The sequence below is a fragment of the Neovison vison genome, chromosome 8 (genome assembly GCF_020171115.1).
Source record: "Neovison vison isolate M4711 chromosome 8, ASM_NN_V1, whole genome shotgun sequence".
NCBI classification, from domain to species: Eukaryota; Metazoa; Chordata; class Mammalia; order Carnivora; family Mustelidae; genus Neogale; species Neogale vison.
This window is the reverse complement of record NC_058098.1, coordinates 91,835,827-91,963,710: the sequence shown is the minus strand read 5'-3', so window position 1 is coordinate 91,963,710 and position 127,884 is coordinate 91,835,827. Positions and strand designations below refer to the sequence as shown.

At 45.0% G+C, this 127,884-nt stretch overlaps 2 protein-coding genes across 2 annotated transcripts; one reads left to right on the top strand and one right to left on the bottom strand.

Moving 5' to 3' along the window:
• The first annotated feature begins 16,782 nt into the window (after window positions 1-16,782).
• ADD2 (adducin 2) lies at window positions 16,783-123,905 on the top strand. Its single transcript, XM_044261331.1, has 16 exons — window positions 16,783-17,146; window positions 76,532-76,649; window positions 82,056-82,272; window positions 84,029-84,167; window positions 91,267-91,418; window positions 91,832-91,912; window positions 94,626-94,775; window positions 96,191-96,334; window positions 98,861-98,959; window positions 103,203-103,376; window positions 108,100-108,357; window positions 109,459-109,578; window positions 110,474-110,563; window positions 112,495-112,642; window positions 114,181-114,306; window positions 119,767-123,905. The coding sequence occupies exons 3-16, from the start codon at window positions 82,090-82,092 to the stop codon at window positions 120,072-120,074; spliced, it is 2,172 nt and encodes a 723-aa protein (XP_044117266.1). The 5' UTR covers window positions 16,783-17,146; window positions 76,532-76,649; window positions 82,056-82,089; the 3' UTR covers window positions 120,075-123,905.
• LOC122915445 (60S ribosomal protein L32-like) lies at window positions 37,806-38,743 on the bottom strand. The gene is made up of 2 exons (XM_044262230.1): window positions 38,730-38,743; window positions 37,806-38,241 (listed from the first exon to the last, which is right to left on the bottom strand). Exons 1-2 carry the CDS (start codon window positions 38,741-38,743, stop codon window positions 37,806-37,808), a joined length of 450 nt encoding a protein of 149 aa, XP_044118165.1.
• Window positions 123,906-127,884: the final 3,979 nt, after the last annotated feature.

Here is a 127,884-nt window from a genome sequence, read left to right as displayed (position 1 = left end):
GCTTGTTCTCTCTCTCCCCCTTCTGAAAAATAAATAAATAAAATCTTAAAGTTTTTCTAACTGAGGTCTCCAGAAAAAGAAGTAGCTTGCCATACATAAAGATCCATGGTGACCCCACATACCCATGCACATGTGGGCACATGCATGCACACGTATTTTTTGGTTAGCCTTGTGGGAAGGCAGCATTTTCTTTTTTTAAAATTTAAATTCAATTAATTAACATATAGTTTATTATTAGTTTCAGGGGTAGAGTTCAGCGATTCATCAGTTGCATACAATACTCAGTGCTCCTTCCATCCCATGCCCTCCTTCATGCCCATCATCCAGTTATCCTGTGCCCTGACCCTCTCCCCTCCAGCAACCCTCAATTGTTTCCTGTATGAAGGTGCATTTTCTAAGTACAAACAAGAGTTTATTATAATAGCTCTTGTTTCTTTGCCATACTAATAAAGCTTCTAGATACAAGGCTCAGCCTGCCTCTCCAAGTCCACAAAGTAGACAGTTGGCCTTTGCTGTGTCTCACTGTCACGCTGACGAGACCCCTTGGTCCATTCTCCAGCACAACTGCTATAGAAACAACGGCTTGTAGGAACTGGAGCCAAGCATACTGTGATAATTAAGCTGCATAGTGCGACGTACAGGACAACGGGAGCTGTGGAGTCACAAGTGACGGTTGGTGGTGGGAGGCAGTTTAGAACAGCAGCCAAATGCAGGTTCTAGAGACCAAACATGGGGGTTCAAATGCTGGTTTTAACCCTTGCTAGTTGTGCATCCTTGAGTGAGCTACTGCATCTCTAATCCTCAGCTTTTCCATCTGTGGAATAGAAATGATAATTGTACCTACCTTGTCCATCAGGAAATTGTGAGGCTTAAATGGAATCCTGTCAGTGAGGTGTCTAGTGCACTGTTTGGCCTGTCAGTGTTCACTTGGACATATGTTATTCAATCTGCTTGGCTCATCATGGGCAATCAATATTGATTGGTGAGCAATCAACAATAAGCCACAGGCATCCTAGCTCTGTCTGCACTCTGAGTTTATCCACTTGACCCTTAATAATGCTCTGTTCTGGTTTGAGGTCTTACAGGCTTCCTTGTGATTGGCTGGCCTTGACTGCCATTTCTTTTTCTTTCTTCCTTTCTTTTTTTTTTTGCATTATTTATAACTTTTAATTTATATGTCTTATTCAAAACATTTTTGTGGTGACAAAATAAAATTTGAAGATATCATTAAACTATAGTATTCAAACCAGAGTAAAAAACAAAACCAAGTTACTAAACAAGATTGTGATTCACATAGATGAATTATACCAGAATACCAGAAAAAAAGGGCTGATTTATTACATAGACCTAAACCAAAATTACTTTTGTCTGATCTTAAGTCAAATATGCATACTATCAAATTTCATACTTTGTTTTAAAAGTATTTTCACAATTTTAGGGTCTCACATATAAGGAATTCCTAAATTTACAAACCAAAAATAAATGAGTTTTAAAAATTAGACCGTTTTGGTTTAATAGTTATTTTTTTATTATGTTAGTCACCATACAGTATGAGGTGGTATCTCATTGTGGTTTTGAAATGAAATTCCCTGATGGCTAATGATGATGAACACTTTTTCATGCGTCTGTTAGCCATTTGTGTGTCTTCTTTGGAGAAGTGTCTGCTCATGTCTTCTGCCTATTTTTTGACTTGATTATTTGTTTTTTGGGTGTCGAGTTTGAGAAGTTCTTTATAGATCTTGGATATCAGCCCTTTGTAGTGACATTTGCAAATATCTTTTTCCCATTCTGTAGGTTGCCTCTTTGTTTTGTTGATTTCTGACTTGATTACTGCTTTCTCAGGATTCTACTTCTGTACATATTCAGTTTTAGATTTTCATATTTTGGCCACTTGACCTATAAACCAAACCTTCCCTTGCCAGTCAACCCTTAGGCAACAAAATCCCCAAGGCTACTACATGAGCTGACAGGGAATGCCTGAGAACGAGGATGAACGATGAAGATATCACCTGAGCTGAACCTTGAAGGTGCTCTCTGTTAATAATAGTAATGTTAGTTTCAATATGTTCTATGTATTAAGGCAAGACTTTTACTTGCATTTAATTCTCACTGGTTTTTAGCAGGTAGGTATTACCATGTCGTTCTCATGGTGAGCTGCCTGGCTGCACCTTTCTGCCAGTCCTTTTGGACTTGGTCTGGGACTAGAACCTGAATGGAAAGAGAGTAGGCTTATGCTTGAAATCACCAGCAGCAAGGATGTACAGGATGTCCTTGTCTTCTAAGGATTATTGATTCTGGAAATAGGCCATTTATAGTAAGTAGATTTAAAGTTGGGGACTAACATTTTCTAGTAAGACACAAAAAAGTTCTAACTAGAACTTTCTTTTAAAAAAGGGAGGTACATACATTTCAGTCTTTTAGCTAATGCAGTTTAAATTGAAGACTGTGCTAATTCTTAGAATGAACAAAGAATCATGTTTCTGAGATTTTTGGGATATGCATGTACCCTCTGCCAAGTGTGATTTCCCAAGCCTGAAAGTAAAGAGTGCCATTTTTTTGCAGAAATGTTCTAGGATTTCATCAGTTTTGTGAAGAGTTTCTCATTCTTTGACATCTAAATCATTTATTGTTAACATAAAGGCATTTATTCTGAAACAACTTACAGAAGGGTTGCAGGTAGAGAACAAATAACTTTTTTCCTGACCCATTTGAGAGTAAGTTGCCAGCTTGATACTCCATCACCCCCAATTAGTGTGCATTTCCTATAAATGGGGACATTCTCTTGTAGACCACAGTGTAGCTGTCAAAATCAGGAAGTCAATGTTGTGATATTACTGCCACAAAATCCTCAGGCTCAATTCAGGTTTTCGCCAACAGTCTGAAAGTCTTTTCTAGCAGAAGTACCAATTGAGAATCATGAATTGCATTTAGCTGTCATATGTTTTTAGCCTCTAGCTGTCTGGAACACTTTATTGGTCTTTCCATGACTTTTGTGACCTTGACACATTTGAAGATTATAGGCCAGTTGTTTTGTAGAATGTTGGATTTGGGTTTGTCTACTTCCTCCTGAGTTAGATTCAGACATGAATCTTTGGCAGAAATATCACAGAAGTGATGCTGTTTTCTACTCATTGCTTCCTATTGGATGGGGTACATTTTGATTTGTTCTATTACTAAGGGTATTCACTTCAATCATTTGCTTAATGGGATGACTGCCAGGCCTCTCTACTTTAAAGTTTAGCTTTTCTCCTTCATAATCTGTGTTTTGTGTGAAGGTGTTTTGAAGCTATCTGTATATCCTATTCTTCATCAAACATTCTATATTTGTGAAAGTTTTTAATTTTGAAATAATTACAGATCCACAGGAAGTTACAAAGATAGTACAGAGAAGTCCCATGCATCCTTAACATGGTCTTCCTTAATATCTATGTCTTCTGTAACTATAGGACAGTATCAAAATAAGAAAATCGGTATTGGTACTATGTGTGTATACTTTCCTGTCATTTTATCACATGTGTAGATTTGCAGAATCACCGCTCCTGGGAAGATCTAGTACTATTCCACCCCCGTAAAAGTCTCCTGCCTGCCACCCGCCCACTGCCCTCACATCTCCACTCCTCCTACCCTCCTGACAACCACTAATCTATTCTCCATCTCTCTATCATTTGGGGAATGTTCTATACTATATGGAATCATGCAGTATGTATTCTTTAGAATATGGCCTTTTTACTTAGCACAGTGCCCTTTAAATCATCCCAGCGGTTGTATTGAAAGTCTACTCTACTCTTCATTGCTGAGTATTAATCCATGGGATGGGTGTGCCACAGTTTAACCATTTACTTACTGTAGAACCTTTTTTTTTTTTTTAAGAGAAGGAGAGAGAGGGAAAGAGGGAAAGAAGCAGAGGGAGAGAGAGAACCCCAAGCAGGCTCCATGCCCAGCACGGAGCTAATACAGGGCTTGACCTCATGGATCTGAGACGAAATCAAGAGCTGAATGCTTAACTGACTGAGCTACCCAGACATCCCCCACCTTTTTTTTTTTTTTTAAATTGTAGAACATTTTGGCTGTTTCTGTATTCATTTATATTTTATACAGTAGACACATAGTTTTCCATTTAATTCAGTAGATTACCATCATAATATCATAGTATTTCACGATCTATTTTGTTAATCAAATTGACCTCGTTGTGGCCAGTGAAAGTCCCCTCAAATGGGCTGGTTTTCTATTAGACCAGTCACTTTTTTGATCACTTCCTTTCTGGCAGAAGATGTTCTGAGCTTGGACACCATATACTTTCCCACCCTGAGCCTTGGAATGAATCTTTCAACAAGGATACTGCATGTGTAACTCACTTCTCCTCTCTGTGCTGTCTCCCCAGTGATGACTCTTCTCTTCACCCCTTTTGGGCTTTATCACCTGTCTTCTCCCCATGCTACCCTGCCACTCTGCCTGAGCACCCTTCTTACTTGGCTTGGGTCTGACTCCATGCCAGGTCACGCCTCCAAAGCCCCTCTCCTGCTGGTTGGACTTTGCCACTTTGCACTGGGCCACCCCACTGTGTAGCCACTTCCCTTATCTGCTTGGTCTCTGACATCCTCTGACATGGTCATCTCCATGTGTGGATGCCATCCTCACCCTGCTCAGCCTCCAGAACTTCACTCAGGGCCACCGTGGATCCCCCTACCTCACTGTAAGCTGATAGCATTAGGACTGAATTGTTCAGGATGGGAAGGGGGAGGTGATTTTTTTTTTCTCTTTGACGTGCTACTGTGTGACTGTCTTTCTGGTTAGTTTTCTCCTTGTTAATAGGTTTACTTCTGAGATCCTAATTGGCATGTGGCTTGAGCAATTATTCAAAATAACTTTTAATAACTTTATAAAAGCTTGTATTTTACAATCAAAAACCGGGATGGAGTGAGAGGGGCCAGGGAAACAAAGCTCAGCCCAGTCTTTGTTTGCCAAACAATTCTCATAATGGTGCAGTGAAGTTTACCTGAAGAGGTGACAATATAGGGTTTCAGGGTCCTGGCCAGATACCCTAACTGGAAACCAAGATATTGCTGATGTGACTTGTTGGACTGAATTGCTATATACAAAGGAGCTCAGGATCTGGGAGGCAAGCCCCCTCCAGATTCAGTTTTCAGGCATGGCATTCTTCTTCCTGCCCTTGGAGAGGAACTGAGGAGTGGAATCCTAGGGCTGGCAGAGATGGGCATTGTTGGGGATTTGAGGATAGAGTCAGAACAGGCTGTGCAAGATCAACAACATTCCTGAGAGGCAAAAATCCCAAATGAAGTACATAAGAATCTGCTGATGGCAGGCATGGAGATTAACTCTTGGGGCCAGAGCAGGTTCACTTGGGGACTGAATCAGCAAGTAATGTGTGCAAATGGAGAGGGCCATGAGCTGTGTGAAGCCACGGGCATCTGGCATTGGTAGGGATGGGGATCAATGTCCGGGTCCTGACAAGAATCATTCAGAATTGAACTTTTAAGGTTTAGGATTTTGTTGTTTTGGGATTTTGCTGGGTGACAGATGTTCACTATTGTTTATAACATTTATTTGACACCTGTGTTTATGGCTTGGGCATTTCATATCCTACAAGGCTCTGAATTTTGTTCAGAAATGGCTGTGATCCTATAGAGGTACGCCCCTGGACAAAGACCACTCTCAGTGTTGTGGAGTGAGATACCAATTGTGCTGGGGTCAGAGGGACTTTGGGAAGGAGTATGTGGACAAGCATAAGTGCCTGTTATAGGGCCTGGATGTGCTACCATCTCATACGTCTAAATTTTGGCCTGTTCTGGAAATATGCCTTGGAAGGGTTTCTGAGAGAAGGAGGCCTATAGGGGTGGTAGATTTCCACGACCCCATCTGCAGGCTGTGGTAATCTGTGTGTGAAATTAATCACTGGGGACACTTCTTCTACTAGCATTTTAAGTTCTGAAGTGAGATGGTCTAGCCAGCTGGGATGAATTCATTAGCACCCTGGGAAGGCCCTGAAGCATCGATCTCCTGCCTTCCAGCTCACATTTCCCCAGATCCTGGCTGTATGCGATAGCAAAATATCCCACCTCAGTGTGGTGGTCTAGAGCTCTCCCTGGGAACACATCTGTCCATCCCGGTGTTTGCTGATGGCCCGTGGGGCATATTCATGGGCTTAGCGAGCAGAGTATTTTAAAAACTCAGACTTCCCTTTGATGGGGTGGGTGTTCTCTGGTTGTCAGCCCCACCATTCCTTCTTGCATTACCAGTTTAGGCATTAAACTTTGCTGCCCTGGACCAAGAGTTCTGGGACTCAGCATGAGTCTGCACTAGTGGTTGTGTTGGCTCAGGATGCTACTGTGTCTTCTAAACTTTGGGGGTTTAGGGAGTGGTGCCTTGATGATATGGATGCTGGTTGTCCTCCCTGGAATTTGGGAAAGGTGAGAACCTGGAGCATACAAGACAGGATCCATCTAACCTCGGAGCAATGCCATCTCCAATGGAGGGTGCCACGGGCTGCAGCTATTCAGGAAGAGATCTAAGCAGCATCTGAGGCAGACTCTTGAGACCCCCATGTGATCAGCATGAAAAGAAAATATTAGCGGGAAAATGAGTTTCTTTGATGAAAATAAGTGGGGGATTTCCTTCGTTGTAACTCTCAATCTTCTGTCCCCACAGAAAAATTAAATCAATCACAAAAGTGGGTTTAGTGTATATGTGTGAAGTTCAGTGTGTTTGACAAGATCTCTACCTGGCGTGTGCTCCTAACTCTGGCAGTGAGCTGAACATAATTTGAGAAAGCTAATCATTTCTGTCTCTCTGACCTATGATGGGCCTGGTGGTTAAATTAATTGAAGTAAGTCTTAATCAATTCTAGTGGACTTCCAGAGGGAATATTTATATGAATTTTATAAAAGGCCTATCTCATTGGTCCCACATAGATATAGAGGAGAATGACAAGAGTTGAGTGGAAGGGTCTCTCAAAGATAGAGGCAGGACTTCTCTGATGTGCTACTGACCTCCCTTGAGACAGACTGCTCTTTGGGTTAGCAGAGAGGCATCAAATACTGGGACCACATAAGCTAGCCCCTGAGGGAATTCACTGCGTCCTCCTACCCTCTACCTTCTTCTCTGCTTGTTCTAATCTCCGGGTTATCCCATTGCACTGGATTAGCAATAAAATGGATTCCAAAGACACAGTGTTAAAAGTAGATCTTTCAATGGGAGGGTAGGGTCTATAAATACAACTTGATTATTTTGGGGACCTCTTCTACTCCTCTTTGGAAGACTTTGGTCCCCAAGAATATATCGTTCTAACAACACCAGTGTGGAAGATTGGCCTGGGGCACCTGCCTCACTGGGGTGTTCTGAGGTGAGAAGAACCTAAGAGAGTTTTCCTGCATCATACAATTTGGAGCTGGTTCCCAAGGGAAGAGACAGACCATGTGGGACTTGGTGGCCAAAGCCCTGCTCATAATAAAGGAGCTTATTTGCTGGAAGGTCATCTGTGCAGCTCTCCCTATAGATGTGAGATGGCAAGGCTATGGTCACAATGTTGGTTCTAATCTCACACTTCAAAGCAGGATTGACAATTATGAGCACAATTTAGATGGGAAGAAAAGTAACTTTCTCCATTGAATTCTACTTTTGAGAACCCAGTAAGACCCTCTGACTCAGATGGTGGCAAGACTGGTTTACCCCATTAAGGGTAAGTACTTCTTTGAGTAAATACTGTATCTGTTTAATGTTCAGAATCCCCATGGGGCTTTTTTGCCTCTTATGCCAGCTCTCCTAGGAGATCCTCTCGTCCTCCTTTAGGTGCAGCAAAGAGAGTATGTACTATGGAGGCTGGAATGGGAATGCTCATGTGTATTTCTCCAGCTAGTCCTTGGGCCCCCGGTCTTGTTGAGCTGACGTCTGCTGTGGATGTCCTTGATCCCATTGTGGCTTCTCTTCTCTAGGCCAGGCTTGCTGGGCTTTCGCTCTTTAGAACCCAGGCATCTTCTGGTCTCCCTGACTTCTCCACTCCCAGATGGGCTATGCAGCTGCCCTCAGGTACATACTTGATGATGTCCCTCAGGCATGTGGTCTCTAAACTTCCGTGAGAGGCTATACCCCACAAAGTGGGTATGAATCCTTGCTTTCCTCAGATTCTTCTTTACCTTTCTGTCCCCTTAGGTAATTCTTCCCCATCCCTGGGTCGAGGCCTGGGATGGTGTCGTGTAGAACCCCTTTCCAAGGATCAAGCAGCTTCTACAAACTATTTCTATCCCCTCTGAGTAACTACTTCCTGCTGTTTCAACTTTCATCTCCATTTTTGGTTGTAGAAATTCTTCCTCACATCATATCTTGCGTCTTCCCTGCTTTGTGACCACCTGAGTTGCCATCTGAGGTCTGGCCCACCAGAACCCATGTGTTTTTTCTCCCTTCAACAAAGTCAGCTTCTCTCAAATGAGAGCCTTGCTTTTCAGACTACTATTGCTGGGAACTGAATTCTGAAGCTAAGTAAGCGAGGGCTTCTGGTTGGTATCTATCTACCTCTCTCCCTAGCCCCACACCCAAGCCTTGGCTCAGTGGGTGGACGGTAAGGTATGTTGGATGATATGTCAAGCCATGCAGCTATACAACCAACAACAGCAGCATGCCCACCTTATCAGAGTGGCTGAGTAGCAAGCTGAGTCTGTTTCTCAGACCACCCTCTTCCTGGACCCTCAACTATTCAGATGAGGCCAACAGGCATTTTTTTTTTTTTAATGAACTGTGAGACTAAAGCAACATCAATAATCTCCAGCAAGTTTTCGTTTTCTGATTATTCAGTATTACATTTCTGGAATTTTCTGGCAAATACTTCAAACTAAGACAATAATCTGTAATACACTAGAGTCTAGGCTATAGGATCAAATTAACCTTTACCTCCTCGGGTAAACCCAGCAATACCTGAATTTGTCTCTTAGGTTTAACATACTCTGGATATGTGAAAATTTTTTAAAAATGAAACTTTTTTTAAAAAATATTTTATTTATTTGCCAGAGAGAGAGAGAGAGAGAGAGCACAGGCAAGCAGAGTGGCAGCAGAGGCAGAGGGAGAAGCAGGCTCCCCGCCGAGCAAGGAGCCTGATGTGGGACTCTCTCCCAGGATGCTGGGATCATGACTTGAGCCGAAGGCAGCCGCCCAACCAACTGAGCCCAGGCGTCCCTAAAAATGAAACTTTTAAAGCTAAACTGGAACTCAGTGTTAGCTTAATCATGTATATAGTGGAAGGACTTGATCAAGATCAGAAAAGTTGTTGATACTTATTTTGTGCTGGGCATGATTCCTGGTGGTGTATATATACTAACTTATTTAATTTGCATGACCATCCTGCGCTGTAAAATTATATCTATTTTACCCATCAGGAAGCTAGAAAACAGAAGTTAAGGAACTTGCCCAGTATCCACTGGGTCGGTAAAGGATGGAATCAGGGCATGTAGGTAATAGTGTTAAACTCTTTACTGCCTTTCATTCTAACAAAACTCACCCTTGAAATATAGAGGAGACTGGACTAGGAAATAGGTAAATTGTGTTTTTATAAACTGAATTAAAGCACATGACTACAGTGCTTTAATATCTACAGTGATTGATTGGAGTGACTTTGTTTTTCATCATGTTTTTTTTTTCCTTCAAATTGAGATTTCAGAATGCTAAGACCCAAAATGATCTTACCATCTTAGTAAAACCACTAATGGAAATATACTAAAAGGCTTCTAAATTTTTTTCTTATACAACTGAATTAAGAAATTATCACATTTATATACCAGTGTGTGTTCTGTTTCTTCTTATTCTATCATTAACATGTAGTCTTTATTATAAGTTTTAATGGTCCATTAAATGGAATGGTTTTCTAATTTTTGGACACTTAAGTTGTGTTCAGTATTTTGTTTTCATAAACATGGCAAATAGCCTGAAGTGTTTACCTACTTCTTCCTTTCCTTTTCCTTTTCTTTTCTCTTTTTTAGGATAGATTCATAGAAGTGGAAGTCCTGAGTCACAGGTAGGTACAATCTATGACTTGATGCATGAGGCCATTTATAATACCACCAGCTTTTAGGGCCAATTTTACTATATCCTTGCTAACAGTGGGATTTATTAATATGATAGAATTTTCATAGGTAAAAACCAATATCTTTCAATTTAAACAGTTTTGGTTACTAATGAAACATTTCTTACATAGTTCTTTTGGTACTGTCTGTTTTTATTGTTTAGCCATTTATAAGGGACTCTCTTCTTTGTTACAGGCTCCCCTAAATATGAAAAGTGAAAAGGCCAGCCCAGGGCTACCTTCTAGAGACAAATAAATGCAGTCTTGAAAGTTGAAGTCTCTTAAAAAATTGTGATAATTCAAAGTTTAACAATTACCCTTTAAATGGCCTAACTTGTCACATACTTACTCAACTCTTTTTCCTTAATCTCATGCTTTAAAAAAATAGATCTCAGAGTATGCAGCCTTCATGCTTATCCTTCAGCCCTATGCAGCTTCCATTCTCCTCTTTTTAGGACTTATATATAATATCTTTCATTCTGTCTGTTTTCTTCACTTAAGGAATAAGTGCCTATTACCCTTCCTGGGGAAATTAACCTTTAATAGGAATGTAAACTTAAGCTAGAAGAGTATGGAGTGGTAGGCTTTGGCCACTGGCAGTAACAGTTTTCAAGGCTGTCTAAAAACCCAGCTAAGGCCATAATCTTGAGTATAGAGACAGTCTTCATCTTTATAACATTGCTCACCTAGCACTTAACATATGCTGTATCTGTTCCCATACTTTACATATGTTACCTTGCTCTCATAACAGTCCTATGAGACAGACCTGCTGGTCCCTGTTGTACAGGTAGAGACACAAAGTGTGTATCTCCTTGGGCTAACGTAATATAAATCCTGTACTGGGTGGCTTTAAACAATGGTTTAGCAGCTCTGGAGGCTGAGAAGTCCAAGATCAAGATCAGATGGGTTTTGGTTTCTGGTGAGGTTGTTCTTCCTGGTTTGCAGACTTCTCTCTGTGGCTTCACATGGTAGGGTGGGAGTGGGTGGAGAGACTGAGCAGTGGTGTGCGTGAGTGAGCAAATTCTTGTCTCCCTTCCTCATAGAAGGACACCAATCCTATTGGATTAAGAACCCCAACCTTATGACCTCATTTAACCTTAGCAACCACCCCAAACCCCTATCTCTAAGTACAGTCATAGGGGTTAGGCTTCAACATACAAATCTGGTGGGAGGGGAGGAAGGGGGACACAATTCAGTCCATGGCTTTTGGCCCCTGACTCTAAAAGTTCATGCTCTTAACACATGCAAAATACATTCAACAGCCCCAAAAGTCTTAACTGGTTTTAGCATGAGTTCTAAAGTCTGAAGTTCAAAGTCTCATCTAAATATCCTCTAAATCATGTATGGGTGAGAGTTGAGGTATCATTCATCCTGAGGTGAAATTCTCTTCCAGCCATGAGTCTGTGAAACCAGATAAGTATGTGCTTCCAAAATATAGTGGTGAACAGGTATAGGACAGACATTCCCGTTCAAAGGGAAGAAATCAGAAAGAAGAAAGTGATGGGTTCCAGGCAATTCCCAAACCTGGCAAGGCAAATTCCATTATATCTTAAGCCTTATACCCTCTTTAGCTCAGTGTCCTACCTTCCAGGCCCACTGAGGTGGAAGCACCACTCTACACAGCTCTGCAGTGGTCCTGCCCCCTGAAGCCTGGAGGAAACCAACCTGACCCATGGGTTTGTGGTTGGAATGGCAGCCCTGGTGATCTCTGAATCATCTTTGGGGTCATTCTTCCCTTTCCTGGAAGAGCAGTGCACATTTGCAACTGAGTAGCTTTGTGGTCTCATCCTGTAAGATCCAAGGAATTCGACAGCCTTCTTTCATTATGTCCTGCTTTAGTTCAATCTAGCACTCTCTCTTTTGGAAAAACCCATCTCTATTCCTAGCCTCTGCTAAGATGACTGATAAGGTCCATGAGTTACACTCCATGACCTCTTTATTAAATGGTTATTCAGCCATACCCTTAGTGCTGTCTTCAGAACAAGCTTTTTCACTTTTGGCAACATGGATGGGCTGAGAATTTTCCCAGTCTTCAAGCTCTGATTCCTCTGTGTTTAATGATTCTTCCTTTAATTCATCTCTCCTCTTGTATTTTACTATAAGCAGTAAGAAGGACACTAGTTGCACTTACACTATTTTGCTTAGAAATCTCCCCTGTAAAATATCTAATTTTATCACTTGTAAGTTCTACCTTCTAGAGAACACTAGGACACAATTTAGCCAAGTTATCTGCCACTTTATAATAGGAATTACCTTTCCTCTGGAGTCTGGGACCTTTCTACCAGCTGTGGGTGCCTCTTTACCACCCTGCCCTATATGGTTCTTCCCTGGGGTTAGGGCTGCTGATTGTCTCATTCTGATCAGTAATAAGACTAAGTACTTACACTTGGTATCCTAATTTGTCTGCATGACAACCCTGGATGGTAGGAGACTTAGTTTTCTAGGGTTGCCATAACAAATTACTGGGTGACTTGAACCAGAAGTTTACCCAAGATCAAGTAATCAGGGTATCAAGAGAGTTGGTTTTCCTCTCCTTGGCTGTGGGTGGTTGACATCTCCCTGTGCCTTCACATGGTCTTCTGTCTGTGCCAGTCATGTCCACATTTCCTCTTATAAATATACCCATCCTATTGGATTAGGACCTATCCACATCACCTAATTTTTTAATCTTTTAAACATCTCATTGATTTATCTCCATTATCTCTTTGAAGACCCCATCTCCAATTACAGTCACATTTTGAGGTTCTGGAGAGTAGGTCTTCAACATAGCAATTGGCGACAGGGGTTTGGTAGGGGGAACACTATTCAACCCACAGCAGAGGGCAAGGGCTGTTACCCTTATTATACAGCTGGAAAATGAAACCTGGGTCAGTTCTTCCTCAGTGCACACAGTCACTAGGAGTGAGACTGGAGCCCCAGGTCTTGGACTCCCAGTTCATTTTCTTTCCACAGCAGGCCTCAGCCACAGGTTGGCTGTACTTTCGCCTGTTTGGAGAGGGGCATCTGCAGGAAACCTAGACTTGGAATTTATCATTGGTCTTGCTTTGAAAGCACTGTATTTCTTCCCTTCTTAAATTTGATTTCCCTCAAAGTAGGCCATGATTTATAGTTTATTTGGGAGACAAGCCCAGGAACTACCAATAGGAGAGTGGGGAAGTAATATAGGGGAGAAAAGCCAGACTATGAAAGATGCATGGCTGGGCAGGTTGCTGCAGACCCAGATGCACCACTGGGTCTTAGTCCTGCTGAGGCACTCTGGGAGACTATGTGCAACATGATTCAGAGGTGTCCTTCCAACATTTAGGAATGAGGGAGCCAGGCTGTTCCTCAACTCCTGATAGTCATTGTTTGAGAGCTGATCCTCTGGGGTGTCAATCCCTCCAGCACCTGTGACATGCCCTAGAGAAGGCTATCGATAACTATGCTTGTACCTGGAGGGTGCTAAGGCACTGTGTTAGTTATATATTGCTGTGTAACAAATTACTACAAACATAGTAACTTAACACATTCATTATCTCACCATTTCAGTGGATCAGGAGTCACACCTGGGCATGGCTTAGCTGGGTCTTCTGCTTTAAGCTCACTCTCAAGGCAGAAATCAAGGTGTTAGTCTGGGCTGGGGTGTCAGCTGAAGGCTTGACTGGGGAAGGGTCTGCTTCCAAGTTCATTCCTCCAGGACTTATGGACTGATGTTTTAGCTGGTGGTTGACCAGGTGTCACCTACAGTTCCTTGTTGTGTAGCTCTTCTTAGCATTGCTACTTAATCAAAGCATATAAACCAAGAAGGCAATCAAGAAAGTCAGCAAGATGAAGAATCTTATGTAAGGCAATCACAGAAGCGATATCCCATCCCCTTTGCTGTATTCTGTCAGTTAGGATCAAATCACAGGTCCTGCCACACCTAAGAGGGAGGGGATTACACAAGGACATGAATACCAGGAGGTGGAGGCACTATAGTCTATTACACAGCCATCTGCTCACTTGATAAGTTATTGCTGACTGGAAACATTTTTTTGTCAAGAGACCTCAAGATTAGAAATAATTTTAATGCAAATCAGTCAGAAAATCTAATTTTAAACTAAAATTTATTAAAGTTTATTTGACATGGTCATTGGGGGCTAGTCAGATGTGATTTTCTGGACTTGACATGGATTCTTCTATGCTTTCCTGTCCCTAGTTAAGGGCTAGGCATCTTGGGTTTTCTGTGGTAGGGACTCTGACTTCTTATGATCTTCCCAGGATAGCCTGTGGGGCCAACTGCAGTTCTTGTTCCTTTTGTAGGATTTCAAGGTGAATTTGGAATTGAGTGAGAACTTCGGGAACTTCAACTAAAATTCCATATAGGTTCTTTTTTTTTTTTTTTCATATAGGTTCTTAATATGGAAATTTATATACTGAAGTCTTGCTTCCTATCTGATATTGGAACAATTCCTATAGCCACAGGATGGCATTAATCTTTCCAGCACCTGTCACATGCAGACGGCATATAAGAGAAGATGGCGGATTTTTTTTTTTTTTTTTTTTTTTTTAACTGTAATGACCAGAAGAGCAGAATCACTTTTTGGGGAAAAGAATATATCAGCCTTATCAACTTTATCAGTGTCTTGTACTAGTTCTACATTTTAAAAAAAGATTTTATTTATTTATTTATTTGACAGAGAGAGACACAGCAAGAGAGGGAACACAAACGGGGAGCAGGAGAGGGAGAAGAAGGCTTCCCACCGAACAAGGAGCCCAATGCAGGGGTTGGTCCCAGGACCCTGGGATCCTGATCCGAACTGAAGGCAGACACCTAATGACTGAGCCACCCAGGAGCCCCCTTGTTCTGCATTTTAAAGTTAATTTTTTTTTCATCTCCTTCTAGAAGCCATGTGAAGGGTAGTGGTTAGGGCTTATAAGCTGTGGAGCCGCATTGTGTGTGTTTGAATCTTTGCTCAGCCACTCACTAGCTGTGTGACCTTTGGCCAGTTACCTCTCTATGTGTCAATCTCTTCAACTGTAAAATGGGATAATGATAGTACTGTCTTTATGGAGTTCTTGTGAGGATTAAATGAATAAAAATGGATGTAAAGCCTTCAGAACACTGGCAGAAGCCAACAAGAGTTTGCAATTACTAGTTTGAGAAAGCTAAATAATACATCAGGAAGAGAAATTTTTGAGTGATGGAGATGACTAAGGGGATTTATGAAGCCTGCTATTTCTGGACTAAACAAAAATTCTCTATTCCCTTTATGGATTCTATTTCTGAAAAGGGCCTACCATAACTATAATTTCAGGGCTCTGGAGAAGATGTTCTTAACTCCCTAGATATCCTCCCTCAGCAGCAATAATGCATAGCCACCTGAAGTGTCTCAATAAACACATGACTTCCTGGTTCTGGCCAGACAGAACTTGGATCTTCGTGACTCAGCTGCTTATAATTCTAGCAGGTTTTGACAGGAGAATGGGGGAAAAGCTTGTGGACTCAGCAGTTCTGAAAGTGAAATGGGAGTGAGTGAGAAGCTCTGGGTAAGAAAGGAGGGGATAGAGACTGGGGAGATGGAGGGGCTGGAAGAGCTAAAGCGGAAAGACACAATTTACTCTGGCATCTGAGATGGAGTATTGGCCAGTTCTTGGGTGGTTGTGGTGGCCATCTTCTCTTTTTCCACACCAGGAGTAACTCACATAGAGTGGCATTTCTTACATGTCAGAGTACAAAGGAATTACTAGGGATGCTTGTTAAATAAAAAGCTTCCTAGGCCCACCTCCAGAAATTGTTTCTGTGGCAGGCCTTTGATGGAGATTCGTGGGTTTTATGGGAGCATCTAACGGTGGTGGTGGCCTAGAGCTAGAATGAGCAGAGGGGCCATGATCGGGTTGGGGGAAATGACCAGGAGCTTTTCTGGAAGCCATACTTGCCCTGCAATCAACATTAAAACAAAAAAACAAAAACAAAACCATGTGGAGTGAATGCTGATTTGGGGAAGCTGGTGGAGCTGGGTGGGGGGAGTGGTTTCTAAAGTCCTAAGCTACCACATGACATTCCTAGTCTGAGGGCATATTGAGAGAAACTGTCAGAAAGTAGAAGTGGAAGATGCTTTAGGTATGCTGTCATTTTACAGACTGAGACAGTATTGCCCAGAAAGGTTAAGTGATTTCATCAAAGTCACACAGCTAGTTAATGGCAGGTCTGAGACTGTAATCAAGTATTCTGGTTCTCCACCCAGTTCCCTATTCACTAAACACCTGTTCCCTCTGGGATGAGGAGAGGGGTGAGAGGAGAAAAGTAATGGGAATTGGAGGGAGCTGGGCGCACAGCCCTAGACCGCAGGACAACAAAAAATTTTGCTATAGTAGAAGAATTAGAATAGGGATAATTTGGGCTCAGATTCAAATGGTCAACAATTGCTATTAAAACCCCTAATAGTTAATTTTCTAAAGGCAGTAGTTAATTTTCTAAAGGCAGATTTCCCAGGCAATAAGTATTCCAGCTGTAGGACTTTTTTTTTTAAATCCTAGGGAGAATATATCGTTAAAGGAAGCTCACGTTTTAGATTTCCTTCCTAGTAACAAAATCCTCATACTAGCTCTTGGCTAAGTTCGTAGTGCCCGAGTGGACGTGGGCAGAGGCTGGGCGGCGGGACTGCGGCAGCGCGGGCGGCGGGCATTGCGGGTGGGGGCACTGCAGCATCGCGGCCCTGGGGCAGCCGGGCAGCGGCCCGCTAGAGGGGGCGCTGTGGGCGCCGCCAGGCGTCCTTTTGTCAGCGCGCACGGCCAAGAGAGCTCTCATTTCCTCCCAGCCTTGTGCGGGAAATGGATTTAATTCTGACCGCAGGGCTGTAAGGGACGAGCGTGAACGACAGCCTTTTGTCAAGAAGTAGCGGCTTCTGTTGTCTGTAATCACCGCTGACGCGGGGAAGCTGCATTGTTGGTGGAATTCCAGGCAGCTCTGACAAGTGTGGGGCTGCAGGATGGGAAGAAAACATTGCTCTGCAGATTAGCTGGGTGCATTTATTAAGCAGACACCCACAGGAAAAGACAACAAAGCAAAACAGCAACCTACTGTGGAAGACCAGGGATGGATAAGATGCTGTGCAGGAGGTAAGCCCGGCTTGGGAATGGGCATCGTGGCTTGCCTTGGTTTTGTTTCTTTTGATGGAATTTGAGACCCCTACGGCAACCGTCCGTCCACCGTGCGCGAGCTGGTTGGTCCCGATTGTCAAGGGTCTGCTAGTGTGTGTGTGTGTGTGTGTGTGTGTGTGTGTGTGTGTGTGTGATGCCGCCCTTCCCCACGGCTGTGTGTTTTGTGTCTAAAGGTTTCTGTGGATGATGTAAAATTGGAGGATCTTCGGAAAGATCCTCCGGGGCTGAGTAGGGCTGGCCTCTGCGTGGGGACGGTGGGACGCACTCGCTCCGAGCGCCACGCCTGACAGGTGGGGCATTCTTCTGGGTCAGGGCTGGCGGGCGGCAAGCGTCGCTTCACCGGGGCTGCCCCTCCCTAACCTTCCTGCTTGGCCGCCGCCCTCCGGGGGAGCGGTGAGGGGTGCTCGGCTGGCTGGGCGCGTCCCCCGGGCGTCGTCAAGGCTCAAGGCGGGGCGCTCTGCCGCAGCTGCGAGGCAGCAGGTGCGGCATCGGCGGCGGCCTGCATTTGGAGCAGGGGAGCTGGCACGTGAGCGGGCCCCATTGGATCTGGATTTTTATACTACTCCACCACTTTGGAGGGAAAAAGGGCCACTGTCCCCAAGAGGTCTTGCCAGTCTGCTCCTCCCTTAGCTTTCATCTTCCCTCCCTCTATTTTCCTGCCTCCTCTCCCCTCCTCTGCCCCCGGCTGGAGACCACCCTTGGTCCGGGAGGCCGGGTGGTGGGGTGGGGGGCAGGCAGCTTCTGCCAGTTTTGAAATCACAACCACTGAGCTACCAGGTGTTAGGTTTGGGATGGAGTGGGGGCGGGGCAGACTGCTTTAGGATGCCGATCAGGCGCTCTGTCTAGCCTATTGTCTTGCTTTTTCTTCCCCTTCCTTTTCTTCTATAATCTCCACCCCTCGCCAAAGAGAGGGAGAAAAAAAGACCGAGAGAGAAAGCCCCAGGAGAGAGAGGGAGGGAGGGAGGGGGAGAGAGAGAGAAAAGGGAAGGGGGGGGGGAAAAGCCCCAGCCCACACCCTATCAAATTCTTTTTAAAAAAAATTGTCATTTATCTGTGACACATGATTATTACCCATCTGTTTCTTTACACCCACTCTTGCCTCTTGCAGTTTGTTGTCTGAGATTCAACTGACTCAAATGAGCCTTATTAATAATAGAAATCAAATCTCAGTTTGCTAAATGGACATTTTGTGCTTTCTGACTAAGCCCAAAGGAGAGGGTAATCTGACATCCTGGTGGGAGCAAGTGATTGGAGAGGACAGACCCACCTCCTTTCACATCTACTGTGTGGGTCTAGTTAAGGTACATGCATGAGATGCATGTTTAACGTGTAGGGGTGGCCTCGTTAAAGGGATTTAAACATTGGGTTTCATTTTAAGAGAGAACTGGTAAACATCTGAAGTGAAAATGGTTTAAATGAATAAGAGCAGTTAGCTGAAGTTTCAGACTTGCAAGTCACTCTGGCCACTAGCATATGAATAGTCTATGTTAGATTTTACAGAAGGATTTAGATCATTTAATTTTTTTGTTTTATAACGTTCTACCTTCATTCTGTGATCAGACTTTTGTCAGTGGGTAAGGACCAGGATCTTGCCCAGACCTGTCTCTTTCCCCACCCCTGTCCACTTTTCATCTCCCCACCCCCAATAGCAAAGCTTTTATTATCGTAATTTCAATATATTTTGGAGAACCACTAAAATCTTTGATCCCAAAGATTGTGGGAAGCCATATATTCTTTCTTGTCCAATTGCTTAACCTTATTAGAAATCTGCTTATTACATACAAAATACATAGCACTGCCTGAAATGACACACCACATGTGGTTTCTGGGCTTGAGTTGAATTGGCTTTAAATGTTAGGATGGTGCTAGAATTAGCACATCACAGCTATTCATATGAAATATGTTTGTTGGGACAGAATTCAGTGTTAAGGTTTCAAAAGTATGTTGGAAAGACTTTGATAAATGTATTTATCTACCTTGTTCTACAAGAAATCTAAGACAGTTTATTGGTCTTCATAAACCATAGCAAGGGAGACTAACTTAGAAGTAAATGAGAAAGAAAAAAGAAGACTAAGGGTAGAGATATAAAATGGTATTAAGAATGAAACCAATACAAAAATACAAGCATAAGACCCTCTGTACTTGTAATGAAAGTAAACAAATCCAACTCTAAACTTTCCAGCATGTCACCGAACAAGAACTGACCAACCCATGACTCATGTGTTTATTTATTTATTGACTCATCCACCCATTTGTTCATTTAACAAACACTCAGTGAGGCCCTACTATGTGCCAGGTTCTGTGAAGAGTGCAGGGACAGACATGGTCTCTGTCTTGACAGCACTTAGCGATGAAGGAGAGGAACTGACTTTCATCTGGAAACCCTGTAAATGAATGTATAATCACAGATCATTCTGAGAGCTGTGCAGAAAAAGTATGAAACACAGAATGTCACATGTCCAGAAGATAAAACACAAAACAAAAATGTAACTGAAGCACAATAGTTCTTGATTCTAAGAGCAGGAAAGAACTCTTTGAAAATATAACAGTGTTTGGAATGGTGGCTTCAATCATGTTCTTGTCAGATACAAGGAGGGATACATACTGCTGTTTTTTTTTTTTTTTAAGATTTTATATATTTATTTGACACAGAGAGAGAGATCAAAAGTAGGCAGAGCAGCAGGCAGAGAGAGAGAGGGGGAAGCAGGCTCCCCATTGAGCAGAGAGCTCAAAGCGGGGCTCGATCCCCGGACCCTGAGATCATGACCTGAGCTGAAGACAGAGGCTTAACCCTCTGAGCCACACAGGTTCCCCAAACCACTGTTTTTAAAGTGTTCCTCAGTGTGAGTTTATATCACTCATGGGTCTCTCAGACCACTGGGGTTCTGAGATATATACATTTTGAGGGATCTGTGTCCTCTAAAATTAGCAGTTTTACTTCAGTGATAATCTTAAATAATTAATAATAAGGGCCTCTCAGATCACTGGGGTTCTGAGATATATACATTTTGAGGGATCTGTGTCTTCTCTAAAATTAGCAGTTTTACTTCAGTGATAATCTTAAATAATTAATAATAAAATGTGTTCTGGATTATCTTGATGGCAACTCCAAAGCCAATGGTAGGGCCTGTATTTGCTTCTGTGTCTTTCCATGTGAGCCAGGAGCAGGCCTGGTGGCTCAGGTCATGAGGCAGAGAGGAGTTTAACTAGAGGTACATGGAGAGAACGGTGAGACCGCACAGGGCACAGGCTCGTCAGGCTCAGAAGAACAATTCCTGGGGGGCGCCTGGGTGGCTCAGTGTGTTAAAGCCTCAGCTTTCGGCTCAGGTCATGATCTCAGGGTCTTGGGATCAAGCCCCACATTCGGCTCTCTGCTCAGTGGGAAGCCTGTCTCCCCCTTTCTCTCTGCCTGCCTCTCTGCCTACTTGTGATCTCTGTCAAATAAATTAAAAAAAAAAAAAAAGAACAATTCCTGGGATCAGCACTATATTGTCAAGGACTGGGGCTCTCATGCTAGTCATAGTCATAGTCACTGAGTTGCAGGAACTTATTAGCAGCAGGTGTTGTAGTGAAAACACAATGGCAGAGTTCCTGTTGCTAGTTTCAGCAATAATTGGATTAGATCTAAATTTGATGCAGATTTAGTAACCTCCAATAACTACCTTGTGTCCAAAACAATGAGACCGGTAATTTGGTGTAATGATTGAATGGAGCCAGACTGTCTGACTTCAAATTCATTTTTCTACTTACTAGCTATGAAACTTGGGCAAGTTACTCAACCTCTGTGATCCTCAGTTTCTTTTGATACTATGGACATAAATACGTGGTATTGATTTCATAGTGACATTGCAAGGATTAGAGTCACTACATGTGAAAGACTTGGAGCATATAGTAAAGTTCAGTAGATGTTAGTGATGTTAGTTACTATTTTTATTAGTATGAAATGGCACCCATTTAGGTAGGCATCTCAGGATGGTTTTTAGAAGAATTTTAAATTATGATACCTGATTATCTTCAAGGTAGCAAACACATTTTTGAGGTTACTAATATTATTTTGCATACATGTTTTATTAGTTGCCGCCGTTGGTGTCATTGACGCCAAAATTCAGAGTGATAACATGTAGTAACTAGACCTGAGACTATATCTTTCTGTTGATAAACCCAAAATGGAGTTTTAATTCCAGCAAAACAATATCATCTGTTGCAAGAAGATAACTTTATGTATTTGACATTTTAAAGTTTTATAGTTGCATTTATTCATACATTTATTTTGGCATTTTAGTTATATGAAAGCTATAATGCCTGGGTGTTTTTAACTGGTCTTTATGAGTGTACTTATTTAAGTTACATTTTAATAAATGTGACTTAGGTCAACCTTGGGTCCATAAGAGATTTTTTTCCTTCAAAAGAGATTTCTGTAGGGGTGCCTGGGTGGCTCAGTGGGTTAAGCCTCTGCCTGCAGCTCAGGTCATGATCTCAGGGTCCTGAGATCGAGCCCTGCATCAGGCTTGCTCATCAGGAAGCCTGCTTCCCCCTCTCTATGCCTGCCTGCCTCTCTGCCTACTTGTGATCTCTGTCAAATAAATAAATAAAATCTTTAAAAAAAGAGATTTCTGTATAGTGTAAGCATTTTGGACTGTGGACAAAGACACACCCAAGATATTTGAAATAGAATTTTGAATCTCTAGAAGAGAGATTGCAGCCCTAATATTTTACTCTGTATACCTTGGCTACCATAGGTTTAACTTGAAAGAATTTTAAGACCATAATACCAAAAACTGCCTCTGCTTACAACAACAACATCAAAGTCCCCCAGACTCGTAGAGCACCTATGGAATGGCAAGGTTCCAGCAAAGATTCATCCTGACCTAACTTCCATGGTAAACTACATCTGAGAGGTTTGCCAATGTTACTGAATGAGGTGAAAAGAGTCTTTTCTCTGTGAACTACAATGTTCAATTGTATAGTTTAAAATGAGTTTACTGATTATATTGTTCAAATATGTTTTTAAGTTTTCTTTTTTTTTTTAAAGATTTTATTTATTTATTTATTTGACACACAGAGATCACAAGTAGGCAGAGAGGCAGGCAGAGAGAGAGAGAGGGAGAAGCAGGCTCCCTGCTGAGCAGAGAGCCCGACATGGGGCTTGATCCCAGGACCTGAGCCGAAGACAGAGGCTTTTACCCACTGAGCCACCCAGGCGCCCCTGTTTTTAAGTTTTCTTTGTACTTAAGTGATCTATCAAAGATTACAAAATTATGTCAGTCTCCCACTATAATTGTTTTTGATAGCTTTTCTTTTAATATATACCTATCATAAAACTATGCATTTATATTGTATTCTATTACACACAGGTTTTATTTGCTGCTGTGTTACTTAGGTTGCCAAGGACTGATGGCTTTTTTGGGATGGGGGACATTTAATGCTAAAACCAGGACATGCCAGGCAAAGGAAGACAGATCTATTTTAGTTGCAGAGAAGAGAGAGATAACAAAGGGCCTAGATTCTTCAAGGACTCTTTAGAAGATATGGTAGAGATGGTGCCAACCAAGATCAACCAGCCCATGAGTCAACAAGGGGCCCTCCCCAGAGGAAGCAGGGATATTCTTCCAGCTTAGTCCTAGAAAAATACTCAGGCTCAATGCACCAGACCTGGATGCGCTAGGGTGTGGTCAGGGGGAAGATGGGGGTAATAATCAAAGGGCTTTAAGAACTTTATTGGCACCTTCCACTTTGAGTAACTGGACCCCCAATCTTGATGCATGCTGAGGGACCCCTGAATAATGTGGGGCTTTAAGATAGCCAGCTTCAAACCAGGTCAGTTCTGATCACCCCCAACAGTTACAGCTGAAAATAAAGTACATAAATAAATGTCACTTGACCCAGCTGTAAATATCTCTAGTGTACTTGGTCTGACAGAGGACCCCCTAAGCAACCCAGGCAGGACCTGGAGGCTAGGGAATTTAGGATGCGGTTGTCAGAAAGCAAATATCAGTGCTCCATATGATATCTGTAATGGTCTTCCTGGGCCCAGCCTTGAAAGTACTTACCAAGCCAAGGAGAAAATGCCTTTGACTACTGTGAGTGGCAGCTTTAAGGACCATTGATATCCTTCACCCATGCCTTCCCCCACTGCAGACAGCTGATTGAATAGGCATAGACCTGTGAGGACTTAGGATCTCAGGGCAGGGTGTCCATATGAGGCCAAACAGGGAGGGGGAGTCAGGGTGAGGAGGCAAAACAAAACACAAAAACCAGTTCCCTCCCCACCCCGACACCATTCAAAACAAAATGAACAAACAAAAAAAACAGACATGAGGGTGTTGATAAGTCATTCCCCTGTTCCCCTAGCCAATTTAGAGAAGAAGCCACTTGGCTTTCCTGAGGTGGCCAAGTGATTCTTGTTCTGGTAGCTTCCATGAGGCCCAGCTAGACCTTGGTCTCTGTGTTGATGAGGTTGCCTTTCACCCTACGGGGGCTAGTTTGCTTGGGCTTGGGTTTCATCAGTCCCTCTTGGATTCCTCTGGATTGTCCCACTTCTCTTGCCTACCTTGAACTCAAACTCCTTCCATCAATCTACAGTGCTCTTTCTGAAACAGAAATTGAATCTTGACAATCCTCTACTCTTGGAATAAAACCCAAATTCTTTACCTTTACATCTTCCTTCACACTCCACCCACCATCTTCCTGGACATGTCCCCTCTACAAACCTCCCTCACGGTCTCCACACCTTTCTCAAGCTCTTTCCTCCAACCTTACGTGCCCTCCCCCACTTTTGTCTGGCAAGTTGCTTCTTTTAGAAAGCCAACTGAACAGACAAACTTCTAGCAAGCCTGATTATGATTAAAACAATACTAGAAATGAAAGTTGGGACGAAGCAGAGAAGAGATTTGAAATCACAACACTGCATTATTGTGTGCTAACATATGTGAAAATCTTGATGAAATGGACATTTTCACAGGACATGTAAACTACAAGTATTTCAGAAATCCCAAATGTCCTGTTTCTGGATGGGAAGAGTTGATGTAGCAAAGATGTCGATTCTTCACAGATTCTGCCACGTGGTTGGCAGCCTTCCTGGTAACCAGAAGTGATGCAGATTTATTCTTATTTTTCTCTTTTTTTGGTCATTTTCTGTGGAATTTCGAAAGGGTGACTTAACTGCATATGCTCTTTTGCAAATCATTGTATCAAGGGAAAGCCAATACATGTGCATTTGCATGTCATTTCTAAATTGTTTTTCTTGAAGAGCAAATGAAGTCATTAAACTTGAAATGCTTGGGGACTTTATGAAGACAGTTTCTTCTAACAATGGACATGATTTTCAGCCCATGTTATTTTATTGAATATGAATTTTATTATATTTACTTTCTTTACTCAGCAAGGAGCCCATATAAGAATCTCTCGACATTTGCTTTTTAAAAAATTGATGGCGAATGGGTTCCTGGGTGCCTCAGTCAGTAGAGCATCCAACTCTTGATTTCAGCACAGGTCATGATCTCGGGGTCATGAGGTTGAGCCCCGTGTCAGGGCTCTGTGCTCTGCATGGAGTCCGCTTGAGAGCCACCGCACCACCACCACCACCGCCCCCTCCTGCTGACCCTCCCCCCACTCATCCTTGCTCACTCTCTCTCCAACTAAAATATATCTTTAAAAGAATTGATGGTGAAAAAAATAGTCAAAAAGTGAGGGTGTGTTCAGTTCTTTCCTCCTTTACTGTGTCAGATGGCAGAGCGTCCATACTGATTATCTCGACATTCCTTTATTTAGAATTGATTCTTCTTCCCTCTTAGCACCACATTTCTCTTAGATCCTTCCAACACCCTCATTTGTGTCCCAAATTAGCTACATCTGTTACCATAGTTATGCGGTATCCAGCTTAACCCGCTCCAGGCTTGTTCCTGCTGCAGGGTGTTTGAGATTTCCTTTCTTGCATATCCAGAAGAACTGTCACTATTTTTCTTTCTTTTTCTCCTCCCCTCCCCACCCCAGGTTTGTACTGTTTTAAAGGCAATGCATGTGTATAGTTGATAAATCAAATAGGACTGAAGGGCTTTTAACAGAAAGCAGCAATCCCTGGCCAGTCCAAATCCTTATCCACAGACAGGCAAACTGCTTTTAGCTCTTTGCCATTCTCCCATAGTTACTTCTGTATCTCAAAATAATATGCATACACTGCTGCTTCAATCAACTTCGATCATCCTTTGGTGACCTTCTGCCATGACAGTCAAGGATGTAGTTTATTTACATCATGCCTACTGCCTCTCCTTACTTTCTTTCTCTGGTCATCTCTGAGACTCCAGACAGTGCCTTCATTAAAACGAGCTTTCTCTTCTCGTTATATGGACTGTTAATTGGGTCACTTGACTCTACTCTGTGTAAGGTAAGGCTCTTCTTGCCCTGCTTCCTCCTTCCCTCTAGCTTTCCTTTACTTTTGCTTTATCAAAGTTGATAAAATATTCATTCTGTTCCATGGCCATAGTTAGTTTCTATGATTTGTCTATAATGATGGTAATACTAAAAGTTGAAAAATTTTCAACTGTTCATTATCTGTGTTGATAATGTTCACAAGTAATAATCTAGAATTTCATATGCTTCTCAGGGGCTCCCATATCTCAACCCTTCGGCCCCTAGATAGGAAACGTTCCCAAGATGACCCTGGGGTCAGGAACACCACTACAGCTGCCCTTGTTCACCCCCTGCAGGGTGTGCAGTTTCTCTAAGAAGAGCCCTCTGCTGATCAAACTGATGAACTGAGAACACCTGCCTACTATTTTGAGATACAGAGGTCACCACAGCTGAGTGCCTGGCTGGGGGGTGAGGGTGGGTCACTGTGAATGGGCACAGGAGAAAAGGTGAGTGAACTCTGCTCTGCCATAGAGACCCACAATTTGTGCTGCAGTGTCCAGTCTCTTTTTTCTTCCTGCCTTTTATCTTGCCTGCCATATCACCAGCTGGGACACTCCAGGGCTGTGCCACAGATCGTCTGCTTCCTGGGCTCTAGCATCCTTTGCCTAAAATTTGGGCTGAGGCTTCTTTTGCTTCAAACATTAGTCACCAGTTCCCCATCTGCTTTTTGTCCTACAGAAACTTGCTGAAATCTCTCCTCTGATAACAACCTGCTTTTACTTTGTTATTATGGGATTATGCATTTTTATCTCCTTATGGTCAATTTAATGGAATCTAAGGAGAGAGAGAGAGAGAGAGAGAGAAGGACATAGGGCTATGTGGGATTAGGCCCGCCATCTTGAATTAGAAGCCGAGGACATTAATTTTCAATCAAGCCATGCATAGTAGTGATAAAATAAGCTGCTGGCATGCCTATGGTTTAAATTAAAACCCAGTGAAGTTTGTTCTCTTTGTTTTGAAAATGCCTTCAAATATGTATGGTACCTACCAACTCAATTCCAACATCTTCTCTGGTCTAGGATAGTGCAGAAACTCTGAATCATTCTTTCACCCCACTCTAAGATGAATGACTTTTAGCTTATATACAATTCTAACAGATTCAGTTGTTTCTCTTCAGAAAGGTGCAAGTCGCAAATTAGAAGAGTTTGGCTAACAGTCTGAAAAAGCCCAGGATAAGATGAGGGTAAAGAGAAGATAGAAACTTCTTTGGGGAACCTGGGCTGCAGTTATTGGCTAGTTGCTACGGAAAGTCATTTGTCAGAGTAGCCAGTACTCGATTTGGATGCAGAAAGTAAGGAACTAACAGAGAAAGTTAGTGAATAAACACTGTGTGTCCTCATGGAGGGAAGGGCTGCTGGCTTTTTTTTTTTTTTTTAAACCTTGATAAAAAGGAGGGATTTTTGGGTTCCAAAGGTGCTTTGTTCAGAAAGTAAATGTGGAATTATATATATTAAGAAGTTTCTGTTGCCTCTATGTTTCCATTTAATTTGGAGATAATTGCTTCATTTTTCAGCTCTTGCAGTGATCACTGAGACAGAAGACAGTTTTGGGGATCCTGCTTTATAGATCTTAACTGTTGAAGTTACAAGCTGTAAAAACTGTTGCCAGCTTTGAAGCCTGTCCTTGTTATACTTGGTTCTGAACTGAAAATGTATCAGGTTTAAGGATGTCAAAGAATTAAAACCGGCTTTTCAAAATCTATTATATTTATGGATGAAATGATCAATGTCTATGATTTGCCTCAAAATCTTTTTTTATTGGGTTATAGGTGGGGTTGAGGTGAATTAAGATGGACTACAAGTTGATAGTTTTGAGACTGGGCATAATATCTAAACTGACACTTTTCAAAGTGAAAGGAGATGCTATTAATTACACTGGGACAAGAGATGTGACTCAGACCCTCTCGGGAAAATTGCAATCTACTCTGAAGTTAGACGATGGGTACTTGGAGTTCATTATATAGTATGCTCTCCAATTTTGCATATTTGTGAATTTTTCCATAATTAAATATGTCTGCTGTTTTATAGTGTTTGCTCTTTTGTTATAATTGGAGACTTTCATCTTAATCATGATGTTAAACATTAGTCAACTTCAAACACAAAAGGAAAATAGCTAGAGAATATTGTTAAAGGATAAATCTATTAAGTTAATTTATAATAATGGGACAAAAATCCATAGCTCCTACAACTGGGACACCCAGGAAGCAATACTTAATTAAGTCGACAATGTTTTAAAGCAGATCTCTAGCTTTAGTTATGCAAAAGGACCTCATTTTTATTGCTGTGGATTGGGTTCCTTGGGATTTTATGGATGGCTGGGTACATCCCCAGAAAGTTCAAGTCTGCTGGGAAATGAGGAGCCAAGCCAAGAAAGTGGGCCTTCGATTTGCAGAACAAGTCTACAATGCTGATATGTAATTATCTTAGTGTCTCTCCTATTGAGGTTCTGCATTACTTTTCACCTGCTAAAATAGTCTTTCAAAGTTAGTCAGAATTTGAGAAAGAAGGTTGCTATTCTTCCTCTATAATTGCCATGGTGTGTCATCCCATCGTTACTGAAGTTTTTGCTTCTGCCAGTGTGAGGTGGTATGGCTGATGTATGTGGATAAGGCAGCAAGGCTGAGCTCTGTGTTTTAGGATGTCAGTCATTCTGTTTCTGCCCATCAGAGGACCAAGTGGTTGTGGATTTGGAATGAGGTTCTTAGTGCCCGACAGAGGGGCTGAGATGAATGCCCAGCTGCTAGATGGTCCCTTGAAAGGAGCCTGGGAGTACCAGGAAAGGTACTCTGTCATATGTGAGCTCTTTCCATCCTAATGTGCTGCTTCTGTGGGATCAGGAACCAGTTCTGCAAAAATGATTTTTTCTGATGCTACTTGTGTTACAGGTATAATTTACTATTGTGTCCCATGTGTTATGCAAAAGAACATCACTTTTTTAATTTATTGGCTTGTGCTTTTTAAAGTCAAGCTTGCTGAGATATCATAGAGTACAGTTCACCTTTCTTAGGTATATTGTTCTATGAATTTTGACAAATATGTACATTCATATAACCAGCACCACAATCAAGACAGAACAAGGTTCCTTTGTGCCGCTTGGGAGTGAATCTCCCCCATCCGCCCACAGCCCCTGACAACCACCCAACTGGTTTTGCCTTTTCCAGGATGTCCCATAAATGGGAGCATACAGTGTAGTCTTTTGTGTCCAACTTCTTTCACTTTGTATAATACTTTTGAGATTAAACCTTGTTGCTACAAATATTAATGGTTCATTTCTTTTGATTGCTGAGTAATATTTATTTGGATGGCTGTACCAGTTTGTTTAGTTATCCACCCATTAAAGGACATTTGGGTTGTTTCCAGTTTTTGATGATTTTGAATAAAGCCACTGAACGTATTGATACACAAATTTTTGTATATTTTGGTTCTCTCAGGTAAATAATACCTAGGAGTGGGGTTGTGTTGTGGTATTCTAAGTGTATTCTTAACTTTATAAGAAACTGCCAAATTGTTTCCAAAATGACTGTACCCCATTTTGCATCCCTACCAGCAATTATTAGAGTTCTAGATGCTCTGAACTTGGTGTTGCTATTTTTTTTTAATTATTTTAGCCCTTATGATAGAGGTGGGGTAGTATCTCATTGTAGTTTTAATTTGCATTTCCTTAATGTCAATGACTTTGAACATCTTTTCATGAGCTTGAATGCCACAGTATCTCTTTTTTGGTTGTCTCTTGTTTTTTAAATGTCTGCACATTTCGGCCATTCTAAGGCAAACGGGAGAAGGGATATTTCCTTAGTCTCAAAGGGGGAGCAGAAGCATAATGGGCCATAGTGAGAGTGTGGGGAGCACTATAGAGGGATATAAGGAGAGTTGCCCAAGAGGAAGGTAATATGGGAGAGGTGGAGGGGGTGAAGTCAGGAGCTAGGCTATCTCATCCTTCCCTCTTACCCAGGCTTCAGGATTTCTTCTCTAGAGGATATTATGGTTTGTATTATGAGGAGCTACTCCCTTAGGAAGTAAGGGAGGGATGGAAGAAGACAGCTGTAATACTGACTCCTTTTTTTTTCTTCTTAATGTGCTTACTTCAAGTTCTGGTCTTTACTAGTTATAAAGACCAGTAAATATCTCTTTAAAATAGATGTTTAAAATAGAGAATTTTGAAATAAGTCCAGTTTGCACAGCTGTATGCAAGGGTCAACTACTCAGATGTACACTGGGAGCAACGTCTTGTAGTATTTAACCAGAGGTGGGGCTCTCTGAGGTGAGAATAGTAGAGGAGAGAGGAACAGAGGAGTTAGAGGTACTTTGCAAGGGGATTATTACCTGGCTGGACTAGTTAATATAAGCTAGATAAGAAAGGATGTGAAGAGTGAACTTTGGGGGTAGATAGTGAAAAAATGTGTACAAGGTCTCAGAGACATTGGAGAATCAGAGTAGGTAGGCTGGAAGGGGATGGTCCAGGAGGAGGACGTGAAATCCATATGTTGGAGATGGTAATCTTATTGGTAATGGCAAGATCTAGGGTATATAACTATGGGAGTGGGTGGCTGAGGCTGGGGTGGAGAGAGAGATGATTGGTATGAGAGGAAAACGTGAAGGCTGGCTGTTGGTGGATCACCACATGGATGTGAATGTTGAAGTCATCAGGAATGAGAAAGAAGGGGAAGATGGTAAAGTCATCAGTGAGTAAGGGGAATGACCAGGAAATTGGAGGATAGCCACAAGGGGGCTGATGGCAAGTCTGTCTAAATGGGAGTCATGGACTTCCAAGGCAGTGGGGCCTTGAAGCAGTGGAAGAAGTAGATGCAAGTGGCTATGGGGCACACAAATGCTATCTACATGGTGCCAAGGTCCCAAGTATATGGGATGTGGCTGTGAGATAACAGTGAGGAGAGTGAGGCTTTAGATTTTTTTTTTTTAATTTTTGGATCACAGAAATGGGCTTTATGTAGCAGATTTAGGGAATCTTGCAAAGAGTTACAAGATTGTTCATGAGATTGGCTTCCAAGCAGGAAGGAGGGTAACCAAGGAGGCGTTATTGACTTTGGGCTTGTTCAAAACTCAATTAAAGGCAATTAACAGTATCTGGTGTTGTTTATGAAAGTACTGGTCTCATGAGAGATCTCCTAGCAGTTCTCATGCATTGTGAGAAGAGAAGAAAAACTTCCTCTCTTGAGGCATCTTTTGTCTTCATTTCATTATTCATGCATTACCCCCAGCCATAAATCTCATGGAGGGGACAGAAGGCTTCTGTCCTTCCATATCACCATCTTGCTGTGGCTCTGAGATGACTTCCTTGTCTAGACTTGCTCTGCTGATGGTGACCTTCAACAAAATAAACTGCGACAAGAAAAATAAGGATTGATGAAGAAGATGCACTTTCTCAAAATTCATACTCATGCATTGGAACAGGACGTATTTTGAGGAATGAAGCATGTTAAAGGGAAGTGTGAGGTTTCTTAACTGCCTGACCAAAAATCTCAGAAAAGCACCCTGCACTACATGGCAATCCTGAGGCATTTACTTTCCCACTCTCCAAAATAAGTATTTCACTCCTTTTTTTTTTTTTTTTAATCTCCTTTCCTTCCATTCTCACCCACCTTGCTGGGTGCCTCCAATTTCACTGAGAGACAGAAGCAATGAATAGAGTGGCCCTGCTTTTATCAGGGGCCATTCTTTCTCTGGGATCTGGGCCCTGGTTCCTCTCACCTTCTAAAAACCACTCTCCAGCAATTGGCCATTCTATTTTCTGCATCATTGGCTTCTCTCTTTCTCTCTACTGCAACATTTCCATTGCCATTCAGTCATGTTCTACTATCTCTTACCTAAGCATCTCAGGTGCTACCCCATTTCTCTCTTTATGTTCTCAGCAAAACTCCTTGCAAGAATTGCCTTGCTTGTTGTCTCACTTTCTCTTCCCCATTGTCTCTACTTGGGCTTCTGTTCTCTCTGTGCTACTGAGACTACTCTTGTCAAGGTCATTAATGACCTTGTTGCTAAATCTAATGGCCTCTTCTCTGTTCCTATCTTACTGATGCATCAGCAGCTTTCAACACCGTGGACCTCTTCTTGCAACAGTCTATTCTTTGGCCTTCTGGGACCTTTCACTCTCCTGGTTTTCCTTTGCCTCTCTGGGTGTTCCTCTTCTTCCTCTGTGAGGTTCTATTCACCTCTATGAGACCTCTGAATATGGGAGAGTCCCATGGCTCTACTCTGGGCCACAAGTCTCCCTTACACACTGCCCCCGCCCACACACACCCAGGAAGTTCATCCAGGCCTTAGCTTTAGACTCTGTGTATATGCTGATGAATCTAGTCTCTTTTTTCCCCACAACTCTATAGCTTAGTGCTACTCAAACTTCATTGTGCATATGGATCACCTGGGGATCTTGTTAAAATGCACGTTCTGATTCCATTGCTCAAAGGTGGTGCATTTCCAACAAGCTCCTCGGTGATGCTGAGTCTGCTGGCCTTGGGATCTTATTTTGAGTAGTGTTGATCAGTGAGGTTGCAGACTTGTATTCCCAGCTGCCTCCTTGACATTTCTATGTGATGTCTAACAGATAACTCAGACCAAGCCTAACATGGCCCTAGGGGAGTCTTGATTTCTTTCCTCAAACCTGCTTTTCTATGTGTTAGATCATCCTCCCCATTGTTCATTACCAAAAGATCTTGGAATTGTCCTTGGTTTCTCTCTTTTCATCACTTTTATAACCAATCTATCCAAATTCTATCGGCTTAGTCCTGTAAAACATATCCCAAATATTTCACTTGGGAAATATTCCATACAGAAAAGTAGTAGCTGACTTTTACTGAGCACTTTCTGCATATCAGGCTGTGTTAATGATTTGCTATAGACCAGATGTTTATTTCTCCCCAGAATTCATATATTGAAATCTAATCCCTAATTCGATGGTATTTGAAGGTGGGGGACTTTGGAGATGATTAGGTCATGAGGCTCTGCAATAATGAGATTAATGACCTTATAAAAGAGACCTCAGAGAGTTCCTTTGTCTCTTCTACTATGTGAGGACAGTGAGAAAACAGCTGACTACGAACTAGAAAGCAGGCCCTCACCAGACACCAAATCTACCGGCACCTTGATCTTGGACTTCCCAGCCTCCAGAACTATGAGAAATCAATTTCTGTTGTTTATAATCTACCCAGTCTATAATATTCTGTTATGGCAGCTTGAGCTATGATAATATTATATATTTGTTTTTATATATATAAAAAATCTGATGATCACAACCACCCTATAAGGAGGATGGTATTATTAATCTCATTATGTAGATGAGGAAAACTTATTTCTAGGTAACAGTATATAAATGAACAGTTTATGACTTAAAAAACCCTATTCATTCCTTTGGTTTGTTTGTCTCCTTTTTTGTACATATGGTAGTCAACAGGGCTATATACTTAGAGAATTAGGGAGGCACTATCTTAAGTTTCTGTGGCCTTGCTTAGTACAAATTACATTGCAAATATCCATAGGCAAATGTCCAAAGGGTGTGCATGCTACAGAATTTATAGCCTCTTTAGCTTTCACAAACCATTTTTGGCAAGGGCTAAATGCACTTAAAACATTAAAAATATTTATGTCTGATAATTATAATATGATGCACCTTACAAAGACACTGTGTCTTGCAATGTCCTTGTGCAATGCAGGGATTCTTTTATTTTCACTCCTGCATTTCCCGTAACCTATAGGATACACTGAGAACACAGCCTTTAAACTTCAAGATGGATTCCTTTGCTAAGCTTCATTTGCATTGATCGGTTTCAAGAGTGTTGTGCTCTGTGTTGGTTATCACACTTATAACCTACGATGGGAAGTGGCTGGGGTTCAGGAACAAACAACCTACATGATCTAGTAGAGGGGAAGAACTTCGTATGAAGAAAAATCTCAAGGATTCAAGGGTTGTTTAGAGAAAACAGGTTGAGCCACTAGTTTGTTATACTGTTCTTTTAAAAGGAAATCTTTAGTAAACTTGTTGGTAAAATAAAGACATAAAGATATCTCTTTTTTAAAGATTTATTTATCTTATGCGGAGGAGAGGGAGTGGGGAGATGGGCAGAGGGAGAGAATCTTCAAGCAGACTCCCTGCTTAGAGCCCGACACACCAGGCTCTATCCCACCATCCTGAGATCATGACCTGAGTCGAAACCAAGAGTCAGATGCTTAACCAACTGAGCCACCCAGGAGCCCTATAAAGACATCTTTCATAATGTGAGTAATTGGCCTGACTTTAATATGAGTTTCTCTTGGGGGGGGGGGAAGGGAGACACACATTCACCATTATCCTAGTGATTTTTATTACACCTTTCTCTAAAGAACCACTCCTCTCTTTAAGAACTTCCATATGGCAAGGCAGATATTACACCAAACAACCAAATATAACAGTGCAGTCCTTTCTCCAGCTCAGTTCATATATCCTTGGAAGTAAGATTCTTACATATAAATGAATTCAGGAATGCTCTAAAGGAGCCCTCACCATTAGCAAGGGCATGTTTCTGGGGAACATGTGGCAGATCTCCTATATATGAAATGCTCCCTGGAATTCCAGTATGTCAAAGTGGAAGGGGCTATGCAGACCTTCCAGTCCACCCCTGGAGTTCTAGAGAGTGGACAGACGAAGCCAAGAGAAGACAAGACACTGACTGACCCAAGGTAAGGCCATAATTACTGGCAAATCCAGGGTTCCTGAAAAGCTGTTCTTCAGGACATTTCTCTTTAAATGTCAATTTCTCCCTTTTTTAATGTCAGAGTTTTCAAGATACTATTTGGTATCTTGACAGGAAGAATATAAGTTCCTTGTAAAAATCTTAAATATGGTAGAGGAGACAAATGGGGCTGAGCCAGGCCTCCATCCATGAAGATCCTTAATCTTCATCCTGGACATGGGGAAAATTTACAGTGATTTAAACTTTATTACAGTGTCACAAAGTATATCAGTTTCCTATGGCTAGCTTAACAAAATACTATAAACTGGATAGCTCACGCAGCAGATTTATTTGTACATAGTTCTGGAGGTTGGACTTCTGGAATCAAGGTGTTGGCAGGGCCATGCTCTCCCGGGAAGATCTAAGGGAGCAATCCTTCCTTGCCTGTTCCTGCCTTCTGGTGGTTACCAGCAACGCTGGGTATCCTTGGCTTACAGCCACATCACTCTTGTCTCTGCCTCCATCATCACATAGGCTTCTCCTCTGTGCTTGTGTGTCCTCTGTGTCTCTTTATATCCGAATCACCCTCTCCTTATAAGGAATCCCCATCAGTGGATTCAGGGCCCATCCTATCCACTGTGACTTCTTAATTTTCTACAAACACCCTATTTCTAAATAAGGTCACATTCACAGGTTCCAGTTAAACATGAATTTTGGGGAGATGCCATTTAATCCAGTATGCAAAGCTACAGTGATTTTATGTTTTAAATTTTGCTAAGAATTTATGTTTGTATGCTCTAGAAAGGCATGGTTTTTTTTTTTTTAATTTATTTGACAGAGATCACAAGTAGGCAGAGAGGCAGAGAGAGAGGGGGGAGCAGGCTTCCTGCTGAGCAGAGAGCCCGATGCGGGGCTCGATCCCAGGAGCCTGGGATCATGACCTGAGCAGAAGGCAGAGGCTTTAACCCACTGAGCCACCCAGGCACCCCTGTTTTGTTTTTAGTCCAGAGAGAGAGAGAGACAGAGAAAGAGATGCACCTGAAGCACTGTTTTCCAAAGTGTATCTGGTAGAACACAATTCTCAAGAAATATAACATGGAATAAAAGTTTCAATGGTCAAGAAACTTCAGGATACACTGTATCCTGCTCTCCTCTTGAAGCATCATGATGTACCTAGGATAAAAAATGTTGAGAAAGGCCCTGTAACCAGGACCTGTGTATACCTTACCAATTCCAAAGTTTATAGGACAGGGAGCACTTTGGTCTGTGTCTCTATATTGATTAAGGGCTGCCTCCACCTCATGAAAAAGAAAGCCAACCACAGTAGCTTAGTCTAGTAGGGATTTATTTCTCTCATCTAGAAAGTTCGGAGGTCAGAGTCTAGGATTGGCACTGGCTCATTATGGTGCCAATAAATCCGGCTCCTTCTATCTCTCTGCTGTGCCATGCTCAGCAAGTGGATTCTTTCTCTTGAATGTTTGCAAACCGGGTACTCCATTTCTAATCTCAACTACCTCCCAGTCAGGAGGAGGAAGTGGTGAGGGAGAAGCAGTAGCATTTCTAACAGGAAACCCGGCTTTCCCAGAAATTCCCAGCAGATTTTTTGCTTGCACATTATTGACGAGGACTGTATTATAAAATTGCTTCCAGCTTCAGGGAAGGCTGAGAAGTACAGGGGTTTTTGTTGGATACAGTGTACTTTGGATGAAACTGAGTTTCTGTTAGGAAGGAAGAAGGGACGTGATATTGCCTAGGCAGCTGGTTGGCCGCACACGTAACTTCCCACGGCATTAGTGACCAAGAGATCACCCTTGTTAAAGGTGTGTCCACATTGTCCCTCACTAGAGAGTGTTTCCTATAGAGTGCTAAGTGTTTCCCACCAGCCTCCAAGTTTAATCCTACCAAGCATTCTAGCTCAGCTCAACTCAGGAAGTTTGAAGTGCCCATACTTGTATGGCTCCACGCTACTCTAAGTGCCTTTTAAATTATTTAATGGCTTGATGTGTGCTTGCACTCCTAAGCTAATTTCATTTTCTTTAATGTGCTCTAATGGAATTTGGAACTTCCATCTCTATGACCCCAAATCCCTTAAATATATAGCTGCTCTGTTTAATACATTCAGAATGCATCATAGAAGCATCACCATTTTTTCTGCCCAACATTTAAAGCAGTGAAAAGGGAAACTTCCACCTTCTCTGAGACAAGGATGCTGTCTTGTGACTTAGGAGGCTTTGTCATTGCTAGGGTTCTCAATGATCACTGTTGCCGGCACTCATTCTAATCACCAGGGGCTCCACAGCGCATGCCTCCGTTCCCAGGTAGGACCTGCAATTGGAAGCCTATTGCAGGAGGAGCCTGCAATAAAACTCTTCCTCATTCTCCCCCTTCTACTTTGTGTGGTCAGGGAAAGCACACAGGCCAGGAGAAAGAAGGCTAGCTAGTGCAGCATAACATAGCTTAGCCTGAATACAACAGGCCATAATGTCAAAGATACAGAGACAACAGATTCTAAAAAAGGTTTCCTTTTTTAATTTTTTAAAAGATTTTATTTATTTGACAGAGATCACAAGTAGGCAGAGAAGCAGGCAGAGAGACAGGAGGAAGCAGGCTCCCTGCTGAGCAGAGAGCCCAACTCGGGGGCTTGATCCCAGCACCCTGGGATCATGACCTGAGCCGAAGGCAGAGGCTTTAACTCACTGACCTACCCAGGTGCACCGAAAGGTTTCCTTTTGATCTTGTTTGAATATGTGGTGTTTCTAATCTTACCTCTGGAGTTAGGTGAGGAGGAGGAAAGGACCCACAGGGTGAGGCAATCAGGTCATTAAACCTGAGAATAGCAATGTTCTTTGCAAGTGAGGGCCTTAGTGGCCTGGGGAAAACAATCATGGAGATGGGGCCGTTTTCCATTCTCTGCTATGTGTACAAGATCTTTCCTTCATTCTTGGTGCAGGTAACCAAACTGGAATGTCAAAACACCTGTTTTTCCTTTCAGCAAAAACACGTCAAGATTTCTTAAAAACCATTTAAACTTGATGCCATCATACATTTCTAACAAAACACAGGTTATACTGACCTATCCAAAGGCGGCAGCTGAAAGGAGCAAATGCCCTTGTACTCTTTTGGTAGTTGACATACTATTCAGAAAAAAAAAAAAAAGAATTTTTAATCCCCCTGAGAGCAAAGGAAATGATTTATTTATCACAGAGTAATGTCTCAGAAAGGTCGCTCTGAAAATTGTAAGTGGTTCCCATGCCACTGACCCATAGACACTGTCCCTGGAGTATAAAATGTGTATAGAAGGTATAAGGAGAAGGGTGATGTAGCAGATGCCAGGGTGAGTTTCTCTTGCCTCAGTGACTGGTTTGGGGCATGGTGGAGGAGCTCGTGCCCTGAGGCTCGGGATTGTATCTCAAGACTTGGCTTCCTTGTCTGAATCCACTGTTGGAGTCTTAGTTCTGGATTGCAGGGATCATTTGCTAAGCCTTTTTTTTTTTTTTGGTAGTTGTCTGGTTTTATTAACGCAAATACGATGTGCACATAAGCTGTCTATTCATTTTCTTCTCTGCGCAGCCTGGCATTGGGACTGTCAACTCTGGGGGCCAGCTGGGCTGCTCTTTCCGCAGTAGTCTTGTGGTTCTTGGTCGAGACATTGTCAGCAGACCCCGCATACTGAGATTTGTTGCACACCAGCAGTCCTTCAAGCTCCTTTATGCTGTGGGCTGGGGACTTCTGGAAGCCACTGGGCAGCCTGTGCTCTGTTTTCTTGTCGCTCCCATAACCAGGGCTGGGCATCAAGATCTGGCTCTTAAATCTTTTGTGCACCCTATAGTCAGTGCCTTGGGGTTTCTGCCAGTTGAGCTTAATTTTTACATATGGGTGTGACTGATGCCAGAGGAACTCCTTGGTCCTCTTTTTGATAGTCTCGGGCTTTGGCAGAGGTCTGAGGGTAACCGTGATGCCAAGCAGGAGAGGGCCGCCACCTCTGCAAGCAGAGCCTATTTGCTAAACCTTTGCTGTCTCCCAACATGTAGCCTAAAATCTGTGAGATGAGTAAGGCCACGGGAAAGAAAGGATGCCCTGGCAAATCCATCCAAAAACATTCGGTTCAGATGCTAACCCAGTAACCACAGGCTGTACTCAGTGGTGGGAGGCCCAGACCCTCAGGGGACAGTTGCTATCCTTGAGGTGAGGATGGTGAGACCTGGGACTCTGGGCTTGCAGGGAAATCTCAAGGCCAGGGAGTCCAGTGAGTACCGTAGGATGACACGTCTAGTAAACTACCAGAAAAAGACCTTGGCCCCAGGTATTTGGACCCTCAGGACAGCGCTTTCCCTTCTCCCTACAGTGTGCAAGGTGGAAGAATGGGATTGCCTGACTTAGAAACCTGATGGTCCTCACTTACTAGCGGTGTGACTGAGGACACATCTTTTCACCTCTGTTGCTGGGTTTACTCCTCTTGGTGGGACCTACTTCACTGCGGTCATTGTGAGGATGAAAGGAATGATTGCACGGGGTTAGTGCCTGGCCCCATGAACTGTTCCCTCATGTTAGCATCTGCCAGCTCTACTGTTAGAGCTTTTCACATTTGCATCTTCTTGAAGGCCCGAGAGTAAGAAGAAAGCTGAGTTGTATGCAGGTGCTGAAATAGTAGAGAACCACCGGAGAGACTCCCCATGATAATAATCCCACTACCCGCTGACAAGTGCCGTAAGGGCTCGGACGAGAGGCCTGTTAATTCTGCTCAAGAGATCAGAGGAAGCGCCGCAAAAGCGCTGACATTTGAGCTGGGTCTTACAAAGCAAGTTGGAATACTCCGGCTTGATTTGATTCCTTCTTGAAAGACTCCTTTTAAGCACAAAAACTTTATTTATTGGATGCTGTTCTGTAAGTGATCATTGCAGTTGCCGGCTCATTATTATTTGCGTTCTGTCAAGGGGATATTTATTACTTACAACTTCTCCCCACCATTTGCATAACCTGTAGATTTAAAAAATAGATTTGCTTCACAATGAATTTAGATTGTTAGTCCTTGTTTTGGCCATAATCTGCATGGAGGGATATTTATGCAATAGATACAGTTAATTTGTTTCTCTCACTATTGGCTACAGATGCTAGACTCAATTTATCTCCTCTCTGCAGGGTCCTTTGTTGTCCTTGAATATCCATCTCACATATGTCCCTGAGTATGTGCAACTGATTAATCATAAAAATGATGACATTCTTTGGAGTAATTGGACATTATATAAAAAGCATCTGCTGTGCTTTTCCAAGAGGGAGGGGCAGGCAATCTCCCAGTCGGCAGAGCAGCTGCTCTTCCTGGGGGGCAGTGTTCTGAGGCCTTGGTCTGGCAGTGGATGGGGACTTGGCCCTCAGCACATGGTGCTTCCCTGCTTTGTGCTGGGATGTTAGAAATGCCATGCTACGCTGAGGGCTGTGGCCTGTGCTTCAGGAGCAGACCAGCCCCTGTCACATCTAAAGGCCTCTTCCATATTCAGAAGAACTTCTCCCCACAGCTTGCATTTGCTCAGTCTCTGGTTCTGTACTTTGTGGCACTGTCTGGAAAAGAGGTATGGGAGTAAGAAGCAAAACAAAGCAAAGCAAAACCCAAACCTATAGCAAGGGTAAGGTGGGGCACTTTAATAGCTCCCCTCGAAAGCTTAGGTTCAGTTCCCTTAGCTGATCCGAAACTTAAGAGGACCAGAGGGCACAACCAGGTCACTACCAAGTCCTGTTTGATTTTTTTCATGCGTCTTCGGAACATTCCCAAATCCATGCATTTTTTCCCATCTCCCCTTTCCCTGAGTCCAAGCCTCATCATAGCCGTCACCCCACCTGGACATCTGCAGTGACCTCTGACTAGCTCCCGATTCCCACTTGTGCCCTGCCCCTGGGCTCTGTGGTTCACACTGTTCTTGCTTCATTGTTTCCTCTTACTCTTCTTCACGGTATCAGCTCCGAGGTCATTTCCCCTGGCAAGCTGTTTCAAGCCTGCTTTGCTAGGTGCCTAAATCTGTAAGTATAGGTATTCCTGTCATGGTTGGGTCCCTCCTAAAAAGAAGTAATCACAGGTACGCATACAATTGTTTCTGCGTTACTGGCCAATGCCAATTTCTTACATCAAACTGTAATTTTCATATTTGCTAGGATGTTTCCTGGTTTTGCTTACCAGCGTACCTTCTGTATAGCATGTGCCAAATCCTTTTTTCCCTCAACTGAATCACTGACAACATCTAACAACAGTGTTCATTTCTTTTCTCCGAGTGTTCAGTTTGGATGGAGTCAATTGAACAAGCCCCTCTGCCAATTTAAATCATTAGTGTTTAGGGGCACCTGGGTGGCTCAGTGGGTTAAGCCTCTGCCTTTGGCTCAGGTCATGATCTCAGGGTCCTGGGATCAAGCCCTGTGTTGGGCTCTCTGCTCAGCAGGGAGCCTGCTTCCTCCTCTCTCTCTGCCTGCCTCTCTGCCTACTTGTGATCTCTGTCTGTCAAATAAATAAATTAAAAAATCTTTTAAAAAAGTCATTACTGTTTGGTAGATAATTCTTCTCAGTGGGCTTTTAATACTACAAATTGTCCAACAATGCTATTAAGTTTTTCTTTAGCTATTCCACCCAGATATTTACCCAGTTTAAAAATAGTCAAATATGTGTTCTTTGGAATGTTCAGTCCAAGTGCTTTCATTTTTCAATACTGAATGATGTGTGAACAGATAATATTGTGACCCTAAATTGCCAAATTAGGTTCATTTGATTTATTAAAAATATCAACAGGATATGCAAACTAGGGTATTCTTGTTATGTTTTAGAGGTAGCTAGTAAGATTCTTGTCAGAGAAATAAACCCAGAATAATTTCTTGCATTTAAAATATATATACCAGCACCTTGCCTTGAAATAAGCAATAAAAATTGTAATGAAAAGCTAATATTCTGGGATTTGGTCTCCAAAATATTACAAAGAATTCTGGGATGAGAGTGTTTAAAGACAATGTCCTAATTTGCTTGTCACATTAAAACCTTGTCTTGAAAGCCGCTGCCTCCTTCTTAATAGCTTGTGCATAAGGATATCTTTAAATAAGCTACAACCATGCTTTTGGGACATCTCTCCCCCTGGGTTTTTAAAACCAGGTTTAATTAAGGGGTGCCTGGGTAGTGCAGTCAGTTATGCATCAGGCTCTTGGTTTTGGCTCAGGTTGTGATCTCAGGGTTGGGAGATCGAACCCCGTGTGAGCCTCTGCACTGAGCATTGCGGAGTCTGCTTGAAATAGTCTCTTCCCCTCTCTCTGCCCTCCCACTCATATTCTCTCTTGAGCTCTCTCTCTATCTCTCTCAAATAAATAATTAAATCTTAAAACCGGGTTTTATGGGCACCTGGGTGGCTCGGTGGGTTAAGCCGTTGCCTTCAGCTCAGGTCATGATCTCAGAGTCCTGGGATCGAGTCCCGAGTCGGGCTCTCTGCTCAGCAGGGAGCCTACTTCCTCCTCTCTCTCCGCCTGCCTCTCTGTCTACTTGTGATCTCTCTCTGTCAAATAAATAAATAAAATCTTTTTAAAAAGGGGGTTTTATTTTTATCTTATTTTTTAAAATTTAAATTCAATTAACTAACATAGAGCATATTATTACTTTCAGGGGTAGAGTTCAGTGACTCATCAGTTGTATGTAATACTCAGTGCTCACTGTATCACATGTCCTCCTTAATGCCCATCACCCAGTTATCCCATCCCCTCATTCCTGTCCCCTTCAGCAGCCCTCAGTTTGTTTCCTGTGGTCAAGAGTCTCTAACGGTTTGTTTCCCTCTCTGATTATGTCTTGTTTTATTTTTCCCTCCCTTCTTCAATCCTCCTCTGTTTTGTTTCTTAAATTCCACACATGAGTGGAATCATGGGGTAGTTTTCTTTCTCTGATTGACTTATTTCACTTAGCATAATGCTCTCTAGTTCCATCCATGTCATTGGAAATGGCAAGAGTTCAGAAACCAGGTTTATTTAAAAATAAACCTGACAAACCTTTCCAAATTTTACAAATGTATTTGAGATTTTATAAAATATTTTCTTCTCTTCTTGTATTAAGGTTAAGTGTGTCAAAGCATGTATTCTTCCTTAAATTACCTGAGTGATTGTAATATCCAAAAAGCAGCATAAAGAGAACCACAAGTTCGACATTTTTCTGTCAAAGAAACTGAACATTTCCTGTAGAGCAGAAGTTCCTTATGCTCACATTTATCTCATAGTATTCCAACTCCCAGGAAAAAAACAGTAAAAAATATGACCAGATTTTATTTTGCATGTATTCTTTTGAGTCAGGCGTTACAATGTACATATTACATGCACATTACTGTGTGAGACAATACGTAGAAAACCATGCTCTATTACCATTGAGATGCTCAAGGATAATTTTGACTTTAACCAATTTTGTCCCTTTTAATGCACTTTGGAACCTAATTCATCACAGATGTGACTTTGTGGTAATAATTTTGACCCACTTAAATCATTAAATGCATAGTCTTGGATTCTTGGGGAGACTGTGCTGACAGCAGTGTTATATTTTTAAAGTAGGCTTTTCACTTAACACATACGTAACAAGGTCCATAGCATAAGATTAAATAAGCTTTTACAAGAGAGCATGGGGTTTTCCCTCATGGACAATGTTAAACATGCATGGTCAAACTTAAATATTACATAACTTAAAAACACATTAAGATGTTTGTTTTATAGTAAGTGTAGCCAAGAACTTCATTTTTAGGCTCACTAGATATATGTTGTATGGCAGAGACCCTAAGGTTATTTTATCAGAGTTTGCTACAAAGCACAGCAAGAACTTGAATGGATCTTGTTGTCCTGAAATGTGAGCTCCAAAGACAAATATTAGCTACTGCATTTTCTTATCTTTGAGTTTTTATGGTCTTCCTCCTATTTCATTCACTGCTGTTCTGTAGACAAAAAGAGTTAAAGGATCAGTAGGTACTAGTTGAGTCTGTCTTGATGTTTCACCTTGAACTTGATCACTTTGGAAATGGCACCATGGTATTTTCTTTTAAGATTCTCTCTCTAGGAAGCCTGAGTGCCTGAGTCGGTTAAGTATCTGCCTTCGGCTCAGGTCATGATCCCAAGGTCTTGGGATCAGGCCCCACATCAGGCTCCCTGCTCAGTGGGAGGGATGCTTCTCCCTTTCCCGCTCCCCTTGCTTGTGAGCTCTCTCTCTCTCTGTCGGTCAAATAAATAAATTAAATTTTTAAAAAATAATATAAAATTCTCTCTTCAACCAGCAATCCATTTCTCCTTTTAACAGTTTAACTATTTCACTTCCCCTAAATGAAACAGTGTGTATAAATTAAAGATAGATAGGAACACCCAGAACTTAGTTTTGCCGTATCAGGAGCTGCCTCCAAGCACAAGTGGGGTTGAGCTGTTCATGGTGTCTTGTTGGGCCCAGGGCACATATTGTCTGGTGATGTACTTGATGGTACATTTTCATATGCGCAGACACGAAAAGGCTTTGCTTTCTCAAAAAAAAAAAAAAAATCACCAGCTCAGAAACAGAACTTTCCTGTCCTAGGATATGTTTAAGGCAGTTCTCCAATCTGCAGAAGGAAAACAAGTTATGGAAAAGAAGAATTAGCACAAGGTATTGGTACTCCCAGACATATTAGGGATATTAAAGTTATGGCATATTATAGTATTTCAAATAGAACAGATGGAATCAAATGCTTATAGAATGCCTGATGTCTTTCTTTAGAACTTGAACATTCTCAGGATAGCTTGAAAAAAAATTTTTTTTAAATTTTTTATTTTTTATAAACATATATTTTTATCCCCAGGGGTACAGGTCTGTGAATCGCCAGGTTTACACACTTCACAGCACTCACCAAAGCGCATACCCTCCCCAGTGTCCATAACCCCACCCCCCTTCTTCCAACTCCCCTCCCCCCCAGCAACCCTCAGTTTGTTTTGTGAGGTTTGTCTCCCTCCCAATCCCATCTTGTTTCATTTATTCTTCTCCTACCCACTTAAGCCCCCATGTTGCATCACCACTTCCTCATATCAGGGAGATCATATGATAGTTGTCTTTCTCCAATTGACTTATTTCACTAAGCATGATATGCTCTAGTTCCATCCATGTTGTCGCAAATGGCAAGGTTTCATTTCTTTTGATGGCTGCATAGTATTCCATAGTGTATATATACCACATCTTCTTGATCCATTCATCTGTTGATGGACATCTAGGTTCTTTCCATAGTTTGGCTATTGTGGACATTGCTGCTATAAACATTCGGGTGCATGTGCCCCTTCGGATCACTACGTTTGTATCTTTAGGGTAAATACCCAGTAGTGCAATTGCTGGGTCATAGGGCAGTTCTATTTTCAACATTTTGAGGAACCTCCATACTGTTTTCCAGAGTGGTTGCACCAGCTTGCATTCCCACCAACAGTGTAGGAGGGTTCCCCTTTCTCCGCATCCTCGCCAGCATCTGTCATTTCCTGACTTGTTGATTTTAGCCATTCTGACTGGTGTGAGGTGATATCTCATTGTGGTTTTGATTTGTATTTCCCTGATGCCGAGTGATATGGAGCACTTTTTCATGTGTCTGTTGGCCATCTGGATGTCTTCTTTGCAGAAATGTCTGTTCATGTCCTCTGCCCATTTCTTGATTGGATTATTTGTTTTTTGGGTGTTGAGTTTGCTAAGTTCTTTATAGATTTTGGACACTAATCCTTTATCTGATATGTCGTTTGCAAATATCTTCTCCCATTCTGTCAGTTGTCTTTTGATTTTGTTAACTGTTTCCTTTGCTGTGCAAAAGCTTTTGATCTTGATGAAATCCCAATAGTTCATTTTTGCCCTTGCTTCCCTTGCCTTTGGCGATGTTCCTAGGAAGATGTTGCTGCGGCTGAGGTCGAAGAGGTTGCTGCCTGTGTTCTCCTCAAGGATTTTGATGGATTCCTTTCTCACATTGAGGTCCTTCATCCATTTTGAGTCTATTTTCGTGTGTGGTGTAAGGAAATGGTCCAATTTCATTTTTCTGCATGTGTCTGTCCAATTTTCCCAACACCATTTATTGAAGAGGCTGTCTTTTTTCCATTGGACATTCTTTCCTGCTTTGTCGAAGATTAGTTGACCATAGAGTTGAGGGTCTATTTCTGGGCTCTCTATCCTGTTGCATTGATCGATGTGTCTGTTTTTGTGCCAGTACCATGCTGTCTTGATGATGACAGCTTTGTAATAGACCTTGAAGTCCGGAATTGTGATGCCACCAATTTTGGCTTTCTTTTTCAATATCCCTTTGGCTATTCGAAGTCTTTTCCGGTTCCATATAAATTTTAGAATTATTTGTTCCATTTCTTTGAAAAAGATGGATGGTACTTTGATAGGAATTGCATTAAATATGTAGATTGCTTTAGGTAGCATAGACATTTTCACAATATTTATTCTTCCAATCCAGGAGCATGGAACATTTTTCCATTTCTTTGTGTCTTCCTCAATTTCTTTCATGAGTACTTTATAGTTTTCTGAGTATAGATTCTGTGCCTCTTTGGTTAGGTTTATTCCTAGGTATCTTATGGTTTGGGGTGCAATTTTAAATGGGATCGACTCCTTAATTTCTCTTTCTTCTGTCTTGTTGTTGGTGTAGAGTAATGCAACTGATTTCTGTGCATTGATTTTATATCCTGACACTTTACTGAATTCCTGTACAAGTTCTAGCAGTTTTGGAGTGGAGTCTTTTGGGTTTTGCACATATAGTATCATATCATCTTCAAAGAGTGATAATTTGACTTCTTTGCCTATTTGGATGCCTTTAATTTCCTTTTGTTGTCTGATTGCTGAGGCTAGGACTTCTAGTACTATGTTGAATAGCAGTGGTGATAATGGACATCCCGCTTGAAAATTTATAATATAGACCAGCATCCTCATTTTATTGCTGATTGGAGAGATGTCACAATGGGATAATTGATTTGCCTACAAGTCCACAGCTGGATTTGCAAGTGGTGGAGGAGCTGAGATTATGATCCTGGCATCCTGACTCTAGCGTGACCAGACTGGTCTGAAGTGAGAGAAGAAGGGGAAGAGAAAAGGAAAAGAGAGAGAGAGAAAGCTAGTAAATGCCAAAGGAGGGCAATAAGGGGTGGTTGCCTAGTCAGAGCTGCAAATGATAGGTTTTTGTAATGGATTTTTTTTTTTTTTAGAACATTTTTAGGTTCACAACTAAACTGAGCTGAAGGTACGGAGGTTTTCCGCATACTTCCTGACCCCGCATATGTTTAGCCTCCTCCATTACCAGCATTTCCTACAAGATTGGAACTGACAGGGACACATTATCACCCAAAGTCCATAGTCTACATTAGGGCTCACCCTTACCAGTCAGGTTTTACGAAAGGGCTCAAGCTGGAGGAGGGGCTTGACCTCACCCTGAAAGGAGAGGGAAGGCCTTGATCATTACCATCTACAGAAGTTTAACACGGATCTCTTATACCACATCTTGGGGGCAAGTTGTTCCCCTGAAGGACTGTGGCTCCCTCCCCCCTCTCCAATAACTAGTGGTACTTTGTGAGCCAGTATGAAGCTGAGGCAACTGTGTGGATCCGGGGAAGTATGGATTTCAATGATGCACCATGACCCAGTCATGAAGACGTTATCTGTTCCTTCCCTCCCAACAAAAGAACAGAATTGGGTTGTTCTCCCTGTTGAGAACTGTGCTTCTTATGGGCTCATTATGCAAAGAGCTTGTTGAAAATATGGCTCTTCCTGGAAGTTGCCAAATTAAATGCTAACACTGAGCACAAACAGGCAGCCATTTTCCAAAACAAGTTCATTGCTGAGTAATATCATATATTCCTCCCTCTTCTCAGTATCTCCCCTAGCCCCATTGGCTGGGCTGGCTTTGCACCTGTCCTTATAGATTTTTCTTTCCTCTCTGTAAACTGATATGTTCCCAATCCCATTCCCAATTTTGTGTATTAGCTATTTCTTTATTGAGTTGCTAAGAATATGTCTTATTTATTTATAACCAGGTCTTGGATTAATTGTTTCATTAACTCTTATTATCCTAATTTGCTTCTTCTTTCCTTAAACTTACTCTTTCTTTTTTTTAAAAAAGATTTTATTTATTTGAGAAAGAGAAATTGAGTGAGAGAGAGAGAGAATGAGTGCATGAGCAGAGGGAGGGGACAGAGGGAGAAACAGACTCCTTGCTGAGCAGGGAGCCTAATACTGGGCTCGATCCCAGAGCCCTGGGGTCATGACCTGAGTCAAAGACACCAGACACTTAACTTACTGAGCCACCCAGGAGCCCCAGTCTCTCTAACTTTTAAAATTGAATGCTTAGATATTTTATTTTCATTCTTGTTAATAAAAGCATTAAAGGCTATAAGTTTCTTTTTAAATGTGGCTCTGGCTTCAGTTACCAGCTGTTGATATATAGTGTTCTTTTTGTCATTTTCTAAATAATATGCAATTGCAGATTGATTTCCTTTGTGAACAAATAAATGTTGTTTAGGGGAGAGTTTTAAGATCTCTAGGTGAATCTGTTTGTGGTTAAAAATGTATTACTGGGCACCTGGATGGCTTAGTGGTTTAAAGCCTCTGCCTTTGGCTCAGGTCATGATCCCGGAGTCCTGGGATCGAGGCCCACATCGGGCTCTCTGCTCCACAGGGAGCCTGTTTCCTCCTCTCTCTCTGCCTGCCTCTCCACCTACTTGTAATCTCTGTCTGTCAAATAAATAAATAAAATCTTTTAAAAAGGTATTACCTAATTTTAATGTTTTGTGGTCAGAGAATATGTCTTTCTCAATTCTTAGGATTTATTGGAGATGGTTTTGTATCCCGATTCATAATAAATTTTTAAAAAAGATTTTATTTATTTATTTGACAGATAGAGATCACAAGTAGGCAGAGAGGCAGGCAGAGAGAGAGGAAGGGAAGCAGGCACCCTGCTGAGCAGAGAGCCCGATGTAGGGCTCTATCCTAGGACCCTGGGATCATGACCTGAGCCGAAGGCAGCAGCTTTAACCCACTGAACCACCCAGGTGCCCCCATAATAAATTTTTATAAATGTTCCATCAATGTGTAATCCAAATGTCTCCAAGATCTTCAGCCCATTTTTTACATACAATTTACCTTTCTTTTAATATGTAATCAAAATGGCTCAAACCTCTATTCCACAAACTGTGGGAAGGTCCATGTCCTTCACAGATTCTGCAAGACATTTTGGGTGGAGGAACTTGCATTTCTTGGTCCACCTCATAGTGTATATTGTTTGTGGTTCTGACCATGACCTTAGTCAGACTGTTTGTTATGACAGACCTGTTATGCTGTGGTATCAAGCCCTTCTGTGACCTCAGTGGCTGAACACAATAGAGATTTACTTTCTTGTTCTTGCTGCATGTCTACATGGCATCATTGATCCCAAGAAGACATCGGCAGTGGTGAGCTGGAAGCGGGTGGGAAATGATCCTCTTCTATCTCTGGAAGTAGAGAGGAAACAGATACTGGTGAACAGGAGTGTCTGTCATACTTGACAGCTTGCCTCCCAGAAGAGCTGCCCTCTTTGTTAATACATTTGCCGCCATTAAACACTGTCCTTTCTCCCAGAGCACCACTAACACAAGGCTCTTCTGCATGTCAGACTTCTAAACAAAGGATTAGGCACACTGAAGTTTTTTATTTATAGTATAGGGCTGGAAATGACTTTTAAATTCAATTCAGCATCAGTGATTTTTGAAATTTATTGGCCATTCTCCATCACAGGGGGTTTTTCATTGTCTGTTTCTTTCTGTAGGCCCCCGTTCTTTGCCATGTTCTTGTCCCAGTGCACCTGTTTTTGCATTTCCCATCTTTCCCCATATGGTGCTGGTGCACCACTTTGATTTTTTTTTTAAGACTTTATTCATTTAGTTGAGAGAGAGAGAGAAAGAGAGCATGCACAAGCAGGGGGGAGGGGCAGAGGGAGAAGCAGACTCCCTGCTGAGCTGGGAGCCCAACGTGGGGCTCAATCCCAGGACCCCCGTATCAGGACCTGAGCCGAAGACAGACACTTAACCAACTGAGTCAGCAGGTGCCCCCCACCCACTTCTGATATATTTGTTACTCTTTCTACAAGACAGTTTATCCCTTTGTTTTCCCATCTTCTTCCACATCAAGGCTGATAAGTAAAAGGAAATTGTTTCCTTTACTCTCATTTCTGACATGAAATGTGTAGTTTTTTGTTTTGTTTTTTTTTTAAATACTGACCAATTCCATAATACAGAATAATTCAGTTCAATTCTGACAATACCTACCTGGAGTTAGCAACAGATACAACAGGTTAAGTGCTCAGTCCCACAAGACTACAGCCATTTCAGATGCTAATTGCAAGCCTAGGCCTCTGCACACTTCTTACTGATTGGCTATAAATCAGGAGATCCCCTACACCTCTTCGGGTTTAATTATTTGCTAGAACAGCTCACAGAATTTAGGGAATTTCTTATATCCACTAGTTTATTATATAATGAAAGATATGATACAGGATACAGATGGTCAGATGAAGAGGTACGTAGAGTGAGGTCTGGAAGGGTCTCAAGCATAGGAGCTTCTGTGCATGGGGATTCGTTCACCAACCTTGAAGCTCTCCAAATCCTGTATTTTAGGGATTTTTATGCAGCTTGATCACATAGGCATGATCAATTATTAGCTCAGTTTCCAGCTCCTCTCCCTGTGCTGGAAGATGGGAGATAGGACTGAAAGTTCTAGGCTTCTGATCATACCTTGGTCTTTCTGGTGACTAACTCCCATCCTGAAGCACACCAAGAGTCATTTCATTAGAACAAAGGATGCTCCTATAATCCAGAAAATTCCAAGGGATTTAAGAACTCTGTGTAAGGGGCACCTGGGTAGCTCAGTGGGCTAAGCCTCTGCCTTCGGCTCAGGAATTGATCTCAGGGTCCTGGGATCGAGTCCCGCATCAGGCTCTCTGCTCAGCGGGGAGCCTGCTTTCTCCTCTCCCTCTCTCTCTGCCTACTTGTGATTGCTCTCTGTCAAATAAATAAATAAAATCTTTAAAAACAAAACAAAACTCTGTGTAAGATGTGCCTATCATCCCTATCACTCAGAAAATTCCAACGGTTTTAGGAGCTGTGTGTCAGGAACCTGGGTCAAAGACCAAATATTAGAACAGAAGACGCTCCTAGCACCCCTAATTCTCAGGAGATTATAAGAGTTTTAAGAACTCTGTGTCAGGAACTGGGGGTAACATATTTCTTACTTTACCACAAGGGAGGAAGGAATTTGATTTTTTTTTTTTAAAGATTTTATTTATTTGTTAGAGGGGGCGAGAGCACAAGCAGGGTAAGCTGCAGAGGGAGAGGGAGAAGATGACTCCCCGCTGAGCAGGGAGCCTGACGACAAGGGGCTGGATCCCAGGACCCCAGAATCTTGACCTGAGCTGAAGGCAGATGCTTAACTGACTTGTGAGCCAACTAGGCAGCCCTCACTTTTCGTTTTTTTAAGAGGCCTATCAAAAAAGTTCCCAGACCCAAAACACACATAAAACCCCCCGAAAGAAACCATAAAACCCCCACTATCTCACTCAGGCTAAATGATGCTTCTCCTAGAAGGAAGAAATGTTTTGCTGGACTGTTTTCTTTAACAGGCATTTTGCCCTGCTCTTGATGCTTACAGTGAAATTGCTTTTACAGTATTAATGTTCGGTATACATCTTGTCACCCAAACCTATTGACTCCTGAGTTTGTATTGTGAGAATTTCAATATCAAGAGATACATTTAAGTCTAATCAACCTATTCAGGCTTTTGTACCCTCTGCCCCACTTTTCTAACCTCTTTAATTTGTTATGAACTGAGAAGTATATTAGTGTCATCCATTATCATTTGGATCCTGTTGTTTTCTCACCAGTTCTCAGCTGTTGATATATACAGGTATATGTATATATAACATGTATATATGTATGTATAACTAATATGTATGTATATACATATGTATCAAAATACATACATATAGTTCATACTATGTTATTTGATGCATAGCATCAATCATTCAATATGATATTTTCATTGTGGAAACTACTCTCTTCATATATAAAATAATCTTTGCTTTATCTAGACGTTTTTACCTTGAATTTTGTTATCTTTGATAAAAATGCTGTAATCCATTGTTTGTTTACATTTATTTTTTTTCCTGGATAGCTAATGATTATTAATCATGTTGAATGACATACATATATCTTTTAATAAGTAGCCTAGAGGTGGATTTTGTCTGACTCCCACACATATCCTATTATAGTCTCTTCTTATCTGTGTCTTCAAATCTCTGGTTTTAACTTAATATTGGAATCTGTGTCTGTCTTCAGCCATGTTGCTTGCCTAACACTGCAGTCTTGATACAGATGTAGCATGAGATGTGCTCACGGTGATGATATGTGTGAAATGGCCCTGACACTCAAGGGAAAGCTCCACATCAGAGTGGGAAGGTTGCTAAAGTTTCCGGAGAGTACAGAGCCAGTAGGCAGGCAGTGGGGGAAGAATAAGGTGTCACCTTCTATCTGATGAGCTTTCTCTCCTCCAAATGACAAAGACAGATGCCTGTGTCAGTCACTCTTTGTGCCTCTCCTTTCAATAACATAGGTCTTGTGATGAGCAAATATTCCTCTCTTGTTCTGGCTCAAGTCAAATTGTCAGTCTTTGTTTCTGGAGTATTTATGAATTATGATCTGATTTAGTGTGTGAGTCAACATGGGGTTTTAGTGAAAAGTTGGGGGAGACTGAGTAATGGAGAACTAGGTAGACACCATCCTCAATTGGAATTTCTCATAGTATTTGTAATTATTTAAAACATTTCTGGTCATCTATCACCAGATTTTTGTTTTCATTTATAAATAGGTCTCTCAAGTAGTATTTGATTTTCTTTTTAAATAAACAAGCTATGGAAACAATTGCATGCCTCTTGGTACACTGGAGTTTGGAATCAGATGAACCCAGGGCTAGTGTTCATTCAGCTCAGCCACTTATTAGCTGTATGATTCTGAGAAACTTAAATTGCTCTGAGTCTCAGTTTCCTTTTTTGTAAAATGGGGATAACAATTTCCACTCTAAAAAATGGTAGTGAAGATTGGAGGTTATCTATGGTATGTTTGCTAGAACTTGTTCTCTTTTGGCCTCACATGGATGTGAGAAGCTGAATTGCAGAAGAATCCTTAGGGAGATGGAATCAGAGCATAGCTTGGATGAATTAAATGTTTCAAAATAGTATCAAGCCGGAAGTATCCTTTTTTTTTTTTTTAAAGATTTTATTTATTTATTTGACAGAGAGAGACCACAAGTAGGCAGAGAGGCAGGCAGAGAGAGAGAGGGAAGCAGGCTCCCTGCTGAGCAGAGAGCCCGATGCGGGACTTGATCCCAGGACCCTGAGATCACAACCTGAGCCGAAGGCAGCGGCTTAATCCACTGAGCCACCCAGGCACCCCAGAAGTATCCTTTTTATAATAGGGATGGTCTTTCTCTCCTGAATTGTGCCGTTATTAGAAACTAGATGGACTAAATGATTCTGCCTTCCTCCTGATATTATTTAAGTATTTTTTTACATGTTTTATTTATTTATTTGAGAGAGAAAGAGAGCACAAGCAGGGGGAGGGGCAGAGGGAGAAGCAGACTCCTGCTGAGCAGGGAACCTGGTCAGCAGGACCAGGCTGGGGCTTGGTCCTAGGACACTGGGATCATGACCTGAGCCAAAGGCAGACATTTAATGGACTGAGCCACACAGGTGCCAGGTACTTATTTAAGTATTTCATTAAAAAAAAATTTTTTTTTTAAAGCAAGACTGGGGAGAAATAAATATTTACAGGTCTAAAGTAAAGAGTCTTATTAAGACTTTCTGAACAAGGCAGCTTGTAAAGCATTTGAAGAGTTCTAGATGTTATATAATCTAAATAACTTATCTCTGTATGTAGCACTCTGTCTTGTCTTATTTGTTTAGAAGTTTTAGCTGAGTGTTCTGACTGACCTCAGGGAACTGTTATGCATTATCACGAAGCCTAGTGGGGGCATTTTGCAAAAATACTTGAAAATTGTAGGTCAGCACGATCAAGGAGCTGTCAGAAGTTTTCTGTCTAATCAGCGGGAGCAGAACCAGCTTCAATCTCACCATTAACGTGAGGAGTCTGGTAGAGAAACCTCAGCGAGTGAGAGCTGCTTCTGTGAACAAGCGGTTAACTGACACTCTATTTCTGCATAAACCAGTGTTAACTTGTGCCAGGATATTTCCGTGCAGCTTGATGATTAGTGCTCTGAGCTCCTGCCCAGCTGGCCTACTGTTTAATCCAGTATCCCACTGCTGCTCTGTGACCCTCCTAATGCCTTCATGCCAGTCTGGGGCTCCTTCCTCTGAACACAGGCTTTCTTTAGGGGATGGGGGCTGAAGACATTGCCATCTATCTGATTGTTCTCAGTGTCTCTGCTTCCTTGACAGTTGAAGAAGACTCTGCTCTGTACACATAGGTTCTTCCCTTGCCCTGTTGGACCCTACTGAGGGGAAAAGCCATGACTGACTGCCTAATTAAGCCTGTTCTCCTGGCTTCTGGAGTGGAAGGTGGGGGAAGAGAGCCAGGGCTTGGAAAGAGAGATGGGCAGGGTAGGAGAAGGGAAAGACAAATTGAATGAGGTTTAATTTGCATGATGAAGTTGACGCTGTCCGGGAAAGAGTGAGGGGAAAGGAAGGGGGCCTGAGGTAGGACTAAGGCAGAGCTGGCTGGGGCAGAAGAGTTTTGGGCAGTGAAGAGATTGAGACTTGGGAGTAGAGGTCTGTGGTAACTGTGTATGTGAGTGTAGTGAATCGGAGAGGAAAAGGGAGATTAAAAAGTACAGCTGGAGTGAGTGCTGTGAATGTGTAAGACTGATGAGTCACAGTCTTGTACCTCTGAGACAAATAATACATTACATGTTAATTTAAAAAATTAATAAAAATTTTAAAAAGATTAAAAGTGCTGCTGGAGAGACTCTCTATTCTTCTTGGTGCTTGAGAAATCTAAGCAAAGGATTCAAGATATTTTAGAATTTTGTATTGCGTGAATTGTGTCCTCAGGATTGTGCCATCCTTCCAGGACTGACATGGGTGTGCAAGGACACTGTCAGATTAAACTCCAGTCCTACTGGACAAGGACTTAGTTCCTCTTTCAGTTAATCATTATGTCTGTCTGCCCCCAGCCCTGTATACACTCTTAGGGTTTAATTCAGAGAGCGCGTTTAATTCCCCATTTCTCTGTTCAGGTGTCTCACTGTAGCTTCCCTGCGCGGACAGGGACCAACACCATCACCATCGGTGGTCTTACCGGTTATAGTAAGGCAGTTGCAGTAACTGGGCAGTCAGATAAAGCACTGTGGGAAGTGAAAACCTAACTGATACTCTTGGAACTCGAGAGTTGAAAACCTTAAATTTCTTTCTCACAATCACTTCAAAATTGTGAGCACTTTCTGTAGGTGATTTCACAGTGTCTAGAATAAGCATTCATTCATCATGAAAGCTCTGCAGACCCACATCAGGCCTCATATGTGCAAGTGGTTCTTCCAGAGCTGTGAGGGTAGAGAGATGGGTCAGAAAAGGGTCTGGAGGACTCTTGGTTTAAAAGGACAGATGAAGGGTGCCTGGGTGGCTCAGCGGGTTAAGCCTCTGCCTTTGGTTCAGGTCATGATCTCAGGGTCCTTGGGATCGAGCACGGAGCCTGCTTCCGCCCCCTCCACTGCCACCTGCCTCTCTGCCTGCTTGTGATCTCTCTCTGTGTCAAATAAATAAAATAAAATCTTAAAAAAAAAAAAAAAAAAAAAGGACAGATGAAGCATGTATCCAGATGGGTATGATGCGAGGTAAAGTGTGCTCACTTCTGAAAAGGGAGCTGACAGTGTTGGCTCAGGGAATTCAGAGGATCAAGTGCATGGGTTGTTTTCCAGGCAAGATTGTCCTTAATGTGTACCCCTTTAGGGCCCCTTTAATTTATTCCCCATGCTTGGTTATCACAGAGCATATCCCTGAAGGTACCAGTCACCATATTCCCTCTCTTGCCAGCAGGCAGTTCACTCTGTCTTTCTCTGTTTCCGCTCTATCTCAGACTCCCACTTCCCTGGTGGTAATAATATTGGGGTTCTCCTCTCTCCTTCTCCCCAGATCCCTGTCCTGTCCCTGACTCTCCAATGCCCCCTCCCAAACAAGGGAACATTTACCCAGATCCTTCCCCTGCAAAAAACTTCCCTGGGCCCTATTCACTGCCTTGGGTAGAAAATCAGGTTGGAACAATTGGTGGATCCCAGTGGGCTGACTCTTGTTTGGAGAAATGTGGGGTTGGATGTTTTGAAGGAAAAAGTGCTGGGTGGCATTGGGTAATTAATCCTCCTTCCCTATGCCATTTCCGGTAACATGGGTCAATCGCTTGTCCCTTGTCAATTGTCCTGTCCTTTTCGGTGTGGATGAACTCATTCCACCCACCCCCCACCCCCGCCATGGATTTGTTCGTGTGGGCTAGGCTGGTGTGGGCTGTGGAAGGAGCCCCTGCTCCACTAGCCAGGGCTAGTGATTTTGTGACATGGTCTTTAGTGTCCCCAGTGGGGAAGAGATGGCGGGCCCTGTTGAGAAGTGAGCAGAAGGCACTGCTGAGGCCAGGCCCAGGCTTTCTAATTCTAGAGCTAAGAACAGACTGGTTTCCTTGACAACAGAGGCAAAGTCTGCTCATCTGCTCCTGGGGATGGGCTTTGTGTGTCTGTGGAAAGCACTGGGACTTGGGGACAAGAAAGGATATCCTTTCTTTATCAGTGCAGCAACCCATTTCTGAAAACTCGCCAACTCTTACTGTATTTTAAAAATATTATACATTTCCGAGGTGGCACAATGACATCAGTTATGTAATCTACACATTGGCAATCCAAACATAGAATCTTCCCTTCCTTTCCACTGCATTGCTTCTGATTCTTGACATATTTTATCAGACCGGCAACACCTTTTTGATAACGTGTTTTAAGATGTCAGTCAAATATGTACCTAGCACTCTTGATGGCTAAATGAAAAGCATTTTTCCCTTCTTCAGCTAGAAGAGATTTGTGTGGCCAGGCAGCTGGGAGGTAATGAAAATCAGCGCTTGACAAACTGATATTGGCTCAAACATACACTTGTCATATGGCATCTTCAGAAAAAGCTTTGGGATCCAAACGCTTTCTTGATACAAACCAGAAGATTCAGGCGAAAAGCTTATCCCTTTGAATATTTACCCAGCCATCAACCAGGATGAAATCCTACCACTTATATCAACATGGATGGAACTGGGGAGGATTATGCTGAGTGAAATAAGTCAATCAAAGCAAGGTGATTATCATGTGATTTCACTTATATGTGGGATATGAGAAACAACAAAGAGACTCATAGGGGAAGGGAAGGAAAACTGAATGGGAAGAACAAACCACAAGAGGCTTAACTATGGGAAACCAACTGAGGGTTGCTGGAGGGGAGGTGGGTGGGGTAACTGGGTGACTGGCATGAAGGACGGTACCGAGCACTGATGTGATGAACACTGGGTGTTATATGCAACTGACGAATGACTGAACACTACATCTGAAACTAATGACATACTAGATGTTGGCTAATTGAATTTAAATTAAAAAAAAAAAGTTACCCATTTGCTTTGCCTACCAGGCCTGATTTCAAGGCAGCATATCTTGGTAGCGGTTTGGTCTTGAATTCATGCACTACCCTTCCCTTCCTATGCATTATTAAAGCCTCCTTAAAAAGCAGCCTGCAGATCACAGGGGAGAAGACATGCCAGCAGTGACTTCACGTCTCCTGCAAGAAGCAACATCTGCTGCCAGAAAACTCAGGAAAAAGATCTGCAAAATTGCAGCCTGTGGTAGATTTGATAAAGATGGCTCTTGGACCCTGAGCTTATAAAAAGCAGCGAATTTGTCCAAATCTGTCTTACTTTTTTGTGTGTCTGTGTCAGTGCACAGCATTCTTGAATGCTAGGTAATTTAGATGAGAAATTGTGAGGAGTACTTGTGTGCCAGGAGTGACTGATGAGATGGGAATTAATTAGCAGAGGGAGGCCGATTCTGACAGATGCACGAACAGACAGGTAGGGGCCAGAACCATCTTTTCCATGAGATGTTTTGGTGACTCTCCTCTTGTGAAGTCCAAAGCACTAGGACTCAATCTTAGCTCTTGCATGCCCCCCTCCCAGTAACCAAGGGAGGAGCTGTGGCATTCAAAGCCCTGTACAAGTTCCTTTGTTCCTTTCATCTCCCCCAGGGAAAGGCTCCCCTGGCAGGAGAATTCCTAGGCTGAGTTCTTTGTTTAGAGGCAACCTCCTGGGACCTTGCTACTCTGTGGATGCCACCAGATTCTCTTCCCCACCCACATTTCCTACGTCTCTGAGGGCCAGCTGAGGATGACCAGGGAGAGGGAAAGCCCACCTCAGCCCTTCCCTTACATGGACCAAGCAGAAACACCACTGGAGTCCGTCAAATCACAGACTCTCAGTAGAAGAGCATCTCTGTACTGGAAGGAACTTCAGAGTCTGTCTTATCCCACATTTTATTTTATAGATGCCCGGAAGCCCAGAGATGTTGAGGGACTTGCTCTGGTCACACAGCAAGTTAGTTAGAGAGTTAGGACCAGACCTTTAGCTCTTGAGTCTGTCCAGGGCGCTTTCCCAGGACACAACTCCTGGAGTGCTCACTTAGGGCTGTGGTTTCTCAGTATGGTGTATAGATCAAGTGTATATCCAGGGCTCAGGAAAGCTTTGTTTTATACATATATTGACCTCCGCTGGTCCTGATATACATTGCATTCAAATGTTTCTCTGTCAGATAGAATTTGAAGACTTACTGTGAATCTAGAATTGTGCAAGGAGTTTCCATGTGAAGCTGGATTTTTGTAGATGTGTTTTGGTAGGAGTGTCACTGGCTAAACCCAGTGCTGGTTTTGATTTGTTGACCAATGATTTTGCAAATTATAAAGATCTGTAAGTCTCATACTGTATATTTTTGTACCACTTCATCATTTGGTTAGAAATGACTTTGTCGGGGTGCCTGGGTGGCTCAGTGGGTTAAAACCTCTGCCTTCGGCTCAGGTCATGATCCCAGGGTCCTGGGATGGAACCCAGCATCAGGCCCTCTGCTCCGCAGGGAGCCTGCTTCCTCCCCTCTCCCTCTCTCTGCCTGCCTCTCTGCCCACTTGTGATTTCTTTCTCTCTGTCAAATAAGTAAAATCTTAAAAAAAAAAAACAAAAAACGACTTTGTCCTACCTTCCTACGGAATCATGGTGAGATTCTTACCTGCTATGTATAGCACTTAATCCTCTGAACCTCATGGCGGGGAGGGGGAGGGGAGACTGAAAAGAGGCCCATAAACATCACCTTGGGACAACAGAATATCAGCAGTTTCATTTTGCCATTGTTGCCTCCAAAATTAAGGGCAGAAAATACCCTAAAGAGTTTCCCTTCGGTCTCTTCGGGTGCAGAGCTTGCCTCCTGTTGAAGGGCAAAAAGGTTTGGTTGAGGGAAGTTTAAGGTTGGTTGGGGCAACATCTACCTCCTGTCGTGGGCATCAGCAGGGAAGATGCCCCAGTTGCTTGATGCGACATGTGGGCTGACCATTCAGCAGATGCTGCCTAATGAAAGCAGTGACCCGGGGGAACAGCAGAAAGCCTGCGGAGCTCAGCATACATATCTGTAGGGGAGTGCTGAGGGATTTCCCTTTCCCCCAGAGGCCCACCCACAACTCCAGCAAGAGACTGTGCTGCCACAATGGTCAGTGGGCCATCAGAAAGGCCACTGGAAGGGCCTGGGGGTGCCCTCCTTGCATGCTGGTCTGTACCACCTCATTCATTCAGCCAGTTCCTGTGGGGCCTCTCCCATCTCTCAGGCACTATTCTAGATGCTGGGGATACAGCACTGAACAAAATCAGACAAGGCCCTTCCCTCTTAGAACATCCAGTTTAGTGACAAGTGAAAGCCTATTCTAGTCCCTTGTTATTTTTAGAATTTCCAGAAAATAAGTTCCACACAATGAGCTTTTCCCCAGTCACACTCAGTCTCTTCTCCCTAATTGTCAACCTTTTGTTCATGTCTCCTTCTTCCCCCATAGAAGAAGCAATCCCAAGGTCGTAGTGGGTGTGGAGAGTGGGAGCAGGTGCAGATAGGGTCATCCTAGGCAGAACCCTGGGCAAGTAGATGCTCCCTCCTCCCCTGTTGGGGCCCCATCAACCTCTAAAAATGCCTTTCCTTGACTCCTCAGGTGCCCAGGGTCCCTGGAACAATAAAGTAAGGCAGCCTGCATCTTCCCAGTGCATCCCCCTAAGTGTTGCATGTTCCCTACATGTTCCCTGACCCATCAGCCCCTGATGTCTGCAAAGCTCCAGGAAGACAGCTGTCTCATGAGGTCACACCGATGTAGGAAGAGACTAACAAGTATTTGGTCAACTCCTCCAGGAGTCCTGGCCTTTAAAGAGAAGAGACATTAGTCTAAGAAACCTCTGAATGATTGAACTTCCGGCACAGAAGGGTGGATGAGGATGTTTAGGCAGCCTGAAGAGATCTGGGGGCCGAGTGCCACAAGCACCCACTCTGCATCTGTGGCTTCATTTGCCTTGCCTGTCAGATTCATGCAGACTGGTGTCATCTTGCCCTGGCAACTGGCTTTTCCTTACAGGTGCTGTGTGTGTGTGTGTGTGTGTGTGTGTGTGCGCGCGCGCGCGCGCGTGCGTGCACATGTCCAGGTCTTACTAGGTCGCTGTTGAGCTTATGTGTGTCTATGTAATCAACCTGGGCTCAATGGCCCTTTGCAGAGCATCGGTGTTTAAAGCGTCCGAGGTGATGCTCTGCTCACATGTCCCTGTCACTCAGCCCCGGTGGAGTTGCCCTCGTCATCTCCTACCACTTTGTTTCCATGAGGTGGAAGAGACAATATCCTCCACATACACTATCCCAGGACTGCAATTCAAGAAGGGAATAGGACTCATTTTCTTGACACATCTTTCACCAGTTACAAATAGTAGCAACTGCCTATGGGACTCCTGAGAAATTATGAAGTGTTAATTAGCAGAAGCACTGTGTGTTTAAAATATGTGGTGCATTTAAATAACTATTAAATTAAACCTACTTTGCAAAGTTGAGAATCCATCTAGTCCAAAATCTAAGGAGTTGAATTTTGCTGCAAATATTAAGAGGACTGTTTAAATGCTTCTGGAAAGGATAATTTTGTGGTACTTTTGTTTCCTGAGATGTAGAAACCAAGGCACAGAAGCCCAGGGTGACTGGCAGTGGTCACAGCCTGGCTACTCTAATTGATGTGACTCCATCCCTCAGAGGAAAGGTTTGAATCACTCCTCATGTCCAGAGGGCATGTGAAAGGACTGTGGTTATGCCTTAGAATTCACATTTTGCAAACTTGTTGATCTCAGTGATTTGCAACTCTTTTGACTTAAAGGTGAAAATAAAGCATTCCCTGACATTTTCTGCAGAAATGAGGAGGGCAGAGCCAGGAAGGCCAGGTCAGACACTGACCACAAAGTATCCCTGAGTTTTTCTTTGGATGAATCATACTTTCTTGGCCTCAGTTTTCTCACAGGTTTGATGAAGGGAGGTAGGGAGTTGGGCCGTGTATCAGTCAGGCTCTAACAGGGAAAATAGAAACTTCTCTAAGGATCTAAGCAGAGGGCATGTAATGCAGGACATTTACACAGGTAATGGAGAAGGTGAAGCAGATCATGGGGAGGTAGCCCAGAGATTAGCCCCCGTTGGTCACTTCTGCCAGGAAGGAGGCTGCAGGGAAAATGTGGGAAAGTGGTACTATCCCAGCCCTGGGGCAGGGCCACTCACCCTGTGGAACATGGCGGCCTCTCAGATGGGAACAGGGGCCATGGAGGAGATGCCACGTGAAGCAGAGAGGAAGGGAAGAAATGCCCTGGCATCTTCCTTCCATCTTGGGTGGGTGCTTCCTATTGCCCCCAACCCAGCAGGAAGCCAGCTGACATGGAGCCTGCCATGGTCAACAGGGAGGGCTGAGGAATTATTCGCTGGGAGCAACCCAGGCCAGGTTGCTTCCAAAGTCCCCTTAACACTGACATTCAGTGAGAGCCAATGGGCACGTCAGGCCAATAAGGTCAGAATGGTTTTTAATGAGACACCCTGCTCCCATCATCAGAAACAAACATTCCCAAGGTGCACCTAGCATGTTCTGCATTGGACTTGCCTCTATGCAGGGATGATGATGAAAGCCTTCAGGATGGTGTTTGTGGATGAGGGAAGCAGGGAAAGTACAAGGGTAGGAAAAGATGAGAAATTGGAAATAGGAGATGGGTCATACCTGTGAGTGGAGAGCTGAACCCAAAGACAAAGGCGTCAGTGTCTCACCCATGATCTGGGATGATTACTATCTGTGCAAAATTATGATTCCCATCATAAAATAATTCACAGCAGGTCAGTGTCCATAGCATGCTTCTCTGGAATGTTTAATGTATTTTCATACAAGGCACACTTTCCTAGCGTGTCTTCAATCAGTACCCATCAAACTGGATTGGTTTGCAATCCCCTTACTAGGCTACCTCCGCTTGAAGGAGGAAGGAAGGGAAGGGGGACTGGCAGTCACGCTGTGCTGTCAGCTTGGGACAGGCCACCCACACAGGCATTTTACATCTGCAGTGGAATTTGAGGGGTTACCGACCCCCTTTCTTTGGGCTTCAGGCTCTGAATCTGTGGAGTGAAGATGTTGGGGAGCATTCAGGGCTAGCCCGACTCTGCCACTCTGGGATCTGCCCCAAGCCCCAGAAGAAAGGCTCAGGAATGGCCCCTCAAGCCATATGGGAAAAGAGCAGGGGACGCATAAAGGGGACACTTACGCAGCCATGTCCCATGAGGTTCAGCATGAGTGCGTGACTGTGACCTCAAGGACAGATATAAATAATCAGAAGCCTTTTATGATAACTCATGGTTTTGCATTTCTTGACTGTGACATGGGGCATCTGTAGACCACAGAACTCCTGTAAATCCACCTTTCTCTGTGGCCTGTGGCCCCCGCACCTCATATTGCTGCTCCTTTCTCAACACAAGACCTTAAAAACCCCCCAGCTTCCTTGAAGGTCCCTCCTCTCTTTCTCTCCCAGCAACCTTCCCTGTAGATTCTACCTCACGAAGCCCAAAAGAGCCAATGAGGCGAGGCGAGCCCTTCTAGGAGTTTAGGGAGAAGAGGCTGTGGGGAGGGGAGAAGCTGGGAACACTCGAGCATTAATCATTTTTGTCCTGACCCATATACAGTGGTAGCAGGAAAAGATGGCAGTTTGGTGGCAAATGAGAGGTGCCAGAGCCAAGAAGAGGAAAAGAATCAGGCACTGGAGAATGGAAAGACCTTGACCAAGGGAAGAGGAGAGCTGGGGGCTGATGTGAGGTAGAGGGTGGTCCTGTCTGTCTGGGGTGGGCATTTCATGCAGAGGAAGACTGGGGGGAGCTGCTGGCTTGAGGAGCTTGAGAGCCAGGATGACTTTATCCTGTTGTTCAGGAAGAAATGGCATTGTGCCCCTCCCGGTGCCCTGAGACGGTGGCTGACCCAGAAACTCAATCTCCTCCTTTCAGACTGAATGCAGAGGAGGGCTCAAGCTCTCTTAAGTCAGTGCCACAAATCCACTGGAATTGGTACGTGATCTAAAGCCTCGTGGCTCTCTTAGCTACAGACAGTGGGGAGTCTTGGGTGGTCTTGTGAAGCATTTTAGATAAAACCGTGTATATAGATTGGACTGCAGGAGGGGTGCTAGAGAAAGAGATCTGTGGGAAATGAAAGTAGTGAGAATTCAGGCTGTTAGAAACAAAATTCATCTGAGTAAATATAAAGATCAACTTGGCTTTATTCAGTGATTCATGAGTCGGGCAACATCCCATTCAGCAAACAGAAAGGAGTTTGGAGGAGCTGTACAACATGGAAGGGTGTTACAGGCAAAACAGGGGAGAGACAACTAGCAAAAGACTAGAAAAGATTGTTTTGGGAAGGTCACATTGCCTTAGGGGACAGAGCAGGGGGTCTTTTTAGGTGGATGACTTCATCTTCCTTCCTGACCAATGAGGGTCGTGTGACAGATTACATCACTGGCGCTGACCAGAAAATTCCTGACTGGCCAGTTAAGATAACATTTCTTGGCGGAGGTTGAAACTGCAGTTAGGTTAGGTAGTGAGCCCTGTTTTGGTGGATTGGCCTAGCATAAGTAACTCTCTTGGGCTAGTGCTTTTCTTTGTAACAGGCTTCTTGTTTTTCTTTGTAACAAGAAGCCTTGTTACAAAGAAAAACATGGGCCCAGGGAACATCTGTACCTTCTGCCCATTCCTATGTTGGACTTGGCGGAACAGCTTTTTTTTTTTTTTTTTTTTCTTAAACCCAGGCTGTTTTAGTGGGTAAGCTGCTCCATGCCCAGCCTCATCCTGGGACCTACCAGTGGCCTCTCCTCTCTTGTTGACCCTCCTGAGCTTCTCAGTATCAACACACATAGGAGCCCAGGCTACATTACTACTGGCAAGTTCTCATCCCCTTTTCGGACCAAGCATTTTTCACTCCATAAAAACAATAAGGCAGAGGTGCCTGGGTGGCTCAGTTAGTTAAGTGCCTGACTGTTGATTTCAGCTCAGGTCATTATCTCGGGGTCATGGATGAAGCCGCATGTTGGGCTCTGTGCTCAGTATGCAGTCTGCTTGTCCCTCTCCCTCTGTGCCCCCAACTCTCTCTCTCTCTCAATCTCAAATTAATACATAAACAAAAATCTTTAAAAACTATAGGGCAAAGTGCTGACATGTAAGTCTCCACCAAGTTCATTAAAATTAGGAAACTGGGATTCTATCACCAAAGTTTCCATTCTACTAGGAATTATTCTGGGCCCTCCATAAGCCAGGGATGAGGAAATCATATTTTGTTTTTGTCTTTTTTTTCTCTTCATCCAAAAGGATGAGACCACTTCTTGGTTGACCCTGTTAGAGACTGATGAACGGGAGCAGTCAGAACCCATTAGTGCTGCCCCAGTGAGCTGCTGTTCAATTCAGAAGCATCGACCAAGTCTAGGGAGACATGCCAGCAGAGCTCAGTGACTTGCTTCTGCCCTTCATCCTCCAGCTGAAAGGGGGGGGCTTCTCTACTGTCACAGTGGCTGATTGGATCTATAACTTCTGTCCCTTTGTTCCAGGCATCCCCTTTGTCATCACGCTGCTGTTGGTGACAATATGCTCTTAAACCCTTGCTACTCAAAGCTTGGTCTGTGGACCATCAGCAACCGCATCACTTAGGAGCTTCTGAGAAATGCAGAATCTCAGGCCTCACTCCACCCCTGCTAAATCAGAACCTGTAAATTAGCAAGATCCTCGGGCAGTTAGTACACATATTAAGGTTAGAGTAGCCCTGAGACATGTCTAGAGGCCAGAGGTGCAAAAAATGTGTCAGCAGGGCTGTGCTCCCTCCAAAGGCTGTAAGGGAGAATCCTTCCTTGCTTCTTCCAGCTTCTGGCAGCTTCTGGATCTTCCTTGATTTGTGGCTGCATCACTCCCATATCTGCCTGTCTTCATGTGGCCATCTCATCTGTGTGTCTCATAAGGGATAAGTGAATTATCCAGGGGCCCCCCCTGGATAATTGAGGATGACTTCATCCTGAGATTCTTAATTTCATTGTTCGAGATCCTTTTTCCAAATAAGGTCACATTCTCAGATTCTGGGAGTTAAGCCATGGACATATTTTTTGAGGTGTCCCTGTTCAACCCACTACAGACCCCACTGGAATGTTCCCATGCTTCTAAGCTGCATGCTCAGCTGGTCCAGCTTGGTGTTTGGATTCACTCATGCTGCTGACAGCCACCAGGTAATAGCAGCATTATTGAATGTGTCTCCTGTGACAGATACTGTCCTGTGTGTTTTCATGGACAGATCCATTTGACGGCAACAACCTTTTGGGGTTGCTACCATAATTACCGTCCCCACTTTACAGATGAGGAGGCATGGGGTGGTTCAGTAACTCGCCTAAAATCTCACAACTAGTAGAGGTGAACCTAGGATACAAATCAGCAGTCTTCACCAGAATCTACATGCTTTGCCATATCATAACACTTCTGCAATTATGTAATATGTTTCTGAAATTATAGAGGGTTCACAGGGGTAGGAGAGAGATGGCATCAAGGCCCTTTGTCCCACTTCCCAGAGAGGCTGGGCACAAAGAAGGCAAAGATGGAGGGTGTGCAGCTGTCCTGCCTCTGCCCTGTAGTGTCGGGAGGTTGGGGGACCCCCAGGTATTATTTATTCTGCCCCGAAGTCTTTTTCACTTAACCCTATATAGGTGTACTTTTCCATGAGACAGCTTGCCCAAGCTAAATGCCTATGGGTGTTTCTTATCAAAGACGTTTTCAGGTGAATGTTTAGTGTGGCTTCCTACACTCTCAGTATGGATCATGTCTTGGGCTCATACATTCCATTTATTTATTAACCATATGTGAAACTTTGCTTAATTTGCTTTAAATGCCTTTGTTTTGAGTGATGAGGAGTGGGCTCTCCCCCTATATTTGTTCTCTTTATACCCTCCATGATTTTCTGCCTCGGCTTCCAATCCTTTGCCACTTTTATTTTTCCCAGATTGAAAACCTCCCCCCTTTCTTTGATTCTAAGCTCGACTGCCAGGAAGGGCCCGAAGTCCTCCCTTCCCAAGGCACAAACATGTCAGATGGATGGGCACAATGTGCCTGTAATAAATAGCCAGGTCAGGGAGGTCAGGGAATTAGCTGGAAAAACCTGTAACCAGTCCAAGCAGTCTTGTCAGTAATGCAAGGAGCATCATAACATCACTGGAATCTCTAGATTTACCTGCTCGATGGAGAAGTGGAACCCACCATTTAGAACTGCCCATTGACCCAAAATCTACCTGTGTCTTTAGTACAGAAATTCAGTAGCAAATATAACCTGCCTAATTTTATTAAGCTGAGTTTCACAGATACATTGACATTCCCTTGAGAACATTTGATGGGGCAGTGAGCCATCAAATATATGCTTGCTGGCAAGATGGAATCCAGATGGCAGTTTTAAAAATTCAGTTGTTATAATGTCAATACACCACAGGAAGAATGATTTAATAGTAGCACCTAACATTTACTGAGCTCACATTATTTACTAGGCCCTGTGTTTCATATCTTATTTTATATAATCCTCTGAGGAGATTCTATTCCTCTCGCCATTGTACAGATCAAGAAACTGAGGTTTAGAGAAATTAATTAATTTGCCAAGTACACACAGTTAGACAGATGCAGAGCTGGGATTTGATCCAGGGCCCTTAATGCTTTCCAGAACATGGATTCTTAGCCACAAGGCTGTATGGTGGAGCCAGCTCCCTGGGTATAGGGAGACAGCTTTGGGCTTCTACTGAGTTATTTACCACTCCGCCCACCCCTTCAATAACTGTTAATTTTCCCTCTTTGCCTCAAATCTGTCTACTCTCAGTTGAGAAAATGCAAGGCAGATCTCCATGGCAAATCTGGGAGGTTTCTGAAAGAGAGGATATAGGAGATGGGAACTAGCGTTTGTTGAGCACCTACTGTGTGCTAGGCCCTCTGGAGAACGCTTCCAGCCACAGTGGTTTTCATCCACTCAGTGAATCAGAAATCCAGGGGCTGGGTTCATCTCCATGTTTGTCTCATCTTGTCTCTTAAGCTTTGGCCTTCTCATCCTAGTCTAGTCTAGCCTTAGGACATGATCCTTCTGTTTCACGAAGGAGGAAGATGCTTCCTCAGAAGAACATGGGTGTGTGCGAAGTGAAATATGTTTGGCAGTTGGGCACATCAGTCTGCCTTGTGGTCGCCAATATAGGATCACTGCCTGGTGGAAGCAGGACTGGCAGCCAACAAACCTCGTCTGCCCAAAAACCTTGGGTCAGGGTTCACGGGCCTCTTCTAAAGCCTCATGGCCTCTTTCTCCTGTCCCATAGCTTGGCTTCCTGACCCGGTAGATGACCTGCCACCCATATGTGAAGAGAAGTCCCAAAGTTGGTGACCTAGCTTCTAAGTTGGGTTTCCATACTTCCTCAATTCTTTTTTTTTTTTAAAGATTTTATTTTTTTGACAGAAAGAGACACAGAGAGAGAGGAAACACAAGCAGTGGGAGAGGGAGAGGGAGAGGGAGAAGCAGGCTTCCTGATGAGCAGGACCCTGGCTCAATCCCAGGACCCTGGGGTCATGACCCGAGCAAGACAAACGCTTAACCGACTGACACAACCTTAATTCTAAGGTACACATTTCCCCTACATGTCAGCATCTCTGAAATTGGGATGTGTCTTCCAATTAATGATGACATACAATTACAACTGGCAGTGGTTTTCTTCTTCTAGTAATACCTAAAATAACAGCATATCAACCAGTGGTATCTTAGATTTGAAGAAATACCGTGATGCCAATGTTTATTTTCATCCCTCACTGTCAAATCAATACCTGGGCTTGTATCTTTCTGCCTTCACTTGAGGCCTGACTCAAAAGTCTTCCTTGTGTTCATCTGTATGACTAGCTTCCCATGTCATTTCTTCAAGTAGGAGGTATCCTGGGAGTGAAGCTGACTGAGTGTCCAGGATCTGATATTGCCATGATGCTTATCTTTCATTCCCTTCTTCCTAAATATTATCAGTAGTTTTATGGGATCTCGGGAAATTATGAAGCAGGAGGTCCTATTTTAAGATTTGTGGATTCACCTATTTATGTCCTCAAGTCTGATGTTAAGAGACCCATTGCCTAGAAATGAGTTTGATTGAAGGAGTACCCATTTTATAACCTAGATGCAGGATTGGGTTGTTTTCCTTGATAATTGTCCTTTTATATCTTTGATCTTATGTGAACTGATTATTAAAGTAATTGCTGTGGTCCGCTAGTACAGAAATTGCCACATGGTATTAAAAGTCACCATTCATTGTATGTACACTGCATCTATTTCCAGCAAACCTGTGGTTTCCTCATCACCTTTTACTAGAAACTATTTTCCCTATGTATTGTATCTTAGGGGACTTGATTTCATCTTATTTGAGAATAAAGGGAAGGGAAAAGCAATTAGAAGTGTCTTGAGAAATGGCACTTCAGAGGAATACAGATGATCTGGGGCACTTGAAAGAAGCACGTGCTTCTTGTAATAATCTGCTATAGGAATCACAAGAAAAGAGTTGGAGCGTGACTTGGTTTCCTCTGTACAGTACAAAAAGACACAGCTTCTAAGAAATAGGAGAGGACAGCCTAGCCTGAAGGGGCTGAGGGAAAACTGGACGTAAAGGAAAGGGTGCCACAGATAATATGTCCCATGCTATCATGAGACGCACACTCATTCACAGAATTAACGTTGGTGAAGTGGGAAATAATGACAGACTGTCAGAATGCAAGGAAAGTGTCAATAATAAAACTAATGAGAGGAAAAATGAAAAATTTAGAGAACAGAGATTCGGCATCCTAATAACTGGTAACTGGTGATCCTGAAGGAGACATCAGAACTAAGTTAATAGAAGACTATCTTGAAGTTAAAAAGGAAAAAAAAAAAAAAGATGACTATGTTGTTCAGGGTAGGCTGTCTGCTGTAAGAGCAAGCTCAGCATCTCCAATCAGATGCTCAGTGGGCTGCCTTCAGGGACACCATGGCTCCTTCCATTTGGTGGCTGCACTATCCCCAAGGGCCCCAGAATTTCTATAGGACCCTCTGCATCCAGGAGAGAGGCAAGAAGGCATTTCTGCTCTTAATGGCCTGGGTTACAGGTGATGCACATCACTTCTGCTTATAACCCATTGACTTATATTCCACATCACCCTCGTGAGAAGAAAGAGGGGGTGCTGGGAAATTGGGTACTCAGGAGGAAGAGCAGTGGGTTTGGTGAGCACATGGCATTGTCCTTGATGCAAACACACACACACACACACACACACACACACAGATATGAAGAGAAGTTGAAATTGTTCCTCCTTAACACCTTCACAATAAAATCCAAGCCGTATAGAATCACAGGGAGGACCACAGAGCAGAGAAGGTCAAACAGCATGCCTCCTGTTTTTTTTTTCTATCTTTGTGCTGACACTCTGTGACAGTCTGAACCCCTATTCTCAGGCTTTGGGGATATCTCTGCATGGATATCCAGAGGCCAGTAGAGTTTCCCGTGTGAGCCTTTAGACCCTCTCACCCTTTAACACATTTCCTTACCATCCCTTCTTCCTGGGCCTGTGAAGTCTTCTTTCCCACACCCCAACTCAGCAAAGCCTGAGTGTCACTGTGGTTGTGAATTTTTATAGCTTCTTTCGCCTGGAGAGGGGTGAGATGGTGTCAGATTCCTTTCTAGTTCTAGATGCAAGGTGTTCTTATAATTTTCTCTTTTGCCCAGTTAGGGAAATGCTGCTGACAAAACAGTTCTGACCTGAATGTGCTAAAAGAGCATTTGTTTTCACCTCTGTGGCCTAGGATGAACTTTATTCTACTAGACATAGAAGGACACGTCATCCCATAGCTGTTTCCTAGATTTCTTGGCTGGAAATGGGACTGGTGGGCAAGGGTCATCCTGCCACATGGTTCAGTGGGTTATGTTTCACCTTCCTACTGAAGAACAAAATGTTCTCAGATTAGGTCAAAAAGCAGAACCCACTGTTTTATGTTTGAACTTGACCGAGGTGATGCTTTTCAAAACACGGCATCTTTTGGTCTTCGGTGCAGTCTTGCCAGAAGTGAAGGGTAAAGCTGACTGCTTAGAAGTATCTGTGACTGGATTCTAGGACAGCCTGAGGTGTGGAACATTGAATCCAGGGAATGTCTGTTCAATTAGACAGTCTTTTTGACGACCTTTTTATCCACAGAGTGTGCAAGTTTGGCTGACCTTTTCACTGAAGGGCCTGAGTATGTAAGCCTGAACCCGGCCTTCCTGATACCTCAGCATTGCCTCTGCATCACCAGGGTTTCCTGAACCCCCTTTCTTTCCCCTTCATTGAAGCTGTGGTTTTATGATTGGGCAGAGATATCCAACAAGTGGATTAAAGCTTAACGCTGGAGACTCAAGGTTGGGGCCTCCCTGGAACCCCATGGTTTATGAGCCTCTACCAGAGCTCTGTGCCCCCAATACTGTAGTGATCTCTCTATGGTCCACACCTTGCCCCAGCTCCATCATGGGCCTTTTGAAAGCAGGGATTGTGAATTAGACTCTTTGGTGTCCCCATGCCGGAAATCAGAATGAGAATTATCCTTTAAGTGGCTGGCTTCATCCTTGAGGCTTCTTCAAAGAATATGAAGCCTGGACCTCGGGCTTTCGCTATTTGCTGATTTCCATTCCCCACCTTCCTACCAGGTCTCTTGCATGTGATGGAGGGGAGGAATGCTTGGTGAAGCGGCAAGCGAGACCAGGCTCTGGAACCAGATAGGTTCAAACTAGGCTCTGACCTTGAATAGTTCTGTAGCCCCAACCAGGTCATTCCATTTCCTGGAGCCTCCAGCTCCACATGGGAAAGCCAGTGCAGTGAGCCCTGCACTACAGTGCTAAGAAGGGCCCAGCACACCCCTACCCATCTGGGTTTAACAGCTTGAATTTTGTTGATTGAATAATGGCTTCCTTCAAGATCTAACCCAGAACTTTGATCCTCATAAATGTGGATCCTGGTGTAGGGGGTATGGGGTAACTTGGTGACAGGCATGAAGGAGGGCACGTGATGTGATGAGCACTGAGTGTTCTATGCTTCTATGCAACTGATGATTAGCTGAACTCTACCTCTGAAACTAATGATGTGCTCTTTGTTGGCTAATTGAATTTAAATAAAAAAATAAATGTAGACCCAGGGTTTCCAGTCTCCTGTTCCAAAAACATTGAATACATACATTTATTTTCGGTTTCCTTGTGTGTGTATGATTATACAGGAATACTTATATACATATATGTGTATATATAGGATATACATATCTATAGACAGGAAACTGAAAATAAATGTATATATTCAATATATCTATAAAGATATATATAGGAAACTGGAAAAAATATATATTGAGAGACAGAGAGAGAGAAATAAACAGATATACACCATCATTTCAGAGATGGTCTGAAATGAATGTGTTCAATGCTTGCTATACACACACACAGTTTTATTTGTATTCATATTTTTCACCTTAATATGACTATGGGCCTCTCTACCAGGCAGGAGCCAAATCTCACTTCTTTTGGAAATCTTTCCGCTCATGCCCAGTTCCAGTATTGCTTTACTCTTTGGCATGAGTAGATACTCCACAAATAATTGTGCTTGTCCAGTGAGAGGGAATGGGACTGATTTTAAGTGGCTTTTCTCTCAAAAAGCCTGGGTCCATTCATTCCATAGCAGTGCAATTTTTGGATAATACAAGAATGAGAAAAAAGTACCTACCAACCATTAGGTCTGGGGTTTTTTAGGAGAAGGCTTTTAAAATTCCCTGGACTTTTCTGGGAAAGGATGCGTCAGGGATGCTCAGAAATGGGCACTTCTTAGACCTGCAGCAGTCCAGGGGTTAATGGATTCCTCCTGCCCAGGGTTCCAGAGATGGACGGAGGGAGACTGTACCATTTCTCTCCTTCCTCCTTCTCCCTTTCTTCTTCTTCTTTTTTAAAAAGATTTTATTTATTTGACAGACAGAGATCACAAGTAGGAAGAGAGAGAGGAGGAAGCAGGCTCTCTGCAGAGCAGAGAGCCCGATGCGGGGCTCGATCCCAGGACCCATGACCTGAGCTGAAGGCAGAGGCTTTAACCCACTGAGCCAGCCAGGTGCCCCCTCCCTTTCTTCTTTTAAACTATTTTTGTCCTAGATGGTCACAGCCGTTGATACCTAAAGCAGGACTTGGGAAATTCGGAAACGTGTGAAGAAGCCCATGATAGGCTTCCCCCAGAATCCCGCCCTGCAGAGGCGTGAGCTTTCTCTTTATCTGAATACGCCAGTCAGGGCGTGGTCCAACCTCTTGTTGGGCAGGTTCCCTTTACTCTGGAAAGTAACAGCAAGCCCGCAACTGTCTCCTCTCTCCCTTCTGGAAGTCTCAGGGATCGGTGAGCGTGGGTTCTGACTCCAAGTCTAAGGCTTGGAACAGACGCTGTGCTGAGGGGCCGGGGGCTGGGGGCCAGGGGCTTTCCAAGGCTGGCACTACTCCGTGGGGAGGCCATGCCCAAGGCGGTGGTGGGGGTAGCTGAGAGCAATCGCTGGCAGCATCTTTCCATTTTGGGCTCAGTGTGCTCAGACTGTCCGTTCCTGTAGGGACACTTCCCATGGGCGGGGCAGGAGATACGCACCTGCCTCTCTTAGGTGCACATGGAGCTTCCACAGCTTCTAATAAAGAGTCTCACAATGTGGGCATCTGTTACTCTCCTTCTAGACCTTCTGTTCCTTTTATAGCTGCTAGGAATGATCCATAGAAATATAATTTTATACTCCAGTGATTACATATACCTGGTCTTCAGTGGGACAGGGAGGAAAATGACTTGTGACTGAATGATGATTTGCGTTCCCCAGCTGCTCTCTGAGGAGGGTGCATCCCGGCTGGAGTATTTCTTGAGTAGGGGTCAAGGGTGTGAGGATGCAAACTGGCGATCCTGAGAGGGAGCCACAGGGCTCCCCTGAGCAAAGAGTTGAGGGTCTTGGGGCAGGGGCAGAGGTGGGGTTGCTGGAGGGAAGAGGTGAAAGAGACAGATAAGGGGGCACAGCTGAATTTTGGAGGACCAAACGGGTTGCAGTTGATGGCATGTGGAATCTATTGTTTTCTCCTCTGTCTCCCCATAATCGTTGTATTGTGAAGTTGGATTTGTTAGTTTAAGAGTTGTATTCGATTGCTGGAATTCTGCTTCCAAATAGGCAAGAAGAATATAGCTGCCAGAGAGGGTCCAGCCATTTGGGGGTCATACAACAAAAGGATATTTTGTTTTAAAGGGGGAGATTTGGGCACTAAGGAACCTACCATTCTTACCTCTACCAACATTTGGCACCTTGCTAAGAACTCTCTCCCCACATGGTTTCATGAGCTCCTGTAGGGCCTCTCTCCCCACTGGGGCCCCAGTGCTGCTTTGCAGAACCCGCCCAACTTGCAATGCACTGTTACTAGAGATCCATTCAGCATCTACCTGACACCAGGTCTTATGGCAGAGCATGAAGAACAGAGGAGTGCCACAGACACAGGCCCTGCCTATTAGGAGCTCATGGTAATAGTCTGTGGCCGTCAGATAGTACGTGAAACAAAGGAGGTGAGTGAAGGTGATGTGAGAGCCAAAGGGACAGGGGTGTAGGTGGGAGGCTTCCAGGAGGAGAGGACAGCCTGAACGGAAGGGAGAAGGAAAAGAGGAAAGTGTTCTCTGGACAAAGGCACAGAGGTAGGAACCAGCCTAGTCCCTTCCAGGTCCTGTAAATAGCCCCAGAATACCCATGAGAGGCAGGCGGGGTGGGGGCGGCACTGAGATACTCGTGGGGCTTTGTGTGCCAGGTAAGAGTCAGGATAGCATTCAACAGGGTGGCAATCCTCAAGAGGAAGGAGGTGGGCAAAGAGAAAAGGGAGGGCCCCCTCCCTGCCCCCCATTCTCCGATTGGGAATGGATGGGCTTGAATTTCCAGCATGGAGCATGTGTTTGGTTTGAAAAAGCAAATTGAGAATTAAAACTTTATATCTGATAAATGTAAAAAGGATACCTGTTGCAATCTAAATTTGACTGAGTTTTGGCTAGAGGAGCAGGAATTGGGGAAAAAGAAAGAGAAGGAATACTCCCCAGGTGATGGGAGCCTCAGGTGGGATTTTAGCAGGGTGGTGACAGGCAGGGGCCAGTTTTGCACCTTTAGAACAATAACTCTGGCCACTGATTGGATGGTGGATATGAGAGAGGAAAGACTGCACAGACCATGAAAGGGATGGAGAGATGGCAGGCGTGATTCAGCACCTTGTGTTCTGGGCAGGGAGGTATTTAGTGGACAGAAAACCAGAGAACTTGGTGACAGAGAACGTGCACAGGGCAAGAAAGGGAGGAGTTAGGCTGCATTCTACAACCCTTGGTGGGACGGGTCCCACCAACCCTTGCTGGGTAGTGTCAGGGAGGGGGGAGTAGCTGGGGAAGGGAGGCTCTGGTGTACAGGGTAGCCTGGTTCTGAGAAGTCAGTTTTAAAGTGGCTGTGGAACATCTGACTGAGCAGAGGTCCTCGAGCATCTGTGACGTGTCCGTGTTCACGCTCTAGTGGGCGACCATCTAGGGCTGGGATCCTATGTCCAACTCTTTCCACCTTGCAGCCCAGCTTGACTGGTCATGGAGACAAGGAACAGGTGGGCCTGAGATGTTAGGCCTCCCAGGAGGTGTCAAGCACCGTGGGGGTGGGTGCTGCTTTTCTCATGATATAGAGTTGCTTGCTTCTTAGCTCTGTCCCAGGGGTGTGAATGGTTGGAAGGTAGGTTCTCAAAACACATGCTGGGGAAACCAAAGGCTGAATGGCTGGTGACACCAGCCTCGACATTGCAGCAGGTACAGGCTCAGAGGGTTGTCACACCGGGGTCCCCTGAGGTCCACCCAGGGTGACAGCTCAACCCCAGTTGCTAGACCCTTTGGAGTGGCCCTGGCATCATGTCTCTTTCTCATTAAGAATTGGTGCCTGTCCTGGCCCTGCTTAGCCTGACTGTGCAATCAGAGATCTGATAGTTTTGGTACCACAGGGGAATGTTTTACAACATTTGCCTATGATACCTCTTAGACGTGTTTTCATTTTAATCAGGGGATAATACCGTAACCTAAGGAATGAAACTCTAATAGTGGAATTTCAACACCAGTAGACATTGGGATGGGAATTATTGTGTTCACTGTATACATCTACTGTATACTGGGGGACAGATGCCTGTCTTCTTACAAAATGGCACAGGACACTTCTGGGGGCAAAATATTAGTTCTTTCCATGGACACAAGAAATAGCTCAGACTCTGAAAATCCAAATCTTAGCAAGCTCTGGCCATGAGACCACCTCATATTTCTGTGGCACAGGCTTCTGGGGAAGGGGAAGAAACTGGTGCTTCAGGTAAGACAACTTAAAAGGGTGCAGGATTAGTCCTTAGGGGACAGCCGTGGTCACCCCTCAGAAGAACAGCACCCAGGGGTATGTCAGTTAACCCTGCATAGAGCCAGCCGGGCTCCCTGGGAAGGAGGGGTCCTTTTCCTGTTGGTGGGCATTGAAAAGAAGCAGCATGAGGTTGTGCCTGTGACCCTGTTCTAGCTAAAAATAAGACTAATGGGAGGAGAACCCCAGCTGACAGCTGGATGTGCAGAGCATAGAGAAGAGGTTATGGAAGCAGCTTCCAGGTCCCTGACTAGAGTCTTGAGCATCAGGACTGGGCTCAGGCTGTCCTGGCTGGGCTGAGAAGGAAACTGTGCCTCAGTGGGCATGCAGTATCCTGGCCTTCCTCAGCCACACCGTACCGACCATGATGGATTCTCTCTGCCCCTCAGTGGGAAGTCCAGTCTTTCCAGATGCTTTGCTGTAGGCAGTGCTGGATCAGGGATGGAGCTGAATTGGCCAGTGTGGAAGGATGGGTGGGGACTGGCCCCAGCCATGTGGCAATAAGAGTTGGTGTCCAGGATGCTGCCAGCCCTGGGGGAGGCAGGCCTCCTTACTCTGAGCAACAGAGTGCCCCAAATGGAAAACTATCTCTTGTGGTTTTGTTTGTTTAAATATTTTAACAATTAACCCTTTGAAGACCTTGATCCCCAGTAGTAACTCGTCCCTGTTTGTAAGATACTGATGCTTGGTGAAGTTGTCTTGAATCCAAATGATGGCCTGTGCACCTCTAAAACCCTTCCGCTGTCCTGGGGTGTGATATCCCTCAGGCAGCTTCTGCTTCTGCTTCTTCAGCTCTCCAAAACACTCTCATACCGGTGTCTATGAATTGTGTAGCAACTAGTGAAGTACTGGGGGGTGGTATCAGGAAGGGGTCATCATGCCTTCCAGTCTGGCAGGTGGGACCCCTCGGGGCTCACGCAGGAGTTCCACATCCTACTTGCTCCTCTGTGGAGAGCAGCTTCTCTCCTCACGTCCTCAAAGCCAGGACTCTGAAGAGATTTTCCAGTTCCTCTCTTTGAAAAGAATTTTGATCCGACTCATAAAGATAATGAAGATTTCTGCACCTTTCATAGGCATAATTTGCTTTTAAAATAAAATTTCATTTCTAGTTTATTTTTAAGAATTTCTCAGCAGTCCTGAAAATAAATCAGCACGTAATGGTACTGCAAAACCGGGGTGAGGAGCCCTGGTGGTGCACACAAGACCCTAATGTTTGTTGTTTGTGTCTCTCAGCTTCCATCCAGATGTTTGAAATCCAGTAGATGTGGTCGGTGTCCCTGAGAACAAAGAGAGGTGCACGGGCCGAGCACTGAGAAGCAGCAGCCTGGGACAAGGCTGGTCCAGCCTCCCGGTAATTTGTTGGCAGTTTTTGGTGATGGTGGGGGGTGAGGCACACTTGTTGTTTGGGTCTGTCTCACGAGGATGAGCTTCCAGTCACCAACAGGATTAGGGGAGTCACTGCCATGGTTTCCCCCAATCCTGCTGACTTGTGGAGCTACCGCGGGATCTGAAGGACTTTAGAAGGCGGTAGTGCAACCCCCTGTGGGGGCAGAAGCCCTTCTACAGCATCCTGGAGTTACCTGATTCTGAGGAGAGAGTGCACTGCCTGCCTTGGCTGCCTGACCCACCTTCCTGTTCCCAAGCAGCTTCTGCTGGTGCAAAGCTGTCCATTGCACCCTCCACTGAATCCTTTTTATCTCCTGTGGGCCCTGGAGGCTCTAAGGAATAAGCTCAGTTCCTCTTCCACATGGCAGCCCAGCAGACATTTGGGGACAAGTGGGGTGCAAGAGGGTCTGGAGCCAGAGACAATCCTGGTTGAGACCGTGACTCCATCATTATCTGTGTGATCTTGGGCAAGTTAGCTAACCTCTTTGCAGTGCAGTTTATCTGTAAAACAGCAACAATGACATCTGCCCTATGAAGTAGTCCTGGGAATGAAAATAAATCATGAATAGAAGTTGCCTAGTACTGTTCTACCACCAATTCTCTGATGCAAATGAATGTCCTATGGTTCAGCTCAATTCTGACACTGCTGAGTTAGGGGCCACACAGGTTACTACCACAAGTTACAGGGCGAGGTCACCGATCAAACTGCCCCCACTTCAGAAGCCACAAGTAGGGTGCTCAGGCCACTGCACTCGTGACTCACTAGGCTATAAATTTGAGGGTCCCCATGCTGCCCTTTCGTCGCTCACTTCCTATAACAACTCACAAAACTCACTGAAGGCACTGGAATTGTGATTACAGTTTTAGTAGAAAGGATTCAACTCAGGAACAGCCAAACGGAAGCAATGCACAGGGCAGGGCCTGGGGAGGGTGGGGGATTAGAGCAGAGCTTCTGTGCCCCCTCCTTGTAGAATCTGGGTGCATCACCACCCCAGCATACCAATCAGGAAGCTCCTCCAAGCCTTGATATTTTTAATGGTGGGCTTTCTTACTACTAGGCATAATGGTTTAAAGCAACTGCAACTTGTTTGAACTCCATCTCCAGCCCCTCCCCCACCTGTCCTCCATGGTTTGTGGGGACAAGGTGCTGAAGTTCCAAACCTGTAACCATGTGCTTAGTCTTTCTTGGTGGCCAGTCCCTCCCTTGAAACATCGAAGGGCCCACCATAAGTCAACTTGTTAGCATGGATTCAGGTTCCATGAAATGAGCTCGTCGTGAATAATAAAAGACCCTCCTAATGTTTTTTTGGATACTTTAGAAATACCAAGGTTTTTTGAAGTTCTGTGCCAGAAACTGGGGAGAATGACCATATATATGTATATATATAAATATATATATATATTTAAGATTTTTATTTATTTATTTGACAGACAGAGATCACAAGTAGGCAGAGAGGCAGACACAGAGAGAGGAGGAAGCAGACTCCCTGCTGAGCAGAGAGCCTGATGCGGGGCTCCATCCCAGGACCCTGGGATCATGACCTGAGCTAAAGGCAGAGGCTTTAACACACTGAGCCACCAGGGGCCCCCAGATATATTCTTTAAGATATCAAACCTGGCCCGTCGAGCAGTGGCCTCTGATGCTCACCACTCTGCTTATCCTCTTTGTTGTGATCTCCAACTTGACATGTTCCCAGTATTTGGTCAGAGAACTAGTCATTCTCATCAGTCTTTTTCTGGATGTTCTTTTTGTTAATATAGCTCAAGATTGAATTAGTTCTTTGGACTACAACATGTAATTACAGTCATTGAGTATGCACCTGTTTACAGTTGAATCATGAGCCTCTCATTACTCGAGTTCCTAATGCTATGATAATTCCAGCCCCTAAATGACACATAATAAGAGCAAATGCTTAATAGCACTTGATACACACCAGGCACTGTTTTAAGTACTTCACATACATTAACTCATCTACATCCTCACAACAGCCTAAAAAGGTAGCTAAATAGTTCAATCCCATTTTATACACAGGGAAACTGAGGCACAAGAGGTTAGTAACTCACCCAGCAAGACAACACAGTGGCATAGTTAAGATTGGAACTCACCGTCTTCTTGTTCCAGAGTCCATGCTTTTAACCATTAAGCCACACTGCACATAATGTTGGTCACCTATGCAACACTTTGGAAGGGAAGGAAGGAGCACGAAAGGATGTCCCTGGTTCACAGAGTCAAAGGGTGGTTTCCTCTGGGCCCCATTGTCATGGTGAGGGTGTCAAGGCTTCCATTTTCTACCCCATTCCCATTAGAGCATCTGGAGTAACCATCTGGGGATAGGCTCTGAGAAGTGCAGGCAGGCCTAGGGTACATGTTGGTGTGGGCTCCCTGCCCAGCAGGACCTGGGCTTCTTTGTTCCTTGTGTTTCAGGGAGGGAATTGCTACTTCAGGCCTTCACAGACCCATTGCTGGGAATGCAGCCATTCCCAGAGGAAGAAAGAAGATTTAGGCTAGAAATAGAAAAGATTTAGGCTAGAAACATTCAGTACTGGGCTGTACTTGGCCAAAATGACCCAAATCCCAGAGAAGCTGAGAGTTCAGGGGGCTCTGGAGCTGGTGGGGCCTGGAGCCATGAGAATACAGGGCATTCATCCCCATGTGCATATCCATGGTACCCATTGGGAGGTTGCTTGTTTTGTTTTTTTAAAATAACATCAAAGATCAGGACTACAGAAGCGCTAAAGAGAATTTAAACAGGAAGGGCAGTGCCTCTGGAAAAATGTCTGCAGCGCTGTCTGCCCAGGAGAGTCTGGCTGGTGACTGCATGTCTGCCTAGCTCTGATGCATTGTCTTTGTCCTTGCTATCCCTCACCGCTGCTTCTTATTGCAGGGATGAGGCTGGCCGAGAGCATGGTGGAGGTGAAATATTCTGAACTCGCTCCATGCACAGGGGCTTGACTTGAACCTACAAGGCAAATGTCAGTAGGTCATGTGTGTTCTTTGCAGCTGCCCATTTTGGCATTTGGACTGAGGGGTGGGGAGACAAGGATGTAGGAGGAAGGCCTCTTGCTCCAGGAAACCCAGATCCTCCATCCTTCTGCATTCTCTACACAAATCTCTCTCTCTCCATATAGTGTAGAGCTGGAAGGGGCTCCAGAGTCTGTTCTGTTCACTCCCTCATTTAGAGATGGACAAAAGGAGACCCAAAGAGGAAAATTACCCCCTGCCCAAGCCCATGAAGCTAGAGAATGACAGAGTGAGGGTGATACTGTAGACCCTGACCCTAGCCCGGAGCTAATTCCACTGGAAATATCCCTGATGGATTTAATCACTCTTTCTCCGCTTAGATGAAGAATCTGGCTTGAGTGTTGCTAGGTACAACTTCAACCATTCTAGCAACCTCTAAATCTGTTTCAAATCTTTCTTTAGAGATTTTTTTTTTTTTTAAGCTGCCACTTCCAGAAGATGCCTCCTCCATACTCTATCACTCACAGGCAAATATTTCATCTACAGGACCGGTAGGCATGGTGCTGGTTGGGAGACATTGGTGAGGGCATTCATAAGGAAATGATTAATTAGTGAAAGAATGAAGATGAGATGTCACAGTTTGGCAGACTTGCAAAAGCAGGTTGTGGTGTCATTTGGAGCACTCCTGCTGTCTCAGGTCAAGTGTATGGTGGCAGGTGGTGACTGGCATTGGAAGATGGGGCCTGGACAGCCATGGGAAGTAGCAATAGTGTTGGAAGATGAGGTTTGTGCCATCTTTGGCTGGCTTGCTAAATGGCCCACATGTGGAATGGATACCATCCCATACACGGTACAACTATTAACATCTAGCCAGTGCTATTTCAACTCTGGCTGCCTGTTGGAATCACCCAGGGAGCTTTTAAAAATCATGATGTCTAGGTCACACCCCGGACTAATAACACTAAACTCCCCGGTATCAGTATTTTTTAAAGTTCCCCAGTGGATTGCAACATGCACTCAGGTTTAAGAACCACTGTTCTAGGCCCCGGGTTCAGGCTATTAGTTGGGGGACTCTGTACAAGTGCCCTCCCTTGAATGTGCTATTTGCCATTCCCTAAAAGGGGAAAAATAGGAAGGAAGGAAGGAAAGAAGAAAGGAGGAAAGGAAAGGGAGAGAGGGGGAAGAAAGAGAGGAAGGCAAGGGAAGGGAAAGGAAGGAAAGGAGGAAGATATGGAGGGAAGGAGGAAAAATGAAAGAAGAGGGAAAGGAAGAAAGATCACCTGAGTGTTCTGGGCTGATGGGGGTAGATTCCCACTTCTCCCACAACCTAGTGGTTCACCCACCTGCCTCACTCAGAGGCACTATAAGTTGGAGGGTAGAATCCCTCCATGGAAGGAGGTCACAGCTCAATGACAGCAAGACTATGCTTTACTGGCTGCCAGCAAGGCCTCTTGTATAATGAACTGCTGGCTGTAAGGAAGGTCAAGGTTTGGGCTAACCAAATGGGCCAAGGGGGAAGAATAGATGAGGACAAGGAGGCAGGAGTGCTCTAAGAGAACAAGAGAGTGTTCCACATCCCTGTGGAATGCAAATGTAAGCTCACAGAGGTAAAGTGAGGGAGGGCAGGTTAAAGATGAAAGCCATGTGTCCCGAACCCCTGTAATGCTCTTTTGTTGGCATCTCTCTACTTGTGTTCAAAAGCTAATTCTTGTTCAGTCAAGGCACTTGCCTTTCTTTGCTGAGAAGGGGATCACACAGCAGGGAAAAGGCTAGGGCTTTGTTAGGCTGCCCTGGGTGTTGAAGGCTCATAACTCAGATTGGGGGGCCTAGTGGCCCCGACACACAAAAGGAGACTGGTGTGGCCAAAGCCCCACAGCTGGGAGGTAGAGGCTGGAGCGGCAGCCTGCTTCTTCAGGAGGGCTCCGTAGTAAGAGAAGACATTCCTTCATTCACATCAGGCCTTGGGGGAAAAAGCATGCTTGAGTAGAAAAAATAGGGGTCCCAGCCCAACTCTCCAGAGGTTGCCCTCGTCCTCATTCCAGGGATCAGGTCTAGATCTAGTACATTAGTAAGTACTGATGCCCAGTACATGGCTTTACACTACGTAGGTATGCAGCACAGAAATGATCCAAAAGGTGTGCAGGTCCTGCTTGCGGGGTGGCAGTGTAAGTGCGGCGGGTTGGCCTGGTAAGGGTAGTGGGCCCGCATGCGTGTGCCCCATTTTCACTAGGTCGGATGGTGTGTTGGCGCCCCCTATCGACCGGCAGCCGCCGGCGCCCTGCCCTCCACAGCGCCGCTCCGCTCACACCCTCCTGGGAAGAGCCGCGGGCCGCGCGAATCCCTCAAATCCAGCCCCTCCGCCGGAGGAAACTGTACAGGGACCAGCGCTCCCTCTTGCCTTCTCCGTAGGCTTCCAGGAGCGGATTGCAAGCCCACCAGGACAATGAGTGAAGAGACTGTCCCCGAGGCTGCCTCCCCGCCGCCCCCGCAGGGGCAGCAGTATCTGGACCGCTTTTCCGAGGACGACCCTGAGTACCTGCGCCTTCGAAGCCGCGCGGCGGACCTGCGGCAGGACTTCAACCTGATGGAGCAGAAGAAGCGCGTCACCATGATCCTGGAGAGCCCCGTGAGTGGGGTCCGCCCCAGGCGGGCGGGGGAGGAGGAGGGAGGGAGGGAGGCAGGGGAGCAGGCGGCGCCGCCCATTGGTCTGGCTGAACCTGAAAGATAAACAACCCCTCTTCCATTTGCTCAGTGTTGCTGCAATTTTAAGCCGGCTGAGCAAGAGGGGCCCTGCGCTGTGGGGGTTTCCTTCTCTCCTTGGGCACTCGTAGATGGCAAAAACCTGGTTTATGTGCAGGCGGTTTGGCTTGGTGCTGGGAGGGGGTGGGTCCGAGAGACAGGAGTCCTGCCTCAGTTTCCAGGCTTCCCCAAATTTGTAACAATGAACTAACAGGGATATTCCTATAAACCGGAGGGCAGCAGGGAGTGCCACGTGGGAGGCTTGGGGCCCCCGTTTTTGAACACCACAAAGAACTCACTGTTGGGGCGGTAAGGTTGACACGCATGGGGCAGAGGTAAAGGGGTCTGGAAGCCCCAGGAGGTGATGCGAGTGAAGGATTCAGGGTGCTATGGGCCAGGGATGGGAGGGCAAGGCATGGCCCCAGACTTGAGGTCAGTTGGTACCTGCATGGCATGGAGACAGACCTCATCCTTGAGGCTAGTGGTGCTTTGAGAAGAACAAAGCATGGGCCCAATGGACCGCTGAAGTGGGAGGGTGATGTAGGCCCTGGGTGAGGAGAGGAAGAGCAGGGTGGAAGGAGGCAATGGGAGTGTGAGGCCAGTAGAGCTGGGGGGACCCTCAGGAAACAGTGATGATACTAGGGGCTGGGAAGCTCGGGATGGAGCTGGCATCTCCAGGTGCCTGCCAAGATGGGTTCTGCCTCGGTCCCCACTGGGCTTTGGAGAGACAGGACACATAGGTGGGCCATGTGTGACTCTGTTTGAAAGCACACAGTGAATGCTCAGGCTTCACAGAGAACCACTGAGGTAATGGGCCTGAGGTCTCCGTGACAGGTGACACTGGGTGAGGAGCCTGGAGGAATATGGCAGGGACTAAAATCTTTGGGATGATGGAGAAACTCCAGGGTGGGAGTAGGAGAGATGACAGGTGTGATAGAAGTGGCAGAGTTAGCACCAACCCAAGTTTTGGGCCTGAATGGGTAGGACTCTATTCTCAGGTAAGAAGTGGGCCAAAAGGAGTTCATGTTTCTTCTGTCCTTTTATAGACTGACCAACACCTGGAACACCCCCCCCACCCCCTCTACCCACCCCGCCTTTCCTTCTCAGTGTTCCCTGCTGCCACCTGGTGGACAGGCATGCCTTATTTATGGTCTGAAAAGCCAGGCTTAGAGCAGTAGGACATAGAAGGGGAAGTGACAGGGAGGACAGGACATCCTTCAGTATCTGAGGAAACTGGGTCCAGAAGGACCATAGGCATGGCTGATGGACAGGGAAGATAGCACACCTTTTCATCCAGTTCTGCTTTTTAAAGTGTCTCTTAATTACTAAAGTGAAGCCCTGCCATGTCTGATGGCCAGGGTTGGGGGGTTGGAAGTAGGAGGGACTTCTTGAGTATCACTTAGACCCAGGGAGGACCTGGAGTCTGGATTACTGCCCACAGGACATTTTTTTGCTTCCCAAACAGCAATTTGCGGAGACTCCTGAGGTCCCAGTGGAATTCCCAATGTCTTCTGAGGCCTAGGGATCCCATGTGTGGCCCTAGCCTCACTGACCCAGGGGATGGGGTGGGCTCCTTCAAGAGGGGTCCTAGGTCTCCCCCATGAGACCCGCTGGGGGTACCAGCACCGTGGGGCCTGCTTCAGTCTTTCAGAGAGGAGCTGGAAGGCCTGATCCAGGAACAGATGAAGAAGGGGAACAACTCCTCCAACATCTGGGCCCTGCGGCAGATCGCGGACTTCATGGCCAGCACCTCCCACGCAGTCTTCCCAACATCTTCCATGAGTACGTGGGGAGCTGGGGAGCTGCCAGGAGCAGAGGTGGAGGAAGTGAGGTGGGGAAGAGAGGGTTGGTTGCCAGGCTACGGAGTGAGTGGTGCAGCTGAGTTAGCCGACCTGGAGGAGCAGCCAAAGAGGTACCTGGCTCTGCTTCTGAGGCTGCTAGCTTTAAAGACCCACAGGGGAATTATTCCTGGTGCCCAGAAGTAGAAGGGGGATGGCGTCTTACGGGAAAACCTCTTTCTGGTTCTGTTGGGGGAGGGGACAGGATGACATGGTGTCACCATTCTGAGAGGCAGGGCAGCCTCTATGTGACTCTTCCTTCCCCCTTCACAAGTGGGTTAAAAAGAAGGGAGGAGCTTTGTAACTCCAAGTTTCTCACATGGCTTCTGCTTGAGGACCCAGGAGTGGAGAGTGCAAATTCTGCACCCTGTTATTCTAGCTGTGGATACAGAACTGAAGGACAATCTCGTGTTCTAGCAGCAGCCCCTGACTCAGGCTGCTCTTTCCTCAACCTCCTGGAGCCACTCCCTTGCAGATGGAGTGGTAGGGGTGGGAGGAGGCTGTTGAAGCCAGTATCTTGGTGCCCACAGGACAGGCCAACCTGACTCCATAGACAAGGACGCAAGCAGCCAGGGCTGCACATGAAACCCTCTTCCTGGGTTCTCAAGTTCTGCCTACAACCTTGAAGAGACAAACATCCAAAAACACTTTCCTGGGGCACCTGGGTGGCTCAGTGGATTAAGCCTCTGCCTTCGGGTCAGGTCATGATCTCAGGGTCCTGGGATCAAGCCCTGTGTTCAGCTCTCTGCTCCCCAGCAGGGAGCCTGCTTCCCCCTTTTTCTCTGCCTGCCTCTCTGCCTATTGTGATCTCTCTCTCTCTCTCTCTCTGTCAAATAAATAAATAATATCTTTAAAAAAAAACATTTTCCCTCAACAACATAAATACAGGATTATGATGAAAAATTCGGAAAATAATCAAGAAGGGGAAATTAAAATCAATGGCCTGTGTTCTTATAACTACAAACTGACTATTTTCAGTATTTTGGTGTATATCCTTCCAGCCTTTCTCTCTTAACATATGTAAATTAGGAAAACAAAAATGGCATCGTATTATACATGTCAGTTTGATAGCTTTAACATATCTTGACTAATTTTTCATGTAATAAGACTTGATTCTGTAATATTACATTTGGTGAGAGTACGCTATTCTGTGGTATGACTGAATATGCCATAGATTATTATTTTTTTTTTTAAAGATTTTATTTATTTATTTGAGAGAGAGAGTGTGAGAGAGAGAATGAGCGAGGAGAAGGTCAGAGAGCGAAGCAGACTCCCCATGGAGCTGGGAGCCTGATGTGGGACTCGATCCCGGGACTCCAGGATCACGCCCTGAGCCGAAGGCAGTCGTCCAACCAACTGCGCCACCCAGGCGTCCCTTGCCATAGATTATTTTTACACTGTTTCCCATTTTTAGACTTTTAAGTTGTTTGCAACTTTTTGCTCTTATGAACAACAGTGCCATAAATCCTTTCATTTATTCTAAGAGCATTTTCTAAAGACAAATGACTGGAAGTAGAATGGCTGTATTAAAGTATTTGCATGTTTTAAAGATGTTAACACATAATGCCACATTACCCTGGAGAAAGATGGAACCAATTTACATTCCCACCAGCAATGCGGCGTAACGCCCTTTTCCTCCCCCTTGATCTGTAGTATGTTATACCATCCGTTTCGTCCTCCTGATTTGATAGGTGATAAATAGTCCTTTATCTGTGTTTTAATGTGCATTTATTTGATCACTAGTGACGTTGGATATATTTTCTTATACATGATGGGATGATTTTCTTTTTGTAGTAAATTGCCTGTCACAACCAATCCTTGCCAATTTTCCTATCCGTGTATTCTTTTCTTACGAAATTTCAAATCTTTATAAATTGGGACTATTTCCCTATTATCTGTCAGATATATTGCAGTTTTTTCCCAGTTTCTCCTTTGCCTGTTTTGTTCGTGATGTTTTTGTCTTATAGGACTCTAATTTCCATGCAGCTGAATCCATTGTTACTTTCCTTTGTGTGTTCTTATTTTGATAGCACACTCAGAAACACCTTCCCCATGTTTTCTCATCCCTTGGGACAAATACCCTTAATTATTTTTAAAAATAACTTAAGAATTATTCTGTCAAGTCTCCCCTGCCCCCACCCCATACTCAAGAATTCCCTTTTGGGATTATATTAAATAAATAGATTAATTTGGTGGAGAATTTATAGATTTACAATTTCATATATTTGAATATAAGCTTCATGGGGAAAAAGATATTTGTATGTTTTGTTCACTGGTATATCCCAGAATACCGTCTTGGACTTAGAAAAGTAGCTGGCACAGAGTAGGTATTTTTAAAACATTTGCACAAATGAATTTAAATCTGTTCAGAAACGATGTATGTCTTCTCTTTATTTGCTTTTTTAAAATGTCTATTAAAGAAGGTTAGTAGTTCTTTTCTTATAGTCCCTACTAATTTCTTGTGAAGTTTGTTCTGGAAATTTTATGTAACTTTGTTATTTTAAATGATTTTTTTTCCATTCAGTTTTCTTTCTGGTTATAGCTGTCATCCAGGGAAAGTAGCTTCTTAAAGAACTCTTAAATTCTAATAACTTCCCAGTTAATTCTCTTGGGTTTTGTATATAGAAAAATCACATAACCTGCAAATAGTGATAATTTTGAATCCTTCATTCCAACATTTACCCTTTGGTTTCTTTTTCCAGTTTTCTCACTGAATCCATTAGAACACTCAGAACAATGCTTAGTAATAGATTAGAGAGTAATCATCCTTGTCTTGCTTCTGACTTTAATAGAAATCCTTTATCACAAGAGTTTGAGTTCATTGTTGTGTTGAGGAAGTATCTTTTTATTCTAGTTCAATATGGGTTCTCAGAAACGGATGTTGAATTCTTATAAAATGCATTTGGGCATTTATTGATTTCTCTTTCTTTGTACTATTGATGTGATGAATTATGTTAATAGATTTCTGAACATTGAACTCTTTTTTCTTTCCTGAAATCGTTATTCCTGCTCTTGATGCCTTCTTTTGAAAATATGTTTCTAGATTTGATTTGCTAGACTTTTATTCAGGATTTGCATATTCATACATGAGATTGGTCAGAAATTTACTTTTTGGGCAGTCTTCATTTAGTATTGGTTTTAAGGCTAAAATTTCATAAGAAAAATCAAAGTGATCCTCATCCTTCTCTTTGTCCTGATGGAATTTAAATAAGATAGGAAGTCTCTCTTCCTAGGAAGTTTATTACTCACTTGTAAAGTCATCCATATCTGGAACATTTTTTATAACATTATTTTTCACAGTTTCATCAGGTTTCTAAAAAATTCATTTTGCTCTATCTTGAGTAAATTTTGATCATATGTTTTAAATAAAAAATCCATTTCATGGAGATTTTCAGAATTATTAAAGTGACTTACGATATTGTTTCTATCATTTAAACTTTCTGCTGTGAATGAGATGACATCCCATTCTTATTCCTGGTGTTGTGTATTCCCACTTTCTTTTATGGTCAATCCGGATGTTGGTTTATTCATAGATCTTCTCACATAAGCCAATTCTTGGATTTCTGTAATAGCTCTACTAATTTTCTAGTTTCCCAATTCATTGATCTTGTTTTTCTATTCATGAGTTCTTTTCCATAACTTTTCTTTGGTTTATTTTGTTATTTTTATGTTTTCTAAAGCATAATAAAATGGATGCTTTATTTTCATATTTAATTCAATAACAAAGACATTTTAGGCTATGAATTTTTTTCCTCTGAGTGTAAGTTTTATCTTATCCCATGCATTTTGATATAATATTTCCTTTATTGTTAATTTCTAGATAGTTTGCAGTTGCTGTTTTGATTTTATTTTTAATCTTAAAATTCTAAGATTTTATTTTTATTCTATTTTTATCTAGAAGTGTGTTTTCTCATTTCCAAGTGGTTGAATTTGCGTTGTTTTAAGGGTTTGTTGATAATGTGTAGTTTGATTGCATTGTGTTTAGAAAATGTGGCCTATGTCTATGTTGGAGATTTATTGAGATTTTCTCTGTGGCCTAATAATATCATTTTTTAATGATATGTAGGTATAGACTCTATCTCCAAGGCATAGTACTTAATCTGTATCTTCATTTTTTTTATTTTGTAAAAAAAGAGTGTCATGTTGTCTTTCGCTGTATATTTAATTAATGTTCGTTTCTCTTCATATTACTGGTAGCTTTTGCTTTATATCTTGACGAAATGTTATTCAAAGTGTAAATGTTCTTTATAGCTATAGCTTCATGATGGGTTATATGTTTAATTCATATAAAATGACCCTCCCAGTCATGGCCCCTGCTGCCTGGCTTTGTCTAAGGAGCGTGTGCTTTTGCTCTGCCCCCTTTTTTGCTGCCAAGGATGAATATTCCAAAGGAATATGGCTTTCCCTGATTTCTACTTTGATAATATTATGACCTCTGTTTATTTTTTCTTTATATGCAACCTCTGTTTATTTTCTTCTTTTTTCTCTGCTACAACAGAGAAATCTGAAACAGCAGGGGTTTTTGTTCCTTTGTAGGCAACCAACATTTTTTTGGGTAGATGTTTGTGCATTTTCCTCCCTTATCCTTGTATTTCAGAAAAGTGCCAGGAAGCATATAACTGTAGGCTTTTTCTCTTTATGGACTTTCCCCTGTGGAATGTAGTGAATCCTTATAATTTATTTACACAGGTCTGTTTTTGAGTACAGAAATTTTTTCTATTATGTGAATGCTGATTATTTGTATGCTGGCTCTCTGGTCTTGGTCTCACAGAGATATCCTATTCTTTCTCATCGTTTTCATGTCTCTGTCTTTATACTTTTTCTTTTGAAAGAGTAATAGAGCTGACTGGCATTCCCTCTGCCTCACCGACCAGCACCCATCAGGAAGAAAGCTGGATACCTAGAAATCTGATTAGGGCATTTCCAGGGTATCCAAGTCAGGGAACGTGGAGAGGGAAAGTTCCAAGAGTCATGAGTTCAAGCGCAGATAGGCTGTTCTTTGTCCAGCTCCATTTGCTTCAGAATTTTGTGGTTGTTTTGTGTTTTTATTTTGCTTTCTTTTTTACAATCACATATCCTTCAGTCTTAGCTTCCCTGGGGTCGGTTAGAGACTTTTCATCTTTTTCTGTGTTTCCTTAGGTCCCCTGAGTAAATTGACATGGTTAGATCTGAGTCATAAACCTGGCATTCAGTCATCTTAACTTTTGTGAGGCTGGTGAGAATAAGCATTCTTTCTCTTGAAACCCTGAGAGCAGAGGCTCTGGGACACTTGTGGAGCCTTCTGGTCTCGTCCACTCTGGATCTGTGGGTGGGGTAATCCTTACAGCAAAGCTCCACAGTGTGGGGGAGGGGAATACTGATACAGGACGCAAAGGATGGGATTCCATAGTTAATTTGTAAGAGAAGGACTTACAGAGGTCTGGGTCTGAAGACCCTGCCAACAGTAGCTCCCCCTGCCTGGCTTTGTCTGAGGGGCTTATACTATGGGCATGCCTTCCTTCTTGCTGTTAGGGATGAGGTAAAGAGGTAATTGCTTGTCTGGGGAATGTGCAGAGCACAGAAAGGGATCCCAGACTGGTCAAATTCAATGAGAAATTGTTGAATTTGGAATTTCACCGTTCTTTTTGCCAGTTCAGCTGAGCCTTTGGACCACTTCTTCCTCTGTCAGCTTTGGTTCCTGGACACATGCCCTGGAGGTATCCCTCTTCTGGTGGGCACAGGCTTTTGGGTGCATATTCCTGACGTGGGTGTTTTGAGGTCTGCTTTGTTTGCCTTACGTAGCCCCAACAGTACCTGGTCACCCTTCACCTTTGCAGACCATCTCATCATTTTGACTAATGGCAAACCTGATGCAGGACAGAGATCACAGTGTGTAGTAACGAGTTTATTGAGATGACGGAAGCTTCTAAAGGGCCTTTTTTTTTAAAGATTTTATTTATTTATTTGACAGAGAGAGATCACAAGTAGGCAGAGAGTCAGGCAGAGAGAGAGAGGAGGAAGCAGGCTCCCTGCTGAGCAGAGAGCCCGATGCGGGACTCGATCCCAGGATCCTGAGATCATGACCTCAGCCGAAGGCAGCGGCTCAACCCACTGAGCCACCCAGGTGCCCTAAAGGGCCTTTAATCCATTAAAGTTTTTAGTGGGATGCTGGAAGAGGCAGTGTGAGGAGACATCATTTTAAGCCAAAACGTTTTCCTATTGATTCTTTTATTGGTTTCTAGACACCGACTAATTGGAAGTCTTGGGGCTCAGTCAGATGCCCTCTTATGCCTTCCAGAGACACACAGGGAATGGTCATCATTTTTAATGGGACGGACTGGGCACCACCTCTTAGACTCCTTACAGGCACTGTAGATAAGACCATCCAGCCCTCTAGGCCCATTTCCAACTCACTTCCTTGTCTCCCATTCCCACAAAGAACCATAAATAACCAAGGGACTACACATCCAGAGGGGAGCAGATATGGCCCACATGAAGCCTGAAACCCTTCAGCTAGCCACAGTGACTTCTGGAAGTTTATGACTTGTCAGAAGAAGTTGACGAATTTACTTCCTGGCTGACTCGGCTTTATGATTTGCCCTGTTTCCAAAGCAGAAGAAAAGTTATATTACATGGTATAGTTTAAAACAATAAACAATAGCACGTCTGATGATTAGCATCTCCTTCATCAAAACTAGCGATGAAATATACCTATATTTCCACTCAGAAACTTATTCTTGCTTTTGTTCAATGTCCATCTTTAGGATTTATTGTGAGCTTGGCATCCCGAGACATCTTCATTCTGTGGTTTGAATCTTGCCATGATTTTTGACCAAAAGTAATGCCATGAATAAGCAGAAGTCTTCCTTGGGCACAACTATCCATTCTGTGGATTTTCTCCCCCTGGATGAGGGTCAAAGAGTATTTAATTCCCTGCCAATGGAAGTCTCTTGTGCAGTTGTAGCGCCAGTGAGAAGGTAGAGGGGACTAGAAGAAGAAGGAAGGGGGGCAGACAGCAGCCCTGACCCTGAAAGCTGCCCTGTCCCCACCCTGTTTCTCTGCAGACTTCTCCATGATGACGCCCATCAATGACCTCCACACAGCTGACTACTTGAACCTGGCCAAGCGCGAGCGGAGCATGCGGTGCAAGATCAGCAGTGTTTATCGTCTCCTAGACCTCTACGGCTGGGCCCAGCTGAGCGACACCTACGTCACGGTGAGCAGAGTGTCTTGGGATGGGGTGGGTGCTGTGTGTGGCCCTGACAAAATCCCAAGGGGGAGCTCTTGCCTGTAGGCACGGCCATCCACTGAGCCCTTCCAACGTTTCTAACCACCTGTGGTCACCTGAAACAGACAAGCTTCCCGTGGCCACTTCCCTGGAGCAGGAGCTAGGAAATCCTGGATCCTATTTCCAGGGCTACCCTTGATCATTGGAGATTCCTCTTATAGGTCCATTGCTCCAGTTCTAAATAAAGGCCAGGTCCTTTTCATCTCTCAGGTGCTGGGGAGAGATAAGGGTTCTTGGGAGTTTTAGGTACAGTGGATTCAGGGGAAGAAGGGATTCATGCAGAGGGTCCTTGGAAATGATCCCACTGTCTCCTTGCCACTGAGAACATGTCTTCCTTTCAGCTGAGAGTCAACAAGGAGCAGGATCACTTCCTGATTAGCCCCAAGGGAGTTTCTTGCAGTGAAGTCACCGCATCCAGTCTGGTAAGTATAGTCTAGCCTCTCGTTGACCATTGCTTCTTGAAATGACTGCAACCTACAGTGACAGGTCATCTACAGACTAGCCATTGCTGTCCTGTCCCTCATGGAGCTTGTGGTCTGGTGGGGGACGAGAAGACACACAGGCCCAAAGCAGGATGCCCAGAGCACAGCCCAACCATGAGACCAGATAGGAGCGCAGGCAGCCAGTGCAATAGGAGGGAGGAGGGGGAGGAGATGGGCCTGCGGTCCTCTGTGCCTGTAATTGGTCCCCAAAGCCTGGGAATGGGGAGGCCTTCCTAGTTTGGGGAATATATTAAAACAACAGTTACCACTTTGTCTCAAAGCAGTGCAAGACTGGCTTAGTGCTGTACCATTAGCAATAGCTTCCAGGACCCCTTTTGGTTCTCTTGCTCCTTTTAGGTATAGTAGGAAGAAACTTCTAGAAGTTGGTCTTAATCAGCAAAGATTCCTGGGTGGGAAGAGGAAAACAGTAGAAAGGACTGTCTTACAAGCAGAAGAGGCCCAGGGGATCTTACATGTGTGGGCTGCAGCTGCTGTGCTGTTCGCCTGAGGGCAGAAGGTGCCACCTCAGGGCCTCTGCCAGGCTTGAGACAGTGGAGTCCAGGTATGCAATTAAAAGAGTCATCTGACAAAGTGACAGAATATCTAGGCAGGGTAGGACCTTGAGGGCTGCCAAAGCCCCTTTACAGGCAGGAGAGGACTCTGGTGCCCAGGGAGGTAAGTGACTTGCACAGGGCCACCTAAGGAGGTCATGGCCAAGCCACATTAGGGTCAAGGAAGCACAGGTTCTGCCTTAAAGGTATTTGTGACTAATTGGAGAGGCAGGTAAGACAATGATTAAACTCAGTGAAGAAGGCTTCCATACAGCAGGAAAGATGGAGAGCCCAGAAAAGATGCAAGGGGCAAGGGAGGAACATCTGGGTTGACCCGATGGTGAAGGAGCTAAGTCCCCAGGAGCCCACAGGAGAAGCAGATTTAGACCAGGGCTGTAGGGAGAGACTGGGCAGGGAGAACCGTGTCCTCAGCAGGAGGAGGACGGTTTGCACAAAGCCAGGCACATGCCACATCCTGGTACACTTGGGAGGACAGTGAGAGGCTGCGTCTGGCTCACGTATTCAGAGTCTGGAAGTGAGGCTGAGAGGGGCATGGGGACCAGATGATACTAAGAGCATTGTTATGGCCCTAAGAGCATTGTTATGGTGCTTTGACTTTGCTCTGCTGGACATGCAGAGCCGCTGAAGCACTGTAAGCAGGTGAGTCACACACACACACACACACACACGCACAAAAAAGTGTGACTGCTAGCCATGACGCATACTAGCTCCTTGGCTTCAAGAGCAGGTTATAAGACCAGTGACTAGTTTCTACCTGTCCTTTAAGATCTAGCTTTTGGGTGATTGGTAAATGGGTGTTTATCATACTATTATCTTTACTTTTGTGTATGATGCTTAAAAATTCAAAATAAAGAACAAAAAAACCCAAGAAGTTTCAGCTTAGGTGTTACTCTCTGGGAATGTTTCTCAGATCCCCCTCTTTTACTGGGATCAAAGACTCCTCCCATCTGCTCCTAGAGAAGTCTGTGATTCACTCTTTTCTAGCATCTCTACCCAAAGTGTGTTCTGTGGACCAGCAGCATGGTTATCACTTGGGAACTTGTCAGAATTGCAGACTCCTGGGTCACATTCTTGGCCTGTTGAATCAGAATGTGAAAGTTTGGGGTTTTTTAAATTTAAATTTTAGTTAGTTAAAATACAGAGCAATATTGGTTTCAGGAGGAGAATTCAGTGATCCATCACTTACATACAACACCCAGTGCTTGTCACAACAAGTGCCTTTCTAATTCCCATCACCCATCTAGCCCTTCCCACATCCACTTCCTTCCATCAACCCGCAGTTTATACTCTATTGTTAAGAATCCCTCACTCCTTTTTCCCCCTTCCCATATTTCATCTGTTTTCTTTCTTAAATTCCACATGTGAGTGAGATCGTATGGTATTTGTCTTTCTCTGACTGACTTGTTTCATTTAGCATAATACACTTTAGCTCCATCCATGTTATTGCAACTGGCAAGATTTCATTCTTTTTGATGGCTGAGTAATATTCTACTGTGTGTGTGTGTGTGTGTGTGTGTGTGTACACATCTGGTGGTGGTTCTGGCTGGCCCCCGACATAGTAAGGCAGTGGTGTTCACACACACACACACATACACTCGTGCGTGCACACACACACACACACACACACTCTCTCTCTCTCTCTTCACATCTTTATCTATTCATCAGTCAATGGACATTTGCGCTGTCTTCATAGTTTGGCTATCATGCCCCTTCAAATCTGTATTTTTGTATCCTTTGGGTAAATGTCTAGTAGTGCAATTGCTAGATCGTAGGTTAGTTCTAGTTTTAACTTTCTGAGGAACCTCCATACTGTTCTCCAGGGTGACCACCCCAGTTTGCAGAGAATCTGCATTTTGACTGGATCTCCAGGTGATTCTTACACCCAGTCAAGTTTGAGAAACTCCACTCTAGCGTTTTCCCTGCTGAATTATACTCAGCCAACTCTCCTGTTAGCCTGCTCCTCAGTCCTGGAGGCAGTGGGTATGGCCCATCTCCTGGGAGAGTCCTGAGTGCACCCTCCCGCCCACCCCCCCTCCGTCCCGTCCCCACCCTGTGCCTCTGAGTTTTTCTTCCCTGTCCAGATCAAGGTGAACATCCTGGGAGAGGTGGTGGAGAAGGGCAGCAGCTGCTTCCCCGTGGATACCACGGGCTTCTGTCTGCACTCGGCGATCTACGCAGCCAGACCGGACGTGCGCTGTGTCATCCATCTGCACACACCAGCCACTGCCGCCGTGAGTGTCCGCTCCCAGACCAGCATTTCTGTCCCCAAGGCTGGCAGCAGGCCCATGCTGCCCGCTTCTCTGAGGGGCTCCCTGACGAAAGACTTAAGCCTCCCCAAGCTAGTGTCAATCTCTTTATTTAAAACAGTTCTGGAACGTTTTCTTGGAACTCAGGACAAGGTGAGGAGGGGAAACATCCAGTGTGGTCACCCTAATCCTCCCCACCTTTCTAAGCACAGAAGTCTTCATCTGGGGACACGAGGCAAAGATATGCAGTGTTTGTTCTACTGTGCCCCCCTCCCCCCACTACATACACTCACAAATCCCACTTACCCGAGTGACAGCACCTCTTATGTTTCCACTCAGTCCAGTCCCTCCAGACTGAGGGCTGGCACCTGCCCCAACCCCCACCCCCAGCCCAGGCTCTGGTGAGGAGAGAGCTTGATAAAACATAAGATGGTGGGAACCTGGACTTGTCCACTTTTCATAGCCCAGGTTAGGCTGCAAGCTGAGGACAGGAGCAAGGAAAACTCAGAGAGAGTAGAAGGAATACCTTCAAGGATCAGATTGTCCCCTCAGAGGCTCTGGTAATTTCTCCATGTGTACCTAAAGCACTGTAATGTCACTTAGAAAGGCAAGAAACAAGCAGGTCTGGGTGTCCTCTCAACCTTCAATCCCTCTTACTGACTTCCAGGCCTTACCCCTGCACGAGCAGAGTGGACTCCTCATTGGCCCAGGGTTCTTCTGCGAGGCACACCAGTTACGGGTACTCAGATTTTCCAGAATTTGGGCCAAGACTGAGTGATCTGTTTGTGCTGAGTATCCATTTCTGCAGAGCCCTGGCTTACTCATGGGGCAGAATGAGGGCACAAAAGCAAGAGGCTCTCCTAAACCTCTCCATGTTCCTTGCTTTTAATAAAAGGCAAGGTATGGAGCATGGATTTTAACCCGATTCCCTGGCACTCTTGTTGCCCTGTCACTAGTCAAAGGGGGCCTCTCAATGGGCCTCCCTCTTTCCGCACTGACCTCAAGGCTGAGGATTTCCACCAGCTCAACCCAGAGGCCCCTAGACCCTGCTTCACTCCAGCCTGGTGCTAGGTAGCCCACTATCCCCAACCTCTTCCCAGAGTCCTAGGACAAGAGAAAAACAGGGGGGTAGCTTTCTCAAAGGCATTCTTGGTAGCAATTTTAGAGAGAGGTATATTGATGTAGCTGCTGTCAAAATGGTGATGGGAAGACATCAGAGGAAGCAGACAGAAAGCCAGAGCCCAGCCAGGTGCAGCAGAGTCAAAGGGCAGTGCCTTCTTGAGGGCTGGCTCCCAAGCCCACTGGTCCCCAGAGGAGAGCCTGGCTGTGCCCCTCTGAGGAAAGGGCAGAGATGGGATGGGGGAGCTGCAGGTGTTGACACTTCCATTGTCTCACTAAAGGTGTCGGCTATGAAGTGCGGCCTCCTGCCTGTCTCCCACAACGCCCTGCTAGTGGGGGACATGGCCTATTATGACTTCAATGGTGGGATGGAGCAGGAAGCAGATCGAATCAGCCTGCAGAAGTGCCTTGGACCCACCTGCAAGGTTTGCTCAGCTGTTGCGGGAAGACACTCGGGTGGGCTTGCCCAAAGCCTACATCATGACTGACACGTGTTCAGCGGACGATGTGTAGAAGTTGCACGTAAACAAAAAAGTGAAATGAAATTCTTTATCCCATTATCCCAAGATTTTGGCACACATTCCATAAGCATTCACGTATCTTTAGCAAACTAAGAACATAAAATGATTTTCCTTTTTTCCCTTAGTAATATCCAGTAAACACCTTTGCATATTATTAAATATTTTCTAAATCACTGTTTTAAGATTTTATTTATTTATTTGACAGACAGAGATCACAAGCAGGCAGAGAGAGAGGAGGAAGCAGTCTCGCTGCTGAGCAGAGACCCCAATGCAGGGCTCAATCCCAGCACCCTGGGATCATGACCTGAGCCGAAGGCAGAGGCTTTAACCCACTGAGCCACCCAGGTGCCCCTAAATCACTATTTTAAATCATTAGATTATATCTCATCATATAAATGACTGTGTCACCATTTACCTTAACAGTCCTCTGTGATTGGACATTGGAAGGTTCCTTGATATAAACAACACAGGATGAAAACCCTCTTAGCTGAATCTCTGTAAGTGCTTGAGATCATTTCCTTGGGATACATTCCTAGGGATACACATTTTAGAACTCTTACTTCCTATAGGCACATTGCCCTCTCTTCCACCAGAGTCTAGTTATAAGAATGCTGCTTCCCTTCAGTCTCCCCAAACTTGAGTGTTACTACTCTTTTTTTTTTTTTTAAGATTTTATTTATTTATTTGACAGACAGAGATCACAAGAAGGCAGAGAGGCAGGCGGGCGGGGGAGGGGGTGAGGAGCAGGCTCCCTGCTGAGCAGAGAGCCCGATGTGGGACTCCATCCCAGGACCCTGAGATCATGACCTGAGCTGAAGGCAGAAACTTAACCCACTGAGCCACCCAGGCACCCCACCACTTTTTTTTTCTTTTGCTAACTTGATAGAGAAAAACAGAATCTCGTATTGTTTGGCTTAAATCTAAAGACTTATTTCTTCACAGCACATCATTAGGAGTAGGCAGCTTCGTATGGGAATTTCCTAAACTGAGCTTAGGTTGAAGGACACTTGACTCTGTCCTCGAAAGGCACTCACTGCCCGAGTCATTTCCAGTATGGGAGCCTCCGCCTTCCCATCTCTGACACAGAGGAGAAACCCCGCCACTCTCTCTTTAGGGAAAGACTTTCCCTAAAGTCTCATTATTAGTGCCCGGAGAGGGAGGAGATGTTCACCATCTGCGAAATGCTATAAGAATTTCAGAGATGGGGCATTTGCTATCTGCAAAATCTTTTTAGGCAAGAGTCCTCATCTCTTTCCATATCTCTGGCACTTGAGAGGAAAAACCTCCAGCTATTTCAGCACGAAATGATGAGATGATTAGGCCAGCAGGCCTCAGCCAGGTCTGCAAAGACGCCTCCCGCACATGGATCTGTGTCCCTGCTGCTGGACAGGCATCATCTGGTTTCAGGGAGTTCATGAGGATAAGACCAATCAAGAAAACAGTTTCTGATCTGAATTTTGGGGAGTCAGGCTGTTGGTATAAATTCATTTCTGCTTCTTTCCCTTTTGTCTGCCTGTTCCTGGCAGAGTCACAAACATTGCACCAACAGTGAGAACACCTGGGTTCTAGTTCTGATTCTGCCCCTGATTAGCTGGGAGCCTTTTGATTTCTTTAGGCTTCTGTTTCCTCTTCCGAAAAACCAGAGAGTTGGAGTAGAAGGTCACTATTGCCTCCTTCACAGAGGTGTAGGATTTTAGAGCTACTGAGGCCTCACTGAGCTCATGGAGAGGAGACTTGAGGTCCAGAGAGCTGACATGACTCACCTGTCTCTGCAGGGCCACCCCGCAGAGAGCCATCCTCTGGGGGTGTGATTTCCAAGCCAACTAAGTCACAGGAGCAAGAGCTTGCTTTTGAGGTTAGACCCTTCTGTTGGACATGAAGTAATTTCATTCACTTTAACACAGACACCAGTTTTTCAGACTTCGAAGTTCTCCAAGGCCTAAAAATCCAGGTATAGCCCAAAGAAATCCACCAAGCTCTCTAGTCTCTGTTTTAAAAAGCATCTTCTAGGGGCACGTGGGTGGCTTGGTCATTAAGCGGCTGCCTTCTGCTCAGTTCATGATCCTGAACTGATCCTGGGATGGAGTCCTCCACTGGGCTCCCTGCTCTGCGGGAAGCCTGCTTCTCCCTCTCCCACTCCCCTTGCTTGTGTTCCCTCTCTCACTGTGTCCCTCTCTGTCAAATAAAAAAAAATCTTTAAAAAAATAAATTAATAAAATTAAAAGCATCTTCTATTTGTTAGGGAGGTTGCTTAGGGTTAGCATCACATGTGGGGTAGCACTGGGGTGTTTGTATGGGAAGAATGAACAAGGAGTTTAGGGCATGCTTTGGGAGTGGATATGGAAACTGATCTGGAGTAAATGAAAGATCTCTCCTTCTTCACTAGTTTAAACAGCTTGGAGTTTTAATTGGCCATTTGCTCCTCTGCAGATCCTGGTGCTAAGAAACCATGGAGTGGTTGCTCTAGGTGACACCGTGGAGGAGGCGTTTTATAAGATCTTCCACCTGCAGGCTGCGTGTGAGATACAGGTGAGCAAGCTCCCCTGGGGAGGGGGCCCTGGCGTGGCTCTGGCGGAGGCCCCACCGGCCATGATTTAAGGAGTCCTGGGAGCCAGCCATCTAAAAGCCTTGCCCTATTTCTCTGCCTTGGCACCACCTTATCCTTCTAAAGATTCACACTTATAATCAGTTTTGTAACTTTAAAATAGTCATCACTGTTGCCTAACAACCAGTACCCTCCTCTTGGGGGGCAGTGTCTGGAACAGGGAGCTCCCCAGGTTCACCAGTCAGAGCGTAGGAGAAATTGTAATAGGGCATATAACAGTTCTTACCATTAAGTATTACCTGGGGTATAACTGTTACATCTAGCTATGCCAGATAGACACCACATCATAGGTTGGTCTTTTCTTTCTTTTTGTCTGGAGGGTGTAGTTTGCAAAGACCATGAACATGGTCTGGCCCAGACAGGGGTGAAGTTACACATGGCAACCCTGAACACCAGGGAACCCCCAGCATAACATCCAGAGAGCCCATCAGGAGGTTCTCCTAACTAGTCGGGGATGGGGTGGAGGATGGGTGGGGATTGTCAGCAGGCATGGGACCCCTAAAGAAAAGCAATAGGAAAACACAAATCCTATAGTTTTGCCAGATAACAAGGGGGTGTTATATAAGCCAAAGACATGCCCCCTTCAGTGTGGCAAGCTGGCAGGGGTAAGGGGGTCTTGCCAGCTGAAGGCACTCACCATCCTTCCCAACTCTGGAATGTGTCCTTGGGTCAGGGAATTGCTTTCTACAGTCTGTGTTTCCTCAGCTGGATATCAGGGGCCTATGGGGTCCTTGTGAGGTTGGGTCTTTTCAAATAAAGAGAGGTGATGCTGATGGTATTTTTAGGACTCAGTTGACAGAAGGGAAAGCTAAGTGCTCCAGGATGAGTCAGTCCTTTGCAAGGTCCTTGGGTGTCCTGTCTGCCCTCCCCTGGCTGGTCTGGGCAGAGCAGCGCCCCAGGCGGAAGGCCTGCCTTTGTTTTAGGAATTGTAGGACAGGGGAAAGAGTGGGATAATCCCAGAGGCATTGCTGGTAGAGGTTCTGCAATTCCCAAGGAAGGAGAATTCTGCAAGTGGCACCTTTCTCAATAGTTTTTAAATGAGTATGTAGAGAGGACAGTTGTTAAGACCATGATGAAGAGGAGTTAGAAGTGAGATGAGACTGCCCCATCCCCCCGGACAGCAGTGGTCAGAACCGAAGGTGGAGAAGGGAAAACCAGGATCAAAGCAGTTCCTTTCTGAGGCAGCAGCCTCCCTGCCCCAACCAAAGGTGGGCCCTGAACTCTTAACCCTGACTGATGTTAGAACCTGGCAGACTCTTTCTTTCCCCCATATCTGCGCTCTAATGAGTCCCCCCATCTTCCTTCTAAAGAAGAGGTTTCCATGAGAAAATAGTTCTTATAGCTTTGCAAAGACAGCATGGCCTGAAAATGAATGGTGAGAGATGACCCTGCCTCCCCCCGCCCCCCGTGTCGGTGGGACGCTCTACACTGAGAAATGGCCTCTGTACTGTTTAACCAAAGGCAGGATGGCCGTCTAGCAGCTGGGGAGATGAAAGCACAGAGCTGCCAGGCACCGGCCCCGACAGCCCCAGCAGCTTCTCTTGGCCCTGCCTGCTGTCACTTTGTTTTCAGTCAGGACTCATTCCATGGGACCTTGTTAAAGTGCATCAGGCGATGGAAGCAAATAACCCCCAGAAAAGCACCCATGGCTCTTTTCAGCTTCAGGGAGGCTTCTAGAGAGAGAAAGGAAGCTGGAGGGTGTAGGAGCAGAACAGGCTAAATTAGACCATAGGTTTGGGTGGTTTAGGGCATGGGTGACCCCAGGGGCTAGCAGTCTGCAGATGCTGTTGGGATGGCAGCCCCTGGCCAGCTCATTTCTGCTTGAACAGCCCCCACAGACGTTCTGTTTCCATCGTGGGCCTCCTTTTCTCCCTCAGTGACCTTGACCAACAAGCAAACGTGGCTGTGGTCATTTTAGTGGTTCAAGGCTAAGAGCCTAGTCCGTTCTCCTGGGGACAGTGTTCTCATCTCTCTCCAGCAGTCTGGGGTTCTAAGAAACTGGGTCACCCCAGCTGAGAGAGGCAGCTCCCTGCTCTGCTTATAGAGCAGACTTGCTCAGGCAGTTCTTCTCCATCTGCTCCCCATCGCCATGGAAACTGATGGGGGAAGAGGGAGGTGGGAGGAGGCCCAGCTCTTGTAAGGATGTGGGCAGTTCTCTCCTCCGTGAATAACTAGTCCCCTGGGCACATCGTTTCTTTCATAGTAAAACCTCGGCATATATTGATCATAAACACTGACGTGGCACTCACAGCTCCAGGTGCTTTATAATTATCACCCTCCGTAATGCTCATAAGGTAGATACTACTATTTTTTTTTTTTAATTTTACAGATGAGAAAACAGGCACAGAGAGGGTAAATAGCTGCCCCAGGCCATACAGCAAGTGTGAGTGCCAGGATTCAAACCCAGGGAGCCTGTGTCCAAGTCCATGTTCTTGAACACTACACTGCACTGCCTGTTGGGAGGTGGGGGGAGATGAGGGTCTGCGGGAAAGATCAGCTGACAGTCAGCACTCCAAGTCAGGATTCCAGGGTCCCAAGCCCTGCGTTGGCCAAATGAGGGTCTGGGATGAACAAGGTAATGGATCTGCCAGCTGGGATTCGCTGCCATTGAGAGTGCATTCCATTGCACTCAGCCTCAGGAGTACGCGGGACTTTGGCATGAGAAAACATGGCAACGGAGGCCCAAACCGGAATTAGTGAACGAACATAGCAAAAAGGTGGATTTGCACTCTGTAATCTGTATCAACACACCGTAACCCTTCTAACGTTTGGACAACAGTGTAGTAGGCTGCCTCACTAAGCATGCAGCTGGCTATCTTCAGGGATAGTGGACAAGGACCCTTAGCTTTGGTAGGAGGATGGCATCAATGACCATTCAAGTCTCCACCTTTGCCAGATAAAAATGCAGCCCAAATGAGTGTTCTTGCTTCCACCTCTTCACAGTGTGACAGGGGTCACCTTGCAAAGGTGGCCTGGCTGACCTCCAGGAAGTCTCATAGGAGCCGTTTGTTACACTGGTGGATCTAACATGCTCTGGGGGTATGTGACGGGTCCTCACGGGCTCATAGATGCATGTTGGCCAGCAAGCTCAATTGCATCCTTTCCTTTTCAATAAAAATGGGAACACTGGAAGTTTATATAATCAAATCCTTCTTCTGCAATAAGTAGGCTTACAGGAGATATCAAATATTAATCTGATTGCAGCACAGGACACCTGGCTCCCTGCCGAGAAGACTCGGAAACCAAGTTCTCTCCCTCTTGCTGGTCTCACCCTGGATGCCAAATCATAACCAATTATATCTGAGTAGACAGAAGGTACCATTAGATGGGTATGGAATTAGAAAATAAGGAGATTAATTAGATTAATAAATGTTTTCTAGGATCATTCTAAAATCACCTGCTGTACACACACACCTCTTGTCCTAATACTCAGCTTATCGCCGGCAGCCACTTGTTCTGTCCCCTTGCTGTGGAGCCCAGACAGTGGGGCAAATGCTCCAAGAGCACCGGCGAAGCCTCTTGACCCTCCACAGGGCCTGGCTGTGTATTCCCACCCCTTCACGTGTCTCCTTCCTCTGGGTTTCCTCAACTGAGCAGTACCGCTGTGGAAGATGAGCTCTGCCTTTAGCCCAGCTCATTCGGGCCATCAGGCTACTCTCCTGTTTTATTGGCCAAGGAGCCAGCCTCTTTTTTTCAAGTGACTTTTTGCTTTAAAAAAAAAAAAAAAGCAAGGGGAGATATTTCAAACACAGAAATATGCAGAAGAATAATAACACCCACTACCCACCACTCAGATTCAAAAAGTAAAAGCCTTTTTACTTATTACCGACAAGAATTGAAGTCCCCTTTGGAGCTCTTTCTGACCGTACTCCCCACCGTCCCCAGAAATAATCACAAACTGAGGTTGGTCAGTATCCCAGGTAATTTTTCAGCCCTCTGTATTGCTTTATTCCTAAGGTTTAACACTTGTTCTTCCTCCTCTTCTATAGTTTCTAAGAACTAACATGAGGGAAAAACGGCGAAGACCTCTTTCCCTGAAAGTGGGTCCATGTCCAGTAACTTTGGCGGTAGCTTTTCCCCTGGGCAGGAAAAAGCCAAATACAGCTCACATTTCTGGATATGTGTCTACGCACACACATACTGAGGTCCTTCTGCTCTTCACTGCAGGTCTCTGCCCTGTCCGGCGCTGGGGGAGTGGACAACCTCATCCTCCTGGAGGAGAAGCACCGACCCCATCAAGTGGGCTCCGTGCAGTGGGCAGGGAGCACCTTCGGGCCCATGCAGAAGAACCGGCTGGGGGAGCACGAGTTTGAGGCCCTCATGAGGATGCTGGACAACCTGGTGGGTCTCCTGCCATTGCCCTTCCCAGCTAGTTGGTTGAGACTCAGTGCCCTGGAACCAGTCAGGGGGGACACAGTACGTGGGCATGAGAACAGCATCAGGGTGAAGTTGTTAAAGCCTCATTGATTGGCAAGTGTCTCAGAATTTGTGGTCATTCTAAAAGTAGTTGAGTTTTCTTAAATGATGGCCTTCACCGCCCCTGTTTAAAGGCTGTTGATGACATCTTATATCGTGGCTCAGTTCACTCTTTTATAGTTAGTTCTGCCTTTGTTATCTCGTGACTTTAATGTAGAAACCACATAACACTCTAATTTCCTTATTCTGATGAGCAGCATTTGAACAACACCCTGTCCTAAAGACTGAATCAATCATGTAAGGAGTTAACTGGTATGTGTCTAGGTGGGCTTTAAATGATACAAAATCTTGGGGCACCTAGGTGGCTCAGTGGGTTAAAGCCTTCGCCTTCAGCTAAGATCATGGTCCCAGGGTCCTGGAATCCAGCCCCGCATCGGACTCTCTGCTCAGCAGGGAGCCTACTTCCTCCCTCTCTCTCTCTGTCTACTTGTGATCTGTCTGTCAAATAAATAAATAAAATCTTAAAAAAAAAGGATACAAAATCTAACATTTTAGTTGATAATATGACATATAAATAGGAGACAGTTGGAGAACAAAAAGAAAGCATGCATGATGAGAAGCTAGTTGCAGGAAGAGATCATAACTTCTTTGATTGCTTAGAGAAGTGAAGATGAAACCTATCCTTGGACCGTTTCTATATCTGATTTATGTTCCCTTCCTCACTGCTACTACCTTGGACCCTCTTTATTGTGTCCAGGTCATTGCAATAGTTAATCTTTTTCTCCTTACCTCCAGTCCCTCCAAACCATCCCTATCTTATTACTAGGCTAACTGTGAGGGTCATAGATTATTTTTCAAATAATGAAAAACACAACCCACCTTGAAGATACAGTTCCCCGTAACACTCATGTGCCAAGTAACCCATGCCTAAAAGCACCAGTGCCAGACAGTTTCATATGGGAATTCTTTCAAATCTTTAAGAAGACAGACAAACAAAAAGACCCCTTTTTTAAAACGATTGTATTTATTTATTTGAGAGAGAGAGAGAGCACACAAGCAGGGGGAGCAGCAGGCAGAGGAAGAAGGAGAATCAGGCTCCCTACTGAATAGGAGCCTGAGGTGGGGCTTGATCCCAGGACCCCAGGATCATGACCTGAGCCAAAGGCAGGTATTTAACCAACTGAGGCACCCAGGCACCCAAGATACAGACAATTCTTATGCCATTTAAGTTGTTTCAGAGAGTGACAGTGGGACATGAAACCATAATAATTATAACACATTCAGACCAATCTTGCTTTGAGTTGATAAAAAGTGCTACATGAAAGCTAGCAGGTAGTATCCTGCATAGCATTAGAATAATAATACATAAAAACCAAGTGAAGGCTCATTCCTTGTATTCAAGGATGGTTTAATATTATAAATCTTTTAAATATATTTCATGATATTAGTGCATCAAAGGACCTTTTGGCCATTAATAAATATCAAAAATCATTTGATAAAAAGGTAGTATCACTTTATACAAATAATAGCTGTTAACAGAGGAGAAGACTTATTTGACATGATTAAAATGATATTTTTCTCAAAACAAGAGTCAATATCCTGGTAAAACACTAGAAGAATTTCCATTAAATTTTTAAATAAAACAAGTAATTCTTGCTGTCCAAACTTTTATTACTGTTCTGGAATAACACTGGAACTCAATCTAAAGTGGTGAGGTATAAAAACAAAACAGATGCTAAAAAGGAAACAAAATTACTATTCAGTTTAGATAGTATGGTTACATGTCTATAAAATGTCAAAGAGTCAAGGAAGAAAAAATATTAGAAATAATGAGTACCTTTTCAAGTAGTCAGTTATGGGGACGCCTGGGTGGCTCAGTTGGTTAAGGATCGTGATCCCAGCATCCTGGGATGGAGTCCCACATTGGGCTCCTTGCTCGGCGGGGAGCCTGCTTCTCCCTCTGCCTCTACTGCCTCTCTGCCTGCCTGTGCTCGCTCTCGCTCTCTCTCTCTCTCTCTGGCAAATAAATAAAATCTTTAAAAAAAACTTTAAAAAAATGTTTTAAGTAGTCAGTTATGAAAATGTATTTAGAAATTAGTAGCTTTTTTTTGCATCTCAACATAGAATATATTTGAAAATATAGTAATGGGAGAAAATAGCCCATTTGCAAATGCAGAAAGAACATAAAACATGAAGCAGAACTGATTTAAAGAAAACCATAATTTTTTACTAATAAGCATCAAGAGAACACCTGAATTTAATAAAGAGCCACAATTTCCTGTTGGTTAGAAAATTCCATAGGGTTAAGAGGTTGCCTTTCCAAACTCCATGTAATTCCTTTAGTGAGAGGGAAGCACAGAGGACTTAGAAAAAATGTTTTTCCAAGTTTACTTCAGAATGGATAGGAAATCCTATAGAAAGAAAAGTAATTAGGGAAACTTGTCCCATCACAAGGTAAATCATGTAAAACTTCAACAACTAACCAGAAGAGCAGAGGGGCACCAGGGCAGAATGAACAGGGGAATCAGTGGGACAGCTTAGAGAATCCAGAAATAGTTCCTAAATGGATGAGAATTTAACATGGGCAAGAAGGCATCTTATAAAGCAGTGGGAGAAAGATTGCTGGCCCTTTGGGAAATAAATAAGGTGGATCATTCTTTTCAACAAGATGAATTCCTGATTTATCAAAAATTTGAGCAGAAAAAGTAAATTCATATAGATATTAAAAAGAAGATTTATATTTTTGATGCTCTTGTGTTGGGAAAGAACTTGTCAGGTATGGTGAGAAAGTGTGAATCATGATGGCAAATATTAACAGATATGATTATATTTAAATGGAAAATGTACATTTTTATAAACTATCCCTCCCATCATAAACAAAGCTAAAAGACAAACTATGGTGGAAAATACTGCAACATCTGTGACAGTCAAAAAATTAATACCCTTAATGTAGAAGGAGGTATTATGAATCAATGTGAAAACAATAAATATCTCAACAGAAAAACGAACCAAGAACACAAGCAATTTACAAAGGAAGACATGCAAGTGGCCATTGAAAATATCTAGTTTTACTATTAATCAAAAAAGAATTTAAAAAATTGGAGGATTTTACTTTTAACACTTCTGATTGCCAAATATTTTTTTAAGATTTTTTTTTATATTTATTTATTTGACAGAGATCACAAGTAGGTAGAGAGGCAGACAGAGAGAGAGGAAGGGAAGCAGGCTCCCTGCTGAACAGAGAGCCAATGCGGGGCTCGATCCCAGGACCCTGGGACCACAACCCGAGCTGAAGGCAGAGGCCTTAACCCACTGAGCCACCCAGGCGCCCCCAAAGATTTTTTTTTTAAACCTCAGTAATATTCAACAGGTGGGAGAGAGATGAGAGCTGGGAACTCCAGCCCAACTGGTAGAAGTATAAATTGGCTCAACATGTTGGGAAGATATTAAATACATTAAAACTTTTAATATATATCCCTTGGCCCAGTAATTTTTATTCTAGGAATTCAAGAAGAGAATAATTTAAAGAATGAAAGAAAATACATTTGCCTAAAGAAAAATGTATACAGATATTATTTTTATGATATTTATATTATATGATATATTTATAATTATGATATTTTAAAAATGACAAAGTGTCAGTGCTATCAATTACTTTTTACTAAATCATAAAAAATAAAGGTTTCTATGTATTATAGGTTCGATAATGTGGAAAAAATCTCAATCATATCAATAAACTAAAAAAGCAGCTTGTAAAGTTGCTTAGGCGGTATGGTCCCGTTTTTATACAGTTATATATATATTCTGTAGTTATAGATATGCTAACACACATGCGCATATATATATATATATGCACACAGAGATGACCAGAAAGATTTTTAGTGGTTATCTCTGGGGATGAGATTTTTTTTTAATAGAACCCACTTTTTTCTTATGTTTTTCCACATTGCCTGATTTTTCTAGATAGGTCTGTATTTATAATTGGAAAAATATTTTAATATCTCTTTAATATATTAAAAAAAGAAGAAGAAGAAGATAGGCAAAGCCAAGAAAGAATCATATGAGGAGGTGTCAAGGTGGCTGAATGTTCCCACCGAGCAGGAATCATTTCTATCTCTGTGGGACATGGTCTTGCTTAGGAGACAGGGATGTTCCTGAGTCAGGCTTCAGGGTTCCAAGAAGGAAATGGTTTAGAAGCCTTCGAGTCAAGAAAATGAGGGTTGACTGTTAGAAAGAGCTGGCAGGCTTTTAAAAATGCTGCAGCCCAGATCGCACCCCTCTCCCCCGGAAGTCAGCCGCTCTGAGGAGGGCGCAGGATCCCAGTGTGTAGCCAGGGTCCAGGACCCCTGGAGTAGATGGAAAATTGGAGCACTGTTAGGGTAAGGAGCCTTGTCTGTCTGGCCTGCAAGGTTCTAGGGATTTTCTCAGCTCTGATCAGAGGGCTTGTTGGGGAGAAGGAAGAGGTTGGGGGACCAGGAGAAGGGAACAATTCTGAAACACATCAAAGGAGCAGCAAGGCCGACATTGTGTTACGGAGTTTTTGGGTTAGACTGAGTCCTTCAGAAAGAAGGGGGTCAAAATATGTGTGCGATATGTGCGTGGGGGCCATGTTCCCCACAGTAAGTGGTTCTGTTTCTGTCCTTTTTAGGGTTACAGAACAGGCTACCCATACCGATACCCCATTGTTCAAGAGAAAACCAAACACAAAAGTGAGGTGGAGATCCCAGCCACTGTCACAGCCTTCGTATTTGAGGAGGATGGCGCCCCAGTGCCCGCCCTGCTGCAGCATGCCCAGAAGCAGCAGAAGGAGAAGACCCGTTGGCTCAACACACCCAACACCTACTTGCGGGTCAATGTGGCTGATGAGGTCCAGAGGAGCATGGGCACCCCCCGGCCCAAGACCACAGTAAGGAGGAGATCAGGTTGGAGGGAGGGCATGTGGCTCCATCTGTGGGTCAAGCAGCTTTAAAAGGAGAACAGAACAAATATCCCCTGGGCTGGGTTATTCCCTTTAGGGCTTCCTCTTGGGCATCTAGGAGCAGCTGTTCATGCCCATAGAGCCTCTGATCACCAGTTTCTTGCAACTCTGCACTGAGTTTTGGGGCCGAGGAGCAAATTTCTCCAAGGGGGGATATTTCTCCAGGGGGCTGGACCTCACTCCCAACAGCACAAAACCCAGGAGCAATTGGCTTTTGCTTCTTGCTCCCCCTTTTACAGAGTCCTTCTGGGAAGTTCATGGGCATCCAACATTTGGACTGTCCATCTGGTGCAAACCCAGAAGGTGGGTGGGATATCAATTTCTATTGTCTCCCCCTCCCCCACCTTCTCTGTCTCTCTGTCTCTTTCTCTCTCTCTGTCTCCCTAACACACACACCAGTACACACACACGTCAACTCTAATTTGATGTTTCATTAACAGTTAAGTAGCTGGAAGCCAAGTAGAATAGCTCTTCATTAGAAAAAAAAAATGAAGCCCTGCAAATTAAAATCAGTAAGTCAGGGCACCTAGGTGACTCAGTTGGCACTGGACTCTTCAGCTCGAGTCATGATCTCAGTCAGGGTTTTGAGATCGAGCTTTATGTGCTTCGTGTGGAGTCTGTTTGAGATTCTCTCTCTCCCTGTCCCCCTGGTCTCTCTCTCTCTCCCCCTATCTCTCTCTCCCTCTAAATAAAAGTAAATAAAATTGAAAATCAATAAGTCATATGATACTAAAGTTCAAGTGGCTGCCTGTTTGTCACATTGGTTGTCAAGGTTCTGAGCCCCACTCTCCAGCGCTCTTGATGGCTGACTGTTGATCCGGGGGCTGCCTTTGGCAACCAGGTCATTTGTTCCCCATCTCTGTTTTGGGAGACAGACAGACCTGAAGGAGGCCCAAGAAGAGAGAACATCTTTGCATAGGCTTGCTGACCTTCCATGGGGGGCCGGTTGGCCCAGATCTCAGGGGTGGGCCATAGGGGAGGACATGGTAATTTATTCCTTTGCCTTACCCTGGCCTTGTGTGTGTTCAGTGGATGAAGGCTGATGAGGTGGAGAAATCCAGCAGTGGCATGCCAATACGGATCGAAAACCCAAACCAATTTGTGCCTCTCTATACCGACCCCCAAGAAGTACTGGACATGCGGAACAAGGTAAGACGGGAGCTGCTTCTCTTACCATCTCTTTTCCCTCAAGCAGGGAGCCATCTCAGGTCCCACAAATATGAGCTGATTTTTTGGGATGTACCTTTCTTATCAAAACCCCAGATTCTGCTTAGGGGAAAGAAACGACCATGTATGGGCCCAACTCTAGCACTGTGCTAATTCTATACTTAACGTGGTCCTAAATAACCCTCATGCATAAAGAGGGCTTGTGTGAGACATTAGATACATCTAAAAAACCGGCCCACAAATTGAGTTTTTGTGTATTTTATGCTATTCTCCTTTTGGCTCATTTTCAAAATTTCAAAATCCTTTATATTTATCTCTCAACCTTTGCTTTACAGTTCACTCACTCACGTTTCTCATGTTACTTTAAAAACTTAGGTTGTACTAGACCCCCTCCAAAAGGTCGGGTGCACTCCCAGAGCAGTGATTTACTGTATGGTTCAAGGACCCTCTGCAAGGTTGGTTTAAAATGCACGTGCCCGGTTCAATCCTCTTGTTCCTCCCCAAGGAGGGACTCCAATTCAGTAGTTATAGGGTGGCACCAGGGCTTTGTGATGGTCAAGAAATTTCTCAGGGGCTTCAGTGAAGCATGAGGATCCCCATCAGGGATCTCCTGTGTCTTGTCTCAGTCTTCACCTCTTACAGTTATCTACTCAGAGTTCATGAGAATCTGGTATTTTACATAAACTGGCCATTTGTCTCTTCGAGGACACACTGTGTTAAGAAATAGGGAAGAAAGGCCCCTCACCCCCACCGGAGGACCTTTGTAGACCCTGTCACAGGGCACACGAGACACCAGGATGCCCTCTGAATGCCCCTCCCAAACTCCACACGCTGATGCTCAACAGCGAGCTCACTCTCCCCTTCCCTTGCCTCACAGATTCGAGAACAAAACCGACAAGACGTGAAGTCGGCCGGGCCTCAGTCCCAGCTCCTGGCCAGTGTCATCGCTGAGAAGAGTCGAAGCCCGGTACAGCAGAAGCTGCCCCTGTCTGCAGGGGAAACATGTTTGCCTTCTGGGTCTTCAGTGCTTGGGGCTGGGCAGCAGGACCCCTGAGTCCTCATGCCCACCTTCCCTTGATCTTGGGCGCTGGTGCTCTTGCTACAGGACAGACGCTGTGAGGACCAGGGACAGTGTGTAATTGCCCCCTGTGGGTCCCGGGCAGGGGGGCAGCAGCCCAGCCTGCCCCCGGAGTGATGCTGACTTCCATGCTTTACCCATGGAACTCCACTCTGCCCTTTGCTGGTATCCTGCAAAGTGGGCATCACGCGATTATGGCCGGCAGCTCCCGGCTGCTCCAGGCCTGCCTGCCCTGAGCGTTTCTGGCCTCTGTGCGTGGATATGGCATCATGAGGCCATAGCCCTGGGAAGATGCTCACGGGGTCGCAGAGAGGAGGCATGTACATAAGGACTGGTGCTCCATTTGGGACGGTTAGTTGCCCACACAAACCCCCATAGAGTTAGAAAGTATAAAGTTGTTTCCATGCCTGAGATAGGGCATGTTTGTCTAGTGCTTAGCAAAAAGGATAAAGACCAGAATTCTGGCTTATGTTGAAGACCACGGCTACTTATGGCAAGGTAACAACGTGGATAGCATTTTCCTTAGTGGTAGGAAGCGGGGAGTTACAGGAACTGTTCCTCTCCGGAGAGTAAAGGGAGATCGTTGAGGGCAGGCTGCAGCCCACAAGGTGGGTGCCCATGTAGGGGAGTGTGAAGGCTATGTCATTGTACCACCATTGTCACCCATGCCACGAGCCAGGATGAGGAATGCCAAAAGTGCCATGGGACCACAGATAGAGAAACCCCGTGGTACTGGGGTGGGAGCTCAATAGAGTGAGCAAAATTGATAAAAACTCTGCCATTTGTGCCAAGTATTCTCCTTGGAGTCCCTTTTCTTGGGACCCTGGGCTTGGATTCTGTTTTGAACTCTGTGATTCCTTAAGATAGGCCCGTGCTACTTCTGTTTCTGAAGATGCCATGGGCCGCCCTCAGAGGACCTGGCAGGCCAGGGAAGGCAGCCCAGAGTGCGTGGCGTGGGCCCGCTGCCCTGGGCTTGCCTCCCCTGCGTTTCGCGCTCTTTGGCCGCTCCTCAGCTTCAGGGCGGCGCATTCTCAAGGGCCAAGCTGAGGATGCCAAATTAGGAGAGAGGGCTACGGGGTCTGAATTTTAGACCCTGTCACGGGCTAGAGGGGACAAAGGATTCCTGAAGCTCACTCAAGGCCCCGCTGGTGCGCTCCCAGAGGCAGCGGCTCCACAAAGTCCCCCAGGGGTTTTGGCCAGTGTCTCCCCCCAACGCCCCCCACCAGGGACCTGCAGTCCAAGCAGGTTGAAGATCCGAGATTCAGGACCTTGGCCCCCTGTAATTTATGACTGTGTGCAAAACAGGACTAACAGTTTGGACTGAGAACGCTGAAGCCATTGTGTGTTTTGCATTTGACTTCCTGCTGTGCGCTGTGGCGTGTGCTGCTTTTGGGGGGTGGGAGAACGGCTGGCATGAAGTGGGCTTGAGCCAACGCTTTGCTTGCTGGCTGTTGGCTAACCGACTCCGGGATGTGGACTGTATTTGCGTAGTGACGGCTTGCAAGCATCCGCAGGAGGGGCTGCAATAAACGTGTGTCTTCCTTCCACTTGGGAGCATCCTTCGATTTTATTTCCGGGGCAGAGGGTGGACTCCCTGCATTCATCCAGGCAGTTGCAAAGAACCCAGGTCTGGGGGTGAGGTAGCCGTGGGAAGGAAGGAACAAGCCCTGCCCCAAGGCCCTGAGCTGTTTCCAAGGAGCCACATGCCACACTGCCCCTGGCAGGACCGCTGGCAGCCACAAGAGTCTGAGAGGACGCTCGGGCCTGGGCCCTGACTGCGGCATTCAGAGAGCAACACACACTCTGTGGTTAACTTTCAGTCTACAGAGAGCCAGCTGATGTCCAAGGGCGACGCAGACACCAAAGACGACTCCGAGGAGACCGTGCCCAATCCCTTCAGCCAACTCACTGACCAGGAGCTGGAGGAATACAAGAAGGAGGTGGAGAGGAAGAAACTAGAGCTTGACGGTAAATACGCCGGGCTCGCCCGGAGTGGAGGGAGAGTTGGGGGCACCCAGAGAGGCAGCAGAGCAACCAGCAAGGCTCGCTCCCACCAGTGACCCTGGGACCCATGCCTCCGACCTGACAGACCCCCAGGGCATCGACTAGCCTTGCCTCACCTTCACGTTCAGCCTTCGCCTCTCCCTCTCCTCCATCACATTCCCAGTTTTTCCTTCCTGCCCCATCAGCCAAGTCATATTATTACCAGCGTGATGCTGTGACTTACGTAATGGGCCTCATGGCCCAGCACTTCATGGTGACATGGTGCTGCCATGACCTTAGTCGGACCCTCTCACCTGGGCTTAAAGGAGGTAATCCTTGAAAGTGCTTAGAACAGGGCCTGGAAGTACAGCGGAGGTCCGATAAACATTAGCTATGATAAGATCATTATAATGGTGATAATTACTAGGAATCTATCAGATCCAGTATAAACCGTTTAGCCTGGCAATGAAAACTCCCACCAGCTACCTCTGGTCTTTTCCTTATTCCTTCTTTATTTCAGAATCTCCAGTCAAGCCCATCTCTCTGTTTTGAGTGTCAGATATGCATTCATGATCGCCTGTATGCTCTCATTCATGCCTTTGTCCCTTCCGGGCATGGTTTCCCTTTTTGGCTATCCTGACCCCAGAACTTCCATCTCAAGCCCCTCTTCCAGCTAAAAAGCCCTCTCTGTCCTTCTTTACCCCACCCCGTCTTTGAGCTGTCCCTTCTCTTTGTTTCAAGAGCACTTGGGGTCAGAGACACAGAGGAATTCAGCTCCTGGTTTCAGCTCCCACCAGGATGGGCTGTCATTCCCTCAGGAGGACCCTCTTCCACGACCCCCCACCCCACCCAGGGTCAGCCATCTTCCTGGGCACAAGCAGGCCCTAGAAAAACCCTTGCTAGCTTGCTTGAAGTTCTAATGGGACAGTTGAAAAAATAGATAGAAAATGTGGTGCTTTCTATCCCTAGGGATTATTTGGGCTGAACATGAAAATTAGATAAATAATAAATAATAAATAATAATAATAATAAATAAGCCATACGCAGGCTTGGGGTTCACACTGGGGCTGACATCCCACTGGCAGATGTGTTTGGGTGGAGGAAACAGAATATGACTCTGACTCCTCCCATTTGCCTCCCTGCTCCCCAAAATGTAGTGGCAATTTTTAAAAGTTTGGGGGAAGCAGGTGCACCTGGGTGACCCAGTGGGTTAAGCCTCTGCCTTCGGCTCAGGTCATGGTCTCAGGGTCCTGGGATGGAGCCCCGCATTGGCTCTCTGCTCAGCAGGGAGCCTGCTTCCCCCTCTCTCTCTGCCTGCCTCTCTGTCTACTTGTGATCTCTCTTTCTCGCAAATAAATAAAAATAAAGTCTTTTTAAAAAATAAAAAGATAAAAGTTTGGGGGAAGCAGCTAACTTCAGTTAGGAGAAATGGGGGCCAGCTGGAAGAAGGCTTTTTTTTTTAAATAAATATTCTCCTTTCATCTATTTGACCCCTATTTTGGGGTGGTTTTCTGTATTTTCAGGAGAGAAAGAAACCACTGCCGAGGAGCGTGGCTCACCTGTAAGGTCTGCACCAGCTTCTCCAGCACAGAGCCCAGCGAAGTCAGAGACTAAGAGCCCTGCGGTCTCTCCCTCCAAGTCTTTAGACGGTGAGTGGAGCTGAGCAGCTGGAAGGGAGGCGGCATCTCCACAGCTCCGAAAGGGGTCTGCACGGAAGGCAGGGCAGACATGCTCACTCCAGGGACCCTGCCTCTCAACAGGACTTGCCTGCTACCCAGAAAGCTTTCTGTTCTGCCGTTTCTAGGGAGTTTGAAATAGGGGTTTCCAAATTTAAGCTTGTTTCATTCACAGGCTGTGACAACACAGCTTAGGGTTAAGTCCCTGTCTAAGCAATAATGATTGACTCACAGCCTTCCCACCTCTCACTCAGACTAGGTTGGCTGATGGGTCTTTCTAGATGCACCAGCCTAGTGCTCAGACTTTAATGTGCTTAGGGATCACCAGGATCTTGTTGCAATGTAGTTTCTGATGCAATAGGTGTCGGGTGGAACCCGAGACTGTATATTCCTAACAAGCTCCCAGGTAAGGCTCATGATGTCATCTTCAGCCTTTGGAATCTCAACACACTGGAATTACCTGGCGAGGTTTAAAAAACCTGACACTGGCCTGGGTCCCACCACAGCATTCCCCGTGGTTCCCAGTTAAATGGTCTGGGGATGGGGTACAGAAGAGTACACTGGAGTTTTAAGATCTCTCCAGCTACATCAAATGTGTAGCCCAGGCTGAGAACCAGTTCATTAGATATGAGTTTACAGAAGTAAGATCTATGCCCTACTCAACTGCTAATAACAACTCTACTGCTAATTTTAGAAAATCAGATAATCTTTGTGCTTCAGTTTCCTTGTCTGTGAAAGGGACTACCAGTATTTTCCCTTTTTAAGGTTCTTATACATATAAGAAAGTTGTAGATTAGAACATAAAGCATGAAATGGAAAATATAAAAATTTCATTCATAAAGAATGAAATGAAAAGTATAAAAGAAAAAAATTAAATGTAAGATCTGATTGTGATTATGATTAATAATATACATACAGTGGATAATAATACTATTATATTATTATATTATATTAGTCTATACTACTTAGATCATGAAACTGTCTTTATTGAGGTCCTGGAGTCCCTCTAGGCAGGAACACTGCTCCCTAGGTCCCCTGTGATTTTCCCTGTTCTGGATAGAATGACCACATGTGTGGATGCTGCTAGAACCCCCCAACCTCTGTGCTCCCTCCACAGGCAGATTGCTGCCTTGAGTGTAGTCCCTGTGTTGCCAGAGGAAACCCATCTGCTTGTGGCCAGAGCTCCAAGTGGATGTCTCCTGACTGTTTGTGTTCATTTTGTCTCATCATGGTGTTATCAACCTGTCTCCACAATGTCTTCCTTTCTCTTCCCATTTGTGCCTTCATCAAAGGAGTTTCCTCCGATTCTGAATACTTGTCTCTGTAGTAAGTATAGAGAGGCTATTTACTAACTCACCCCAACACTTGCAATGGGGGAGGGAGGTCTCTTTTAAAAAAAAAAAATTGTTTCTCCTCAGCTTTTTCTTTGGCAGCCCTGACTTTGGGAGGCTTCCTGGCTATAAAGCTCATGACCAACTCCACATGTGCTCTGCATGGGCAGGCTTCCCTCCGGGATAGGCACACATAGGATGGACTCATGCACATACACACACTCTTATCCTCACATGGGGCATGCCACCCAGAGGCAACAAGCCTGCACAATGAAAGGGTCGGGGGGCAGCTCCTGGGCCCTCCCTGTAGAGGAGTCCTTATGGACATTGACATCCCTTTTCCTAATGGCCCCTCCAAGGAGCTCATGAACTCTTCAAGGGCTGTGGCGCAGAGCCTGAATGGCCCAAGAACCAACTGCCTTCTGGAGATGCTTAGAGCACCTGGCCTGGACCATGTCTTCAGCATCCCCCAGGGGTGCGCACCAGCCTCAGGAGGGAAATCCGAGAGGGAGAGGCAGCTTATAGCAGCAGTGGGACAAGGGATAGTAATCGCATTTCAGCTCCTGGGAACCTCTGGGAGCAACCTCTGCTGTTCAGAGGGACAGAGTAGGGAAGGAGGGGTGTAGGATAAATGCTTACCCACCCCTGACATTATTCCCATGGGTAGCACTATTCTTGCCCTCTCTGGTGCAAATCTGTGCCTTCATGGAGGGGCACACCCTGGTAGAGTTGTTAGAAAAATCAAGTTCTTCTTCCCTGATGATTCTGTCCATAGTACAGACAGAGCTGAGCCCGCAGGATGAGGCCAGAGTTGTTGCTGCTTTGGGTAACCAGGGTGGGGCATAGAGGGCCATGGCCATGCCGCCCAGTGGCTGGCCCAGCTCCTCAGGGCTGACAAAGCTGAGCCTCCCACTCCCATCAAGGTGAGCGCTTTCACATTAGCTCCCCTGTTGAATCAGGGCTGGCTTTTCACTGCGTGCCACCATGCTCTGGGGCTGCGTCACCTCGGTGTCCCTCCTCCTCTCTCTCCTACCTCATCAGCCTCCCTGAAGGAGACTCTTTCAAACCCTCTTCCTCCACATCTGGTCATCTCTGTCATTGCCTTCTCTTTGACCTGCTCCTGATCCCTGCGCCTGCTGACTCCATCCCCCCGATAACCTCTCCGGAGCCCTGGCTGTGCCTGCCGGAAAGAGCCCTGCATTCAGCATCAGATGATCAGCACTGTCACTTACCGACTTTGCCATCTCAAATAAGTCACTTAAAAACCCTGCAGAATGGAGGGCTGCCTAACAAGAATCCTTGTCCGATCCTAAGCCATAGCACTGTTCCTGGGATAAAATGAGCAAACGGATACAAAAGGGCCTTGTAACTTGCTTCCATCAATCAGTTCTCATTACGTACTGTGTTCTTGGGAATGTGAGAGAGAATACAGGCTTGCTGTTTCAAGCCACTAAACTTGGGGGTGGAGGTTGTTATGTAGCAATAGATAATTACTGAATCACGGTGCATAAGAAGAGCTGGTTTTACGGAAATCCATTTTTCTGTGGGTTGGCCAGGCTCACCTGGATGGTTCTGTTCCATTCAGGTGAACTGCGGCCGTGTTTGTCTGGGAGCCTGACTGAACAGGGACTTCCAAGATGGCGTACTCACATTAGGCGTCTTGGCCGGGACAGCTGAAGGCTGGGCTCAGCTGGGACACGGGGATGGCTGCGTCTCTGTCTCTCTGTCTCTCTTCATGTGGTTGTAGGGCCTCTCCATGTGTGTTTCCATCAAGGCAGTCAAACTTCATTACACAGTGGCTCAAGGCTCCCCAAACTCTGAAAGCAGGAACTTCTAGGCCTTCTTAAGTCTTCAGCCTAAGGCTGACTCCTTGGCACTTCCTCAGCATTCTGCTAGTGGCTGTGAACCACAGGGCCAGCTCAGATTCACTGTGGCAGGGGACCACACCTAACTGTGTCCTCTTAAAAAAAAAAAAGGAGAAGATAAATGACACATCAAATTATAAAATGGATATATCAACAATAGATTTAGAGAATTCGGGGCAAGATCATTGCCAAATTTCAGGGGAGGCTTGAGCCAGATCAGAGGGTTTAAGAGGCCAACTAGCAGATAAAGGAGGAGAACAGACAGAAGGTTGAATTTAGACAAGTGTATTGATTTCAAGACTATTGCCAGGTGATGACCATGGGGACACATGGTGGGAGGGTAAGCATGCAGGCCATCGGAGTACAGGCTGGATGAAGTAGGGAACTTAGTAACTGGATGATGAGAGGACATGGGCAAGACAGTAGAAGGATGGAAGCCAGGGCCAAGGTGTTGGATGCTAAGAGAGAGATAGTCCTCAAGAGCCATCTGGAAGAGGACGTTGACTTGTGTAGAGAAGTTCAGAAGTTAGAAAAGACCTAACAAATAAGAATTTGTCCATAGTCAAACTAGCCCATTCTGTCCCCAGATTTACACCCCTCAGTCCTGTGTCCCATGTAATCATACATTTCTCTGGTCTTTACTCCATCAGGTACCCTAGTTTTAGGAAAAAATTTCCCCACCCCTTCCTTCTGTAAGTCATACCAGTCATACGTCCTCCATTGCTCACATTCCTAGAGAGTGGAGCATGCCCAGTACCTTCCTGTGGTATGAGATCTCATGCAACTCACTCACACACACCAGCATTCACACACCACACCCACATACCCATTCACAAACTCACATGCCCACACACACAAACTCAGCACAACTCATACACTCACCCACACACTCACACACCACACCCCCGTACTTACATAGCTCACTCCACATTCACACACTTACAAATTCACACTTGCACACACATCCTCCCACACTCACAAACACATGCACACACATGTTCTCATACTCTCACACACTCCTCTCAGTTTCACTTAATGAAAAGAGCACAAAACTGGATGTCAGGGGCTTGAGGTCTGCTTGCTTTTACTACTTGACTCAGTTTTCATTTCTGTAAAATGGGAAGAGCTGAGCTAGATGATCTTTAAATTCCTTTCTACTTTTCAGAGTCTGTGGTCTTAGAATTCCCCCTCTTCCCTCCCCATCCAGGCATTTCAAAGCTTGAGTGGAAGCAAGGTGGGGGAGAGAGTGGGAAGGTGGAGAAAGGGCAGTAGTGGGGTTCAGTTTCTGGGGCCTGAGCAGCTCTGGCTTTGAACATGGCAGCAATCCAAATAGGTTCCCTCCAGGTGACTGCTAGAGTGGGCCAACCAGGCAACCTCCCCTTTGGTTAATCCTTTTATCTTGGAAATATGCAGTCCATATCACTCAGGGAGTTCTATTCTCCCTCTGCCTTCCCCTTTCTGCCTATTGGAAAGATACTCTCCATTTTTCCAAAAGTTCCTCTCTGGTTATCAGAAATGAGATTGGTATTAAAAACATGTAATTTTCATGTTAACTAACTAGAATTTAAATAAAAGCTTTAAAAAATTTTAATTTTGGGGGTGCCTGGATGGCTCAGTCATTAAGCATCTGCCTTTGGCTCAGGTCATGATCCCAGGGTCCTGGGAGCGAGCCCCACACTGGGCTCCCTGCTCTGCGGGAAGCCTGCTTCTCCCTCTCCCACTCCCCCTGCTTGTGTTCCTTCTCTCGCTGTCTCTCTCTCTGTCAAATAAATAAAATGAAATCTTAAAAAAAAAACTTTAATTTCCATATTTTTACTGGTGAAACTGAACCGGTTACAACAGTTCTTAGATTCTTCCACTGAGTTGTATGTGTTAGTGGTCTCCTCCTTCCTATAACCTCTCTCCTCACCTGGGTCTGTCCCCACATTTCGTCCTACAGAAGCTCTCAACTGGGCCGTATTGCCACATTTGGAACATCATTACCTGTTTACATTCGTAGACAAGGACCCAAAATAAAAGACTTGCCAAGGGCCTGTTCCCAAGGCAGGTTTCGTGAAAGGGGGTACAGGTTTTGGGTGAGAACCCTGCCTAACCCTTTCCCCCTACAATGTCAGCCTGTCCCTCCTTTTGCCCTAGACTTATTTTATAGAACTGCCTAGAAATGGTTCTGTTAGCCGCACATGGAAATTCTCACCTGATCGAAATCTTACCGGTCGTATCTTTTCATCTTTTCCTAGAAGGTGCTAAGAAGACAGAAACAAGCAAAGCCACCACAGAGCCTGAAACCACGCAGCCAGAAGGAGTGGTGGTCAACGGGAGGGAGGAAGAACAGACCGCAGAGGAAATTCTCAGCAAAGGCTTGAGCCAGATGACCACCAATGCCGACACAGATGTTGATACCTCTAAGGACAAAACCGAGTCAGTCACCAGCGGCCCCATGTCCCCAGAGGGTTCACCTTCGAAGTCTCCCTCCAAAAAGAAGAAGAAATTCCGAACCCCGTCCTTCCTGAAAAAGAGCAAAAAGAAGGAGAAAGTGGAGTCCTGATCGGTAGTGCCCTTGGGCTCCCATCCACACCCTCTCCCTCCACCCCTTCCCTTCTCCCATCTCTGTCCCTGGAAGCATAGGGCCAAGGAGGGATAGAATAGGACCCTGGATCATACTCTGAGGGGGAACTTAGAGATTACCCAACCAACCCCTCATTTTCCATTTGCCCCAGAGAAATCAGGTGACTTTCCCAAGGTCACACAGCTAGTTAGTGGTAGAGCTTCCACTAGAATTGGGGTCTCCTGGCCCCCAGTCCAGTGCTCTTTCCACTACACAACACTGCCTAGTTGTGGGCTACCTTTGTGAGGATGCGGTCCACCAGTCTGAGCCCAGGGCGGAAGGTCAGAGTGGGCTGCAGAGGCCTCACAAGTCTCAGACCTAATCAGACAGGTCGAGACGTCCCCTGAGCAATGTCCTCTTCCTCACAGGAATCCAATCTCCTGCTAATGGAGCTGTCACAGTTTAGAAATCTCTCTTTTCCATAGGGTCCCTGCCCTGCTGCTCTCAGTAACCAAACTGACCCGTCCCCTACACCAGGAGTTAATCTTTGTTCCCAAGGGCTGATGGCTTAGCTTGTGCTTCCCCAACCACTAACCCTGAGCTTTCTTCATGGAACCTCCGGAATGACAGATGGATGAAGAATTGTAAGAGCAGGCAGATGTAAGGGCAAGCCAAGTCAGCCACAGGATCGGGCATCGTTTAATCAATGTAAGAAGCCAGGAACTTGGCCCATTTGAATCGTGCATCTCAGGCGCTTCAAAACTAAAACCAAATTTAGCTTAGAGAAAAGTTGTCTCATGCTCAGGGTGGAAATTTGGGGTAATTCAGATCCTCTGTTGGCTTTGGGTTGTACAAGGAGGATCAAAACAACACAGGAAATGCTATGCCTTTCTAGCTTTGCATGATACATGGAGCAATGTGGCTGTACCTGTTTCACTCCTGTCTGGCAGTCAGGTGTCCCCTGACCTTCCTTCCAACCTGGAAGCACCGGCTCACAGACTGGAACTGGCATCTTACCCTTGGCACCTTGACCTTGGCTCCTTTGGGTTCTGACTCAGTCACTCTGGGTCCAACAGAGGAGAATGAGATGAGCCCTTGAGAATTAATTCTCTTGGATCAGCTATCAGAACAATCAGCTTGGGTGTCCTTGCCCTGTCACTACCTGTCCATCCCGGGGCCTAGCAAGAGCCACGGCTGCTGCTGTTATGGCCAACACTATCCTTTCATACTCTTCTACTGGACACCGATTAATGAGCATTGTTGGCTCCTAAAAAAAATAGACAATCCATTCTCTTTATAGCACAGTGTCTTCAAAGAGTATTTTTCCTTTTTGTTCTGATTAGGGTGAAAGTACTTTTGAAGTTCTTAATCATAGTTTTTCACTTTTGAGCACTTACTTTCTATATACAGACACTGTGCAGGCTTTCCATACGTTATACCCTTGGACGGTCACGATAGCCCTGTGATATGGGTAAGACAGTCCCATGTTACCAGTAAGAAAACTGAGCCCCCAAAAGGACAATTGACTTGCTCCAGGTAACTTGGCTAGAAAGATCCAGAGCCTGGGTTTGACCCCTGGGTCAGTCTCAATCCAGAGCCTTTGTTCTTAACAATTACGATGATTCGAAAACTTGAAATCCCCAAGCGGGGGGGTTTAATTTAGTCCAGGACCCATTTCTGTGACTGGTCTCCACTGTGTAATGTCAGCATTTGAAATTAAGGCAGGAAACTACCTGTCTTCTCCCTCATCGGTGCACGTTAAGCGCCTGACAAACGGGGACTGTGGCGAGGCCAGTGCGGACCTCCGACGGAGGAGAGGCAGGAGCCTTCTGGTTGGGCCAGAGTACGGGGTGGGGGGCTATTTCTTGAGAAGAAAGGAAGCATGACTAAGGAGAACGCAGAACTGTGTCTCTCTCGTGCAGATCCCTAACTGCTATCCCAGCTCCCACTCCGCTCTACTTTCTGATGGGCCTTGTGATGGGCAACCCCGTGGTCAGGGGCATCTGATGTCTCAGAAAAGTCCATGGGAAATGCCTTTAAAAGCCAGTCCTTCGATGCCTTCTTTGAAAAACTAGATTTCACATTCATCCTTTCATCCCTCACAATATTTGTGAAGCACCCACAAAGCACCAGGCATGATGCCATCATGAAAAGAAACCCCTCGTTGTGGCTAGAATCAGCAGCAGCAAACAGTGTTACGGGACGAATGGAGAGGATGACCACTGATGCAGCTTTTTGTGTGGTTATAGCTCAGAGATGATGTTGATTGACTCTCCGCATTCAACAAATTCTCTTTATTCCCTTGACCACAACGAGGCCTCATTTAGGTGAAAACGGCACAGCCGTGCTGGAGGATCGTCCTTGGAATTTACGCCATGGGTCCACCTTTTATTTACACATTTGTTCATCCTCATGCCTTCGAACACAACAACCAACAACAGCAAAACCCCATGAGCTTGGGTCATGGGTCGAGTCAGAAGGCAGAACGTAGTCTCTGCCCACAGAGGTTTTTAAGTATCGGAGGCTTGTAGGCAAGTTACGAAAAGTGCAAGGGGGCAGAGATGACATAAGGAAGTAACACTTTATTGTCTTCTGGACCAGAGAAACTTTCCTGAAAGATGTGATGATTGAGTTAGGTTTTCCGACAAGGAGGAATTCTCCAGGAAGACAAAAGGGTTGGTGGGACATTCGTGCTGAGGGGAGAGCATGTGCAAAAGCACAGAAGCACAAAACTCCACGACAGGCCCACGGAGTCACGCAGGAACGCCAGAGCATAAGATGTAATGGGCGGGGGCTCTGTTTCATAGGTGGGCGGGGCTGGCTCAGAGAGAAATCTGCAGAAGTGTGCAACTAGATTTTATACTGAAGGGGGTTTGGAGCTGCTGATGGCTTCCAATCAGGGCGTCATGATCAGCTTGACTTTTACAAAAGTCCACTAGGCGGCTGGGGTGGAGAATGGCTGGAGAGGAAGGCAGTGAAGGCCCAGACCTCCTAATGAGGCCCATCAGCTCAGAAACGTGCCTGGTGGCCTGCCTTACACTCCGTTTTCCCTTTAGAGCGCATAGCTTGTTTCCCGCACAGAATTTCACTTCCCCCAAAGCTCTGTGAGTAAGGCATCTTAGGAAAGATTTTCAACAAGAAGAGAGGGAAGCATTCAAAGAGCTAACGCTTGGTGCGGTTTCCAGGTCTGTCTCGTCCCACCGCAGAACTGCCCCGGGAGCCGGGAGGCCCTCTGCCGGTTTCTTACTCTTGTGTGAGTGCCGGGGGTAGCGCATTGGATGCCGCTGCAGGAGACGCGCAGTCCGAACAAAACAGTGGGCTTCTAGGGAGAGGACGGGGCGTTTTCTTTGGGTCTGGAAAAAGTTGGCTGAAAACTTTGACCAGTGTCTGTCTGGAGAAAATGTCTCTACGGGGGGTTCAGAGTGGGCTGAGAACACGGGAGCCAGTCTACAGTGTGACTGATGTCTGAGCTGGGAAGTGGGGAGGTTTGGAGGCTGTTTCCGTGGGAAGTCAGGCAGGGGTGGCTTGGGGAGGCAGCAGGAGAGATGGTTACAGAGACACAACTTGGCTCCAGTGACTCTCTGTGCGCTGGTGGCTGGAGACTCAGTCTTGGCTGGTGACTCTGTGCGCTGAAGTGATGGGAGAGAATCGTCCACACCATGCAACCTTTCTCAAACTTTGCAAAAAGCTTTGCCAAGAGGCAAGCCTCTAGCACAGATCTGTGCTCCATTAGAGCTTCCTGGCCTGTAGTGACCCAAGTAACTGTCCAAATTCAGCCAGGTAACACAGAGATCACAATAACCTGCCCCAAGGGGTGCCTGGGTGGTGCAGTTGGTTGAGCGTCTGACTCTTGGCTTTGGCTCAGGTCATGGTCTCAGCATCCTGGGATCCAACCCTGCGCTGGGTTCCATGCTCAGTGTGGAGTTGGCTTGAGGTTCTCATTTCCTCTCCCTCTGTCCCTCCCACCCAGCCTCGCTTCCTCGCTCTCTTGCTCTTTCTCTCTCTCAAATAAGTAAATCTTTTTTTTTTTAAAAAAAGATTTTATTTACTTATTTGACAGAGAGAGACACAGCAAGAGAGGGAACACAAGCAGTGGGAGAGAGAGAGGGAGAAGCAGGCTTCCCGCAGAGCAGGGAGCCCAATGCAGGCCTCCTCCCTCCCAGGACCCTGGGATCGTGACCTGAGCTGAATGCAGATGCTTAACCACTGAGCCACCTAGATGCCCCTCAAATAGATAAATCTTTTTAAAAATATAGCCTCCCTCAACAGTCCTCTAATGAAAACGGGGCTCTTCCTCTGCAGACAGAAAAGTTCTTTTTAAGGGACTTGCAGGGGTTTGGATGAGGACCCTGGTCTGTAAGAACCCCATTAGAAGCATCGCTCTCCTCCTGTGGATTTGCATACACTGAGCCTTGACTCCTTTCCTGGGGTCTGATGTCCTGAGTGTGGCAAGGCAGTCGTTCAGATGTCATTCAGCACCATCACAACAGGGCTATCACTGTCCTTATAGGCCACTGTTCTGCTTACCCTGGATTTGAAAGAACCAATCCCCCAACAGCATGATTTACTTCTGAAAGCCGAAAAGATCAAAAAGAAGTTTGGATTTTGCAATGGAGGTATGCATCGGGGTAGATGGACACAGAGCCCACCATCAGCCTCTGGAGGCCCTTTTCTGCACAAGTGCATAGTCAATGTTCCAGTTCTAGGCCAAGAGTAATCAGTTTTTGACCCTTGAGCAAATGCGAAAGCATGCAGTCCTTACTCCTGTTCTTACACAGGTCAGTGGAAGCCATTGAATTGGTTGCTAGAGCTGCTGTTGACTCTGAGCGTAGAGGAAACAGGTCTTGTATCTCTCTCACCAGTTGAGTCAAAGCAAACTCTCAAAGACAACAGCACTGAGGGTCTGAGAAGAAACTAGGGAGGAGGTAAACCCATGCTCTCCACGCCCACAGAAAGGACAGGGCACCCCATCATTGTTCCTCCTCCGTTCCAAAAGGGACAAGTGAACATGAAAAGCCAGAGGCCTGAATGGACTCTGAAGAAACACGGTCATCGGTTATTCATCTGCTGAGTTTCCCTGGTGTCGCAATGTGATTGCCCAATGCCCCGTCTAGCCAGCCCACCCACCTGGATGGGGCATACATTTTGCCAGAAATAAAAGAGCACTGGGGAGCCCTGTCACCAGAGCACATCCAACCCTCTCGAGCCTCTCGCCCGAGAAGCCACCCTCACACAGGAAGCAACGTGGCTGTTTCGGGTGGGGGTGTCCTCCTTTAGTGGAGAAATCTTCTTTCCTCATTTTATGTAGATAGGTTTCTCTTTCTAGGAATAATTAGCATCTCCAGTTGAGGGTTTTCTTAAAAATATAAAAATGATGGTTTGTCTTGGTTCGTACTTGGGTTTTGCCAAATTGGTGTTTGGTGCCATTTGCCTTCAAGATGACCCCAAAAGTTGGGTCATTGCTATAAGCAACTGGGCCTGAGGTGGAGGAGAAATGGTCACAGTCACTGACACAGGGACGCAGGTGAGGCCGGAGAACAAGCCTCAAGAGCTTTCCCGGTGTGGTGGCTCCTCAGCTTTCTTCCCACCCGTCCTGTTCCCAAGGGGCAGGATGAGGCCGTCTCGGACATGGCAAGTCCTCGAACTCTAAGTAGCTTAGAGAAACAGTAAAAGCTTGGGGTGGTAGGAGAAGAGCTGTAGAAAACCCCCTCACTGTTCTCCCCTCCAGCAGATCATCTCATGTAACTTTTAGATCTTCCCTTTCTAAATGAAGCAGGAGGAGGATGACAGTTGGACCAAGGACAGAGGGGCCAATTTAAAGTCATCAAAGCTCGTATAAAATGAGATTATACTTTGGGGATCCCTGCCCCCACATTTCAACCGCACCTCATGCCTATTAGACCTGCCTTGTGGGTGACGGCTTAATCTCCGTGGTCTAGTCCACCCTTAAACTCCTGCCATCTATGCTTCAGCCGCTGAGTCTGGCGCTGTGTTCCTCCCTCTCCCGGGAAGCCTCGCTTGGGGAGAGGGTCCAAGCTCACCTGGCTGGGTATGCAGGGGTCTAGTTAGAGAGTGCCGTGTTCTCTAAAGCCGTGGATGGTTTCAGTGAAATGTCTGTGTCTGACAATCGTCTTCCCTTGTACATGCATTGTCTGTGTATAGCTTTTCCTAGTACTGTGAAGTCTCAAATAGGGGTTCCATGTAAATACTCTTTCTGCTGTGGAAATGCCAGCCCCCTGGATCACGCGTCATCCCTACGAACGGTTTTGCCTTTCTCTACGCTAACACTTTTTGAGCCACTAATGTGCAGATTGACGATTAGTTTCTTGGGCTTTTATTTTGCAATTTTATATATATATATACACACATATATATATTATATATATATATATATATATTTATGGGTTGGTTTTGTATAGTTTTCTGTTTGAATCTCTGAGCACCAAAGCTGCCCTTGGATTTTCAAGAGAACTTTCCAAAGCCACTTCCTGAGCCGCCCCCCGCCCCCACTCCCCTGCTGCTTTGGTGTTTGTGATGCCAGATGGTATCTCTGCCCATGGATTTCTGTATGTATGTGCTGTTATCTCACCTATTACCCTAGTAAATCTACCGTGCTTGGCTTCCCGGTGTGTGACCCATCTCTGTTGGCCACCCAGCTCTCCCTGCTCCCAGGGGAGCAGAAGCCGGGGGCGGGGGGGGGGGTGGTTCTGGAATCCTTAGAAGGAAACCTCCAGCCACACAGGAAACTCTATCTTTGAAACCATTCCTCACATGTGGAAAGCCGAGCAGATGACTGACTGAGTTCTGATGGGGAAGGAGGTGACAAAATGCTGTAGACCTCTAAGAAGAGAAAAGCCACGTGGATTTGCAAATAGCTCTCGGAGGAAAATCAGTGTAGTTGGCTTGGGGTAAGGGAGAGGATTACAAAAACAAATGTGGATGGTCCCCATGGGGAAGCAGATTCACCGGCTGGAATGGAAAGAGGTGTCAGGCCAGAATTCGTAGGCTGGGGAGAGCGAAGAGGTCCCCCCAGAGCGTGAAAGGGGAATGGAGGTAGTAGGGAAGAGAAAGACAAAGAAAGAACCCATTCCACTGTATCCCTGCCCCTCTTTCCTCAAATAAAGAGCCCAGGAGCTGTTGAGCATCTGCACACATAGGTCAGGCATTGTGTCCCACACTTAGACGTCATAAAACCCACAGGGAGGTCCTGTTATTATCCTGTTATTATCCACTTTACAGATGAGGAAACCGGCTCTGAAATGAGAAGGTTTTTGTGGGCCACAGGTTAGCAAACACTTGCCCTTTCCACAACTTCCCACTAACAGTGTCTTGAGCAGATGCCCGCAAACAGTCTCCATCATTAATTCTGGGCTTGCTGCTTCCTGGTAGGCCTATGTCCACAGGGCCGCATCTACACCCAGGTACCCAGAAGCTCCCTAGGCCAGCCCAGCCCCAAGGCCATCAGTGTCTCCTGAGGTCACCACGCCCACCCCTCCCCCCAACACACATACACAACACAACACAACAGCTCTGTAATCTCACAGCTGGGAGCTCTGCTCAGACCAAGGAGCACAGCCACGAGCTGACACCACCCTACAGAGCTCTCTGCGGTTGAAGGCGGTGTTGGCAGCCCTCAAGGGGAGCTCTTCCTCCACACCTCTAAACGTCCTCTGCAGAACCAAGGCAGACAGACATGGGAGCAGAACTCCTACCTTCCAGAAATGCCGAGCACTCTCTTCAGAGGATGCCTCGCAGGAGAGAAGACCTAGGGCCCAGTGACCCGCCATTCCCTGTGCATGGCAGGAGCGCC

Coding starts and splice junctions, on each gene's coding strand:
- ADD2 (XM_044261331.1), top strand. CDS start 82,090: ATGAGTGAAGAGACTGTCCCCGAGGCTGCCTCCCCGCCGCCCCCGCAG. Junction 91,913..94,625: donor AAGTCACCGCATCCAGTCTG/GTAAGTATAGTC, acceptor TTCCCTGTCCAG/ATCAAGGTGAACATCCTGGG. Junction 110,564..112,494: donor CTGAGAAGAGTCGAAGCCCG/GTACAGCAGAAG, acceptor GTTAACTTTCAG/TCTACAGAGAGCCAGCTGAT.